The sequence below is a fragment of the Trachurus trachurus genome (assembly GCF_905171665.1).
Source record: "Trachurus trachurus genome assembly, chromosome: 3".
Lineage (NCBI taxonomy): Eukaryota > Metazoa > Chordata > Actinopteri > Carangiformes > Carangidae > Trachurus > Trachurus trachurus.
The window spans coordinates 17,163,959-17,285,854 of record NC_139893.1 but is presented as its reverse complement, the minus strand read 5'-3'; the positions used below and the strand labels follow the sequence as shown (position 1 = coordinate 17,285,854).

Genomic DNA, 121,896 nt, shown 5'->3' with positions numbered 1-121,896 from the left:
TCTGTCATTTATTGTGCACTTGAGTTGATAAAGGTCAATGTGTGGAGACGTGTACACATTTGATAGTAGTATTTTTTTCTGTTCATTAGGAACCATCAAGAATCAGTTTACATTCAGTGGGATTGAAATATAGAGTGAAAAATTAAAAAATAAATATTGTGCAGGCACTGGAGGCAATCAGTGATCAAATGTGGACACTGAGAAGTTTGTATTAACTCTGTTTTGCTTTTCTGTTTGTTATATTCCAAATGTTCTACAGAAGTACAATTGTGTTTTATTTGTTTCATGGCACAGTTAATTTGTAAGCGCAACAATATTTTGACTTTCATTGTGTTCGTTTTATGTTTTCTTTTTGTTTGTGGTTTCTGATTCTGACAGAATAAATAGAGATGTTTTATATCATATGTATGAGTGTGAACATCACTATCAGCACTGTCGGTATAGTTATGGGCCTTAGGAGGGCAGCATTGTCACATAAAAGCATAGTATGTGTGTGTGTTTGCAGTCTTGTTTTAGTGCAGGAAGCCAGAATTGAACTTGTAGCCACACTTGCTGCTAGATGTCAAGAATAGATGAGATTTTATTCATAAATAGAGCACACCAGTCTTCAGTCAGTGATTGGAAATAAGCAGTCTTGTTGGAGGTAATAAATGCAGAACACATGCTTACAGAGACATTTCCATGTGCAGGGCCACGGTACGGGAAGGAAACTTACAGTACGACCACGTCTGAGGCTTTATTTCCTGTTTTTACATAAATCAGGAAAACAAAGAGCAACAACAGCTGCTAGTCAGTGGAACCATCACCCCCTCTTTATCCATGTGATCTCAAACAGATGTTAGCAGTACAAAAAAAAAAAAAAAGAATCCATGTATTGAACTGCATTGCACAAAGCAAGATTCAGGTAGTTGAGTATGCTACTTCTGCTGTTTTTAATTGGCTAGAAAATACAAACCGTTCTGCTGTCACTAGTAAAATCTGTTCCGGAGTCAAGTGAAAATGGGTCTATATACCTTCATCTTTTACTGTTTCTGTAAAACAAGTCAGAAGAGCAGTCTAGGATTAGGCCACAACACACAGGGTTTACAGGAGAACTTTTTGGATAACAACTATTTTGGAGAATGATCTTTGTTGACCTCCCACTGTGGCTGATGAGGAGCAGTGAGCTCTGTTCCCTTCACACATGCATCTACAGGCTGTTTTACCTTCTGAGAGGATTCAAAAGACGTTTTAGACAAACATTAGTGTTGCAATTCATAGTTATTATTATTCGTTACATTATCTAATATTTATTGCTCAAATTATGTTTTTTTTCCATACGCATGAACATAAAATCAAACAAATTATAGGAGGTAAAAAGGAAATTCTCAGCCTAAACTAGTACCTCTCTAACACGTTAATCAAAAACCACTGAGCACCATCTGAATTAAAGCAAACACATCGGTAATTCATCCCACAATCAACCGCCACATATGTTTTTCTATTGGATATAAATAGTAGATATATCTGTTACTCAACCTCATCCAACTGCACTAAAAGAGGAAAAAAAAAAAGACTGATAACTATCAAAACCTCTGGTCATTTCACCATTGCTGAATTTGAAAATATTAGTACTGTACAAAAATAACATCAACATTTAAAGCCTGGTATTTAAATTAATACTACAGGGATTCTCAAAGCACTGTTTTCATGTTAACTTTAATCTTGTGGGGTGTTTGGAGGAAAAACTTGAACATTAACACGGTAACTTTCCAAACTGCCCCTCCTCAACCCCTCATGCCAATCACAGTCCTGAACCACTCCTCTTGTTGCATAAATAATACATCCATATGTGTGTTTTTTGTTTAGGTATAATGTTGTACACCTGCTGATCAGCCTAGAGTTACCACTGGCACACAGCATACACACCTACATACAGTATATCCTAATGAACCACTTGTTTTTTTTTTGTTTTCAATATGATGCTGTTGGTGACTCTGGGCTGTAGGCTAACCTGTGAACAAGAACATAATAAGGCCGGAGAAGGAGAGCAGACTATCAGAGCTTCCATCTGTTGACGCAGACTGACAGAAACATCAGACAACAGAGGTTTTCTTTGGTAGGTGCGATGATGATGATGAAGATTGCAGTACAGGACGTAAACATGACTTCTCTTAGGCTCTGTTGGAAGCGAAGCGTGGGGCTGAAAACCATATACTGACTGTAAAATTAATACTTCAAGTCCGTTAAAAGTCACTGTGAGGAAATCTCCATGTGCTAACCAGACATTGGTTTGTACAGAAAAAAATGGAAACATGAGTTAAATATATTCAACTTTTACAGATAAACACAGAAATTTAAACACAGCAGGGCGAAACAAAAACAGAACATGGGTCTCAAACAAAAAAACACAAGTACATTAGCTCTCTTAACTGTATACTGTGGGAAAATATCACTTAGTTTTGCACTTTACAAAGGTAAAACAAGGTCAAATTTCCCACCATGGAGAGGATCTGGAGTTTTTTTTTTATATTAACAGTATTGCACATCAAGACAAGCTCCTTCTAGAGTGTCAAAGAGTCAGAGAGCTAACCAAACACTTTACTATCACTACAGTGCTCCCATCACTTCTCAACTACTGTAAAAATAACTACAGCAAAGTGACAACTGTTCCTTACACAGAGAAGTTGATTGTAGTTATTAGCATTATTTGGCTGCTATTTAATAAAAAAAAAAAAAAAATCAGCATCCATTACTTACTTATACACCCTCTTACTAAAGCTTAATTTATAGTCATGGGACAACGAACCTTGCTCTGGACAAAAATGGCAACGTGAGCACAATGTTTAACACACGTCTGACCACGAACTAACTCACATTTAGTACAAAAAAATAAAAATCATTCAAGGCTTCTAACGGGGCAGCACCGACATCATTCCTGGTTCAAAAAGCTACTGCAATTAATTCTCAGCACTTGATATAAATAAAATTCAGTGTGCCAGATGTGTGGTTGCATTATCACATCAGGACAGTTCAGGGAGTGAGCTGAAGTCTCGTTGCTCCACATAGCAAATTGTACATATGTGCCTAAAAACCATATGGAACAAAAACATAATATTTGCAAATTTTATTTTCCTCAGGACTGGTCTACATTCGGTAAGTGCTGCTCAGTTTTCCTCTCCACACTTTCTCTGACCCCCACAGATACCGTTACAACTCCCAGCAGCAGTTATCAGTCTCATAGCAGCAGTGACTACAATAACATTTAATCATTGTGAAAGTTGTTGTTTGGAATTAGAAAAATTCAATGAGCTAGACTGCCCCACTCGTCTCTCCAAACTTTACTTTAGATCCTCAGGTTACACAACACACACCTCCACAAATCAGCTCGTCCTGTCTTACATGAATGTTACAACAGAGCTATAAATTAATAGAAAAATAAAGGCAACTATTATCAGGGGTTGAATAAGTGGAGTCTGTCAGACTGGCTTGTCCCTTTCAGGATTTAAATGGAACCCTGTTGCTGTGATTTTGTGTAAAAAATAATAATAATGATAATAATTTCCAAAGTAAAATGTGATTTTCTTTCCTCACGGTGATGGTCAAACATTAGAAACAAGGCTTTTCAGGGGACGGTCCGTGGCTTGTGACAGGAACTCCTCCCTGGCATCATTCTTCTTCCTTTTCCTTCTTTTTCCCTTTTCCCTCTCTCCTGTCTGTTTGTGTCCCGTCTCCATCAGTTGGAGGCCTGTGTCGTCATAATCAGTCTCTGAAACCTTCCACCTCGCCTCACTTGCTGACGAGGAAACCTCCCATCCATCGTAACTTACAGGCGAACCAGCGCCGCAGGGGGCAGAAGTATTCAAAGTGGAACTGCTGGAATTCAGGTGTCTTGCGGATGTCCCTCAGGAAGGCAATGTCCAAGTCCGACTCTGTCAGCATGATGAGGAGCAGCAGCAGGGCGAACAGCAGTCCGATGGTAACCAAGAACAGACGCAACACGCTCAGGACGAACTTGTTGAGCTCCTCCACGTCGCTGGGTGGCGACGGCCTGCTCCTGACCATACGCAGCGCTCTCCTGCCTCTCCCTCCCTCCGCCGCCTGCCCCTCCTTCGACGTGCCCGCCTGTCCCTCCTTCTGCTCGTCCGCGCTGCAGGTGGAGCCGTTGAGGTGGCGAGCCAAAGGCATCTCGTGGCCGTGCTCGGCCACGGGTGTGGGCAGCATGCTGTCTGAGGGGCTGTACGCCTCGTCAGAGATGACCGCTGATGTACTCGCCTCGCTGCCGTCCACCATCTGGCCCCGGGAAGGCATGAAGGAGTCGCCATGGGAGACGGAGCGAACAGGCGTGGAGTGGGCGCTGTCTCGCAGGGACTCCAGACCTGAACGCACAGAGCAGAGGAAGACGGCTCATGAGGGAGATACAATATTTACAGTCATTTAAAAAAAGGGATTATGTGAGAGGACTCGCATCAAACTGGGAATAAATGAACTCAAACAGTGTGATCTCCTTCCTAACAGCTGGAGACACTTAACACACACTGTATCAATGGACCTGTGTGTGTGTTTACAGTGTCAAACTACTGTAAAGCAGAAGATGCATGTTTCTACATATAATTTAATTGAGGCGAAAGTCGTGATTCTATGTGAATCAAATTAGATTTCAGATTATTTCTATTACATACCACCTTTTTAAATCTGTGTTTACTTATTTTTGATTTCAAACACAAATCATCTGACATATTCCTTGGTGATGTAATGAAATGTCTCCTCCTAATTCATAAGATTTCCAGTCTGTGTTATTAGTGGGGCAGATTTGCTGCAGTATCACTCCAATTAGAGCTTACACTGTTCACTTCCTCCTGTGCAGGTCGGATTTCATCATAGTTTACAGCTACGGTGTTTTTCTCTTCTGTAAACTCATGAAAAATGAAGAACCTGTCCCTGCTTTTTGAAGCCACTTGAAAAAGTTTCTCCGAGGGGAAATTGTCTTCATTTGCGATTCATTAGAGATTCACTCAGCCTCTTTGATTCTCAGGCTGACTCGCTGCTGGGCTGCCAGAACATTCAGGTACACTGTGCTCTGTTGGACGCTGTGCCAACCTCATAATTACAAAATGGCTGGAGGGGAAGCGTTGTTCTCATGCCTATGCTATTCGTCACATACAGTATGGTTGAGCCACAGATCCGGCTGTCTAGTTGTGTAAATGAAATACTTTGAAGTGGTAACTCTAACCCTTAAGTATGACACATAAGCACAGCGACCTCGACCACGACCCTCACTAGATCCTCATGTTCTCTGGAAGCTTGATGACGACAATGTGCAGTAAGCGTTAAAGCTTTGATAACAACAGATTCAAATTCTACAGTTTATAGTCTATTAATACAGTTCATATAACATTCAACATTATTCTTTAACAGAGACTCGTCAAATTGCTTTTCAAATCCAGGACCCTCTGTAGAAGCTGTAAACACTCACTCAAAACTCCATGACCTCCAGTACTACTACTTACTTTTACTTATTTTTCTTCTTTTTCTCTCTATCCATCCATTCTTCTCTCTTTCATTATCTTTTTACTACTATACTCTCTCCTGGTCCAAATATCTCACACTAGAAACCAATCAATTACACACACGCAAACACACACACAAAAGAAAAAGTCCACCTTTTTTTTGTTTCGTTTTGTTCTTTTCTCTCTGTTCACCTATTTTGAGTCTTATTTGTGCCTTGCTGTTGTTTGTTAATCACCCATGTTGCACACTTCTTTTTACAGTCTATGGTTGCTCACAGTCTTGTTTTTGTTTTTACCTGCATGACTGTCTGGCGTGCTGCAGCCATAGAGCTGAGGTGGGACAGCTAGGCTGGCAGGGCTCCTTGAGCTCTGTCCCGCCCCTGCAGCAGTAGAGCCTGAGGATGATGCCCCCCCAGGGAGAGCTGGGAAGAGAGGCAGGACCCCCAGGGCCTTGCCCAAGAGCCTGGGTCCCAGAGACAGCACGCGCACCTTCACATCTCGATAACAGTGGTTGATCATGCGCAGGTGAACATTCACCTTGGTCTTGATGCAGATCAGACACTTCACCATGGTTGAAGGCGAGCAAAGAGCACCTGTCGTCGAATTCTGCCTGCGTTCCAACACACTTCTGCCGCTTTTCCTTTGACTCTTTGTCAGTTCTCACAGCTGCTTCTCCTCTCTTTCCTCCTGCTGCCTCTCTGTGTCTCTGACTGTGCCTGGCTAACTAAACAGCCCTCTCTCCTCCCACATGCCGGCTGACAGTGACTGATAAATAGAAAGACGGACAGAGTGAACGACAACGCACAGGAATGTGGTCCACTTGTGGCTCCGCTCACCTCTCCCACCCCTGCTGTCGGCTGTGACATACGCTGCATGGCTGCTGACAGCGGGAGCTATTTACAGCCTGAGATATTATTACCAGTGAGAATACCAGCGCAGACAGAGCAACAGGACAAAACACAGGGGGTTTGTTACTCTGTTGCAACAGTGGGGTGCAATGTCAGAGCCTGCTCTTTGAGCCAATGACAAGATGGAGGCCTGTGTGACAAAAGCTGAGGACTGAAAGTTTGTTTATTTTTTATTTTTATTCAGTCTCTTCAACTAACAGCAAACTCACTCACGGTGACAGTGCTGGTAAAAGGTTAATAGCCTGTTGGAAGAGAGAGGGTACAGTAAGTGCCCTTTATAAACTGACAGCATGACTCGCTCATGTCAAAATAATGCCTGAGGCCACTGGCTGATGGGTGCTACTTGTGTGTGTGTTTCAGTAAGCATAATCCAAGACAAGAAGTGCGTTATCACACAAGAGATCTATATGTGTGTGTGTGTGTGTGTGTGTGTGTGTGTGTGTGTGTGTGTGTGTGTGTCTCTATGTGTGATGATCCATAGCAGATAAAGTCACATGGACTAGGAGAGTGATCCTCCAAACCCCTCCCCACCCCACTTGTATCACAGGGAGCACTTCAGCAGCTGCCAGGCAGATGAGTAGAGCTTGTACAAACTACGGTTTGATTCTAAAAAAATCCCAAGAGCTTGAAGAACGTGTGCATCAAAGGAACATACACAGGTGCTGGATGGAAAAATAAACTAACGAACGATTGATTTATTTTTAGCGATAAACAGCTCTGTTAGATGGAAACTTTAATTAAATTTGTTGAGAACTTTGACTGCATTGTTTTAATCTTTGTTTAAACCTTTCAACTTTGTTTAAACGGCACAAAGACAGACCACTAAATCAGCTGTGACACTAGTGACTGAAAACCAGTCAGCAGGTGAGCTGCAGAAGTCTGAACAGTTGGCTAAATGCTACAGATAAATGTTTGAAATATGTAAATTGCTAAAGTAATGAATAGACACACACAATAAATAATGAGCTAGATTTGTTTACAAACTTGACCAAACCCATTCATTCACAGTTGATCTGAATGAAAAGTCTACGGTGGCCCTGAGAGCTCATAAGTGATGCACCCGGCGAAAGACTAAAGCTAAGCTATAGTACATATTTACAATTATATATAATTCATGTGATATTGACATTTTAATAAAGCACTTAACAAACGTGTGCTCCACAGACAGTCCGTCACTTTTTGGTGTCCCCAGAAATTCATTTATTTATTTGTCTACTCTGTTTTTTTTTGTGTGTGTGTGTGTGTGTGTGTGTGTGTGTGTGTGTGTGTGTGTGTTTTACCTTCCATGATAGAGATGTGCACAGCTCTTCGCCGGGTCCTGGGCACGCTGGTCAAACGGGGGCCATGGGTGATGGATGGACAGCTCCTACTTGGCACCATGCCAGCCCTGGGCAAACACACAACACATAAATGCATACAGATAGTCATGAATACACAAATATGTAAAAAAAAAAAAAAAAAAAAAAAAAAAATGTAAATGTATACAATAAGTCCTAGTTTGAGATTCATACGTTAACTAATACAAGAAATCTTACCTGTGGATCTCCGGGGGGTCTCTTTTAATTTTGGCACTTTGTTCCATGACTTCCTTCGCAACCTTTCCACTGATAAAACATAGGACAAGAAAATCTCTTTATCTTTGATTTATACAAAATGAGACGACAACAAAAAAAACAAGAATATGTCAACAATATTTTATGTTCTCAATGTGTGAACATGTAGTTAATGCTGACAGATTTCCCTGCGTGCATTTGATACCTGTATCTAAAGCGACTACCCTTGAAGAAGAGATTACTACTGGACACAGTGCGAACTTGACTCGACTTCTCCAACCTGTGAATGAACGGGGAAATGAGGGAAATCTCATGAATATAATCATAAACCTGAATGAAATGAGTGAAATGAACTCCTTCTTGAGGTTTACTCTTGTGCAGGTGCTGTGACTCACTTGTAGAAAGCCTGATTCTCCACTCCACATTTCCACAGATGCTTACAGGCCTCAGGTGTAGGTGCAAAGTAAGTCAGTATGATTTTCTTGTCCTGTAACAAGCAGCACATCAGCTCATACGTATATGTATGTATGGCTTTATGTTGCTATTTTGTATACTAAAACACATGGCTAAACACACACATTAAGGATAGATTACTTTGGCTCCCCAGTGACAGTGTCTCCATGCATAAAACAGGACCATTCTCATCTAACTTCCTGAGATCCGTGGGCCTGAAAAAGGCAGCGTTTTAATAATGCATGCACATACCTCCTTCTGATTTGCATATATATGGAATGTCTTTGCTTCAAACTTGAGTTTGGTCACCTCCTCCCTGAGATACAGAGACAGGACAAAGGGCAGAGATACAAGGGAGGACAAGAAGGACAAGGAAATGAAGGAAAAATAGAGAGAGAGAAAAAGATGGAGAAAGAAGAACAGCAACAGAATTAAAGAGAGAGTAGAAGGTTGAGCAGAAGAGGGTGAGAGAGGAAGGAAAGAAGGGAGAGACAGAAATGGACAAAGGTGCTAAAATATTAATTGTAGCTGGAGGCAAATTAATAAGAAGCACAGGCTTTCATTTCTGTGTGGAAAAGTCTAGACACATTGATCGTACAACTTCACATTACAAGAGCAAAATGCAGGAGATTTAAAAAAGAAAAAAGACATGTTACAACAATAAAACTGCAGAGTTAGTTTGAAAAAAGTAAATACTGTTTATATTTCATGTACAGAACATACCATGGATGTCCACTCATTTAAAGCACAATGCTTAATCACAGCACTGTTCCTACCAGCCTGGTGTGAGCTACTTACTTTTGTGTGGATGTTTTTGGCTCTTGGACATACAGTATGTCCTCAACATAAATTCATTTCACTGATAGAGTTTCAACTCTGTTGTGATTCAGTTTTACTCACATCTAGATCTGTATGCAAACATGCAAACCCCTACAGTATGTCAATGTCTATTCAACCACATCACTGCATATAGGACATTTGGTCTCCAGAGTGATTATGTGTAGTGTAGTTAGCCTACATACACACATGTTGTGAACTTTTCACCATGTCCAGTTGGAGCTGTTGGCCTGTGCTCACCATTTGAGTAAATGGACCCTTCTGTTTCCTTGCAGCACAGTGAATCCAAAAGGAGTGAAAGCCAGAAAAGCTGGGTTTCCAGACACATCCTGACAGACACACAGACATAAGAGTAAATGTTATACACTGATAAAGGACATTCAAGGGCAGCACAGTACATTCATTTCGATTCACATTTTCTAAAAAAAAAAACAACAACCCAGAATAACTTATTGCAACAAACTGCACATTGAAAAAAACATAAACACATACAATACACAAGCTTTTAATAGGAGATTTGTGTGAGTAAAGACCACCTTGCATGGATGAGGGTCCACTCCATATGTCTCCAGCATCTGAGCCTTCTGGAGGAAGTTGAGCTCTGATGTTTCAGGAGTCTGACCTCTGGGGAAAAAAAATTATAAACAAATAAAAAAAACCAATAATTTAAAAAAAAAACTGTCAAAAACTTGTGAATTCACGGCACATCTTATGATGTGATGAAGATTTAGCTTTTTTTGTGATAAATAAGAGGTTAATCTCAATTTCTGATTTTACAAGAAAACAGGATATGTGTTTTGAACCTGTGATGTTACTAAAGCTAAAAAGAAAAAAAGAAGCAGTTTTGTAAAAGTGCTGTCTTCATCCAGAGCTCCAGCAGAGAGTGTTTACCTCCCAGAAAGAAGCCTGAGCTGCTTATCTTCATCTGATAATCAAATATGGTCTCCATGTCAAAAGTATGAAGCTAAAGCTGATGACATTTCAGAGGTCTGTCTGATCCTGTTTGTCCCAGGTCTAAGTCTAAATCAGTAAGTTATGTCCTTACAGCTGTTCTACTGACCCACAAGGAAGAAGGGTTTAAAATACAGCAGGCTCTTTTTTAATCCTCAGTCTCAGTCAAACAGCCTGGCACAACAGTTTGTAATTCTGCCGGCATTGGTATCTTTTTTTTTTTTTTTTACTCTAAAATGGTTTAAGGTAAAACTTTTGCCTCTCCAGACACACAACTATAGAGATATGCATTTGTTTGTCCTCTATGAGCAATAGAGGGCAGTGCAGGATCAAATCTATAACCAGGGCCAGTGTCCACCTGTGTGTGTGTGTGTGTGTGTGTGTGTGTGTGTGTGTGTGTGTGTGTGTGTGTGTGTGTGTGTGTGTGTGTAGACAAGCCAATAAAAATAAAAAAGAAGACAAGAGATAAATGGGTTGGAGTTGAGGAAACAAAGATTGTGCATTCCACATTTAATCCACAAGGAGAGATAAAACATGACAAGGTTGGAGGATTCTGTCTGTGTTCAAGGTGCTCAGGTTACAATGTGTAACCTTTACTATATTTCAGACAGGCCGTGGCTTCGGTTGGGCTCTACGGGCTTAAGGAGGCAAAACCAAACGCTTACACTACCTGCTGTGGCCCACACTGTCTACCACCCTTTCTCTTAAAAAACAACGTTAACTGAGCCTGACTGAGCTCCACATATCCATATCATAAGATGACAAATATTGCAAAGGTGGCCCCCACTCTCCAAACACCACCAGTCAGAGGAACAAGCGACCAGATAGTGCTTGCTGCTTTTGCAGGTCACACAAGCGCCACTCACACACTGAGGCCTCTCTCTCCTTGAAAGTGCAAAAACATGTAGCCATCGGAGGGGCAGAGTGACTCTCACGATGGCCCTAGTCATGTAGAAGAATGAGAGGAGACTGCACATCTCCACCTATGGTCATCACTAGCTGTACTGTATGAAGTGAGTGAGTCCACCATCACTGCTGACTCTTTACTGCAGACTGGCTGAACGCACAGTTTTGCAGGATTCGATTCAGGAACAATCTACAAGAAAAAAAAATCAAACACAAAGATTTTTTCCTCACTGGATCTAGAATCTGATTGTTGCTCGCTGAGACCACTCTGACACCTCACCAGACTATTAGTGGGTGCCACTGACACTGCCTCAAGCAACAAGGCCCCTACAAAACTTATAGGGCAAACAACTGCAATCTTTTATGAGACCTGCAGTCTAAAAGGCCTCGCCACTGTTGCTACTGGAAAATTGATTGGAGCATCTGGTCGGCCAAACACTGTGGAGGACGCTGCAGACACCATGTAGCGGTGGATGTCAGTCATAAAGCTTTATAATAAAATGCCTGTATGTTGCTCTGCAGAGGTGCTAAGTGAAACCTACAGAGCTTGTAACAAGGTGAAGATACATTAAGAGGTCACATTACAAACCTATTGCTCTCAACATACAGTATTTCATATTAAATGAGGTGAGATGTTCCTTTTTTAGTGATCTTCATTTCCTCAGCGGTATAGATGATATAAAATCAGCTGTTTAAATTGATTGTGTACTGTATATTAATGAGAATGAGGTCAAAAAGAAGACAAAAAGTAGTTTCTTTTTGTCACAGCTTGTGATTCACACATTTCAATCTCATAATCGTGTAGGAAAGAAAGAATCGGTTTTCAAACTGCATCACTGTTGCAGCCATGATAAGTGTCCATGTGTTATGTGGAGACCTAAAACCATCAGAGCAGTGGATCATTGTTGTTTCCAAAGTGTGACCAGTTGGGGTTAGGGTTATTTTAAATGCTCTATAAAGGAGTAGAGTGTACAGGGGCTATACGTCAGGTGTGCCTCCATGGCTGCTCTGGAAGTGAAGGTGAAGTACACAGGGACATGGACAGGTGTCACTTTACATCAGCTCAGTCTTGTGGATCTCAGCGATCCGCCGCTCCAGCTTCTCTGAGTGCTTGGGGAAGAACTGGAACTTGGAGCTGTAGCCCTCTGGGTGTTTCCCAGGGTCGTAGTCACCAATTTCAGCTGGAAATGGGAAAAGAAAAATAACATCACACGAAAAGTTAAGGACGACTATTTGTTTCACTTATCTATTTATTATTACAAACCCATTTATTTCCACCTAAGGCATTACTCTGGGCCGAAGAAGAGAAGACCAATCATAACCAACGCTAAGTAAGTTAAACAAAAATAGTTTTCTTACTCTGCTTTTCTGTTCTACACTCAACACCACTACTAAGCTCCATCAGCTTGGTCTGATATTTTAGGGATTTTAAAGACATGGCATCGCTGCTGGGTGCATGGGCTGTTGATATTTGCTCTGCTCTGAGCATGAAAGCCACATAATATCTCCTGAAGTAACATGCAGAGAGGAGGCACGGATTACGTATTGTCTGCTGGGGAGAAGCAGTAGGAGGAAACAAAGCAGGAAACCTGCTTCATTCCATGAACATTCAAATAACATGATGCAAAAACACATGTTATGACATGTTTGTGAGTGAATGGTGATGGTGGAAAGATGGTTTGCAATAACCCGTTATATGAAAAAACTGTAACGATTTCTAATGTTTAAAATTATCAAATCTGATCTTTGTATTCAATTCAACACTACCAAGGGCATGTTTCATTTTAATCTTTGGGAAGAGAAAAGCCCAGAGTACACATTTTTCAGAGCACAAAGCAAAGATGCAGATATCAAGGTTTTCATTGTAAAGCCAGTCAAAAAAAGATCATTGTGCATACTGGATAGACCAAGTGTGACTTGTTTTATGTGACAAAACTACTTTATATTTACTCCCTGAAGACGTCATCAAACCAAAAATGTGTGTGGAACAAAAACTCCCCCTAAAAGAACTCCTTGCCAATCTTTATCCATGTCTCCATAGGTTATTCAGTTGCCGTGTCTCGATCATCAAACATGCCTGCCAATGTTCTCTGCATCCCTGTAGCCAGTTGTCGCAGCCTAGTTTACTAACCACTGACATCAGTTTACCGATGGTGGAGGAAATGCAGGGAGAGTTTGGCTACTTGTCTGCTCTCAGGGGAGAATACTCTACTGTAGTGTGCTGTGCTGCTCAGGCAGCGTCACAGCTGTAGACTGCATACTGTGGAGCTAAGATGCCTCCAGTTTATATTCACAGTACACACACACACACAATGTGGATTCACATTTTCTGACATGTTGTCGGTGTCTCATTGTGAAACACCTGGTGAAGAAAAGCCTCACAGGAAGGGAAAGCTCAGACACCCTCAAATTTGCAAAGACAGAAAGTTGATTCCTCCTTTGTATGTCTCTATATTGATGCGGTAAGCTAGTGCAGAGGTTTTTTTTATTTTAAACCAAACTATCAAACGGTGTAAATAAACCCTATGGCTGCACAGTAGACACGGACGGGCATTACGAAGGAGTGTCTTCCAGTATATTGATGTTCTGTCTTGTGGGTAGAGCTGCACAGAGACACCCAACAACATTTAGATTCAGGAGGCAGCTGAAAGACAAAAGGCTGCAGCAGAGCTGATCAGCCAGTTGTGTGACTGATGAACTGCTGCTGAACGTATGTCACCTCTCAGCAAAATGACCAACGGGACCAAAATAGTCAAGTTTTGTGCAGAAAAACTGTCAGGAAGAATATAATGGAATTTTTTCCATTGAAAGCCTTGATTTAAAAATAAATATATAAATAACTGTGTCTAAATGTATGCTGATTAGGGTTATAGGGTTATAAATAAGTATTTTCAATTAGTGTAGAAAAAAAAAAGAAACAGATTCTCGGGGTCCAACAACAGCGATCTATCAGCCTTCATACATCTCTGTAAACGTGCTTCATCTGCACATTTGCACACACCCACACACAAAACAACTGCACACACAAACACACACCTAAACTGCTGCCAAATATTTATTAACAAGCCAGGGTCATATGGAAATCAGAGAGTCTATAGGAGGTCACAAACATTATGAAATATGGTAATTGTAGCTAAAGTCTTTGGGGCAGTGATTCCCCAATGGGAGCGCAAACGTGGAGAATGAAAACATTCAACACTGAAACAAAATCAACTAATTTCTCATTAAAACAATTAGTGAGAAATAACCTGTAAATGTCTGACATGCACCAATGAAAGGAAACTGTTCCACTGCTTGTGTTTCTCTGCCCTAATGTTAGGATGTCTTTTGAGAGCTGTGTTACAATAACGGCACAGCAGTCTGGTTAAAGTCTTTTAACGGCCACACTGTCGTACCTTGTAATATGTAGGCAGCCAAAAGAGCAGCATCTGATGTCTTACACAGGAGGCGACCATGGTAGAGATCTCTCTTAACCTGCAGGAAGACGAGATATCTGTGGAGTGGAACACAAAGAAACTAATTTGGGTCATTATTTAGATAGGATCAATATATTGATAGTTCTCCCCCCTGGCAACATGCTGGGTGGTAAAAGCTTAATGTGGCTAAGAGATTGTTAGAGGAGGGAATCTCCTCACTTTGTCAGTTAGGACCTGAAAAATGAATTTAACTATTTAACTGTGCTAGAGACTCTGTGAGGGCTTGCCACTGCCTAATGTTGGCTTACTCAACAATGACAATGCTAACACAATAGGTTTCACCATGTTTGTTTGTTGTGTTGTAAATTCTTGTTTTAAAAGGTGCTATATAAATAAAGCCAAGGTATATTATCATCATTAGCATAAAACTCAAGCTGTGACAGATCAGTCAGAAAATCACCAAAGCTGTTATTATTTTCTAGGAATGATAAACGTGCACGTACCAAAACTTTTATGATATTTTCTTCATGGTAACCCGTTAGCCTCGTAAACCAGCCTCTCGCGGAAATGCATTTCATTTCATTTCTCGGGAGAGTCTGGCCTCATCCCCCCTCTAAGCGTTTGGGGTGGACGGGAGCTGGGCGGGAGTAGTAGCAAAGACGGTTTAATATCTTTGGTAGTAGCGTTGACAGACAACCCCATTCAGCCAATCAGAAAGTTGGTGTAGTGACGGGGCTTTGCACCAGTCGGTCCCTGATTGGCCAACGTGCTGTGTCAATCACAGCGGGCGACGCTGATTGGCTCGGCCTTCTGAGGGTTTCAGTCCAAACGCTTAGAATGGGGATGAGGCCAGACTCTCCCTCGGAATGAAATGAAATGCACTTCCGCGAGAGGCTGGTTTACGAGGCTAAACCCGTTAAGCATGGGTAAACAAACAAAATCACAAGCATGTAGGCTATACTGTCAGTGAAGGGCTCAGTGTCCTTACAGAAACTAGAAACTCACAATATTTTAGGATGCAGCTGTCTGTGTGTTTACCAGCCTTTTTCAGACGCTCTATCAGTGGCTATTACAGACAAGCTGCAGTTTCATTACTCTATGGCTCTTTCAAAACCCATTTGTAATTAATTTATAATTAGAATTTTGAAAAACTAAATGAATGTGTGATTGAAAAACCAAAGTTATCTTTTAGAACATTGGAGACACACAACTTGCTGCTGCCTGCCTCGCGGCGACAACTCCACCTAAAACGTAATCATTCTGAGAGCGGACAGTGATTTAAAATATGATTGCTAGTCTGCTGGTCTGGCCTGGTCCACAACATCCAGGGATTACTCATATGAGAATGTTCCTGCGCTGTATTCATTTCATACGCCTGTGATTCTGCTTGTCTCTGAGCAGCAAAGCAATAAATAGTATAGCAGCACTAGCATTGCTGTGAAAGCTGTCCAGCAGAGTCAGTGTGTACATTGAGCATCGCATGATGATATCACCTGATGTCTACAGTCAGTGTAATTTATCATATGAGCACATCGGTAGAGTTGGGGTTAGGGTAAGGCCTTATTTGCATATGGATCCCAATTAGTCAATTGTGCAAAGTCATGAGCTAACATGAGGTCCAGTGGTTAGCAGGAGGGTCCTAGGTTTTATCCCCAGGCCCTTTTATGTAGAGTTTGCGTGTTCTTCCTGTATTAAAACTCATTGCACTGCATGGTACCCATATCAAATACCTTCAAAATGTGTATAAAAACAAGATTGTTGTGAAATACTGTTACGGCACTATAAGAATCCATGTGAATGTTTGTTTCTGTGAATCCTCCAGTCAGAACAGATGGTGGAGGATGGAGGAGCTCTGCTCTACCAAGAAGAGCTGGACTGTGAATCAAACGTGGATTGCGTGGCAACCAGTCGAGGGATGCGATTTAGACGGATCTGCGTGCTCACTAGCTCTATGGCTCACTCCTCACCCAAGTTTACACAGCTGTCTTAGATGCCACACACAATATAGTAGGAACAAGGAGCATCATGACACTGAAAAAGGGAAGATTCAACCCCACAATACACACACAGGGCCACTATATGGACCTCTGGATGCTGCTCTGAAACTCAACTTGTGGTCTTTCTTTTATAGCTGCATCACTGTGTGCCTTTTGATAGCTGAGGCGATTTTAGATTTAAAATACCCTAGTGTGTGTGTTACCTTATAGTTACTCTGAATCAGTAATAAAGAAGACACGGAGATCAGTCATAAAACTTTTAAAACATTTTTCGGTTCTTGATCAAAGGAACTAAGCAATTAAAGGATCTAGGAAGATGAAGGATTTTAATAAGTTTTCACTGAAATCTTTCTCTGTTCAAATGGAAAATTATACTTTTTTTTTTAAATTGCCACTAAACTGCAGTGTTGTTACTCATTTTTCAGTTCTATAAAAACTAACTGCAGAGGCAATAAATAATGACGGTAAAGTTTAAAAATACATCTGATCTGATTTTACGAGACAAGAAAGTTAATAGAAAAGCAGAAGATAGACATATCCCCAGTGATTCAATGAAATCGGTCTCAGTGCACTGTGGGGACTGATTTCTTATCTCCCATCTAGCTTTGCTCTACATCAGCACTTTCAGACTGTGGTTAAAGAAAATAGTGATGTATGATGTAATTGTCCCAAACTGGATGTAAGAGGTTTATTAAAAGGGAATCTATGTTACATTTCTGCTTTAATAATGTCAGTGGCATACTCTTAGATCCACTCTCACACTTAACTATCCATTTTCTCTGTTCAACCACAGTTAGTGGCTTTAACTAACAGGGAGCATCCACTAAAACCCACTTTGCAGACATGGTGCACAGCAGTGAACACAACATCTACAGTAGTTTGTGTCCTCTGTTGTTTACTGCACTCAGCACACAAATGCTAAAAGACAAGAGTGCTATTTTCTTTCCCAACTGCCTTGGTTCTTTGTGTTTTCGTGTTTCCAGTCTCTACAGTACTTCCATCTCAGAATAATCACACGCATCAGGACCTGTTGCTGAAATGGCCGTACAGAATGACAGTGGCTGAAGTGATTGCTCCTGACCGCCTCCTACTGCAGGGCTTGATTTTTCATGTCCTGTTCCACCACCCATCACCTCCCCTTTGATACTGGCATTGAGTTCACAAACCAACCAACAGGTTGCTGCTACTTGCTGAACGGAAAAAAGGTCTGTGATAACACAGAAATACCAATGTCTCAGGGATTTATGATGATGATCAGCTGTTCGGAGGGAAATTTAGTTTAAAAAACATTGTGTTGATACTACATGTTTGATGTGTTTGGCTTTTTTGAAAATACTGGCACCAGTTTCACAAAAACTGCATCACACAAGTTACAATTTGATTGTTTCACTGTTTTACAGTTACAAGTTACAATCATTTCAAGTGTCTCTGGCTCATGCATCAGTATATAAGCGCCTTTTCAGACAGAAATTTACATGCAACGTTCAATTCAGAGTCCTCACAAATCTATCGTCCCTCAGATCTTGCTTTTAGCCTTTGGCAGTCAACAAAAACTTGTCTGAAAGTCTGAATTCTTTCCAAGTCTATTTGTGTCATTGATTGTCCAACTCTTTGTTCAACAATTTTATAGTCAAGTTTCCCACGTTATCTCTGTGTATATGTATGGTAGTATATGCCTCTGTACAGTGACAACATTCATAAACTCAACTGCCTTTTGTGCAGTTTGCTTGTAGTATATGACTGATTTAACTCAGCTAAGGATGCAAAACAAACACCTGAAGAGGTATAGATATGTCACCACCACCCTCAGTTTCTGTGAGGAAAAAGCTGGGACATGCAACTTTTAATTCTTTCATTTATCATCCATATCCATCATATACAGTAACCATTGTATGGTGACAGTACTGTAGGAAACGTGTGGTACACCCTGTGCAGGTTGCTGGTTGAACCATTCACACTCACACCTATGGGCACTTTTAGAATCACAAGTGCAAAGTTTGATGTTGACTTCAGTCTAAACCCTCCACCCTCCCCACCTGCTTCCCACTGAGCCGTCTTAAAATCTTACCTGGTGATTTCCTCTTTAAGGGCAGCAGGGTCAGGTGGGTAAAACTTGACACGTAAACACATAGTGAATGGAGGCTGGGCTGCAGAGGAGAGACGACATTTTTATGTTTGGCATTAGGTTTTATCATGAATCAGATGTTGCTGATTGTTGATTGCTGGTTGTCTTGTTGTGTTTTCCCCACTTTTATTCTTGTCAAATATTATATTTCAGAAGTGAGAAAATAGAGAAAAGTACTGGAGAAATGGCACACAGTTATCATGTGTGTTCAAAAAAATACTTACATTTCATTTGTTTGGCAATTGACTTTGAAAACTCCAACCAGTGCTGAAAGGCAGAGAAAGAGATGTGAAGAATCTATAGCAGCTAAACTGTCAGTCAGGAGTCTGATTGCTCGGCAGCTGAGCATGATGACTTGAAATCTATAGCCTCAAGGTACAGTAGAATTACCCTCATCTTCTTTCCCTCTGTTTATTTAAACTCCCTCCAACGCCACGCAGAGAGGAGATGAAAGAAAGCTGTTTGGAAGATAATCAGGGGAGAACTGTTTTCTGTCAGAGTGCTAAACATCATGAGTCGAAACTGGCTCTAATCAGTGAGACGATGACACGCTGACGATAATGGGCCACTGCACCACACAATGATGCTTCACTACCTTTGCTGGTGCATTGTTTTTTTTTTTCTTCAACATGGCTGCATTAACATTTCCTGAGAATGTCTCTCAGCTGGCTGCTGTCTTCACTACTGAAACACACAGGGGCTGCAGAGTGTAAAACATTTTCAAGTCCTGCAAAGCCTTTGTAATCCCATTCACAGCTCAAAAGTGCATGATAAACAAACACACAGCTCAAGCTCTGCAGATTCACAAAGGGCTGTTCATTTCTGTGATTGGTACTCATATCAATTAAAGGGGCTGGCCTCTCAAAGGCTTGCATAATTGACCTGCAGACCTATAGCACCTGAATGGGCTGAATATTTATGTAGCGGAAAGAGAAAAAAAAAAGACTCATTAGACCAGTTAGACCTGGCAGTCATACTTAACAGCTTTAATACAGTGTCTGTCAGTCTGAGATTTAACTGATAATCTGCTCTGACTGGTGATCAACAGACTGCAAACCACAGTGTAGAGATGATAAGCCACAGAGCTTCCTTCTTATATTCTCGTATTAGTTAGTTTCACTGGTTTTCCAAGGGAATTTATTTATTTAAAAAATATTTCAACAATATTATCACCTAATCAATTCTACCGCATTTAAAGGAGCAGGAGTTTCTCTGAAGTTATGTTTAATTCAAGGGGACGAATGACAAATTTACACTCAGCTAAAATGAGGCACTTGCAACTGGAAAACTGAGGCTGATATCACATCACTGGAGTTTTATTGGTTTTATTAGTTGAGAAAGAAAATACTTACCCTTTGCTTGTCTGGGTCAACATATCGAATGCCAAAGTAGTCTTTCTCCAGCAGGTTGAGATGGTGGCAAATGAGGTCAAACAGGTACTGTCCCTTGGCATCCCGCTGAGAGAGAAATGACATGAGAAAATTCATAAGATGATCTCGCTTTTGAGGGACAGTGGCCAGAGAGAGAAGTAGAAAAAGACAGAACATAGTCACTTCCATTCACAGCCCTCATCCTCTCCACCCCTAATGTCTGCATAATCACAGACACGGCTAATGAACCCCCAGCAGATCAGTGATGCATATGGGTGAACACTGAGCTCCAAAGCCAACACCGATCATGATGAGCGAGTGACCCACAACATCACATGTTACCACGCTGGCGAAGACATTTTACAAACGTGTTGATATTGTCACATCAAGCATGTTTTTCCTCCCGTCTCATCAGGAAGTCAATTTTTTTGGAGCCTCTGAGAAGTCAAAATGGCCAGCAGAAAATGTTTTAATATTTCACTACCCTCAAGGGAGATGTATGAGGGCTATCAAATATTCATATCAAGGCAGCAGCCATCTGTGAAAGCTTTGAGAGATTTTCTACTGCAGGAAAAGACCTGGAAAAGCAGTGAGACAAAGGTGTGGGGAAAATAAAAAGGTAGGCTGATAAAGAAAGGAGAGGACGCCTTTCACATGCCAGGAAGTACAAACATCTGAATAGTGTTTATATCATTAAAACACCAGGAAATACAAGGTTTGCCTGTTGTTCAATGAGAAAACCTCTACATTAGTTGAAGAGAAACAAAATCTAAATATACTGCAGTTGAGATCGTGACAGTGCCGTGCTGTCCTGTCACTAGCAAGCTGCATCTTCTCCACAAGACTCATTAAAACCTATATATCTAATGGCGTGTTGATTTAGATTTAACTGCAACAATAAGGTAGGCTACTGTATGTGGCAACAAGGCTGCCATGAACAAAACTTCAGTCAGTAATTGGAGCTTTACTGCAGAAGTCTGCAAAGTTTTAACTCTGGACCATGACACTGCAATTCATTAAGGCCCCAGACTTCAGAGGAAACTGTACTGAGCAGGTTCAAAAGCTTCCTGTTCACTTTCACCAGAGGAGAGTTCACATTCATCTGCAGACAGGGGAAGGATTCTCTGTGCCCAGCCTGAGACACGTGAAACCAGAATTTTGTCAAAAATAAAGTCTGCACACAAGAAGTGCTTCTATGGGTGCATTTTAATGATATTTAACACACATGTGTGCAACGTTTCAGGTGACACGCCCTTCATCGGTTGCCCTGCACCCATGGGAGCACTTCTGGTGTGCTGACTTGATCTTTTGTACCTGTGTTTTGTCCAGCACCCAGCAGTGAGTTTTTGGGATGTGCGTGTTGACTCCACATTTGTATATAAACCAGGACTTGGTGACATTACATTACACTGTGGTACAGTGCAGTTATGAGTGTGATGTGGGAACATCCACTGCACATACATGTACAGTACACTGAGAATGAGCATTTCAGTAAATAAAGTGGGAACAGACGTATGTGGACAAAATTTGAATCGTACTGTTGTTGGAAGAAGTTGGAAGTTATCATTCATTTGAATGAATTTAATGTCTTTCAGGGTGAGACACCGAGCCGACATAGAAGATTGTGCCTGCACATCCACTGAGAATGTTTATGTACCACGTGCCCTGCACATATAGGATATACAGTAGCTTTTCCTTTTTCAGTGGTAAAGGACACTATAAAATATCCCACTCTGACCTTTGGAAGAGACACTCTGTTCACGTAAGTGACACAAAACTGCACAGTCAGAAAGTCGAGCACAGATATATGAGAACGAAAGGAGAAAAAGAGAAGGGAAAGACAAAACCAAGTAGAGGGAGGGGGAGAGGGAGAGAAAGAATGCATGCCACAGCACAGTGGTCAAAAAGAGAGAACAGGGAAATGGCTGGATTGATAGACTGGCCCATGTATGAACCATTTTCAGATAGGACGCCTGTAGAGACACATTAGACAATGTGAGAATCTCTATGATGAAGCCTGTTCACACCTCTGCTTCACTCAACATCAGATCAAATGACAGAACAAACAGCCCCCAGGTGACATGTGGTACAACATTGTCAGGATGACCTAAGATTAGAATTACAGCCTCTCTTTGGATTGGTTCAACCAAGTCTGCTTATCCAAAATTACAAATATACGGATAAAAGAATATAAAATAATGATCATTTCTTAATTCCTTGTACTGTCTGTGTATAGCTCAGAATTTACCAGAACCTCCAATGTTACAGTACTTCCCTCCAGTCTCCAGTTTCCTCTCGTCTCTGTATCATGTTCGTGAATCCACATTTGCCTCTCAAATTCAAGCTGACAAGTTTGAGCATTTTTCAGTACAGCATACGTGTCTTCATATCAACTCATGCCCCTCTGGCAAATTAGCATGTAATCCCATCTTTCCATGAACCTTGTGATCAATGTTGCAGTCTCTAAAATTTGGTTTGTCTTGTTTCAGTCCTGTTGACAGAATCACATAGTCTGTGTCTGCTTGTGCCAGCACTTCATTCAAGCTGCAGTATATCAAATATTATGACTCAAAATAAAGTCAAGTCTTTGTAGATTCAAACAAATATAACATGAGTCTGTTATGATGAACCTGCCAAAGGATCTAAAGAGAAAACACGCGGCTATATCACATCAACATACACCACTGAAGCATCAAGGAGATTGGTGAATTAACTCAGGGGATGCTATTCATTAAAGTACAAAGTCAGTTTCTTACGTTTTTAATTAAATATTTGAGCTACAACTCGAAGCACAGCAACTCAATCGAAGCACAACACAACATCAACCTTTCCGGTCCGCTTGTGTCAAGCAGTGCACCGGCTAGACCTTTCCCAGGATGCACTGGGCCGAGCCTCTACCTCCTCTGTCAGTGTGTCTGTATGTCACTGTCACGACATATACCCTGACACACCAGGACAGGCCTGCTGAGTAGCCCAGGAGCAAAAATAGAAACGCACGCATGCACGCACGCAGAGCCTCAATCCTTCTTGCTCCATTATAACTGTCTGTGGTACACCTGTGATACCTCTAGATCCATAACATTTTCAGAGCCTGTACCTCCCACTCGCTCCATCTGCTCTGCACTGTAGTGTAAACTGCAGCAATACCGGTGCCCAAAAAAAGCCTTCCCAATTAATCATGATGTCTCTGTGTTTCCTCCTATGTGTGCATCACTGTGTTTTGTATATGAAAAGCCCAAATGTGTGCGTGTGCGTGTGTGCGTGTGTGTGTGTGTGTGTGTGTGTGTGTGTGTGTGTGTGTGTGTGTGTGAGAAGGATAGAAATAATTTACTGATGATCCACATCCAAGTTAGTTCTAATGAAACACCAACAGAGAGGCAGGGTGATTAATCTCAGTCCAAGACTTAAGCAAATAAATGAAAACGGATGAAACACATTAATAGAACCATTCATGAACAAAGCCTGTGAAAAACAAACAAAAAAAATCTCACTCAAGAGCTGCAGTGCTTTTTATAGCAGCTGCACGACTTAAACACACACAATTTCTACAACTGATTAATCGGCTGTTACAACAGATTTTAAATGGTGCGACTTAATAAAAGAGCTCCTGATTGTGAGTCTTCTATTGTGCATTACAATGAGTGCAGGTACTCCTATTGTTCCTGGTAATACACCTGACTCTGCACTCTGATGCAGTTTATAATGACGAGATCGAAGCGCTATGCACTTTACCTCTGTCCTGCGCTCATCGTCTGGCTCCACTAAACTCTGCTAGAAAAGAGCAGAAGAGTCTCTCTCATGTGGAGGCAGCTTGCCAAACACTTGTAATGTATATGTGTTTTGCTTTGCATAATGATGCGACACACTGGATTTCAGTGCGCTGACCAGGGCTCCGCTGGGACACAAAGGCAAAGGCTCCGAGGCAGAAACATTATCGATCTAAAGTTAAGTGTTCTTCAACATCCTTATGAGATTTAAACCCAGAGCCTAGCTACGATACACCGGTGGCTGCAGAGCGGAAATATTATACTTTTCCACTTAAAGCTGTATTTTATTGTTTCTGAGTTGATAAACTGCAGATCTATTATGTGGGTTGTGATCATGTGATTCCACCATGGGAGCTGCTTTTCTCATTGTTTTCTCTCCCTTAGCTTTTATTGCAGTGGTGGGAATAATTAGATCCATGCTATCTTTGGATTAAAACTCCCTTATTGCCGAAATATCAGGAAATAAAATAACCTGCTATTGAGATAAATGGCCATACAGTTTAGAAGATATACAATAGGCTTTGCAGTGAGATTGATTTTTCTTTTATGAGGATTTTACACTCACTGCAGTGTGTGTTGAGTTGATTTTTAACAAAGAATCCTATCATACACAACACAGGCGTATCTTAACAATAATAATAATAATAGTGACAGCTACTATTATTTTAATAACACCAACTTTAAGTATTGCTATTTCAAAGTGTCAACATTATCCAGCTGTTTGTCCCTCTTGGTTCTCTCATCTCTCCTTGTGGGAACTGCTGGGTTTTTCTCCAGTATTATAAGGTCTTGACTGAACCTTGTAAAGTGCCTTGACATAATACTTGCTACAATTTGGCGCTATACAAAAAACTTTGAACTGAACTTGTACTAACCTTGATGTATCAGGTGAGCAAGTGTTATGTTTTTGTTGTTGTTGTTGTTGTTACTTCTAAAAGAGAGAAATCTCCAAAGTACTGTAGTAATCAGTCAGTAGTAATTGGATTTTGAAAATAGATTTGTTGAGTTGCATTTTAATCAGTCATGCTACATCATATTTCAGAGCAAATAAAACGTGGATTAAACACTGCCTAGTGTCATCTCATTTCATCACGTTGCAAAGAATTAGATCCATTGATGATCTCAGTGTTTGTCTGTTTTCCTATGGGTTCATTTGGAATTAGTCTGAAATGACACAGAGATCTGTTTATTCCATGCAAATAATGAGCAAGCTAGACTGTTTCCATGCTTCTCTACAAGTCACTGCCCTAGATGTAAATCCACTTTAATCTTCGGGAGTTACTAAATAACTAAGGGCTTTTTTGACACACTTATTCAACCACGAGTCTGACATATCATCGGCCAGCTGGCTGATGGCCATTACAAAAAGTAGTTTAGTTTTGATCTGTGAAGCCTCCTACAGTTTGACATATTTAGTTTTTAAAAAATGTAGTTTTCACTAATCACAATCAGCTGCCCAAACTAACTTTGCAGAGTAATTAAACTCCATTAAAATGTGAGTACAGATTTACATACATATTTTGTAGGGATTAAAGAGCTGCTTCTTACTGAAAAGGAAAAGATTAACCTAATCTTTAAGATCTTTAGGCCAAAGAAATTAGCTTTATACTGTGACATACTGTATTATGACAAAGATTCCTGCCATACAAGCTTGCCCAAATTTAAGCAGCAATACCACCACATTATAAACAAATGGCATCTTGAACAATGCCATATTATGGCACTGTGGATGCTGGCAGCTTTGAAAAATAATAATAATAATGATACAATAAAGGAGCTGAGTTGCAGTTATCTGTCAGCTCCCATTCACTTCATGGGGAACTCATTAAGGTGGTATTTGATCTCATTGTTCTTCCCTATCAGGACAAATGGACGGCCTGGAGGCCCACATGCAGCTTTGTGCTTGTGGAAGCATGTATGAGATTGCCTGCACCTTAGATAACGACTGAATTCAGGAAACAAGATAAATCTTCACACCTCATGGATGAAGATGTTAATAGAGGTGGGTCAAGCAATAGCATCCACTGTAATGAGCCGTTAGCCCCGGGAATTCAAGAGTCAGAGGCCGTGTGAGCAGACCAGAGGGAGTGCAGCAGCTTTGGACATCACAGAAGCCAAAACTTGAATGTGATACAGGTGTTGATTTGAAAACGTTCAAGTATCTTGAGATGTTCCTCATAAAAATGTGTATGATGACAGGAGATTGATTGGAGAGATTGTTGCAGTGTGTTTTGTAGTGGATTTTTTTAGGTGAGGAGGAATCAATAAGATTAAGCTCTCCATTTCTATGTTGCAAACCTTTAAGGAGAATTTTATTCTGAGGATTTCTGGGCAAAAACCTTAACGGATAGGGTAAGATACTCAGTCACCAGGACAAATGACGAGCAGTAGAAACACCTGCAAGAGACCCTGTCATAGCAACTGTAGTAAGGTAACTGCAGGTAGCAGTTGAATTAACAGCTAAGCTTATACTAGTATTACGAGGTGCAGCAGTGGCACTAGCGCAGTGTACTATAATTCTGTGCGCACATGTTCATGTATGTTATATGTTTCTCATGAGATGTATGTTTTATGTTAGTGATAAGAGTGATAATAGTTTGAGGGTGTGTGGAGCGGGAAGCTGTGATATTAGCCACAGTGACTCATGGGTAAATGAGATTAGTGCAGGCCTGTCAGTGGGAGAGGGATGTATTAAACAAGCAGGGGCCTGTAAGTGCTTTATGGAAGCACGCGCTGCGCTTCATCACAGCTACAATAAAAGTGATAAACGGAGAGCTGGAAATAACCCAGACTGGGGCCAAAATGATCACTGTGGTCCTTAGTGGAACGTCGACGGCAGCACGCCGCTCTCGCAGCGCCCGGCCAGACCTTGCGTCAGATTAATTATTAAGAGGGGTTCCATATCAGCTCGGGAAACACCACATCAATAAATGATGGTGTCATTTTAAGCTACAGGATGGAAATTGCAACAACTGGGCGAATGGTCCTGAACGGTTACTGCTCCTATAGCAGTGACTGCATGGTAACGCTGGTGCTCAGCGATGATTTGTTTTAGTTTTGTATTTACATATAGCTGCGAGCTCCTGAGTACTGGGGGATTACGTCAAGAATGGTTTATGGTGGTCTTAAAAAACACCCGCTTCTCAGGGGCTGAGCCACAGTGTTGATAGCATATCTCAGTGCCCCACTCCATGATCTTTATGCTGATTTTTACTGTCCTCAAAGTTTCTGCTTCCAGGGCTGCCAGCAGTGAAGTCTGTAAATGGCTTACTATAATCTTATGATATGGTAATGTGTACCTCCAATCCTCTGGAGAACATGCACAGAGGCGGACGTCCGTAGTGGATGCTCCTGTCAGTCAACGGCTGAATAGTATTACAGAATTTACACTCAACATGTTTTCCCTGGCAACAGAAGGGACGTAATGCAGTGACAGTATATTATGATGCAGCCTGCAGACAGGTTGAGTATTTATTTGTGTTATATGTACACATTTTGACTTCACAGTAATGAACAGCAGCAACCAACACTGCAGTGATGTAAGAGGAGCATATAAATCAGTATAAACTGCTGATGTGTGCAGTGATCTCAAGAGGGTTTCAACCAGTCTATTTCCATAAAAGAGCTGAAAAGAAGAGTGACATCAGCCTGATTATCTGAAGGAAGTGAATACTGTCAGCATATTCCCAAAGTGTCTATTCTATACAGACTATTCCTTTAACAAAAATCTGTGAACTGATTGGAAAACTTTTTACATAATTTGTTTCGTTTTACCTTACCTCTATTACATGTAAGTCAGCCAAGGAGTGATTGTGCTGCACTGAGGAATCTCTTTTAAATAGTAACACCAGTTCAGTACAACTTATCTAAGGCAACACATAAAAGATGAAGTAAAAAAACAAAAACAAACAAGAAACACAACATAGTAATGTAATTTGGTGCTGACCAGTAGCAGAACTCCACCACTCAGCCAGTCAGTAATATGTGTGTGTTTATAGGGCTGATTACACTCAAGCCAAAAAAAAAAAAACTGAATAAAACCCTGCTCACTGATATTTATATGGAAATGAGTCATGCCACTGCGTATGGATAAGGCTTCCTCCTTTTCATGTAATGCCCCAAAAGTGTATGAGATTGGATCTTTATTTAGCTGCACACCCATTACTTTAGCTGCATGCCGGTGATTCACTGTTGTTGCATAGCAATGTGGCACTTATTTAAATTGTTCAGGCTATATAACTTGTCCCTGGCTTTAACCTCAACATAGCTCAAGAAACACTGTGGATATAATAATGCTGATAAAACATCAATTTTATGTCTATGGGCTCCCACTGTTTAATTCCTCTTGAACAGATGCATAAATATTTTAGAGTTTTTTGGGGGGTTTATTTGTTCACATATTCTACTTCCAGCTCTGACTATGAAACATGACCTTGTTTCTAGAGGTCTGATTAAAGATGAAGATTATTAATGGTAGTAGTGTACTGTAGGAGTAACGAGCAAGATTGTGATTCGCTTAGCTTGGCTGGAAGCAGGTTGAAATACCACTAAATATGCCAACACTCATGGCATAAAGCTCAGTGATATAATTGTATACTTTAGTTTGTTTAATACATACACAAATAAAAAAAGTTGTGTGTTTTCATGTTCATCACCTGTAAGGATGGTGCTGCTATAATTTTTTTTAAAGCCGATAGGGGATTGGGTTGCCGATCGGCATAAGCCTGTCACAGACGTTTAATAGATCATTTTAATCTTATCAGGTAAATTATCGGTTAACGAGTGTCCGTTATCAGTCAGGAAAAATAGATCAATCAAAACTTGCATCCTTAAAATGAGTTTTTCAAAATTTGTTCACCTGGCTTTTAAAGGCCTTATTAAGTTTTTCTGGAGCATTGAGCTTAATTGAAGAGCAGAAATGGCAAAAAGTTTTTCTGGAGTAAAGATTTTCCAGAGGAGGACCCCCCACACACTTAGTTTTGCTTCCTACCCCCATGAATAAAGAGAGCTATAGTTTGAAGGTGATTATGAAGGTTTCAATAAGCCTGTCACGTACAAAAGAATGGGGGCTTCTCTTTGCAAAACAAAAGCCTGATGTCATCCTCGCTGGTACTTAAACTGCACCAAAAAAGTAAACAGGATAACCTTCAATATCATCATTGTCTATGGCATATAATATAATGCCAGGATAAGCTGAGCAAGTCTTGCACATGTAGGCCTATTTCCTGGGTTGAGAGTGACTTCCTGTTTAACCTCTTCATGCAGAGGCCATTTTTGGCAATTTCCACCTGTGAAAGCAAAGAAAGATGAGAGTAGATATGTAAAAGTGATAGTATATCAATGTAAGAGTTAGAATGTATGTGAGTGAGATTAAAGAATGCACGTGTTTAAAGCAGAAGTAAGCGATCCGGTCGTTTTGGCTACTTCTTGTCAGCCGATGGAGTTAGCAGTCCCCGCCCTCGTCATGGATCTATTGGTCCTCGTCCCTACGTCACCACATTCACGTGCATCCCTTGGCTGCACACACAGCCCTCCATGCCATTCTCTCTCCTCATTGGATAAAGCTTGTAGGATACAAGAAAAGTTTTCTCCTCGGCTCAGAGCAGAGCAGAGTGACTGAGAGACCCGTGTTTCGGTCCAAACACTCTATGTAAGTGATTGCTGTCGGAAGATATAACTATTTAAGACTTATATTAAAGCAGATATCAGTGGAATGTTTTTGTTAATATAAGTCCTAAATAGTCCTATTTTCCGTCAGCAATCACTTACATGAAGTATTTCAGCCTAAACACGAGTCTCTCCGTCACTCTGCTCTGCTGTAACCCGAGGAGAAAATTTTCCTTGTGGGATACAAGTGTTATCCAATGAGGAGAGAGAACGGCATGAAGGGCTGTGTGTGCAGCCAAGGGATGCGCGTGAATGTGGTGACGTAGCACGAGGACCAATTGATGCCTGACAAGGGCGGGGGCTGCTAACTCATGGTGCGTTCAAAGAAACTCGTACTTTGTGTTTTTCCTTCCTGTGAAGTTATACCAGTTCGATCTGGTACGAGTTCACGGGTCGGAAGTTACGAGTGGCCGTTATAGGGAACTTTCACAGACAACAGGATGGTAAAAACACGAGCTACGGGTTACCTGGAACGCTACCAAGTCGTAGTTGTGACTTGAAGCTGTAACTTACGGTTTCAAAAGCCTGCCTTGAACGCAGCATTAGCCGAAACGGCCGTGAAGCTGATATCTGCTTTAACACAAAAATATTGCTTACTTCTGCTTTAAGTGTAAATGCATGTACTGTACGTGAGAGTGAAAATGTGTGCATGTGTTGAGAGTTAAGTATATGGGCCCTAGTTTTGTGGTACGACGCAAGGTGGCGCAGCCGGCGCAGTGCAAGTTTCGACCAGCGCAGCCCGGTGCACGGTCAGTTTGGCAGTTTGGTAGACCGCGCTGTGCCAAGATGGGTGTGGCGACGCAGCAGGGGGAGGTGTCACAGATTCCAACTAGTGCAGTGAAAGTTTCGTGCCAAAAAGCCGCGCCGAGGGTGCGCCAAAAGCCCACCAGCTCCAACCTGGTCTACTCTCAGCGCAGGGTGAAGCGCAGCCGGCGCAGTGGTAGTTTGGCTGACCGGTGCGCAGTTTGCACACGTCACCAAGACCTCACAGGCAGGTTTCCACAGTTCCAGGCACATTTAAATGCAACAAATAATTACAAAAAACACTATTTAATGCAACTAATGGAATCAACACATGCATTTTTATCTATATAGATTGTCCCGTCACATCTGGGAGAGGTTTGGCCTCTGGCGTCGCTGTCTCCTCTGTCCATGTTGAAGTATAAAATGACATAATTGCAGTGCGCATCGGCTGTGGCGCAGTTAAAGGTGAGGAGAGGAGCTAATTTCATTGGTGAAGATCTGAATGGGCTGTGTTAATCCCACTCCACGCCTTCTCTCCTCCTTTCTCACTTGCACCGGTAGGAGGGAAGGCCTGCGCCGGGCACAAAACTTGCAAAGTGTGCCTGGACACACCCCGTTGGCATGGTGCACCTGCGCTGCACCTAGACTGCGCCTGGTCTACCAAACTAGGGCCCTATATGTATGAGAAGTATACATGTACGTAAAATAAGAATGTATATGTGTGAGAAGTATGTGAAAGGAGAATGTATGTATGTGAGTGAGAATATGAACATGAAATGAGAATGAATGTGAGCGAGAATGAGAATATATACGTGTAAGGATAATAAATGTATGTGGGAGGAGAATATATGTATTTGAGAGTGAGAATATATGTATGTGTAAGGAGAATATATGTGTGTGAGAGGGCCAGAATTAATTATGTCTTGTACGGCCGCTCATTGTATCTGGTAATGAATTATACTTGAATGGCAGAAGTTAATATTTCCACATATTCTAAGATGTATTTACTCTAAGCAAAGATGTTTTTACTGAAATATTGAACCACGGTCACAGTGCAGTCACTTGAATATGTTACAAATAAAACAACCTTCTAACCAAAGAGCTCAGTAAATGTACCAATCCATTCACCAACCTGTGACACAACAATGTGCTTTCATCAGGTATGATATTATTTGATTACATATTCCAAGTAATACACCTCCACCACAGCTTTTTCATGTTCACTCACATGTCCCTAAAAACCCCTCAGCTGCAAGAAAGAAAGACAGCGATCCTCTTAAAAAGATGTTCACTGTCAGCGGGCTGCCATCTTATTGCCCTTGAAGTGGCCCAGTGGGACTCAGCGATGCAGAGGCTGCGTTCACAATCACCGCTCAGTTGTGTAAATCCTCTCTCATTTGGATAGAGGCTCGTGCTCCTGGGGGCTCCATTACAGAGATGCCACACTGGAGAAGTGGCCCTGTGTGCCGGAAACTCACAAGAGTTATAGGCACAACCATAGTCTGAGAGCTCGCTACCGCTTTAATGCACTGGTTGGATGTTTGTGAAGGGAGAGTAGAGGAGAGTAGAGGACAGGGGAGGAGAGGGGAAGCAAGGTGAATTTAGGAAAGTGAAAGAAGGACAGGATGAAAAAGGGGGGAGCACCAGAGTAAAAAAGAAAGACAACAGTCACAAAGTGTCTTTTTGCCCCAGTTGAGCAGTCTCTCAGGCTTTTGGGCAGTGATGTGCATGACATAAAAAGACGCCAAACCACCGAGCACCTGTTCTCTCCATCCTTCCTTTAACCCCTCGGCTTGAGGGACTCAGCAGTGCACTCCCTCCAGAAACTTAATGCATATGGACATAACTTGGCTTTTCAATCTGAATTATTTTTCAACCTGAATGTTTGAACTTGTTTCCATCTCAATAGACTGCAGGAGTTTTTAATTAGCTAAAATGTAGAAACACATGCTTTGGGTACTTCCTGTGCCTTGTTTCTGGACTAACATGTCGGCCCTATAGCAGCGTGTTGGCAAACAAAACACGAGCACCTCTACCTTCAAACAATTGCCAGCCACATCCAATTGGCAACGTAAGCCATTCTAACTGACTCCGCTCCTTGGCAGCCCGGCCAAGCCACGTTGCCAAATACTGCTCCCAATACACTGCAGCCTGCAGCAGTTCAATTCTATATGCACAAAAAATTGGCAGATGTTGGCAGATGTGATTTTGTAGTCTCTGGGGTTATAGTTTACATCACCATCATGAAGTGAACAGACCATGAGGAGTTACTATAGTGACATCAAAACCTTCTGACTACTTGCTCCATTTAAATAGTAACAACTTTGTTCAGGTTGACACCCTCTTTAAGCAGATTCGACATCAATCCATGCAGTAGTAATACAGCTCATCCTTGTTGGTTGGTGGATATGGGCCCCTCCTAGCTGACGTATAGGGACAGGCTGCGGCTGCCAGTCTATACACAGGGTCGGCATGTAGATAAACAACTTCAAACACTTTATAACATTCACATTTATGGCCGCTTTAGAGTGACAAGGTGGCCTGATGTCCATGTCTGTGGACAGCCGTCCTGTTCAAATCTATAAAAAATGTGTTGCTAAGACTTTATGGTATACTGTATACACATCTTGAGCAAGCAGCTGCAAGCAAATAATCAGAGTAAAGCACGTCTCTTATCTCAGTATTCTGTAGTCATGAACTATAACACAAACTGTTATGTCATTTGGGGAAAAAAGCACAAAGATTTAGTTCAGGGGAATGTGTTAAAGCCGGGGGGGAGTGCAGCTGAATCGTTGTTCACTGTAGCCAAAGGTATAAGAGCGGGTGCCGTGTCTGGCATTTAAATAAGCTCTGCAGCAATGTATGCCCAGTCAACATTTTCGCTGTAGGATGAACGCACACACAGCAAGTGAGAAATGTCTTCACTGGGGAAAACAATGATTTTTCCTCTCTTTTGTGAACAGACTTGAGACTGTTTTGCCCAATATGACCACCACACTGTAATACACACTACAGAAACCATTCCTTGGTCGTTTTAATCAATTGTAGAAAATACAACTACGGCCGGTGATGAATCTGATGGTGATAGTCACAGTTGGCAAATGTACAGTACACACCTTCAAAACTTATGGATCACTTTCCATGCACTGATTTCTGTAGCGGATGCAAAGTCAGCTGTAACTGAGAGTGCTGCTTCTGTCTAAACTTCCTGTCTTTGTCATTTAGGAGAACATGGCTGGGATGACCCTAACGGATACACCAAGGACAGAACATACAGAATCAATAACACTGGCACCTCCAGGTATACCAAGCCACCTGCTCAATACTTACATACTTTTTTTTAGCTCACAGAGATAAAACCATGATTTCACTTTGCTAGAAGTGATCAATAATACATGGATTGGAAATACATCTGCAGATGTAGTATTTTTTCATTTATTGGAGTGTCAATCTTTACATTTTGGGATTTAAATATAGCAAGTTTCAAATCTGGTGTGAAATGACCCTCACTAAGTATATTACGATATCACATTAAAGACTCCCTACAATGAAAATCGTGTTTTTCATGTGGTTCACATGTTCGTGTGGCATTTTTGTCATGCTACAGGACAGATCAGCACAAAAGTAAGTGTGAAATTGCATTTATGCCTTCAAAAAGCTGTGACCCAAGGCAGACGCTAACTGGCAGTTTCAGGCAGACTGGGGTTGTTGCGTCAGAATCCCAGGACAGGGCACTAGTGGTTACAAGCTAAAACCTTCATACCGGTAACCACAATTTGAAGACCACTGAGAACACTCTAACATAGCTACAGTAGGATGATTGGAGGGGGTCTTTAAACAGTCTGAAAGAAGCAAGAGCAGCAGTAATGTAAAGGCTATGTGTATTACTGATCAACAGTGATGTCATTTTCGCTTCTAAATCGCAGCGGAGACAACGCTGGCCTCCAGATATTACTTATACGTAATTTGTCACACATTAAATCATTGCTGTCATTCTTAACGGAGCCTTTTAAGAAATGAGGGGACACTCTAAATTGGATTCACTAAACGGTGCCAGAAATCTAGAGCATAGCTCCTGATCACAAGAGACTCCCTGCAAATAGAAATGTAATGTCCTTCATACCAGCATTTCTTACTCTACGGTTTTCTGGATGACACTTTTTTTAGTCTTTTTTTTTTTTTTTTAAACTACTCTGCAATCGTGGTGCGTTCACTGTCCAAAGTACCTGTGTTATAGCAGGACATTTTTTCATTGTTACATTAGATAAACATCGTTGCAAGAATACAAGATACCAGAAACATCTGGAATCCGTCAGGATGTAAACTCAGACTCTTCAGACGGGCTTCAACAGGAAGCTCATTATCGTAGAGGATGCTGAACACTCACAATCAAATAAAAATCATAAATAAAAAATCACCCATCGCTGGTCTTCAGTCAAATTATGTTGACAGCTAATATTGCCTGGTATGCATAATGATGATAAGCTGGTTCTGAGCTTCTGTGATTGTGACAGATATTAGCCAGGAAGTGTTCACAACTCAACAGATTCTGCAACAGCTACAGATTCAATGTTACAAAAACTGTCTTAATGTATAAGTATTGTTGTCATTGGTGGTGCATGACAGATGACGTTAGTGGGGGAAAAGGATAAATTGAGTAACTTCGTTTGCCCTTTTTCCCTCTGCTTCCCTGAGACATGAAAAAAATGGAAATAAAAGAAAGATTGTGGTAATTCCTGAATTAAAATCTTTACTGTTTAAGAAGTAGTGTAACATCCAAAAGAAGACTAAGACTCTGCTGTCTTATGCCGCCTGGACAGAGCAAATACTTTGAGTGAGATACTAATGGCATCATGCTAACAATGATAATGCTAACATACTGTCATTTGGCCTGTTAATGTGCAAAAACCTGTTAATGAGCACTAAACATTGAGAACAGTTACACCAAAAGCTCTGAAGCTTCTTGAAATTTCTTCTGATCTGAAGATGTTGTGAGATGAAAATGTCAATGGATCAAGGAAGTTATAATTTATCTTGACGGGAGCATGAATGTCTTCCAAACTCTATGACAATCCATCTAATAATTAGACTAAACATATTTCACTCAATATCACAAACATCAACCTCATGATGATGCTTGAGGACAATATAGAGGATCATCCAAGTCATTAGTCTTCATCCTCTGCGAGTGATGAATCTCGGTACAAAACTTCATGCCAATCTATTGAATAGCTGTAGAGATACTTCAGTCTGGACCACAGCAGTTCATCAGCCAACCATCTGACAGACACAGCTTTCCCTGCAGCAAGGCTGCCACTGTGGCTGAAATGTTTTGGGCATGAAACGGTAATCTAATCCTACAACCAAACAGGAGCGAGGGGAGTTGGAGGGTCTGTCCTGTATGTGTATGTGTTGGTACTCAAGCACTTGACTGGTCCAAGAACGAGGTGAAGGTCACCAGAGGAGCACAAGGCAGGTGGAGAGCATCACTGTAAACCTCTGATTGATGTCCAAATCAATGCTAATCGAGTCAACACAACCCTGACTCAGACCAGGAGGCTCAGTCAGTGAGGTTTTAAAGCGTATAACAGCTTTGACTTCAGCAAATCAGTTTCTCCCAGAAGTCACTTACTAAAAAGAACTAGGCTAAAGTCTATCATTAAACAATCACAAGAGGTGGAGCAAAACTGTTCTGTTCTGTAGGACAGTGTAGCTAGAGGAGGCAACTAAAAAACCCATAGGAAGGTCAGTGCGGCTCACAATATCTAGTAAAACTTTGATTTCATGAAATCAACAATGCTTTTTGTATATCATTACAAAATGATCATTAAACTGTTTGGTTAGGAATGGTGGTGGTGTGGGAGATTAAGTTTGAGTTTGAGCAATGTGCTCTGACACTCTTGAATAAGAACAAGGCCAAACCAGTTAAAACAGTCACAGTGCTTTTTCTCTAAGGTAATAAACTGTATAGTGAGAAGGAATCCAGCACAAAGCGCGGCTTGTTTTCTCAGCTGTTAAGAGCTTGTCTTGCATTCAAATGTCAACTGGTGGTGCATTCCTTCTGTGACACTTGTTATATAACGACGGGTGTTGAACATGAATCCTGACAAATATTTCATTTCAAATAATTAACTTTTTTTCCGACAACAGAACTTGACTTGAAACATCAAGTAGACGCCTAGACGCTGTTTACTCTCTTCAAACAGGCTATATGGTGGTGATGACTTGTATGTTTTTTTTTCATTTGTGCACAGTGGCAGAAATGAGTGGTTTAAGTATTGAGAGGCTAACTGCAGTAAATGCCCAGAGGCCACTTTAACCCAACAATTACTCAGCTTCTTAGGCCTTATAATGGCAGTCCATTTCAGAGATTAACTCAAGGAGCACTGCTGATACATAGACGTTATTACTTGGCTGAGCAGCCATTTGGCTCACCGTGAAAAGGTAAGCGATAAGATTCGCTGCATGAGATGTGTGAAATTAGTGAGCGAACAACCCAGTAATGCACTGTTGGAAAGATGTGCGAGGAAAAACACCCCTCAGCTACAACTTCAATGTGGCATGCAGAACAGAACGAATGAGCAACACAGATGATTGAACGTGACCTCAAGACACAGCAGCTTTATATTTTTGAAAAAAAAAAAAAAAAAAAACCTTGGCTGCATTTTATAAGCACCACAGTGAAGGGCAGCACTGTAACAAAAGCTTTGAGCTGTGACACCACCAACAGTGGTTTGCTCTGTGAAAAGTGCTAACTGGCAACACTGCTGCCCTGACCGAGCAGTAAGCAGGTCAAATGTGTTACTGATCATGGCCCATGATAGGAGGAGGCGCCCTGCATCTGCTGCACTTGCATCCAGACAAGGATTCAGAAGGACGCTGTGGTGCTCTCTCACTCTAACTCTCTCTCTCTCTCTCTCACACACACACACATCTCTCTGCTCTATTAATGCTCTGCTCATACATGCACATGGCCTTCATTATCTTCTTTCATCAAAGTGCCACACGACGTACAGTCCCTCAGACGATGCCGGGGCAATGTATCCTCTACACAAATGGTTTTTCATTATTTCCTCACACTCCCCAGAATGCACCATGAGCACACTTGGATGAATTGGTTTATCTCCTTTGGGGACAATGTGAACGTCGCTGTGCTGTCATAACACTCAGGTTGCAGCCAGAATGATGTTGTGAATGGAAAACCGAGCCAGGGCAGCAGTAAAACAACTTCCCTCTTGTACCGATCTGTTGATAAAGGCAGAGGGGGGAGCACGTCTAAGGAAACCTGAGAAAACCTACATTGTGATTGTAGAAGTCTTGAACTCTTCTTACTACAAAAAGACAAACAGTGTTGGTGATGTTGTGCATTGTGTGTTCTGGCTGTAGGCCATAAACGTATGAATCTGTGACCTCCGCTTGCTCAGGGATCATGTGATTCTCGGGAACGCTGCCAAATGCCGTGAGAAAAATAGACGCTTTCAAACAATCTGCATTTCAGAAACTTACTACCCTAATAGTCCTCTGTGTTTACTATCATCTTCTCCCGTTAAATATAAACTATATTGCCAAGTGAAGAACTGCTTCTGATGCCAAATCTCACCATTTATAAATCTGTTTAAACTAAGCGCTGTGGAGCACAAGGCGCTGATGTTTATTTCAATCTCATGGTTCACAAGCAAATTTTTTAATGGTTCGAACCTATCTAAATTCCTGCTGAGGGTAATCTTCTTAGTGGAACTTTTGCCCACACAATTCAGTTACCACTGTAGAATATAATATAACCACAGAGAAAATAGCCACCTTGCAGGAAAACCATCTCAATCCTAACACTTCTGTTTAGCTTAGAAACCACAGAAACAAATTGTGCATTCATGAGCAGTTGTTTCATACAGTGGGGTGAGAATGTCCTTAACTACAGATTAGGAGATGACTTTTGTGAGAGACTTTTTTAAAACCAAAATTTTGTCTATACATTTTTTTTTATTCAATTTGATGCTTTGCTTTGTTCAAATACTTTTCTCCTTTACAACCCCATCGTAGACGCGGCACTACGATATTGTGCTTTCTAGTGTTTTAACCTGCAGGCATGCACAGCCCTCTGCTGTATTCATCTCATCCATAACCTCAGCACATGAGCAGTGATTAACCACCCACACATGACCTTTACACTGCATACGCAAAAATGTGAACACACAGCTCGGAAGTCTAACGTTGACTTTGAGACTCATGGAGGTGTGTGCCGATACAAGAGAGTCGGTGGTCCACAATAGAGAATAACAAGCTTACAGTGTAGTTAATCATCTGCTCCTACAGACTATATCCAACACGATACACAAACTTGTGATCATCAATCCACTGATTTATACAAAAGCAGTTGAACACACACTGGGAATAATTCTGAACAATCACTTTCAAAATGTACAAGCATTTGCTTAAACTCGAGAGCCGCTCTCTGGTTAAAGAAAAAAAAAAAAAAAGTATGAGAAAAACTTGAAAAATAATATTTACATGTGCAGTTTAAGAACAATTATTAGACAGTGAAAGGAGAGGAGATGAAATATTGATAGTATTTTCTTTGCCTCCATAAAGATTTTATTTTGAGAAACTTTTCAGATTTGTGACTATTAATCCTTGTCCATTCAGTCCAGTCGAGTGGGTTCATCAAGTGGAGAATGTGGAGATTTGGTATGTGCAATACACAACATCACAAAAATGGTGTCTATTTGGAAGTCAAATTTATGTTCATGGGATTAATGAAAGAACGGAAATTGTTCATCGACAAAGAAAGATAATTACATATTTTTAGATGGATTTGGGGACACTAAAGCAAATGTTTGAGTGACAGAGTATCTGTTGACTTTGACTTGCCTCTCAGATGCACCAAAATGGCATGATGTTTTGCACGAACTCCCACACAATCTTGAATAAACCAGCTGAATTACAAGTTTCAGTTCCTTGACCATTTTTTTCTAAACAAAAAGAGTGCATTTCATTGGCACAAATACGCCACGGTGCTGCAGTGATGCTTGTGACGTGAAAATCTCGAATGAAAGGTGAATTGCATTTTAATTGCACGACTGAATAAATAGAAAACAGGTTTTGGCAATCAGACCCTTTAAAGAAATGATCCTCATGAAGCTTAAGTGCAGTAAAAGAGCAAAGAGAGAGATTTAAATGTTAAAAACAAGAGGATAATCAGCTCTGATGTTGTGTAGAAAAGATATGTTAACAATTAAGTGAACAGCGACTGAAAAACTTTCGTCTTTACCAAGTAGAAAGTTGGTAAAAAAAAAAAAAAAAGCCCTACTGATGAAAAGCTGGGTGAAACTACAATTGAACGTAACAATTCACATCATTACCATTGGAGACATTTCTACAAACATAATTTCAAAGTTGGAACTTGGTCGAGATAAAGGAACGAGAGGGTTTGAACGAGAGCGCTCCCGTGTCCGAGCAGGTGCCTGCAGGACAAAGAAGCACTATCAAAGCCTCTCTTTCCTCCCACTGAGCTGTTATCCACATCTTCAACCTCTTGTTCCCAGAGTCTGCTCTGTCTGCTGAAGGGCAGCGCTCAGAAAGTATAACCTTTTCAACTAGGCTTTTAGAGTTTCAAATGATCTATTTTTAAGATAAAACATAGACTCCCATTCTTTACCCTTCATTGTCTGAGCTACACGCAGACAGACAGCATCATACCCAGGAGTCTCCTATAGGGTCTGTAAAACATTTCAAACAGTCGGAAATGCCAATACCGTCGCTGAAAGGAAAGTGGGTGAACAAATGGAATTGACAGAGAACAAAGTAATCATGGAAGCAAAATGAAAGTAATGACAGGCCAGGTCATAAACATAGATTGAAGGCTAAGGCGGTCCATGGTGGAGGACTTGAGGAAAAAAGAGATTTGGGCAAAATGGATTTTAGATGGATTGAGACACATTTTTATGCTTTTCCTCCACCAAATCACATCACCCCAACAGGGACACAGCCAGCTGCCTTTTATCCAGCACCTCACGGTACAATTACATCCTTCAATGCCGACTTATACGGAACCTACAACATTAAAGCCTGTAGAGTCAATGTGTTCGCGTGTCCAGACGCGGACACAGCTCATCTTTTTTGAGTACAAGATTAACATTTACTGACTTGAATTGACAGAGAAGCACATTAATTTCCCGAGACTTGCACCAGTGTCTCGACACGAGTTCAGCCATCTTTCCCTTTTGCCTTCCTGTGGCACGCTTGTCGTCCTCCAGCTCTGTCACATTACATCTCCAGTGTCAAAATCAAAACATCTCTGGTGACAAGAGTTACCATGAACATACTCATATAACTACATGGAAGTCTCGTCACATCATGTCAATATATTCAGCCTGCTGGACTCCATTAGCAGAAGTAGTTTTGACGAGCACTCACCATGTCGGCCTCGCACAAGTTTCCGGTTTCACTGAACATTTTCGAAGTAGTGCATTTGTAAATGTGTCAGTCCACAATGAGATGAATCAGACTTAGACATATGTCTTTGTGTTGAAGGTGAGATGTAACATAAAAAAAGTGGTGGAGACAACAACATAAATATAAAAAATAATAGAGGAAACCTTTGTAAAGTAGTTTATAAGGCTTGCAATGATATCATTAAAGCATTAGGAAAACCTCTATGTGGCCTAAGAGGCTAAACTCAGGGCAAAAAGTCCTCATGCACCACACTGCCGCTCGATGAACTTATTGCTGTTTGTGCACAGTACAAAGTCAAGGTGGCTCAAATGAGTGTGTCAATATTTTGATCAACTCACATCCTCCCTCATCTGGGCTGTGAGAAATCAATGGTCAAACACACTTCAGTGACAAATAAAAATCCTTTAACTATAAAAGTGAGGGGGGCGATAACATAACTTCTTCCTTTGCCGTAATTACTCTTAGCACACAAGAGCCCTCTGTGTAATGTCATTCACAACAGGCTGGGAAAAACAGTGTTGGAGTGCATGTAAACAGCAGCTTCAAAGATACAGTGTTTTGCTGCCAGTGCACACAATCACAGTGGCCTGCAAATATCAAGGGGGATGCAAAGGAAGCCAGAAAATAAATGGGTTTTGCTGAGTCATTAAAATGCAGCTGAGTTGCAACACAGCAAGTGTGGAAATAAACACTCAGTTGTGATCAGATGGCTTCAGATAATGCAGAGACACGTTGAAAGAAGACAGCAATGTACTGTTGTTAGTTATGGCAGGTATCACTGCATTCAATCACGACAAGACTGAAAACATCATCTGCTAATAATGGTGGCGACAGATGTTGTTTAGACACACTGAGATTTCCCCATCACAGTTAAAATATCAAGGCCTACCTCATCATAAATTTAAGATAAGTTCGTTCCAGTTTGTAAACCCTAACTATGTATAATGGAAATTGTTTCTAATCTTAAAGGGGCGGTTCAGGTTATTTGATGTGTCTGCCACCTATGAGAGAGAGAGAAACCATCACAGAGGCAGAGCCGTGTGCGGCTGTGAAGGGAGCCCAGCAGAAAAAAAAACAAAAGTGAACTTTGGCTCTTTGTGATTATCTCAGGTGACCTGCAGCTGCAACTCTATGGCTATTCACTTCCAGGGTGCAGGGATAATAAGGATAAAGCTGCTCTGATTTAATGACTGTGGAACTGGAAAGACCTCTGGGACTGGGACACACACACACACACACACACACACACACACACACACACACACACACACACACACCCCTATGCAGTAGGACGCACATGCATGCACTGGCAAAAACATACAACATACAGGCGGCAGGCCCAATTTAGTACTGTGACATACAAAAACATTGGGAGATTAATGCGAAAATCCTAGGATTAAAAGAAGATAATAATTAATCTCTTTGATTACTGATAGTCTAGATGATATTCATGTCTTAATTTCATAGAAACACAGAAACATACGAGGCAGCCATTTAGGAAAAAGTTTTGGTTTTGATTCTTAAAAGTAGTTTTTGAAAAAAAATATTACCTGCTGTTCACATCCTCACAGGTGAAGCAGCACCTTCTCCAGTACTGCCAGAGGCAAACAGCAGCCTGTGACAGGGACAAGACTGCTGCAGCATCCAGGATGCCGACACACAGCGGTGAAGACAATTAGCTGCAGAGCTGCAGAGATTCACTGAGCCCCTGAGAGGACAGCCAGGAGTCGTTCTTATTCCTGTCACACAGCCCTCAGCTTGACAACACACTCCTCACACACAAATTACACTGGCAGAGAGGGGGAAAAAAGAAAGCTTTAGACATGATTCAGCTTGTTTATGTCTGGGCCCGAGATAATGTCCGACAAGACAGACGGGTCAAGGAGGCGACGCCTTCACACATGGCACCGGCAGTAGCAGCGCGCTACTTAGACTTGTTTTTTTTTTTTTAATTTGACGGTTTATGTAGCTACTTGTCTTCTGGTGTCTTAACCTTGTGTCCTTGTAAAGTTTTAATTTGCATTTTAAACTAACATAGATTGACTGACAGTTTACAAGGCTGCCACAGTAAGTGAGCCCAGAGCGTATCTTGATTCAAGAGGTCAGTCTCACTGGAGCTGCAGGTCAGAGCTGGATATTGCATTTAAAGACATACACACACAGAAGGCTGAGCTGGCTCATTTCACAGGGCGGTGCCCGCTGCCCCAGTGTGAGCTAAGCCTCTTCTGAGGGCACATGCCCGGCTAAACCCGACAGCCATGCCAGCTTCCCCTTGTAGCTCATTGTAAGCAGTGCTAACATGGGTAAACAGCACAGGCAAGCTCTGCCAAACCGGCATCCAGTACAACAGGAGAGTGAGCAGTCCATCCCCCGAGTATTTGTCTTTACTGAGCCAGGAGCAAAAATGAGAGGGATAAAAGAGCAGAAAAAACACACAGTTTGAAGGGGATTTAAAAGACACAGATGCAGGTTGATAAGATTTTCAACTAATACACTACACTACTACACTACTCACAAAAAGTTAGGGATATTCAGCTTTCCGATGAAATTTCAAAATGCACCTAAAATGCACTATAACCTTTACAGGTGAACTTAATTTGACCTTCTGTAAACTTTTTTGAATGCACATGTTCAACTGTTCAATGTTTCAGTACTTACAACATGACATGCTGTTCTCTAACAAGGTGATTACCCACAAAAATCAAGTGTCTGATCCATGAATCGACCACTAAATGTTCTTATTTAGTAACAGTTTGTATTGAAACAGTCCTCTTCATCGTGCTGTTCACATTCTGACATCGTGAGACCAAGACGACACCTAACGATCCATCAACAGTGTCTGGACATGTCGAGGCTTCAACCGGGATGTTCACAGAGGGAAGTTGTCACTGAGCTCAGAGTGTCACAGTGTGTCATCAGCAAGTTGAACAGAGACACAGAGAGACTGGAAGAGTCACAGAAAGACAGAGAAGTGGACGCCCACTGTTGTGGTATACCCACCACTGATGTTGGGTTTTGTTTCAATGAATTGTTTGAGATGAAGAAATTACAATTCCATACATCTACTTAAATGCCCTTATTTCATCACTGTAGCAAATATTTTTTACATTTTCCCAAATGTTGTAAATCCCTAATTATTTGTGCGTAGTGTATGATACTGTCTTCTGACCATGATCACACAGCCTCAGTGCTTCATTTTGCTTCTGGACCCTTCAAATGAATCAGTGTTTCTTTGTGATGGATCTTGTGCAGATCGACCAAAAAGGGGATTATATATACTCTGATTATCTCATTTGAAGGATCTGAAAAGCCCGAGGAGGTTTAAGAAATTGGGATTTCACAAGAAATAAGCAAGAAACTAGAAACAGATTTGTGCAACAGAAAAGTAGTTGCTTTTCTTCTTTGCTTAGATAATGAATTTCTTTAATCAGTTCAATAAACTGACCCTTTGAGGCACTCCCACCCACAGTCTGGGAACTGCTTCAGTGCGTATTAACTCTAAAAAATAAAAAAAAATAAAGAAGACACAAAGAGCAACTGCAACAACTGTTAACTTGAGCTGAGTGAGACCCTGACCTCTGAATTCAAAGCCACCTCTTTTGTTGGAGACCCTGGTGACACATCTTGCTATGGACAACCACAACATCTTAGATCACTCAGACCAGGTGGCTAGTTCTTAAAAGATACTACGTTCACAACTGATCAACTGACTTTGTGTATGAGAGGGGTCACATGTGATGGTGAACCCATGATGAATAATCACCCAACATCCATTTCTCTCTTCGGTTTTACGATCTTTAATGTCTGGGTTCACTCTCACGTCTTTCGTCAGCATTGGTTTTTTTTAGCTGTTTTATGTGAAAAGCCTCTTAAAGTCTATACTGTACACTACCGGCTCCGCACCACATAGAAAACACATAGCAACAAGCAACATGCCTTCAACAGCCCAAGACCCAGATATTATTATCAGGATTTGGTGCAGATCAATATCAGAGCTACAACAATTACTGTCTCATCAGAAGGTGCAGACACCTGCATAATGAGCATATTATTCAACATAACAGGCGTCAGAGAAGATGCACAGGTTCATTAATTTCTCCTTTTATCTTATTTTCTTTTGAGGTCATAAAAGCATTACAGCTCTACATAGATTTATTTTCATGGTTGTCTTCTACTTACATAGGACAATGCGTATTTAAAAAACATCTACAGTGAAAACTTTTCTACATTTCTTCAACAATTTGAAGCCCTAACTGATTCCTGTACACTGACAGTGGAGAGAAGAGGTGCAGCTGAGCTCATGAACCTGGCTAAGGAGCACAAGTGAAAACACTTCATTAAGGACAGATACTTCCAGTACAAGCCTTTCAATTAAAAGCTCCACTACCTCTGAAAATTGTGTCACTCTGACTGTGCACTAAAGAGGAGAGAAGATGAGCCTTAAATGGCAGCTGACTGCTGAGCTCAAGTGCTTCTAAGCTTCTACCATAACTCCTATCTCTGCATGTGCTGCATTATAGGGGGTTGGGGTGGGGGGGGTGACTGACACATAAAACGACCAGCTGTCCATAGCATCAATGTCTGCATGAACATTAATGTTTCATCTGAAGGCGAACAGTCAATGTTTGCAGAAATTTTGCCGTCCAGTACGCGTGCTTTAAATGACCCGTGAGATCTTTACGGCAGAGCTGCAGCAGTGTTTCTCAGCAATAGTCAGGCTTGCGAAATATTCATCATTAACTCCACTGTTTCAGTATTGAACAAATGTCAAGTGGACAAATGATGTGAAATAGCCCACCAGACTTGGATAAAGGCAGTTCAACAAAACATAGATTAATTGAGAGAGAATTGGGTTTTGAGTCCACGGTATCATAATCAGACTCTGTTTTCTGTAAAGAACGGTGCACGTATTGATCCTTTACGCCGGTAATTGACTTGAGATGCATTTCAAATGTCTTTAGGCTGGTTGGTCGTGAAAGGGAGCAGTAGCATGACTGACAAATAAATTGTCCAACACAGGAAAAGATAACCAGTGCCATGGCAATGCATCAAACTACTGCTTGAAAAATGTTGTGTTTTTACAACCATTATCTACAGAAAAAAACATGAAATGGCTTTATTGCACTGTGGGAAAGTGGACTATTACAGACTATTATAAACTAAGCTATCCAGCTGCTGGCTGCAGTTACATACTGTACTGAATATGTTGTGAAAGTCGCATCAATATCATATTTACCAAAATGTGGAATTGTTCATTTATAATGTTGTATTTGTAATATCATTACTAGATTTACTCAAATCAGCAGTAGGCTAGTACTAGTGCTTAAACCTCAAATACTGTCTAGAGATTTGTTTTCTCTCAGGGCAGCTATAACCCCAACAACCTCCTATTAGAGACCACTCCCTGCTGCACATCATGCTTATTACTACGAATACATGGAAGTAATTGGGGAGATTGTGCAGATTTCTTGTAACTCAAGCAACCTCAATCATCTGTGTCAGTTTTTTCTTTTAACAGAGGGCTTCTCTCATCTCGGCTTCAGAGTGAACTGCTTAGATGAGGTAAAAAGAGTAAATAAAACTGAATCTGTGATGCAAATGCAAGGACAAAATTAGCATTTTGAAAATGAGGGGGACAAGTCCCCCCCACGTCCCCAGTGGATACTCCATCCTTGGATGAGAATAATGTTGCTGATTTATCACATACTGAACAACAGTCTCCAAATTCACTACAAGCACTTTCAGGGTGGTTTATCCTCACAAGAGCAAATTAACGAGGTGTCTAAATTCAGACAGCAGTGTAGGAAACCGGGGTCGAGCAATTTTTGCAAAGTCAGATTTCACTGACTAATTAATGAGTGACAGGAGCAGAGCCATATACCTACACAGCAGAGATGAGATAAATGGTGGGGGGGGGGGGGGGGGGGGGGGGGTTGTATATGATGTACAAGGCAAAGGTTTAAGATAGATCTCGTCAAGTCTTTACACAGATGTGCTTTTTTCAAACAAACTAATTTCAGAACAGATTTTGACACATCAGATCCTGTTCCAGCAGGGAGCTCAATAGGAGATACTAATTACACTTAAACATAGAAAGCCCAGATGAGCTATTGTCATTTTAAGTGTTTTTCATTCACTGAGATGTCATCCATTCAGCCTGGAGAGCGACATATGACTGAAGTGAAGAGGGAACTGGAGTAAAAATGAAATATAGGCTACCTCTCCTTGTGATACTCTTTATTGTTACAGGCTTTCCATACCGTCTAAAATGATGTTATCCAGTCTATCTCAGTCTGCAGTATAATATAATATTCATAATTGAGAAGTAGATTGATCACAGCTTTCTCCAAGACCTTTGCCCTCCATTTCATTTGATTATACTGGGGCCCTGTGATCTTTTCTGACCTCCCCAAAACAGACACCACAGTGTTTTAATTAACCAATACAATACATATTAATTTGGAAATATTAACTTTGGACATGTGTTAATTCACAGAGTCATTCTGATGTCTGACATCACTGCTCATTTATTTTATCTTCAAGATAAATGTCTCTGCAAATTGGCGTCAAATGAGCGACATTTCATTAATTGAATAGCAGCCACCTTTTTCCATACTTAACACCCCTTTCATGTCCCTTGCGGCTGAGGGGAAGTGCCAACAGTTTGCTCATTTCCAAGGTGAAATTAAAGCCACTGGTATGAATATTGGATGCATGTCTCAACAACATACATTTTTTCTTTATGCCACTGTCATAAAGGTTGATTATTGCAAACACTTTCCAATCAAGCCTTCAATAATATGAGGAAATATTTGTCTGAGAATACAACAAATTCAGTTAGTTTTACATTAAAGGGACAGTGAGGAGTTTTGATTTGGCGGCGTTATTCTCATAACTCGCCACAAAACCGAAAGTAAAGAAACGCTGGTCGGCTCGACCAGCATTTCCACCACCACTAATAATAACAAAATAACGATAGAGACAAAATTATATATTTATCGAAAATGGGCCCATTAACAAGTGTGGGTAGCGTAGATTCATCCACATTAATGTGATACTTTTTTATAACCAAATAGAAACTCCTTGTTGTCCCTTTAAATAATGACCATAATATGATACTATTAGGTTCATTTATTTACAACTTTGTAACTAGATAAAACATAAATGATCATACTTCAGAATAAAATGCTTTTGTCAGAATAATTCTATAAGTGGCTACAGTGGCTAAATCATGATGGTCACTTGACTGACTGCTTAGTGGCAATCACATTACAATGACACTCATGACATGAATTAGCGGAGTGAGCAGTGCTACTCTGGGTTAACTGGATATGGTTGGATTATGATTTACTGCACCACAGGAACAGTATTTTGGGTCCTGAGGACAAAAACCATACAAAAACAAAAACCTCTGAATCCGGAAATTCTGCAAATATCCCAACAAAAACAACAGAGACGCTCAGCACACAATCACATATTTATATGCTATATATATTCTCAATGTGACAGTTTCTCTCTCCTGCCTCCTGCCAGATTTTTATCTGATTGTGCCGATGCACAGCCTTGTCATAAATTATATGTTTTCTATATTTCTGATTAAAGCAAAAGAACCGCAATGAGGTTAGTGGTGCAAGTGGTGCAAAATTTTCCTTCAGTGGCCCATACAGTGTAGGAAAAAATTAATGCAGAAAATAGAGGTATTTGGCCTGAATGAGTGTGAGCCTGCTGATGAAAGCTGGTGTATGAGCCATTATCTCATCTTCAAGGTTGGGTAAAACTCAGCAAAAATAAAGTTCATAGTTCTGGAAATCCTGCTGTTTCCTATTTTATCCCTCCTGTCTCTTCCAACATCTTACCTTACCTTTTTTCCCACTGTTTCTCTTTCTCAAGACATATCTGCCTGGACCTCACCTCTCCTTCTGCTGCATTATCCCCCACCTTCTGACAATTTATACATTTTTAATTCCAACCACCCGTGACCCTGCTGCAGATATAAGAGCTGACATCATAAATCTTATTTTAGATCTCCTCAGGAATGTACCTGAATTACATAATAAATGGATGTGTGAGGGCAAGAGAACGGAAGAAACAGTCATATATAGAATAAAAGCATATCACACAAGAAAAAATACAATCACAAAAATGATTGCACTTCTTTGTACATCTTTCTGCCTATCTGCAAGTTTGGTAAACTGTCACAGCCAACCAGGTGAGACTCACCTGAGGCTCTCTCTCACTCCCCATCCTCTCCTCCTCCTTCTCCTCTCATTCCTGTCAAAGCTCACCTGATCTCATCCATCCACAACACTTCCCTCTTAGTGAGACCCGAGGGCCTGTGTGCACACATAAATGTTTAGTTCAGCTGAGGGAGCACAGTTGGAACAGAGAGTTCATTCAGGCGGCAAGGTCACTTTGACCTCTGCAGAAGCAGGAAGTACACATGGCCTTCTGGGAAATGCTGTCCTGTCTGCGGCAGTACTGACATCTTGACGAATTGCCTCGCTGAGGGACAAAGTGGCTTCTCAGCCTTCTTGCACTTGAAACAACCTGGCTGGCAGGGAGAGGGGTTAAGGAATGGGAACCAGCTGCTTTGAAGCAGCACAAATGACAAGTCTGATGCTGTTGGACCTTTTTGTACCAATCACATCCAGATCCTCTGCATGCGCACATCACAGCCGGTTGTATGTAAGTCTCTTTCATGTGGCCATCTATCACAGGCACCCACAGGGACCCAGCCCGCTGTAAATTGGGCTACCCGAGACTGTTAACCCCATTTAAAGAGTGCCAAAGATTTTAAGGACTAACCTTCCCCAAGGCGATATTCAAACTGGGGTAGTGGAGGCTACAGGTGGAGAAGACACCTGCTGATTCTCAGAAGGACATTGCAAGAGCATTTATAGTTCATGGTCATCTAGATTTTCCTGCATTACTGGGCTGGAGCCAATCCCTGGTGATTTAGGGCAAGGGTCATGTACACTCTCTAGTAGTCTATCACAAGGTCGACAAACAACACTCACATTCACACCTACATGCAATTTCAAGTCACCAATAACCCAATGTTGACCTAGGACTTTAGGATGAAGCTGGAGTACCTGGAGAGAATCCATGTGCAGAGAGACCACAGGAAAAGAGGAGACCGCACACTCAAGCTCCTTTTACGTGCTTTTATTTAGCACATCCTGATCCAACAATATCAGTAGTAACGTTTCGAGCGTGCTGCTCTTCTTCTTTTTCTTTATGTACATTCATTTTTGAGGCCAGCACCTTTTTATTGGATGTGCGCGACTTTTCTACTTCTTGTACAGAGAGACCACAGGCTCAGAAATCAAACCCACAACTATCTTCCTGTGAGGAACCACTGCATCACTGCGCTACCGCAACACATCCAGCCAACTTGAAATATCACATTCACAAGAACCATCATCATCCTTGACCATCAAGATATAATCAATTCATCTTTGAGTCAAAGTTCTTGCCAAATTTGAAGAAATCCTCTGAAGTCGTTACTGAGATATCACATTCAGGAGACTGCGATGAATGGGCAGACAACCCCAAAACATAATGCCTCCGGCCCTGGCTGTCTCTGCTGTTGGGGCATAAAATGTAGCAGTGTCTGATTTGAGAGGTTGGAACCATCAATTTCTTTTTTCCTGCTCTGATGAAGCCTGCTAAAAATGCATGACTGCCTTTTATAATCTTACCGCAGTGTTACAGCTCAACCATACAAATGCAGGACATTTCAGGAAGGTGCCACTCACACCAATTGTTTTTTGTTCTCAAATAAAAAAGAAGATATTCTATACTCGATATCCAAAAAGGAGTTAGCTACTATCAAATCTTGAAATGTTTGAACATATGGTCATAGTTCGAGGAGTTTGGAGTGGGGGTTTTGGCATGCGCAGCAGCGTGTGTGTGTGTGATGAGTGTGTAGAGTCACTGATGGGCTGCCGCAGAGCTTGGCCAAACACCAGCTTGACGACAGCAGCTGGAGAGTAGTGATGTAATAATCTTGTTGCCATGGAGACCTGTGGTTCCCCAGCATCTCCAAAAATCCAAGGGCGGTGGAAAGTCACTGGGCTGGTTGGCTGTGCCATAGTACTGCTGTGACGAGACGGTGATACACAGCCACTGGTGCATGTGAAGAGACTTCACTAACTTATCATCAAGCTAATGTGTGCAATGCAAACTTAATGATAGCAAGAGCAAAGCCTGTTTTTTTTAAAGCAGTAGTATATGTCTGACAGAATCCAGGTTGTAATATGTCATTGACTGAAGAGGCCAAGACATTAAAACAACCTATTTGCTACATGAGCAGTAGAGAGGTTTTTTATGAAAGAAATGTAGCCCTTCAAGTTAAATCACAATGACCTTGTTAGCTTTTGCCTTGTTGTCAAAACAGCTACGTTGGATTGCCAAAATCTTCAGCGAGCGTGGTCAGTGAGTAAATCTTACAAATCAAACAGATGCTGGGAACACGGTCAGGGAAAAGAAGAAAACCAGCTTTTCAAATGAGCCCCCGCTGTCTCTCATCACATTCACCTCGTAGAGCAAATGTAAATGAAGGAAAGTTTTCACAGGCAACGCACAACAGCAACCTTCCCATTATGTGCTCCTCTGAGTCAGTATACACGCTTAATTGAGGCAGAGAACCCCGTCAGTCTTTTGATATAGATGATTCGAGTTCCAGATGAGGCTCTGGAGACAGACAGAGAAATAAAGGACTGAAAAATAGGCTGAGACCGTCAGAGAAAGAAAACAATGGGAAACAAGGATGGGGGGGGGAATGAAGGAGCGTGCTGTAGTGTGCATCTCATCATCAGTCAAAGCCTAGGGATTGTGGAAATGAAGTAATGCCCTTGCCTTGATGTCTGAGGCCCAGAAACCAAGCTCTGGAATATAATTAGGTGCCTGTTTGTATTAGAAGGACGTGAAACCATTTCATATGATAAAAAAACAATTATTTGCTTCAGTTTATATTTTCATACCTGCTTTGGGTCATTGAGATCTGGAAATTTCACTCCCTCTACAATAAGTTTCCCCTCATCCTTTCTGACAGCTACAAATTCTAACGTGCTATCACGTCAAAGAGAGGAAGGTGTTTTATGACATACACTTTGAATTAGCATGTAATATTTAAATAAAAAAATAAATAAAACAGAAGCATGAATGCTCACAGCACTGTGTGCAGCAGCCACTCCGTGCACTCTCATGCATGTGAAAATAAGGGCTAATATTAGCAAGCTAGGTTAAATAGAAGTATTATCAGTGTTAATTCAACTTTTGAACCTGTTCTGTTTAATTCAACATTTTTTTTAATCTGTTTTTGTTTTGTTTTTTATAATTTTGAAGCTGTTGTTCCCTTGAGGTCCAGTACATGGTGTTTCTTAAATAAACAGAGACAACATTTTTCCAGGCGGGGCCAAACTGGTGTTAGAAAGAGACCATTAACAGTGTCAGATTAACAACATAAAGATGGATTGACCGAACGCCTTCTACTTTACTTTAATGTTTTTTTTTTCAAAAGAGGACATGTTAAATAATTCATTAAGTTGTTAATGCCGGTGACATTATGTGGCCCCAAGGTTTAGCTAAGCTTGTGCTCAGTCTCAGTGTAGAGTAAGTCTAATTAAATATTTCCTCATGTCCCCCTCATTCATTAAATGTTTGAATACATACTGAACAGTGTTAAAGGTAACCTGACTATGTGAAATTTAGTTTGTTGCATGCTACTTCTGCTCAAATGCTAATGTTACTAACAATGGTCAACAGTGTTTATGATAAAGCCCACTATTGCCAGGTCTTTTCTCTCTGGTTCCTGAGAACTCAATGTACTGCAACTTAAGAAAACAAAAAACAAAAATTACACAAACTTGCATTAAAAGTTGAAAGCACTGAAAACGCTCTCCAATGACAGAGACAGAAAAGTCATGCAGACTCAGAGAGAGAGAAAGAGTCTGATGTGAAAAACAAAGGGTGATGGGTTGGACTTGAGGCTGGGCTGCTGAGATTTAGATTATTACACCTGGTCCCACAGCCTCACACCTCACACTTGTGTCTGCTGTAAATACTTCTGTTCTGTTGTAAGACTGGATTTATAGTGCACTTGTTTGCATTTGTTGTGAATTTTTTTGGAGCCCACGTGTTGTCAAATTGATTAATGTTTTCAGAATTTCTACCTGCTGTCTTACTGTAATTTGCAACCCACTGACCTCTCAGACCCATCTCATTATCAACTACATCATTGATTTTGTGTGTTACACCATCTGTTTAATGGCTTCTTATCAAAACATCTGCACCTTCAATGATGATATTGTGCAAAAGTAAAAAAAAAAAAAAAAAAATTATATTCCATGGAAAAGATGTGCTGATCAGATAATCACAACTCAGGCATCTGAGTATTGTGTGGAAATATTTTGGATCCTTCACCATAGATGGCAAAAATAACCAACAGAGGTAAAGTTGTTTGCTGCCGTGTAAAAATCAGCTGCCTACTTCACAAAACAACAAAAAGGAGGACTCTCTCTCTCTTGCCATCCAAGTAAGACAATAGAGGCACCTGAGTCAAGAGATGAGCTGTCTGTGAAACTGTGAAACTTCTCCTGAATGTCTGCTCTTACCCAGACTCATCCTCAGTATGCATCACCATCAGCCTATGAAAAAGGCCATCAATGATAAAATAGCAAGGTTTTTTATGCAAAGAATAGAATTATTTCAGATGAAGGCTTTCAGGATAATGACAGAGCTGGAGACATGATATCAAATTCCAAGTTCAAGTTTCAATCTCAAGACACTCTCAACCCCCAAGGTTCATTTCACAAAGACACCTGCAGCTGCAAACTTTAAACTTGCTTCAAATCCACATTTTACTTATGTGTTGTTAAGTTTGTTACATATTCAGTGAGGGATTTGTGCTTCTATCCTTTTGTCTTTCTCTTTTCTTGCTCAACACCTTAAAAGTCAGATTCTTACAAAAGGAGCAAAGATCTCAGCAAGGCCATGAGCCAATCTACTCAATTAGATGATCTGGTGGCTTCCAAGTCCGTATTTCATATGTGGCCATCGGAGCTGCAGTGATTGATGAAAAACGTGTCTGGAACAGATCCATCGCCTGCTGTGGTGCTAATGTCAGAAGGCAAGGGTCTGACTGTGTGAGTTACAGTTATGTGTGTGTGTGTGTGTGTGTGTGTGTGTGTGTGTGTGTGTGTGTGTGTGTGTGTGTGTGTGTGTGTGTGTGTGTGTGTGTGTGTGTGTGTGTGTGTGTGTGCCAGTCAGTTTTTCTGTGAATGTGTGCAGTCACAAACGTGTCTTTTTGAATACCCGAGCAGGATAGAAGGAGTGGTCTTAAGAGCAGTTTTGTTTGGCACTGATGAGTGAAAGAAATGTCAAAAAATGTTGTCATCAGTCAGAAATAGCTTGGTCTAATTTTACTTGACATTTATGTTTGATGAGTTCTTGCTTAAAAAAGTCATGCATAGCATTAAAACGAGTACATTTATCTTGTCTATTTGCCTCTCTACTTTAATTTAAATGTCCTCCATAGTAGTTTTTCTGCCTCTTTGACTGATGACCACACTTTCTATGGATTTTAATCAAAACTCCAGAATTAAATTGAAAACATTATTTGAACCTGTGAAATGATTAGTCCATAAGAAATAGATATTTAATTTTTTACACAGACCAGCGAGTCGGCAGATGTAGTCAGTGCCAATACCTTAAGGGCATATCAGGCTTTGGGATCAGTCCCTTTCAATGGGTCATTCTCATGCCGTCCACCTCTCTGACAGACATGAAGACAAGAGACGTGAAGAAAAAAGAGCTCCCTCAGGACAGCGAACATTCGCTTTATGAAACACACACACACAGTCAGCAAAAGGCAATGCTGATCATCCCTGCGTATCAGAACAGCAGCTCTCTCCAAGACGTCCTGAGATTACAAAGTAGTCTGTTAGCCAGTCTGCTCACTGATCACGCTGCTTACCATGCCAGAAGAGGCTCCAGAGACTAATCTCAGCAGAGAGACAAAGAGAATATTACAAGGGCGATGGGAAGAGGATGAGAGAAAAGTCAGAGATGTATGGGAAAAGAGACCGGATTGATTTTGTGTTTGTGTGCACATGGAAGAACGCAAGAGGGCAAGCAAGCGAGCAAAGAAGAAAAACAAGGGCTCTTTGGCTGGCACTCGACTGAAGTGTCCGCTGCTCCGCGTATGAAAGTGAGCCGATGATGACTACAGTTACCCACATTTAGAGAGGGGATGAGCGAGAGCGAGTTAGAGGAGGAGCGCTTAATATTCCACACACGTACGGTTGCTCCACTATAGCAAGAGCTTAAAAATAGACCGCAGCAGACTTGTGGACTGAGGAGCTGAGCTGAACAGTAAGGTGCATTTGCGTACGATCGCGGGGTTCCAGGCTGGTCTGGATGATGTGACAGAGATGGATGGCTTTGCCCTTGGTAATGATAACCATTGAGTATATCCCTCCACCTAAAATGTATTTTAAAAAATGTAGTAAAGCAAGACATGATCTGTTTAGATTTAACATCAACGCAGCCTTTTCTGTTCTTTTTTTTTTTTTTTAAAGAAACACCGACCTAAAAAACAAGATGAAACACTGGTCAAACTTTAACAGACAGAGCTCCTCAATAACTAAACCTCTTAGCAACTATGATTGTGAGGACAAGAAGTCTTCCAAACTAAACAACCATATACGTACATAGTAAAGCTTTGGTGTGAAATAAATAACTTAACTCCAGTGTTTTGTTGACTCATCCATCCACACAAACCTCCTCCCTGCACAGACTTCATAACTACATCACATGTTTTCCTCATTTTCTAGTAACTAACTACGGCCACAAATGGGCTTTGTCATTGTGAAGCATATCACCATATTTTGTCTTATTTAAAGGGAAAAGTTCAATCTTGAGAAATACACTTCAATTTTAAAACAATGCAATTCTTGAGTTAGATAAGAAGATCAATACCACTCTCTCATCTGGTACATTTGAAAGTAGAGAGCGCACCCAGTTAGCTTAGCACAACGGAGCAGGAAACAGAGTAAAGTGGCTACTCTGGCTCAACTCAGTCTGTTATTATCTTGTTTGTTTAATCTCTACAGAAATCAAAGTGGTCTTATGGATGCATGGAAACATAATGCTTGTGTTGCTTTCAGCAAATTTATGAAGATATACAGAAACAGAATGCAAAGATAGGATGATGTTTCAAGCAATTATGAAAGCACATGCAGAATATTGTATCATAAAAGGCTTAACTTCTGGGGTACACAGCTTTCCTCATGGGCAACTCTATAAATCAGCACTTGAAGAAGAGAGAAATATTTTGAAGTGTTTTGTACTGCATACATATCAAGTGCACTTGCCTGGTTCAGAGTTGCCCCTTTATAAAACACAAGGGACCAACCAGGAGGATTTAACAAATGCTCTCTCTCTTCCAAAGCCCTGTGAAAAATTGATAAGTCTAGATGCAATTAACATCAGTGCAGTTCTGCTATTCCCACTTGAACTCTTGACTGAAAATCTGGATGCAGCCATCTGGAGTGGAGATGTTTGTTTTACATCCATCCCCATATATTTTCTGAGGAGAAGACTCTACCAGTGGCATCCACACTACATCAGCTCAGGTTCAGGTACCAAAAAAAGCTGAGGTGTCCTGGGATATGAGGTAGAATCCACACAGTGAAAGGTTGTTGTCACATGGAAAATAGTGGAAATCTCACATTTTCAAGACTTTGAAAGAGAAAAAGAGATGCACAGTTTCATTTCATGGTGATGCAGACACAAGATGATGAGATGTGTTTTTTTTTCAGCAGACTTAATTTTTTGCGATAACATTTTTGACCAGCTTTAACCGAGCAATGACTACTGCTACATTTCCTTTACAATAAAAGCCTTCAGGTGTTTTGCTAGTCAAAGGTTTGTATTACAATGTGCAGAGACTGAAAAAATATGGTAAGTGAACAGTGAGGCTGCTATCACATTAAAGTAATTCCAGAAGTAAGGTTTTAAAGACATTTCCTGTTTGCTGACAGGGAACAGTGTGCTGTCCAGTTCTGTGTCTATAGGGCGAGAAAAAGTGAATGGTCCTCAGTTCTCAGCATGTTTAAAGGGACAACGAGGAGTTTTGGAAAAGCGAAGCGTTTTCACACTACATTTATGACCCTCCGCGCGCACCGTAAAATTATTTGACCGGCACAAGACGGACTCACGTTTTCATTCATCAATAATTAAAGTCAGAGGTTGGAAGACGATCACATACCGTCGTAGTTCCGACCATAAACGGCGATTCGGCTGCGTTATTCTCATGACTCGCCACGAAACTGAAAGTAAGGAAACGCTGGTCAGCTCGACCAGCATTTCCACCACCACTAATAATAACAAAATAACGATAGAGACAAAACGATATATTTATCGAAAATGGGCCCATTAACAACTGTGGGTAGCGGAGATTCATCCACATTAACATGATACTTTTTTATAACCAAATAGAAACTTCTCGCTGTCCCTTTAAAGCAGAAGTAAGTGGTCCGGTCATTTTGGCTAATGCTGCGTTCCAGGCAGGCTTTTGAAACCGTAAATTACAGCTTCAAGTCACAACTTACGACTTTGTAGCGTTCCAGGCAACCCACTCGTGTTTTTCCGACCTGTTTTACCGGTGAAAGTCACTATAACGGCCACTCGTAACTTCCGACCCGTGAACTCGTACCAGATCGAACTGGTACAACTTCACAGGTCGGAAAAACACGAGTTACGGGCTGCCTTGAACGCACCATAACAGTCCTCGTCCCTACGTCACCACATTCACGGCGTCCCTTGGCTGCACACACAGCCCTGCATGCCGTTCTCTCTCCTCATTGGATAAAAACTGTAGGATACGAGAAATGTTTTCTCCTCGGCGCAGAGCAGAGTGACAGACAGACCCGTGTTTCGGTCCAAACACTCTATGTAAGTGATTGCTGTCGGAAGATATAACTATTTAAGACTTATATTAACACAAATATATCACTTACTTCTGCTTTAAGTTTTTTTAAAAATAAACAAAAGGACACTATGGAAATTGACCTAAGTTCATGTGAAGCAATACATCAAAAGACATATCAGCACTTTAGCTGAAATGAAAAAAAAGAAGAAAAAAACAGTATCTGCTGAATATGTGTTTAGTAACCGAAACAATGTACGTCTGTGTGTGTGTGTGTGTGTGTGTGTGTGTGTGTGTGTGTGTGTGTGTGTGTGTGTGTGTGTGTGTGTGTGTGTGTGTGTGTGTGTGTGTGTGTGTGTGTGTGTCTGTGTGCATGTGCGTGCAGGCTCTGGACAAAAAAATTGCTGACTGCCACACAACGCAGTGACTTATGTGAGTGTGGAGAGGAGCTTACTGCAATTGCAATCTTAAGAAGTAAACTTTTTATTTTATTGCAGCAAAAACATGAAATGGTTCTGTATACTCTGATTCTTACCGTAAAGCCCTCCATCATTAATTGCATTGTTTTAGGATCAACTAGGCCTGGGACGATAATCAATAAATCAATTAATCGCACGATAAATGAAAATGAATTCGATAGTTTTTCCGGCCTCGATAAATCGCCATGTGCATGCGCACATATTTGTTTTCCTCCAACCAGGCTGGATGACAAGAGCCTTCACTCTGTGCATCGGTCTCAGCACCTGGGCCGTTTGTTTTGCAGAATGAAAGGAGTGAACCCTCTTTTCAGTCATCCAGGATCTTTGTTTCCCAGAATGCATTTGGCAGCAACCGGCAGCGCTAACTGTGAAGCTAAGCAGCTAATTATTTTACCGTAATTCTTGCTGCCGCGCTGTCAACACGTCACTTTTTAAAGTTTTAATATTTTTTCATGCCAGAAAGTCACAGTTTAGATCCCCACTCCCCAGTCTGTGGTCAGTTTATCCAAATCGCCTGTTAGGAGATTTCCTCCGACGTTTTTGGAGCTAATGTGGTAGCAGCGAGCAGGAGGAGCGGGGCTTCCCACAGACTGCAGCCGTCTGCAGCAGCTCACGGGCCGGTCAACCTCCGTCATTGGGGGCGAAAACGACTAAGAAAACTTATCAGCAGGTTTTTAGAGGTTTACCGCCGGCTGGTTTAATACTTTTTAGGAGATAAATGCTAGTCTCATTGATGAAATCTGTGGAAGTGACATTAGTTTGTTTGAATGAAAAGTGGAGCTTCAGGTGTGTAACGTTATTGGACAGAAAAGCTGCACTGCACTGTTTATTATTTTATTATATGTTTATTTTATTTATTTAGGATAGTAGCAAGCTATATAAGTTATTGTCATTCCAATTACAATGGTAAAAAAAAAAAATACTCATGAGAAATAAAAGTTTATCGCATTTAAAAGGGTCTACTTGTATTATTATGAAATATTATTATTATATTAGTGGTTAATTTGTTCTCCAAAAAATGTGTCAATAATATCGTTTATCGTCAATAATTTGTGGGACAATATATCGTCCAGCAAAATGTATTATCGTCCCAGGCCTAGGATCAACCAAATGATAGTTTTGCCCATAAGAAGTTATGATGTGACACACTCATTTGCTAGTTTACTGGATACATCTCCAGTAGCTGAAACTAATGCAATCTAATAAGAGTCCTACAATAAATCCTGCACCTATAAAGGTTATTTTTATAGAAACTATTTCATGTGTCGATTCAACTTAGACTGTGAGTGTTTCTGGTAAATTGTTTTGCATCACACAGAGAAAACAGTTCAGGGCCACAACAAATTACATCCTCCAAAACGACCATGACGTTGAAACAACAGCACAGGAGCAATTGATTTTCCATTCTGTCTGACAGCAATGCATTGAATTCAATTTAGATTCAAATTAGTTTGATAAAACTATCAGCTGAATGTCTAAAAGATCAAATGTAAGCATACATATACTTCTTAGATGTTTATGCTTGTGCTTTAAAAGGAACTGTATTAGCCATATGTTTATCTGCTCACATCATCACATCTCTTATACAATATGACATGCTTAGCAATCGCACAACTCCAATGCTGATCATGTGAGATACTATCATATAGCAATGACGTGGTCTGAACTGCAGCTCCAGACTGTGTGTCTTCCACCTCTTCTCTTAGACTGGCTCCGTGAATCCAGCAGCCTCATCCCACATTACGGCGCAGACAGCCACACACTCCCAAGAGACAACAAACAACACAAACACACACACACACACACCACAGACCGCAAAACGTGACCCGGACCGACCCCACACAGACACTGGCACTCTACATTAGTATATGGTAAGAGATGTATGAACTACACCTGCACATATAAGAGGCAGATTAGTGCAGCTGTAACAATCATTAACACAGCTGTGTCAGTGCACACGCCATACAGTTGTGTCTTTTATAAACTATCACAACACTGCAGTATCATAACACTTACAACACATTTTACTCTATAGTACATTGTGCTGGAAAAGGTCTCTGCAGTTTTTTGTCTCTTGCATTTGCATGTTGTCTCTCTGCCGCAGAATAATTAGCAGACACAGTATGTTACCCTTGTGACAGTCCTGGAGTCATTACAGGCAACTTCATGCTGTAATGTCTCCAGTTCTTTCTTTTTTTCAATGCAAACCTTCTATCCTAAAGCCCCTGTGCACACACACACCCCCCCCCCCACACACACACACACACACACAATGCACACTCAGAGGATACTGTTGTCTGTAATGTGCAGAGCCAGCAGGCAGCCTTACAGGACGTCAGCATCCATGTGTAATTAAAGCTTTTTGCCTTTTCTTTACAAAGCACTCAACTCATACCCCTGTGGATACATGACACCAAAAACACTTTTTGGTAACATCTCTTAATTTATTCAGGAATTTACTTTGAATTGAAGAGAATCTGATGCGCAGGTGATCTATTTGTTTGGCACTTAATGCTGTCACATTGCAGACACACACAACAATATTGTATATACACACTTACACATAAGGGTACCCTAGTGGAAACCTCATTAATATGGTGATTAAATATCAACTGTTGGAGGCAGAAGGGACTGGATCATGAATAACACATGAGGCCCATGTCTGTCCAAAAAATCACAACAGAGCGATTTCCAAGTTCAGCGGGGCCGACATCTAGTCTACACAGAGTCATCGCTGCGCCTGAACTCTTCCTCTCCAGTGACGTGTTCAACTCCACAGCAAGCCCGTGCCTTTCCAAAATAAGTCTCCCCCTTTTAAGTTTGACATGAAAGAAGAGAGAGAAGAGAAAAGAGGAAGAGGAGTGCCAGAGAAGACACCACTGAGAACAAGAAGCCGCTCTCTTCTTTCCGTTAAGTCTTTAAAGATTTCCCTGCTGTACAGCCTGTGCTGGGGTGAGAAGGAAATGTTTCTCTGTCAGTCTGATATCAACCAGCATTGAGAGGCTATACACATTCATTCTGCTAATCTTCAGAGCTTTTAAAGCCGCTCTCTGAACGCATGGCATACCTCTAACACCTTTACTGCAGCTGGGCCGAATGTTGTGGATAAACTAGTGACAGAATGTGCTAATTGAGAGATATTTGAGAAGATGTTAAAAAAAAGAGAGAGAGAGCGGCACAGATGAAGAGCATTTACACAACTGAAAAACATCTTTTGGTTGCAGAGCTTCTCAGTCCTGTGCAGTCAATCCCTGAGCTGCAACTGCTCCCATATACGTATGCAGGCAGTGGGGTGTTTTAGTTCAGCTGGTTACAGTCTGGCTGCTGCTCATTTCCCTACATTAAACCATAATCTCCTTGATGCCTCCCAAATATGACAGGAAAATTACTTAATTATGTTTCAGCCACGAAATTAAAACAGTCATACAGGGGACTTATGTTCACACTACGCTGTGCAGAAAAGCTGCAACAGTGATCGTTACCGTTTTAATTAAACTGGTGAAGCTCAGCTTGACTCGATGTGCTCTTGACCAACTTCCTCTGCAATCACTTCTTAATTTCCTCACTAGTTGTGGACTTGTGCTCATCTTTAGTGCCTGTGCCAACACTCAACAATCTTCTACACTCATTTCTCCCATTTTTATTCCTATGTACATCAATGGAGATGGCGAACACACACTGCCTTCCTGGGAGAGATGTAATTCATCACTGAGGAAAAGAGGCAGATGATACATATCACTGCACATTAATTGTTCGCTTCCATGTGTGTTTAGTGTAAAACTTGGGTTTGAGAGAAAAATGAGGTTGGTTTAAAGAAAGGCCAAAAAAAACTGAATTAATAGTATCTGGGGAAACACAGACTGTCATGTAGACCTGTGTGTGCATGCAAAACAAACAGCCTCCTATAACTGCGAGAGCAAACATCACATCAATACATCCAGCAACTGAAATATTTCAATCAGGCCCAAAGTGTCACCCAGCATTGCATCCCTATTGCTAGCATGGATTAGACTCCATTGCATACAAGGCTGTGTAGGCTGTATTGTCTAGACTCCAGAGTCTTCAGTGAAATGCCTCTTGCATCCTTCTAGCTGTGTCACGTATAGTATGTCTTTGCTCTGTCTTTTACCGGTGTCAAGTTCAGTCAGGGCAAGCTCATTAATCTGCTCAGCTGCAGCTCCACTGGCTGAGAGGGGAGAGAGCCTTAGACAGAGAGAAGAAGAGGAGAAATGAAAGTGAAAAGGGAACAAAGAGGGGATTTTGTGGAATTCAGGGGCTAGCCAGGAGACAAAGCTCAAAAGAGAAGAAGAAAAAAACTGAGAAAAGACATAAGATCGGAGAGAAAGTGAGAAAAAAAAAATAAAGGAGTACAAACAGCAGTACGCAGAATTAGCTGTGCTTCATTATAAACTGTGAGTTCTTCAGCTGCTGCTACACAACAAATCCAATTACGTCACTAGGAGGCAGCTAAGTGCTCTGAGTGTACCAGCAAGTTCTCCAATCACGGCTGCTTTTGACCTCATCAAGCACCTCCAGAAACGTGTATCGGACGCGACCAGTATTAATGTTCACTGGAAAGTCAACAAAGTGTAGCAACCTCGACCTTGAAAACACAACTTCAGTCATCCACACTGGCACGATTTCTGATTGAAAAACAGAAGATGGAGGCTCAGGCATCTCAGACGTTTAACTATTCACACATGATTGCAAATCCCAATGACTGAAAATAAATGATTATTAAGAATCCATACAGAGGATTCCCACTCCCTTACAGTCATACACATTCACAACTAAACTGAATAAACTAGTTACTAAAAGGTCAAAGGATGCTCCATCCAAAAAATGGGAAAAGCACACTATTATTATTTTGCTTTTGCATTGTATATGAATACTATGGAAATGTTATTACTTTCAATAAAAGCTTCCAACATCGCTCAGTACAGAAATAAAATCCAATCAGTGGTTAGAAATCCACTGATTATACTGGAAATGATACATCATTATGAGCTGCACTAATTGAGCAATAGCTGGAAGGAACTGGTATTGACTAAGTAATTCTCACTGACTGCTCATTACCATGAAGTAGCCAGTACCCTGCAATGTCTTGAATTTTAGAAACCTATTACCTGAACTTTCACAGCAAAGAGTTTGGATCTAATCAGTTGATTGAGATCAGTACAGTAATAGCAGCAGGGAATGTGCTCATTAAATCCAGTCATCACTGGAGTCACAGATATTACTATCATGACCAACAGCTAACATCCTAATCTGAAAACACACCAAAGCCTTGAAGGCTTATCTCACCATTTCTCCACAATATGGATTAACATGTTATTTAACAGGGCGCCTTCACATCAGGAAGACATGTGTCTCGCAGATTTAACAGGGCAGCACATAGCTGGCAGCAAGGCTGATAAGCAGGAGCACTGTCTAAAGCACATCCTATTTTTATTCTATATTAAGCCTTTACTCATTAGAAATAAAGCTACTTAGGGAGCCAGCATTCCCAGTCTGTGGATTATTATGGGAAAACAGCTCTCCCTGAATCCCCTGCTTGTGAGCCACAGGCTGACTCTTTTGAACATCGGGTGACGTTCATGTTCATCTATCCTATAACTTTATGCTAAATACTAGGCTATACGTGCTAAACCTTTATCAAGGAAGGCTGACTAAGCTTTCATGGCCTTTTATAGCACTGCTGTTCATATAGCTGGTGCTACGTGTAGCACCTTTAGCTGTTGTGTGAGAAAGCTGCTATCACCAGTCTCTCATTGGTAAGAGCCTGAGGTCTAAAAATACAGAACAAGCACCTCATAATATTTCCTATTTAGCTTCTTTACCTTACACCTGGGAGTTTCCCAGTCCAAGCTGAATTCTGTTATCAGCTGCTGAGCAGATTCACTGGAGCTCAGACTGAGAGCTCCTGATCAAAGACATTTTGACAGCAGTTGCTGAGTGAAGTGAGTGCATTGATGCATGTCCCAGCTGATCTGAAATTCAAAGATGTGTGCAGAATGCACAACTCAAATCACAGACTGCTTGGTTGTCCACTGAGTAAATAAGGTCTCAAACTTCCAGCTGCTTCCTAATACTGAATAACCTGGCAACCTGTCCAGGGTTCCTCAATCCTAGTTGACACTAGGAGGAGTTTATGGATGGATGGGTGGACAGATGGACACTGGAAAAAAATGACAAGTTTGGCCCAGCACATAAATGCACTTTTATAACCAATGATGGCTGACATAAAACTTAGCAAACACGTTCAAGTCCCACTCAGGATGAACTGTAATAACTCAGTGAAGATCAGTAAAAATGGTAATCAAGCAAACAACCTGCTAACCATAAACATCTTTGCATTGTCATCGTGAGCATATTATCGTTCTGATTTTAGCCTTTAGCTAAAGGCAACACTGTTATGATGTAAGTATATAGAATGAATTATAAATTAAAATTCTGTTGAGTAAACTTTGAATCATTTACTATTTTAGCACAATCTGAGAAAAAAAAAAACAATACTCTGATGATGGGTGATCACAGGCATAAAAGATACAATCATCATCATGACCTCTGTTCTCTTCCCCAGAAAACAAAGACATTTGCAAATTTGTTTGGACATATGTAAATAATTAAACTTACTATTTAGGGTTCAGATAAAGACTGTTATGGTTATTTTAGTGTGTCAGCTTTGAGGTGAAGACAACATAAGCAGAAGAACAGGCCCACCCATGTATGAAAACAAAATATATTACAACCTCCATTCCAATTTTAGCAGTGCACACCAAGAAGAGAACAACACAAGTGCTGTGAGGCCACTTAGGGAGACAAGAGCAACCTATTTCAATAATGCATTCACAATGCAAAACCAGAGGAGCTTCTTCCGAGTTATGCATTTGGCTTTAAAAAAGGTTCCTAATTTCATTACAGAGCTATACAGGATCTGAGCCGGTGCCAAGTGACTCAACCACTTGCTCACAGTGATGAGCTATGTCTATCTGGATCAATGTTATTCTACCATTCATCTTGCTTTCGATCTCTGATATGCATCTGTTCGGTTCACAGTAGACATTTTAATTTCAAGCAAACGGCCCACAGTACCTGCATGTAAATGTAACCTGTAATTTTTAACTGTAAGGACTGCTTGGTGTATTGTAACTGTTTACACAGTTTTGGGCTACAGAATGATACATTTGCAAATTTAAGCTTGACTGTTCCACATTAAGACTCCTCTGTGAAGAAAATGTGTACATCTCATAATTCAGGTTATGGTGATTTGAATTACAAAGCGAGTACATATAAAAATCTTATTAAATTCAACTCAATTAAATATGAGACAGTGGAGTGTTTATTCTACTCTTCTGAGTTATCTAATGAGATGCTGCAGATTAATAGTGCTGGGTCATACCTGTTAAACCGCAATCCAAAACTACACTATACAAAGCCATCCAGGGTACAACTGCTATATAAAACATCGATCTCTGGATGTTCTTGGCTATTTAATTACACTGATATTAATTTGAAAGTAAGAGACTCTCCACACAGGTACTTAAAAGCCTAATCATGACTCAGTATTGAACAGGCTATGGCTAAATCAGAAATAGAGAAGGACTGTTCAGTTCAGTCAAAAATAATAAAAATATACAGAGAAAAAAATATAGGTAACATTTAATGGAGACAATCTCTGTGTATTATATGTTTCATCACCAGCTTGGTGTTCATGGGTTTGATAAATTGAAACTACAGTATTCTTGTTCCATGTTAAACATGTTAAACATGTGACCCAGTGTAACAATATGGCTCACTGATATATTGATTGTTTTTGGAAAACAATATAGCTCTAATGTGAATAAGCAACAACACATTTTGGCCACCAGGGAAATAAATACGGTTGGTATAAGTCATCTTATCCTTTAACTGATCTGGCCAATCATGGATCTAGATCTCAGTCATGATAAATAACATAATGTAGTGTATTTGCAACACTGAAGTATCATAACATAATACCATTGATTGATTCAAGAGGCTGCTTATCCTGATATTGATATGGTGGCTGTGGCGAGGCAGGTAAATGCAGGCCTGGCATGTTGACCCGCTCTCACCCTGTGTTCCTCATCTCCACAGGTATCTATGCTTACATGCCCCAAATTTCTCCCTTTGGTTTGTCTCCAGGATTGGCTCACCCCTTTGCTGATGATCACCACCAACATCACGTGTTCCCTCTCCTGATCCTCTCTCTCCTGGACCTGTTACTGCTGGCTGCCAGGAGCCTCCTCCTGGTGCCCATTAGGGGCTTCCCAAATTGTCTGACTGCCCTTCTCAGCCCCTTTCACCTTTTTCCCACAGCAGCTCCCCCTCTCTACAGCACAGTCACGTGCTAGCTCTCTGCTTGCTTCCACACAAATGAACCCTGTGCCAGCAGAAAACAGCACAGTGCATCAATCTTGGGTTGAGGCTTTAGGAGATTGCCCTGTGACCTGTGGATGTGTGATGCATGGGAATTTCCAAGAGGACTGAATGGTGTCGAAAGAGCAGAGGAGATCGATGAACATGATTCTCCCCATGCTTTCAGGGTCGTGATGTGAGCAGCCACAGTGCCATAGTTGGGGAGGCAGGTATAAAACATGGCTGAGATACAATAATTGGGTGGTGGTCATGAAATCTGACTATCCTGGCATGTGAGCCTGGCTACCTACTGGGGAAGGGAGTGGTGCAGGGGCTCCCTGTCCATGCTAAAAAAAAAACAGACTTGTTTCCTTCATCCTTGCCTGTTCGCCGTCCTGCTCCACACTGTCTTCACCTTCATTTATGAAGGTCATGTCTGCTATCATTCCCCTATGATGTGATTTCAGTGTAACAGCAGCAGTTCAAGGTGTAGGCTAATTGAGCTAAATGGAGAGTGTGACGGTTGTTGAGCCCCATGAGGACCCCTTATTCTGGGCCACATCACCAAGGTGCGCAGGGAGGTGCAGCAGCCATCCGCTCTCATTTTCAGCGAGCCAACAATTTTGTCATCCTCCATAGTCACTGTAATGATGTATTCATCAGTGTTTACTTAGCTTTACAGTCGCTTTGTGTGGAACACAATTAATATAGCTCCCTAAACGTTGTGTTCGCATATTCTGATGGAAGTTAATAAATGGTGATGCTGTTGCTGTAAACAATAGATGATTTATTAAGCCGATGATCCTATTTATGTTTCCATTTAGACCAGTTGTGCCTCATGGAGGGCCCCATAGTGTGAAATAATGGCATATTTCATTATTTCCCATGGTGGAAATAATGAAATATGCCAATAGACAACTAATCCCTCTCAAATAGAAGCTGCCCCAGAAATTAAGTATTCTGTCCCTGCTGTGTGCTTCCAGCTTGTAAAAGGGTGGGATCAGCATATTTTGACAGCTGAACACTTTACATCATAAGGCGAAGGAGCTGCTCGGAAGTCAAGGTGTGGGCTGAACTTCAGAAAACACAAATATTTTTTTTTTAAAAACAACAAAAAAAAACATGCCATGTCTTCTCCAGATCAGTCAGTCAGAACACAGTGTTTGATTTGTAAAAACATGCACAATTAAAAGAGAAAGCTAAGTTGCGAAGTTGGTCAAAAGTTCCTCCATCTATTTAGCATTTATTTTTCCAGTTAAATAAAATAAGGAGAAAGCTATAGGAGGACACTGCAACAATTTTGACTGAGTATTCCCATGCACTTTACATCAAAACATGACACATGAATGAAATCTCATGGAAAACAATCGTGAACTTCCCACTTGTTGGTGGTATTCATTATGTAGTCACAGACAGGACGAGGACAAGACCCGAGAGCGCTGTCACTTTAACTTGTAAGATGTTGAAAGGCTTGCTTTGCCTTTGCTGTCAGATCTTAGAAATGAGCAGGTGGTGATGTGTCTTTGTGTGCCGTCGCCTCTAATTCAGCAGCAATGGAATCCCTTCAAGTAACGAGCATCAAACGCAGCTCCAGCAGCTCGCACTACCAGGCAGGTTGGATGATGCACACACCGCAGACTTCTCAATGATGCAGCCGCACAAAAGGCACCACAGGGACACACACACACACACACACACTTGATTTACAAAGGAGCTAATACACATTAATCGCTCTTTCTTACTCCTCCACTCTATTGCTTATACGCACTCGATCTGTTTACTGACTCTAGTGACGTCTCGACTTCATTCATGCCAATTTAACAATTGATTTTTTTTTCAAACCACACAGTGACACACAGAGATATTTCAACCAAGAATGAGGCAGAGACTGCATGACTAATCCAATGCGCAGAATTAATCAGCTTTACCAGAACACATGGAAGACTTCTGAATAAATCTGTGAAGGTAGCAAGGTAACACGAATCACTGATCTATCCCCAAAGGGACAAGACAAATAGACACACCTTTACCATACACTAAAATGGGCCTGCAGTAAATTCTTCCATGCTCCATCCTTAACAGCACTACTACAGCCTCAGAGGTGACTAATAAATGCTGGTCTACCACTGTGTCAATAAATAAAAACCAGGACGTATAGCTGAAACAAACAACCACAACAGGAAAGTGAGAATGAGGAAGGTAAGATTCTGAGCAGTAAAAAAGTGGTTGAAAGCTAATTCATTTTTAAGCTTAATGCTCAAAACCTTCAATTCTGAAGGAGTATAAATGGTCATTTAATTTTCCCTTTCCAGTAGTATCCTACTTCAGCTGGCTTTATCTATGCAAAAGAGATAGGCTGGCCTGGCACATAGCAGAAAATTGTCTCTTGAATATGAGTCCTGCTCTGTGTTTTGGAGTCAACTAATGAGAAACAAGCTTAAGCAGAGGGGAAGCTTGATTGCCGCTTATGTGTGTTCTTTGAGCTCCAAACCTTTAAAGACTCTAAGAAAATCTGGCTGAACAAGGTCTCACTTCAGTGCCTCTCAGAAATTGGTTTATTTTGTCATTTTTAAGTTTTGTTTCAGGAAGTGTTCACACTTACGCTGTTTTATCACAAATGTTAAAAATAAAGTCCTGTCATCACTGTTTAGTGTCAGTCGCTCTGGTAAAGCTAGGGTCACGGTATGAAGGACAAACAAGTGAGAGTATAGGCTATGACATCTGCTTTGTTCACATAAATTGGGAGATATCTACTTAACTGGGCAACATTTGACTATTCATCAGATATTAACCATGAGCCTCCATCTACCTCATGCTGTCAGATGATCCAAAAATCCACTCTGAGTCCTCCACTGAAACCGCTCAAAATCAGATTATCCAGATTAGTTTCATAATGCATTCAAATCAATGCATGCATGAAGCTACGAAAAATGGCAACAGTCTGTAGGCTACACATATACATTACACAGTATATGTAAATGCAGAGTTTCTTTTTCCCATGTGACTCTCTTTACTGCATCAAGTGCTAATTGACAGTCCTGGAAATTTGCTACGCAATTGAAGCACCACATGCATCATGATAGGATGTCCACACAGGTAGGCTATACCGTCTCTGGTGAAAGCAACGTCTGCAGCCCCCATGGTAACAGCCATCTGACCGTCAACACAACAACATCCAAATATGCTGGGGGAAAAAAACTGAATGTCAAGGTGAATGACACCTGCTTCAGTCACTATGCGTCCCCCTCCCCTTCCTTTGCGGACAAGGTGAAAACTGCAGATCAAATGTGCAGTGAAGCTCATTTAACCTGATCACCACCCCACTCGCTGCATGTCAGTATGTCAGGATTTGATAAGCAGGACGTGTTGGCCCCCACTGACCTGAATCGTGCAGGTGTACTCCGAGTCGTCCAGCAGCCTCACAGTGCAGTTGCATTCCCTGTCCAGACTCCTGATGCTGCTGCTCATCAGTCGGCTCAGCATCTTCTCGATCGTCTGCGTACGGGACCGGGGAGAAGGGCGCGCAGCACATACATACAAGTTTATCTTCTGTCACGTCAACGACGACGTCTCTGTTCTTTGGTCCAACACCTGGTCAGCGACAGTGCAGAGCGGCTGCGGTGGGGCATCGTCTCATCAGTGTGTGTGAGAGCGAGAGAGACAGAAAGAGGGGGAGGGAGGCAGGCAGGGGGAGAGGGTGCTGAATGGCCGAGACACCACACGGTGCGTTTCTTCAGTCAGTGAGTGTGGAAACAGTGGTGGTGGTGGTGGTGGTGCTGCTGCTCTCCCTCTCTGGTCCGGTTAAACTGTCACACCTCGTTGCGCCTCTCCTGCCGCTGCTGTCTCCCCGCCGTTGCCATGCTGCTCTCGGTGCTGCTGGGCGGGCTGCTCGCTGAATGACGAGGCTGTCAGCCAACGGAGCAGTGACTGAGATGCTGCCTTCACAGAGTTAGCGGCAGGGGTCGAAATTCCGATAGGCTGCTGAACGGTCGTGACTGTAGCCACATGGTTGGGAATAATAACAAGAGTGCGGCCTCTGTAGTTGCACTGGTCTAACAACAGGCAGAGAAGCTTTATGCTGCTGCACAAGTTGACCAGCTGGTCAGTTCTCTCTCAACACGAGACTCACCCATGGCTTTTTTAAAGGCGTGAAAAAAACACGCATAGAGTCTAGACTACACTCTCTAACTGATTAACACACAGGCCAAATATTTCGTGTCAACAGCCTAGCTACCGTAAATAACCAGGGTAATCGGATAAATCACCTTGAGATCAGTTGCCCGTCCAAAAGTCAAATTTCCGCTTACGATCTGTGTTCAAACGTGGTATTTCCGACAGAACTTGAAGGCGCCACCAACAGATATTTTAACATTCCTTCATCTCATCCCTCACAGGTTGTTTGCAGGCTGATCAATGCGGCAACTGGATGTAGCCACGTAAAAGTATCTAAACAGACACATCGGTTATATTTAGGCTACCTATTCTGTCATGTAACCACACTCATTTGATGCAACTGGTGAAAAGTTTTAATTTTTCTGGAAGTAGCCTACTGAGACCACGCAGCTAAAAATAACCAGTCAGTCAGGATATTTGCATCAACCAACCAGTTGCTAAAACGTTGCATAGTAGCCTAGGCCTATAGCCCATATTGAATTCACTGTTCTCTCTTCAAGCGTTTAAATACCAAAATTGAATAGAAAGACCACTGTAGGAGTTTGAGTCTTTAGCAAACTGTCTTTTAGTTTCTTTGACGATGTCTCCCCCTGCCAGTATTTCACGGCAACGACTGTGTCTGTGTGATTACTGTAACAGTTCCGCGTAAAATAGACTCACTACTGTGCCTGTAGTGTTTTCTTTTGTTTTGTTTACCCCGGAATGTTGTCCTGAATTTATAGCCTACCCCTCGCTACATTTTATAACAGCCTAATGCCGAACAGCAGAACATATGTTGATTGATTGATGCGAGTCTTTCAACAGGCCTATTCTCTACATTCTACAACCAAACACAGCTTTAAAAAAAAGGGGCAGGTTTTATAGTCAAAAGCAATACAGTGAGCAAATGTAATAAGCTGACGGATAAGTAAAAGTGTATCTCGTCTGCCGTGACATTGTTCCACAATGCCGTGACCCGGATTCGAACCGGGGTTGCTGCGGCCACAACGCAGAGTACTAACCACTATACGATCACGGCGAGCTACGACGAGACACTGGCAACTGCTGCAACAATCTGGTGTGTTTCAGGCACCGCGCTCAGTGGCGTTGTTGTGCTCTTCTTGTATGGTCTTTTCTTTTCATTTTTTTTTAAAACCATAACACTTAACACATGCTGATTGTTTAGTCCAGTCTGCATAGATTGATTTTTTTTTTTAAAGAAGTTTTATTTAAAAATAAATAAATTTGTATTTAACACATTTTAAAACACGTCTTTGCATGTGGTTGATTTAAACTTTGAGATATCGCGAGATGATACTCCAAAACGGCTACTTCTAACCAAAAAATGCTTAAACAAAGTTATTAAAAACTTAATTTAGATCATTGACCTTTCACACATTACAGTGACATCTGCTGGATAAAGCGCCTCACAACAACATGCGTGTTTTCACTCGTCGTCCTCTGATTGGCTGATCGTGCTGCAGACGTAGAGCGGCTTCCCGTTTTGTAACACACTCAACGTGTATGTTACCAAACACGGTTTGTTGAGAAAACAGGAGAAGAGTTACTGAGAGAGAGATCCAAGGTGAAGTAATGATTTATAACAGTGCATCGTTTTGTTTAACTTGCGCATGTAACTCCCTGATGGTATCATGACGTTGAATCGTTGTTTTGCGTCCGTTCATGAATGAATGCGCGGTTTATTCGACTGTATCGTGTTGTGGGTCTAACAAATAGAGGAATGACCCAAACCTTTGGATTTATGCACCTTTGTAATGGGCTGATTGTGATGTGTTTGCATGCTGACAGACATGGCTCAGACCTGTATTCACTGGTTCCGTAAGGGACTGAGGCTGCACGACAACCCTGCACTGCTGGCCGCTCTGAGGGATTGTAAGGAGCTCTACCCCGTGTTCATCCTGGACCCTCACCTCCATAACAGTACTCGTATGGGCATCAACTGCTGGAGGTTCCTCATTGGAGCCCTCGAGGATCTGGATTGCAGTCTTAGGAAGCTCAACTCTAGGTATGAAGAAAGGGAAAACTTTACAATGTGGACAAAGGAAGTTCAAAGCTGCTCAGTTACTGAATATGAGATTGGTATAGTGAAATTGTAATATTGTGGTTTGTTCAACTGTTTCAGGCTGTTTGTTGTGAGCGGCAAACCGGAGGACGTGTTACCCAAGCTGTTTACCAAGTGGAAAGTAACAAAGCTGACCTATGAGTACGACACAGAGCCTTACAGTCTGAGTCGCGACAAAACAGTGACTGAACTGGCCAAAGATCACCAAGTTGAGGTTATCTACAAAATCTCACACACCCTTTATGATATAGACAGGTAGGCTTACTGCTCATGCTCAATATATACAAATATACAATATTTCAAGGTCTGTAAAGGCTGTTGTTACACTGTTTTCATGGTAAATGTGTGTTGTGTGCCTTCTCCCTGTAGAATAATTGAGGAAAACAATGGGAAGGCTCCCCTCACTTACAACCGCATGCAGGCAATAGTGAAAACTCTTGGCTCCCCTAAGAAACCAATCCCTGCTCCAACCATGGAAGACATAAAAGGTGGGTACTCAAAAACACTTGCGTAAACCAACTTTATCAAAATGTGGACAACCCAAGCACCCATGATTGAACTATATCTCCTCTGACATAGGTGTGAAGACCCCTTGCTCAGAAAACCATGAGAAGACGTATGGGATCCCTGCACTGGACAAGCTTGGCCACAACACTGCAGCCATTGGAGAGGAGCAGTTCCCCGGGGGAGAGCAGGAGGCTCTGAGGAGACTAGATGAACACATGGAACGGAAGGTACGTCAAAATCTTCTTCCTCTGCTATACTTGACATCATTGTTTTCTACATCTAAGAAAAAGAGGCTATCTTATCAAAACAACATCCAAATCAGTATTTAGCTGTGCTTTGATTATGCCACTTGACACACAAACACAAAACTGTCTATGGTTCTTCCGTTTCCAAATTTCAGGGATGGGTGTGTAGCTTTGAGAAACCCCAGACGTCTCCAAACTCTCTGAGCCCGAGCACCACTGTTCTCAGTCCGTATGTCACCTTTGGCTGCCTGTCTGCTCGCACCTTTTGGTGGAGGCTGACAGAGGTCTATCAGGGGGTGAGTGTAATAATACATGTTCGGAATTGTATAAGGCTGAAAAATTGGAGAGTTTGCAATGGTATTGTCGCAAAATCAATTAATTTCACCATTGAATAAAGCAAGCAAGATGTCAAATAAAGCTGCAGAAACAACACGTTCAGTGCATGGGCACGAAATGAAAATTCTGCAATTTTTTCATGTGTGTTTTTTGCAGAAGAAGCACTCAGATCCTCCAGTTTCCTTGCACGGTCAGTTGCTGTGGAGAGAGTTCTTCTACACAGCGAGTGTGGGTGTCCCAAACTTTAACAAGATGGAGGGCAACCCCGTGTGTACTCAAGTGGACTGGGACACAAACGCTGAATATCTGGCTGCATGGAGAGAGGTATTTATTGAGGGTTGAATAAAAAGAAAAAGAAAGTTAGTGCTGTTGTTTAAAGAGTTGTAATGTTACAGTAATTTTATCACTGTTAAAGATTGTGCAATTTCCTGTACTATAATTAATTCCTGTCACCCTGTACTGTATTTCCCTTTAGGCTCGGACTGGTTTCCCCTTCATTGATGCCATCATGACTCAGCTGAGACAAGAGGGCTGGATTCACCACCTGGCCAGACATGCTGTCGCCTGTTTCCTCACCAGAGGAGACCTATGGATCAGCTGGGAGGAGGGGCAGAAGGTGTGTAAACTGACCTGTCTCTATAGCTACTCTAGATGAAGGTGTAAATGTGATGTCTTTACCAAAGAACAAGCACACGTGTGGACCACACTGAGTATCAAACTATGGTCTATTAACCACATTTAATGAGCTATAGTTGGATAATGTGGGTAAAAATGTATATATTTTTGATGCTAAATTACCACAAAGGTCACATCAAAAATGCATAAAATTACCAAGGACGCAGACATCTGCAAAGGCCAATATCAAACAACATGCACCAGACTTCAGAGAAAAAAAAATAATTATAATAATAATTCATTTGGATCTGCACTAAACAATGTCCCATCTTCTCATCAAGTTTATGTAAATCAGTTCAGTATCTCTTGAGTAATTATGATGACTATAACAATAGAAGTACTTTTTTAATGATTTATCTTTCTGATGATTTTTTTTTTTCTCAAATTTGTAATAAAGCACTGAGCACATCCAGAAGCCTAATATTTTCCTCTGTCACATTAGACAGCAGCAGAAAAGAAAAGTGTGATATCATCACAAAGGGGTTTTCAGGCTTATTTCCCTGTGTCTGTAGGTGTTTGAGGAGCTGTTGTTGGATGGCGACTGGGCTCTGAATGCTGGGAACTGGCAGTGGCTTTCTGCCAGTACCTTCTTCCATCAGTTTTTCAGGGTTTACTCCCCTGTTGCCTTTGGCAAGAAGACAGACAAAAATGGGGACTACATCAAGTGAGTTCATTTTATATCAAGCACAAGTTGTCACATATTTTACGTGTATTGCTTTCAATTAAAAGTGATCTACTGTCTTTACAGGAAGTACTTGCCTCTTCTAAAGAAGTTTCCAGCTCAATACATCTACGAGCCCTGGAAAGCTCCTCGCAGCATCCAGCAGGCAGCAGGATGTATTGTAGGTAAAGACTATCCACAACCCATTGTGCAGCATGAGGTGATCAGTAAGAAGAATATCCAGAGGATGAAGCTGGCGTATGCCAAGAGACCCTCAAACTCCACAGAATCACCCAAAAAGCAAGGTATTACAAGAAAACAAATATAAGTTCATCCCTTCTGATGTTGATTGAAAAACCCAACCATGTTAACATTTACATAATGTTTTCCTCCTAGGTGTAAAGCGCAAGGCTCCATCTGTTGTTGACATGCTGAAGAAGAAAGACAGAAAAAAGTGATGATATGCAAACTTATTCAAAGGAATAGATTCAATTGGGCTTGGTGATCTTCCTTTACTAAAACCATTTCTTCACTGGAAGTTCATGTAATTGAGACATGTCCTGGTTGATGGCAGGCTGTTGACTTTATCTCATGTTTTATTGCACCCTTTGGTATCTTTTTTTACATTCTGAATAAATTTTTTGTTATTACTTTTTATATTGTATCTATATCCAGGTTTCTGAACACTGCAGGTGCATCTTGGTTGAATGTTACAGTTTATGTCAGGTGTGTGGTTTACAAGTAAGCTTTTTTATTGTTGTTAAGTTGTGAAATGTATGTTCTATGCTAAAATGCCTTATTGTGAGACACAACTACTCAGGTGTTTGTATTTTATTCCAATATACCTGATTAAAAATGATAAACCATGATCTTTAAGACTATCTCTTTGACATCATTCTATCAGCCTAATGTGGCAGAAACATTCACAATGTGTGTGGTACTGTCTTGTGTCATTTTGACAAAAAATATATTTTCTGGGATATACATTTTCTGTCAGTAATTTAGGACAGAACAGCAACTTACAACCTACACATGAACTAATGAGGTGGTGAGATTTCAGAACACTCACTTTCACCACTAGAGGTCACTGAAATTCTACTTGCAGAAAAAACTCACTTTGAAACGTGTTCCTTATGAAGAGAATAAATTTAGCCAACAAAGATCCTCAATCTGCCAGACATGTACAGTTGTTGGGGCGTTTATCAATATATTTTTCAATATTGTAAACAACTATTGAAATGTTTTTGTACAGGCTTGCTGTGGCCAGCACCTCTATGGACAATAATAAACACAATGGATTTCATCAGTCGCAAAAAAAATTACGTTTTTTTTTCTTTTTTTTCCCAATTTGAAATATTCTATTATTTCAATGTTTAAAATTCAATATTTTATTTTGCACTGATTCCAACTACAATGTTCAGCTTCCTTGTTCCTAAAACTTCGACAAACCGGAAACTGCCCAAGTTAATCCCAAGCATCACAGTGAGCATCGACTGCTGTCTTATCAGGAGTATGCTCCCCACGCAATATTAATTAGGGGCCATCATTCAATATAGACCAATAATGCAATATGTTCATAGCGTGTGATTGGCTGAGCAGTGTCAGCAGTGCAGCGCTACGTAAAGGCAAGATGCGTGTGAGAATGTGTGGGGCACACAGCTGTCCTTGGAGGTCAAGTCTTCTCCTGTTTCTGCTTCCTTGGAGCTGACACTGGTGTGAATATCCAGAAGATGATGTCACACAACCTCAGCAGCGGGGCCCGCCGGCCGTACAAAGCCAAGCTCAGTTTCCACAGAGACCTGTCAAACATCAAAACAGTCTGCTGTCCAGCTCTGCATACGTCTATGAGGGGTTTTTCGGGTTACACTTGGCATCGGGCCACAAGATCATATATAGTCATTTGATATTTTTCTCTCGTGTTTACTGAGGGATTAGTGTGTCAGAGTATAACAGAGAAAATGTCCTTTGTCCTATAAACGTGTCCTATAAAGTTGGCATCAGCACTCAACAGATTCAGCAAAATCACTCAAACTGCCTTGACCCCTGTTTGTCCACTGGTGTGGCCCTCTCCCTGTCTGTTGGTGTCAACACCTCACTCCTCAAACTATCTTGGATCTGAGTGTAGGAATATCCCAGTTGGATTAGAACAACGTGTTCCCATGCAGCTGGTGTTTCATGTAGCTTGAATAGTAGTGATTTATCTCAAGAGTTTATTTGCTCCACGGGCAGCAACATTAAACATTTAATTATGACTTTCTGCATTTCGACGAGGCTGATTTGAAGAATATGGGGGAGAAAATCCAGCCAGCATGTTACAAAAGGAATGAGGCTTTATTTTAAGTATCTTCTTGATATGAATTTCTGACAACAATAATGGGGCTCTTTTAAGTTCATTATGAGCATCATTTGTAGGAAATGCTTTTTTTTATCAACTAACACAAATAATGCAAATGCTCTCAACAGAGCCAAACAAGTAAAAAATACTGGCCAATATTCACCCAGTTGAAGCAAGGCTTAAAGTGGGTCAGCACAAGTTTGAATAACCATTTTCTGAAGATTACCACAACATCAGTGGGAATGTGCACTTCACCATCTAATTCTATGCTTCAGTGCGGTTAGCCAAGAAATGATAGAGCTCTGTCATTCAACACAAAGCCTGTTGTGAGGCTACCTCACCTGGTGAGTGGTTACAGGAGGACAGCACCTGTTCATAACAAAAATGCTTGCAAATGTTTAATTGCACAGAAAAAATGAAACCCATTTTTTGAATGCAGGTGTTCTCCAATGAAGAGCTATGCTTGTGTTTCAGTTGTTCTCATGACATTACGAGGAGAAAGAGCGAGGGACAAGAGGAAGTTGTGAGTGAAAGGTTCATGGCCACACACTGAAAGGTCACTATTTATTGGGCGTCCATGGAGCTGGTAAATAAATGCCTTGGTGAAACTGAAGAGCTGACAGTTGTCCAACCTGCCTCATACCTTTTGGCCTATCCCTGTCTCTACCGGCACATACACATACCTCTGTGCACATCCTTTTTCTTTCTTTCAAAATTGTATTCAATTTTATTGAATTTTCCTTGGATGCATGTTTATATCAACTGTCAGGGCACACATGACATGAGTTTATCCAATACATCCATAAAATAGGCAAGTACAAAAGTAATAATAATACCAAAATTATACAGAATCAAAATATACAAAAACAATGCAAGTAGAAAATAATATGAAACCTCTGTGCACATCCTGAACAACAGTCCTAGCCCTGTCTGTCCATTACCACCCTGGTTCTAATGAGTGACCATAACAATGCGGTAACCCACCTCTATTCCTGCTTGTGCACAGTTGTGTTTGCGAGAGACAGATAATGTTATCAACAAAGCCAGACGTAGTGATCTCAGTGTGCATCACCCGTACCTCTCTTAACCCACCAGACTAAGCCATAACAGGGTTTTGGAAAGCGCTATACATAGAAAAGCATGAGGCAACGGGCATGCAATGTTGAAATCATGTCCCCCGACAGACCCCATCTGAATTCAGATTTGGAGAGACCCTGATGCAGTGATTCATTTTAGGGAAAGGGAGCACATGGTTGGTAAAAAAAACACACAAAAAAAAAAACAGAAACAAAACTTTACAGAAAAGGCTTAAAGGTGTTAGCTACAAGTTTAATTCCTCCCGGCCAGTAAGTGTTGCATTCACACTCGCCCGCTCTCGCTCCAACCTTCAATTGTACTGGTTGCCAGGTACGCCTATAGAGAATGTGAAGCTGACGTCACGCCGCTTTGCGTTGTGGGACGTCGGCGCCATCTTTGGAGGAACGCAAACGTAAACAGAGAGTGGGGACTGGATTCAAGACCCAGATTTACTCCCTCCACTGACTTAATCCAGACATCGTGAACTATCTCGTTGTTGGTATTAGTGCATATACTACTGTGGCTTTTTTTTTTACACAGCAGCACTGTCCCACCATGATTACTTTGGGGAACTTTTTTTAGGGAGACGAGCAAGTGTTTACATCCGCGATCCTCCAAAGATGGCGCCCAACGTCCCACTGCGTGACGTAACTTCACATCCTCTATAGGGAGCAGCTAGTAGCTAAAGCTAAGCTAACACTAACCGTATTTAACGAGCAGCAGCTCCGGTGTTGACAGCGGACTGGAAACAACTCTGAATCATTTCACACTAACTCACCGACAAACCCGCAGCATCACACATGCACCGGAAAAGTTACAGTGCCGGCTGACCATTAGTTAGCATTATTAGCATTAGCACAATGCCATTTTCTCCTCAGAGCTATCATGATCTGGCGCCCCCTGAGCTCCGCCTCACCTGACATCAATGTACTAATGCTGATGGCGCAGAGATCATTTCATGATGACGTTGCCAAGGTAACCAGATGTAAATGTATGTTGCACCCGTCAAAATTTATAAAACAATTATTTATATACTATAAAAAAAGAAATTCAGTAAAAGAAATACTTTTATTCTGCACCCCTCTAAACATTCTGTGGATGTATTATTTTCGAAAAATGTATCATTTTGATGAAAAAGTTGTAGCTATAACCTTTAAAGTGGAGTCGGTCAAAGTCATTAGAGAATCTTTTATTTGTACTGAATTCTATTTGCATTATAGGAGATGAAGCTCTCTTGCAGATTTTAGTCCCTGCCCAGTTACACAACTGTACATTTTTCTGTATTTCCATACGTATTGTTCAGAATTAGGAAATCCCTCGCCAACCATGAGCCGTTTAGCCAGATGCCTGAGGGAGATCCACTGTCACATTGAGTCACATGACAGTCTCTGTGGTGGTTCCACACCCTCTTATACTTTGATCTTGCTGCACACTTCCCATCCAGAAAATCCCGACCATGCTGAGGCAACTGTTGCCCCCCCAGACCCCCCCCCCCCACACACACACACACACACACGGGACGAGCAGCCCGTCACACATACAGTATGTGCTCGCCAGCCCATAAATGTCTATCATGCCAGTGTGTATGTGCGTTTGTTTAGGGTGTGGATGTGCTGCATGGACAACACTCGTGGAATCCCGGGAGTCCATTTGTGGAGGGTTAAAGGTCCTTCATTGTTTTGTAAGAATATTTACATGTTTTGAGAATTTTTCCCTCTTGTTTTGAAATGTGATTCTTCTGGTGATCCTGTGCAGTAAGAGTATCACCTCCCTGGCAGGAAAGGTGGATAGGAGTCAGATGATGACGAATGGATGGAAAGAAGGTGTAATATAGCATGTGTATGTGGTAACTTGAGACATTCCAATTGATGTCTTTGAACTTGATTCAATAAGAACTCACTAAGGGACTGTAAGTTATATCTGTAACTCATATCAAGTCAGTTACTCTCAGTTCAAAGAGGGTTTGCGTTTTATTTGCAATGTAAAAACTAAGTTTGAGTTGAAAAACAAAACACTCTTAAATATAATTCTGACAGTTTTCAACAGTGGATCTATTTTCACACAGAGGTGTTGTTTAAGTTAAATCTGATCACTGATTTGAGTGCGTGTTTGTGTGTGTGAGCACGCGTGTGTGTGTGTGTGTGTGGATGCTTGTGTAAAGATAAGAGCCCATAGCTCTTTGGCAGTCAGTGGGATCTGCCTATATAAGGCTGTTCTATTCCTACTCTCTTTCCTTTGGGGATCTACTGCAATTGTCACTCACTGGACAATGCATGCCAGAGAACTTGGTAGGCCTCCCCTTATATTACATTACACATATACACATATATCATTTTAAAAACAAGATACCTCTGTAGAACAATGGAACAGATGTACTAATGGAGGCTGTTTTTGTAAGGTTTTGTTTATAATCTTTGTCAACAAGACCTTCGGGGTAACAGAAATCCACAGATTTATGATCAAAACTTTGTGTGACTGCATGCGCTGCTCATGTTCTTGGACTAAAAAGTGAAGGCATCATCCTCCTGACTGACAGGCTCATATGAGTCTTTATTATGGTCTGCGCACAGAGCTAAAACGTTTGTGTAGATGAGCAGCCAATGCCTAAGCACAAGTGGTCCGTCCCTTTTTCTGAGCTTATGCCATCCAGTGGCAACAGAATAGAAAAAAAACTTCACCCTGTTTTTTTTAGTCCTCTCTTCTTATTCAGGGAACCACCAAATCTGGGATGACTTTGTATTTGTCATGGAATTGTGTAACTTTATTCTTCAAAAGGATTTATTTCTTGTTCCCTCACATACCTTTTTCAGACACACATTTTCGGTTTTTACTGCACTTTCTTTATAATGGTCCGAAGACAAGTTTTGGAAAGTGTGATGGGCTCTTGTGCCTATTTGCAGGCCAACTATAAATAGTCCAGCAGCCTACGCATGCTCATGTTTGATTGGAAATTGCAGTGCCTTAAGTCAGTGCTGTGGGGTATCTGTCCGAGGAAGGAGAGGAACCTGTGAATGGTGAGTTAACTGTATAAAAGAGACTGAATGTTGTTTATGTAACTAATGAATAAGGCAGCAGGTAAAAGGACTCTATTTTTTAAAAAGCATCTCTTGTTGATGTTTGCAATACATCTTCATATATAGTTCAGTTTTTTCCTATGTTAATATAAGACAATGTTGATATAATACAACTTTTCCGTCTGTTATCAGGTTCTCAGTGCTGGTGTGTTTTCATTTCTCTTTTAGCTCATATCAATCTCTCAGCAAAGGAAAAGAATTTCCTTTGACAACACAAACTTTTTTTTTTCTTGAATACCGATATCTAAATAATCTGGTGGAAAATGGGCTCACGGAGGACAACAACACGCTCCACATCTTGGAATGGAAGGTCCACCAACGGGGATGTAAACGGTGGGAGTAGCCGGCCTGGTGGCCGCAGCTACCTCTCTAATGTGAGGCCAGAAAACAGGTAGGCTACTGATTCTCCACTAACTAGTCAAACTGACTAACTGCCTGCTAAACACCTCTGTGGGGGACGATGTCGTACAGTGCGTGCCCTGTAATATACCAGCACCTCAATATTTTCCTAACCTGCGATGAAAGAGAGTGGCACACTATTTCTTTGTTTGTTGCCATGGTCACTAGAGTTTAAATAAAACTGCTGATTAAGAGCAGCATCTCAGTAATGCACCATGGGCCCCATTTCACATCAAGCAATACACCAACAACAGCGTCTACATGGAAAATCTTGTTCATGGAATAAGGCTTGTTGACCGTCACGTCTGCCTCTTTCATCAGACATCAACTGATAAGAATAGAGAGACGGACAAGACTACAGGGCAACTATCTGAACATAGTAGAAAGTGAAATAAAACTAAATCTTTAATTTGTTACCATCCTTGTTTGTATTTATGAGGACAATTATTCACACGCTTTATTTTTTTCAACATATTTAACTATCATACTGTTGCAATATGAACAGGAACACGTCCTGTAGGCTAAGTGCCGGTTTTTAAGGAAATAACCTACAAAAAAAGACTGAAAAATGAAATGAAAACTACTGATAATATTTTTGTTGTCCATGCTGTCCGTCAGTGCTCTGAATTCCATGAACATGAACAGCAGCAGTATGAAGTGCCTGTAGGAGCAAATAGCCACTACAGTGCCTATAGTATAACATGCATATTAGAAGTGTGACTGTCTTTAGCATTAGCATCTTGTTTTGTTTGCTTAATCATGAGTAACATGCAGTGAAGTGTAACAGTATCCTTCACTGACCAAACACTGAAATGGATGTCAACACCAGACATGGATCAACTGCACGTAATACAAGCACCACAATAATGCTCTTGTATTATGCATGCAAGCCTACATCAGTCCATATTAAGATATTAAGATAAAATCTTGAACCATTATATTTATAATGATGTGTTTCATTTCTGCAATTACTTTCATATGAACTGATGAGACCTCTCACAGGAAGTACCAAACAGCTACTCATGCTCAACTAATTTTTTTTTTCTATGGTCGGTGTGAAAAACACACACAAAAAATAATATAAGCATAATATACAGACTAAAGACACCGATTCAAATGTGATTCTCCCCCCAAATTTGACTTAAATTATAAAGAACTCATGATTGTGTCTAATTTTTCTTGTACAGGAGCACACTCTGCAGTGTGATGGCACAGCTAACTGAGGAGACTCAGCCCTCCTTTCAAACAACCCTCAAGTCAAAAGCTGTGTCAGAGAACTGCAATGTCAAGTTTTCATGTCTGGTTACAGGTAAACACCTCTGTCACTGCAGCCAAGTCAAGTAACCTGCCTTACCCTGTGGAGCACATTAGCTGTACTGTCATTTCTAAAAATATAACACATACTATATAGCACAATGTAATATGAATGTCCTAATAAAATTCAATATAGTGAATATATATGTGTGTAGTGGAAACACTGTATTATATACCTGGTTTCACGGACCTTGAGCAGCTGAAAATTGTTCATAGCCAACACGGTAGATAATGCACCCAATCTTCTCTCTGACTCAAGATTACACAGGTTTGAGGCACATGATGAAACAGAAAAAAGTATTTGTAATTAATTTGTGAGTAATGTTCTTTGTTTTTTTCTTTTCCAGGATACCCCGCCCCTCAAGTGAATTGGTATAAAGATGATATGCAGTTAGATAGATACTGTGGGTTGCCGAAATATGAAATATTCCGCAATGGACAAAGTCATTCCCTGCACATTTACAAGTATGTATATGTATTCTGCGCAGATATCAACACTGTATTATTCTGTATAAACTAAAATTATAAATCAATACAACAAAGAGCATTTTGTTGGAGGTTGACAAAATCATGGAGTATTATTTGAATCTCTCCAATAAGAACTAATCCAAAGAGTGTGATAGTCTTGCTCAGATTAAGTAAACATATTAATAAAGAGCTTATCTCCCAAGCAAGGACTCCTTGTATGCAGTGTTTAATTCTAAGGCGTCAATAATTAGTTTGCTGGATGTCATTTAAATTAGGTTAATTTCATTGGGCTTTTCTTTGCAGTTGCACAGTGGAAGATGCAGCTATATACCAGGCGTCGGCCATCAACAGTAAAGGTATTGTGTCCTGCTCGGGTGTTCTGGAGGTTGGAGAAATGAATGAATTCAAGATCCACCAGCGCTACTTTGCAAAGATCAAACAAAAGGCTGAGCTCAAGCGCAGGGAAGCAGAAGGTAAAGAAAACCAGGAGCCACTCCGAACCATCAGTCCAGACCGCACACTGAGGAAACGTCGCTCCACGATGGAAGCCTTCCTCAGCACGCCAAGCTCCACGGAGGATGAGAGCAATGAGGAGAGCCATCAGGCTGTGGCTGTAAACCCTGAGGACCGGTTGCAGGAGGCCACGGTGGAGGAAGTGGGGGAAAAGCCAATCACTAATGGACAAGTTGTGAATGAAAATGGAAACAACAGCGGCACATACATATATGACAGTGCCCAGAAGATTTTCACTGCACACCAACCCAAAACTCCGTTCGTTAAGAAGAAGATTAAAATTTCAAACAGTGCAAAAGTTGCAAAAGCAGATACTCTGGGAGGAAAGGTGTCAGAGGAGAGGAGGGCAAGAGATCCAGCAATGTCTAAGGTGAATTTGGAAGAGGTTATGGAAGTGGAGAAGCTGGAAAGTTCAACACATGTGGATTCAGACAGCAGAAACTTGACAGAACAATGTCAGAAATCAGCAACAGAGAAAGCAATGCTTGTTGAAAGGTCTTCAAAGGATAAAAATGAATGTGTTGTGTCTTCACGGGGTGTCGTCCCGGTATCTCCTGCTGCTCTTATATCCACAGGTGATAATGTGTCTGGAAATGGAGGTAAACAAGCTACAAAGTGTGGGAGGGAGGTTGAACACGAAGGCGCAGGAGAAAGTTTGCAAATGCAGAGACAAAGTCCTTACCTCAGCCTCAACATTACCTCAACACAGTCCAGTGTTTCGTCAATACCCCTAAGTATATTAAATGAGAACACCATTAAAACAGAGGAAGCTACAGCCATGGATACTGATGAGAGGTCAGACACTTCCACAGGTGGATCTTTAGCACAAAGAGACCTCCAGTCAGTGGACGCACCGTGTGAAATCAGAACTGCTTTGCCTCAGCATCCATGTGAACATGCTGGAGATCAGCTGTCTGACAAGGAAACAAGCCCCTGCCAAGAAAATGTGTCTGAGCCTCTGCCAGCCCCGCTGAGTGAGGTGAGTGAGCCTTTTCGCATGAGCTCATGAGTGCTTTGTGCTGCCAACACAGGCCTCATCAGTAACACAAGCATCCTGACGCTATTTATAGCTATTTATAAGTATGCTTCCCCTGTGTGACAAGAATGAAATGACGCACTTGTTGACAGTTGTAAAAGGTATACTGATGCAACAAGTTTGATATTGTAAGTTCATAGGTCTGAGAGAAAGCTGGTGCAGCATTTCTTAAGACAGAATTTGGGATTATACTTAATATTTGGCATTGGCACTCTGTAAAACATGGACCTAACAGCAGGTGTTTAGCTTAGCAGGAAAACTGGAAACACAGGAACAAGTATAACCTGACTCTGTTATAAGACACATTACTTAGTTTTCCATTCTTTGCCAAATGGCTGATGGCTGTAACCTTATGATATATTCAATGGACAGATGATAAATTATACTGATCTTCCATTTTACCATTTCACAAGTTGTTTCCTCTAGACAGTAATTAAGTATAAATATCATAAGAAAAACGTTAAGCAAACTAACAGTAAAATGGATAGTTTGGATGGAAAGAGACCTGACTGATGATGTCAATTAAGTGAGTTCCAGAAATAGGAGACTTGTACGCAACAAGGTTTTCATATATGCCAACATCCTCATCCACCATGTGAACATTTTGCTGTTATGGGATTGTTTCTTTATTGCATGCACCTTATGCAATCCTCATGACCTCAGCTGCATGGCTGGATACTGACAGCAGAGACCTGAGACAAAGCATTGCATGGCTGAAGCACCTCTTAAAATAATTCACATTCCTTTCTGGCAACACTTAAATGTAAAAAATAGCAACCTTCCTCCTGGACAGGTCTCACTATATCAGACTAAGAAGGACTCAGAGGGAACTAAGAAAATACACATTTTGCATATGCATTTTGTGTTCCATGGTGTACACCATATTTAAAAGCTACGCATTTTTAAGTCTGTAATGTGGTTGCATTTTGAGGCACAATCAAGTCTTAGTTGAAGTCTCATACAAGTTGTGGTTAATGTGTGTGATTTTAAATTAATTTAAATTTACTCAGATTTATTTACAAGCATTCGTAATTCTACCAACAAGCATGCTAAATTAATAATATACTAATATGGATATTTAATATGGATTTTTCACAGCCATGAATTTGAACATGAATTTAGTCCAACATTACCAACAGAGCAGATTATGGAAAGGCCACTTGTTACCATCAATAACATAACAGTTTATAAATTTCCTTTTGCTCTAAGGTCTTTCCATTCCTTACTCTGTTTGTTGCTGGTTACATGGTTGCTGTTTTTAAAATTACATGTGTTTAATCCATGTCCTGCATAGCCAGGGATAAGGGACTCAGAATTTACAGCACGGAAACCTCTGCTTGTTTTATGTCCCAAGGTTAAACAGGCCCAGACAAAGATGAACAGGAATGATGCACCTGTCAACCCTGATCTTCCACGCGACCCGTGTACGACGTACGCACACCAACCACAAAAGAGTCCATCAGAAAGCGAGACCATAACAGATGACATCCAGACTCCATCTTTACACTTTGGTGTTCAAGCAGCCATTGACAAAATGACACAGGGCACACGGGATCATTCCAGGGGATCAAATCAAAGCCCAGTGGTCCTTTTTACAGACCTACAGAAGTCACCCGTCGAAAGCCCTGGTGGTGCTGAGAACTCCCCAGGGTGTAACGTTTCGCCCACCACCCCACAAAGCCAAGTTGATACAGCTATAAAAACTGTTGAAGGGACAGAAATACAAGTTGATGAGGAGGTAGAGGGTAACAAGGTAGCTGAGTTATTAGTGGAGGCCCAAAACGAGAAGGTAGTTGAGATGGAGACTGAAACTATTGCTTTACGTATGGTAGAGCATACTAAAATAGAAAATACCAAGGATGTAGTGGATAAAGACGCTGATATAATCACTGTAGAAGCATCTTGTAAAGAGAAGAATACAACAATGTCAAAAGTTGAAAGGAGGTCAGAGTTACAGAATTTAAAGTCAAATAAATTTGAGGCTGCCATGCCACATTTAATTAATAAATCAGAAAACATGAATACATCAGAGCAAATTATGGAATTCACTGAAATTCCAAAACCTGTATCAAAAGTCATATCTATCGCTGAAATTATGAGATCACAAGTAAGGGCTCTTGATGTCTTGACCACATCAAATTCAGTGCCCACCATACCAGTCCACTCTGACTTTTTACAAGAACCAAAAATTGCTACAAAGACAAGTCAGGAACTAAGAGATGATAACAGAAAATGTAAACTGGAAGTCAAAACGCCAAAACCTGGAAAGAAAACAGAAGCAATTGTTGACAATATTGCTGCTAAAAATATAAAGGTAACACCTAAGAAGGTGGGTCATCAACCAAGTCAAACTAAGCAAACTGAAAGTGCAATTTCACCACCAGCTACGGCTTTACAAAAACCTCTCGTAGAGACCCCAGGACCTTATGGTAGTGCCAAAGAATATAATAAGGGTGCTATGGACATTGATCAAGAAACTGGAATATCCAGTCTGGTTCCTCCTTACTGCCCAGTCGTCTCACCAACTGAGAGTGAAAATGTCCCTTCAGACATATTCCTTCTTTCAACTTCAAAAGAGGAAGTAACCAAGAGACCTCCATCAATTTCAAACCTATCTGGAACTGTTAGTCCAGGATCTGGGACTCCTATCCAGGTCAGTAGTCAGGAGCATGCCCTAGATGAACCTGTTCTAGGCAAAGGTGTGGACTTGATACAACAATTAATGCCAGAGATTAAACTCAATAGCAAATCTGAAAGGGGAATCACTGAAAAAAAGTCCATAACACAGCTAGAACAACACCAAATGGGAGAACATAACACAAACACCAGTTCTTTGCAAAAATGTCCCACTCCAAGTGTATTTGGCACAGACACACAGGACAGTAACTGTCAACTTCTTCAGCAGGACAGCTCTATGGTTGAGGAATTTTCAAGAACTGACTCCTTAACTAATACAACTCTTGAGACTAGTCCATTGTTAAAGAAAAGAAATTGTGTTTCGCCTATACCTTCTGCAACTCCACAAGAGCTGGCTTCTGGAGCCCGTCGCAAAATTCAAACACCCAAGGCCAAAACCAAGGAGACCACAGAGGCAACCTCACCCATTGATAACCTAGCTCAGAAAAAGGAGCTTTCCACAAGTCCCGGGACACCCTCTGTGTCTCCAAGTCTGTCTCGACGGTCACAGCTACTTCAGCCAGCTGGTGAGCAAACCTCTCTTGTGGAAAGGCGCTCTCCACTCTTGAGCAGGAGAAAGACAGCATCTGAGACTCAATCGCCAAACCAGCAGCCGACTGAGGTCAACACCTTGAAAACTGAAGTGAAACCTACAGAGAAGGACAAGCATGACCCCTTCAAAGGTACAAAACCGACTTTGTGTCTGAATAATACTTTTCAGTGTGATTGTTGCTGGAAGACTTTGTGTTTTATCAGAAATTATTTTTATGTGCGCCCAATTTTTTAGTATAAGGAAAATTCACAGTAAATCACAAAACAGCAATGCATGTTATAAGAGTTGTTTGACAGACATGATTCACAGGTTAATTGGTGACACTTAAGAGCCAGTGGACATCATTTACTGTATCAAACTTGTGTAAGATCTGGTGTAGAGCCTGGTGTAAAAACCATTGTCTACTGATTGTCGATTTCTGATTTCGGTATTAAATTGGCGTGGCATTGATAAATATGGCAGCTGAAAAAAAATCATAATTTAAATGGCAAACCCTAATAAAGAAGATGGCCAAGAAGACAAACTTAATGCCATTACTATGTTCAACAGGGAGAGGGCAGCATCACAAATTACTTGTAACTGCATCAACAGAATGATAGTTTTTGCGAATGATGAATGCATAATCACTGGTGGATGGAGGCTTTAGACTCATGCGCGGCTGATGGAGGGCTGTGAAACACCGGCCCTATCCCCATTTTCCAAAAGGTCCCAGTGGCCAAAAACTCCACTGTGGAGAGCTCCTGCACCAACACAGGTATCGGGTATCAAGCAGCTCAGCAGCCATTTATCTGCTGTAGGGTGCTATTGCTCTAACAGTAATAGGTCTGTCATTGAAAAATCAAAGTTTCCATTTAAACAGCTGACTGATGAGCATCTGACATGTCGCACTTGAGATTTTTTACGTATGCTATGCTCACATTCAGATTGATAAATGCCGATCTTTGCGTCAGATTTGGCAAGCACCCATTTTTTTGGTGTATGCACGTTTGATAAATGAGGGCCATTAGGTGTGTGAACGTGAGAATGTGAGGTTGTTTGTTTCTATATGTCAGCCCTTCCCCTGACCCACCACTACCACCGCAACACTGCACAGATAAATTGTACATCAAATGGATGGTGTATTAAGTACAGAAATGCCAGTTTTATCAATACAGCATAATCTTTATACTTGTTTCAAATGTATATACAGCCTAGTCCTTATGTCATTTTCTAAATAATTGACCTGGATGATTCATTCTTAAAGCTCTACTCTATTTGGCTCAAAATGTATGGTGGCCAGTTGTATACACTGCTGATTAACAGTAAGTAGCTACACCACACTAGGGAAGGGAACCAAAATGTGCAAACATTTTAAATCGTAGGTTCAATTACCCAGATTGTGCAGCAATCACAATAATTTAGTCCCAAATGTGGCCAACACTGTATGGAAAATATAAAAGAGAGATGAGCTACTTTTATTCATTGCATGGAATCTTAAATTTCAAATAGCTTAATTTACTGTTCCTAGTATACATTGGAGCTTGCTACCTAAAATATAACAATTTCTCTTTACCATGTTGTGTGTGCTGGGTGTCTCTTCCTCCAGCTCCTCAAGTTATTCGCAAGATCAGGGGTGAAACCTTTGCAGACACCTCAGGACACTTCAAACTGTGGTGCCAGTTCTTCAATGTTCTCAGTGACTCTACAATCAAATGGTACAAAAATGAAGAGGAGATTGCTCAGATTAAAAGAAAGTGAGTACTCCAAAGCACACCAAGAGTTTCACAATAAATTAAGTATTTGGTAAGATTCTGAGAATATATTAGGCTACTTCTTTGGGTGTTTTTAATACAGAGCTTGAATGGGAAAAATTATTGTTATTAATGTCAAATTATGTGGAAACTAACGTGTTTTGTTTGGGTTTTTTTTTTTTTTTTTTTTTTACCGCAAGTCTACGGTAGTTAGTCTTAAAATAAACACATGTTTAGAAATGACACCTAGATAACTCAATAAATAATGAAAATCTAATTTCTAAACCAGTTAACGGGTCAATATGAAGTTTATAATACAAAACATGTAATGGGTGAAATTGACCATATTGCACTCTGCAGTGAGCCATGACAGGTTCTCCCTGAAATCACTCACTGGTTCACTACTCACCGAATTATTATAAAGGCCTATAAATAATGAGCTATAGCCTAGAAGTAAAACACTTTCAGGCGTTTCCCATATAATTTTCTCTGCACAATTTTTATGTTTTCTAGCCTAATCAGTATGCATGATGATATTGCTTTAACAGTAGGCCTAACATACAAATTGAATACAAATTTTCATGATGCATATGTGGGACACATGATTCCGCATAGGGTAGGCTAGGCTATGTTTTCCCTACAGGTAGCATTTACACAGCAATAAGTAAATAATACAATAATTAAATTAATATACACAATTAGCCTAATTTCCGGGGCAGGAAAAACCAAAGCACCTTGATAGCACACAACCACAACACATTAGCCTACCAGTCAGCCCATGTTAGCTACTAGGTCACAACAGTGGGAGTTAGCATTAGCACAGCCACTAAACCTGAAAGTTACGACCTAAGAAACTAAAGAATAAACTTGCCTTTCTGATGCGTCTTCTCATTGCACAATAGACTCCTCAAAAACGTTTGACAGACTGAGACTCTAACACGTGGCCGTGTTTCTCCAGTGTTTCTCCTGCTAATTTCATATTCATACTCATGCTAATCACCTTGTTACCTGCCAGCCGCAGCCGTGGGGGGCGGGGCCTGTCCAGCTTTATCAAAATACGGAAGTTGTACGATACAAAAAAGGCGGAAGTACGCCAAGATGTGCTTACAGCTCCAGCTTTTGTTTTCTTTTTGCATGTGCAGTGCGTTCGTGTATTTGAATGTGTGTTAAAGCTGAATTTACAGCACATTTGTGTATTTAGATGTTTTCTAAGTTGCTGTACATTCAACTCTCAGTAGTTTTTTAACATTGTATAAGATGATTTGTTATCTGTTTCTCTTCCAGTGCAGGGGATGAAACTCAGGTCAATCTTGCCATTGTTCAAGCATCAAGCAGGGACTCTGGTGTTTACAGATGCTCAATCACAAATGAATATGGGACAGACTCAACAGACACACTACTTAGCACAGAAAGTATGTGTTTACCTTTCATTTGACATAACCCAATTTTACTGTTATTGTTGTTGTTGTTGTTGTTGTTGCTTTACGTGGCTATAGCATGTCTCTTTCTGTTCTCTCTCAAACAGTCTTAGCAGGAATGTCACTACGTGAGGATCTTGGTGGTAAGATGTGATGTTGTGTGATTTAATCTTTCTTTTTTTCCTGTAGCCTAGAAGCTGGCATCCTTACAATCTTTTGCATGTTCTTGTTTTACAGTTGGAGAAGAAATCGAAGTGACACCCCTGATATTCAGCAAGGGGGTGGCTGACTCTGGTATCTGGGCTAATAAATTATTTGGGCGTATAATGATGCAAGAATCGCATATTGGCCATGGCTGTTGTCATAAGGTCTGGAGGGCAAAAGTCATCTATGGTCTGGAGCCTGTATTTGAGTCTGGTAATACTTGTATCATTAAAGTACGCAACCTTATTGCCTATGGTGGCAAAGGAGAAAGCTGCATCATGGAAAGAAATCTGGACATTATCAAGCAGGTATGAAAGATTTATTATATTATTTAATTTATTAAGGCCCTAGATGTAAATCCATCTACCAGTAAACCAACAATTCCAGTATCAATCTGAATCAGTCAGGTGTCAACTCTGCCACCCACATAAGATTACCATGGTGCTAATCATATGAAGATTTAACAATTACTTGTGTAGGTTGACATTCAGCTTATCTTTACTGGCTGTTTTCCCAATGTTCTTCTTACAGGAGTGTAAAATTCAGAACTTGGCTCGTGAATACTGCAAAATCTTCTCCGCAGAAGCAAGAGTGATTGAAAACTTTGGCCCCTCTCTTGAGTGAGTACAGTCAGTTTACATCCCGGGTATTCTTTACATTATGTACCATTAAAGCTCCCCAAAATTCATCCCGGCCTCTGTCATCGATCTTTGTTACACAGGGTGCTTCCAGTTTACTTGATCTACCGACCAGCAAACACTGTCCCCTATGCCACAGTGGAGACTGATCTGACAGGAGTCTATCAGAAATACTCTGTCCTGGACCATACAGGCAGATTAGATGTGAGGACTAGCACTGTAGTTGAGCAGAAGTGCTGTGCCCTGCAGCACTGGATATTTCAGTGGACCAATGGCAACCTGCTTCTCACGCGACTAGAAGGTAGGCTGACATCTCAATTCACCAGAACAATGTGACATTTACTTTTTCCATAACTTCATGATGCTGTGGGATATAGGATGTTGTGAAATAAGAGGCCACCTTCATGGCTCATTCCATGTTATGTCAAAATTCAGATTTACCCAATTTGTGTTCTCAGATAAATCAGAGAAATCAGTGCATATTCAAGCAAACTTCATAACCTTAAGTATTAAAGTGATACAAGGAAGAATTATGAGATGAGCAACATTAACTTTTATCATCTTAACTCTTATCCACATATTCTAGAGAGGCATGTTTCAGGTCCATTACACACCATTTTATGTTGATCACATTTTAAGTATGTTGTGGTGCAGTTTCAGACTTAATGTGGTGGAAAATCACACTGCATGCCTGTCACATTTGAATATATTACCTGGACAGCAGAAAAATAAAGTGATTACATGGTTTTATTTTGCAGGTGTTGACACGAAGATCACCAATGTTGGAATTTCAGTCAAATCTACCGGGTCAGTATATTTGTATTGTGTTGTTTTTGTAAATGGTACCGCAGAAACATCGTTTTACAGGTAATTTACATTTTTAGTGACTACGACTGTCGCTTTTGGTTTTGCTGTGTGTGTGTTGCTGCAGGCATCAAGCCCTATCTGTCGAGGGGAATCCCAAAGTGTTTGAGCAGTTTGTCTCCCAGCACCAGTGTAACTACTTCTGTGGTCTGCTTGGCCTGAGGTCTCTAAAAGTCATGGACTCTTTGTTGACACCAGCGAAGCCCAAGGGCTCCAGGAGTCCCTTACTTCAGCGCAAGATGACTGCTGGTTCATCCAGCCCTCAGACTGGCCGTAAAGCTGCTGGTAGCCCCAGACTGCCCAGAAAGGCTGAGCAAGAAGGCAGAAAGACTCCCACTAAACAAAAAGTCACTGATGCACCCAAAGTTGTTAAAATTGCATAAATTAAATCTCATAGATCTAAGAGATTAAATCTCTTTGAGATCACAGATATGCACAGAAAGCCCAGGACCAGCTGGAGGTAAGATCCACAGCTGATGACACTTAGAGGTATAAAACCCTTCAAAGACCAGGGAAGGAGATTAATAAATAAAATGACTTAATTTAAATTTAACAGCCACCATTCCTTGCCATGATCACTTATTGTGGACTTATGCCCTCACATGTTGTGGTGAATCTCTATTAGTGTTAAAACTATTGTGTATTAACAGGTAGTGTCTTTCCACGGTTAGTATTCTGTCAATCCATGTACCATTGGCCACAGATTGTGGATGCCAATCTTTGGTATGACATGACATTTTGGACTGAAGTGGCATTATATGTTGTCGACTTTATGTGTAATTTTCAGTGTAAGAAGAGGAATGTAATGTATTTGTGGTCACCCTTGTCAATTCAAGGGGAAGAAAAGACATAACAGAGACATTCTGCAATAAGCCTCATGGTCACAACACATGTTCTCAATAAAACTGTTTTCTCATGTGTCAAAGAAAAAGTAACTTCACATGACACTGTTATACAGTGGCTAATGGTGCTGTGCTTTTTTATTGTAACCTGTCATGTTTACTTGCTATTCTACTTTGCACATTGTATTGCATTTTTAGAAACTGCACCTTTGAATGCAACTGGCTGTAAAATAAAAAACATATTTACGTCTTGTACGTCTGGAGAAGCTGTGAAAGTGCATGAAATTAACTTTTTAAATTCAAAGTGTCATTCTTAATAGAAATTACCATAGTTCTACTGTGAAGTGGGTTGAGTAATGAGAGTCCCTCTCATTCCATCACCAGCCATCATCAGACATCACCATTCACTCATTATCAGAACGTCTAGAAAGATAAGAAAACCAAGTGTTATCACACTTACCCCTTTCTGAGAAGACTGTCATCATATTGGCATGCACCCGGTATTTACTGCATGATTTTCAATTAATTTATTTGGTATGAGTAAATTCTTGCAACATTGTATTGTTAGCTTGATCTTTTCTAACTACATCAGAACTTCACAAGGGCCACACAACTGATGAACTTTGTAATATCATTATCCTGTATCAACCAGTAGCATCAAAGTGGGGCATAAATGCACAATGCGGCTATCTTAGAACAAGATCATAATCATGACAGCTATATCTAGTTAAATGAGTCTAATCAGGTCTCATTCTTTTCAATCAGCATTGAACACCATGCAAAGATGAAGCTGACGGTGGAAAGGTCATGACCTTTGCAGTTATTCATCAATTAGAGTATTAGACACATTATGCTAGACCGAAGATCAGTTCATCACAAAAGTCACCGTATTTAGAGAGACTCGGGGAGACATGAATGTGTGTACAGAATTTAATAGCAATCCGACAGTTGCTGAAACATTTCTTTCTAAATATAAACCTCATGGTGGCACTAGATTTAACATCAGATAATCATGAAAGTCAGTAGGATACGTTGTCTGGGAACCATGAATGTCTGTACAAAATTTAATGCCATCCTTATAATAGCTGAGGAGATATTTTTGTCTGGACCAAAGAGATGGGCCAACAAGCAGACTGTTCGCTGTCATACCTAAAACTTACATCCCACTGTCACTCAGATTCAGAACAGTTCGCTTTCATATGAGGTAAACACTCAACAGGACTTCTAACTTTATGCTGAAACAGGTAATTAATTTCTAACATGTGAAAATTAATTGTAGTTGCCAGAGTATGAAAAAAAAGACTTGCATGCCTAACAGCACTACCACTCAGGGGCAAATCTGATTCCTTCACAGTTATTAGAGACTGGAGTGTTGCTCGCAACCAGTGTGTGTTTGCAGGGTGAAAGGCTAACTTCATCATGATAATCATTTGTGATTCCCAGTCATTAGTGAGTCATCCCTTATGTAAGCGGTGGCCTCACGCACAGCACCAGGAAGCTAAATGCACACTGAACCAAAAAGTTCACTTAGTGTCTCTTCTGATACGTCCATCAGGCTTAGAAGGCCAGATGTGATCAAAGCTCTAAGCAAGAGGTAACTGATAATCATGTTATACTTGTGTTTTTTTTCAGTATAGTGTGATGTATCTACTGTGTTAGCCATAAGACATAATCTTCCTCCTTAAAGAGAAAACCTTTTTATTTTTCTTTACGTACTATTTCCAACATGCCCACTGATACTGTACATGGTTTACTTCTATTATTTCTCTATTCAGGGAATGGGTGTGTTTGTTTAGATGCAACCAAACAGAAGGTATCCTGTGGAAACAACATAGAGAAGTTTGGGCCTATCATGAAACAAGACACTCCTGCCACCTACTGTTAGTTCAATCATCAGACCTTTGATGAAGAGCAAAGCAAGAGGAAAAGTTTGTTCACTTCATTTATTTTTTGTGTGGCGATCTTGAAGTGAAGGGCCAAGATGTTAAACGCATTTCTCAGTATCTGTAATGCAATGCAATAATTGCAATGATAAACACAGTGGAATACAAAGAAAGGACTCAATAACACTTGTTTTTTATGCCAAAAGGAGACACAAAATGTGCACAAAATTAAAAATATCAAAAGTCAAGTTTATCCAAAATATCCTCACTGAGGAATAATGTATAAATATCAGAAATGGTCTTGAATCATGTTGTGTTATCTGCTCACATTCTCATTATCTTTGTGTATTTAAAATTTGATCTTGTTTAATTTGTCTGAGTGGAATGACATCAGACACTGACATACCTTAATATGACTGTTTCCTGGAGGACATTAGAGACAAAATTAAGAGCAAAGCGGGGAAATTACAGAGTAAAGATGCGCTGGCACAGCTCTTCATACTGCACTGAGTAGCTCTGCTATGAAGAGCAGGATCACTCTCAGTAATGTCAGCATTAATACCCATGATAAGACACACCAAATGAGAAAATTGTTAGTCTCCAACTGAAGAAATTCTGCATGTACATTTAGGTCTAAGTAATTGCCATTTCATTTAATAAGACATAACGTGCAGTTAATGTGAAGCCCTAGCGCTCAGAGCCTAGCACATTAAACACATTTGCAGCATTCATTCTCACATTCGGGCTCATTGTGTAGCAACATGTTAAAAATGCTTCCACACAAAAGATCTTATTTGCATTTCATTCTGACAGTTTTCAGTGATAGGCAACGGCAGCAGGGAGGAGAAAATGGATCTATGAAAGCTGTAAATGCCAGAATATAGAATAATATCTTAACATTCAAGATTCAACATTTGTACAACATCAGTGGCACAGTCAGAGAGATCTCGTTAAAGCAAATGGAGAAAAAACGGGGACAACGAAAACAGTGACTGGCAAGTGTGGTATCCAAGAACACACACAAAGCTGCCTGTGATTCTGACCTCACATTGTTGTGCCTGAGTGACCTCAATTACCACTGGCGGGCCATGGTGGTTGTGACCATTTAGGCAGATTATATGAAAAGGATCACACATCCCTAAATGTCACAGACTAGTTGGCATTTGAAAAAAGTTTTATCTCCAGTCCACCAAAAGTCGAAGGCTGCTACTGGTCTTCGTGCCATCGCTAAGTTGACTGTCAGTGCTGAGTTAATCTACCATATCACAGCAAGCTTTTGCTGACTGTTGAATAATAACATGCAGATGCATATCTCACATAATTTCCTCTCACGGGAGAATTTAAAGGCTAAATCTGAATAAAATCAGTGTTGTCTAAATACTGCATGTATGTGTACATGATGAAGGGGAGAGGGGAAAGGAGGTGGGCAAAGCAGATTAATCCTCAAAATAGTTGACAAATTGGAAAAATAAGGGGTTTGATTAACAATCCATTTTTCAGATATAGATACTGCAGTCACCTTTTGTGACATATGGATGTTAAAAGGTTATCTGCAGTATCAGCAACAAAATACAGGTTATCACCTGGAATCTAGAAACATTCATATATTCATATAATATTCAAGAGGCATTATGAATGAATAACCTCTAACATCTTCAGTGGAAGGCCTGATTATGGTTCTCACAATATTGCTCAGTGTTTTTGGTAAAAGTACACAAACAAAGACATGAGCAATTTGTATCATCATGAAAGCTGTTGGTATCACTTTACAACCACTGCCCTCTGCACAGGGAGGAGGGTTGCAGTATTACTTAAGGATATGCAGCAAATAGCCTACAACATTTTCAGTCTAAAACATAGTAATAATCTGAAATCAGAAATCCTTTATTGTCATTGTAAGGTAATACACAACAAAATGTGAATGTGTGTAATGTAAAGCTGTCAGGCTTGGTAGGGAAGGACCCAAATGCAGACTCACAGGTTTGGTGACATAAAAAGGCTTTTATTAACTCACAGATACTTGCAGGTGTGACAGTTGACGGTTCCTGTCACTATGCCTCCAATTGATCATGCGCCCTGGCTACTTGGCCAAGGGGATGTCCCTTTGGGTGACTGGCAAGCAGGCATGACTCTTACCCGGGAGGTATGGGTTCAATCCCCGCCCATTTAGCACTTGTTCTGTTCAATTGAAATGTGTTAAAAAAATTCATGGTGGCAACATTAACTACACTGTAAAAGATTCAAGGCAACCTACGCCATTGGTCCGTTGGTTTAGAATATTTTTTTAAACACTGGGGATAAAAATAAATGTAATTCTGTTAATGAAATATGAAATATTAATTTCTCCACAGACAAATGTATCTGGGATGAATTTCAAAAACACCACATGAGTAGGCTATGACCCTGTCATTATTGATGTATCGCCCAGATGCTGTGTCACAGGAAAACCAAACACTGCTTACACACAATGCACTGAAGATAACCAAAAAATAAAAACAAATAAAAACACACTGTAAACAGCATACGTGAAATTAAAATGAACTTTTAAACATAGGGGTAGATTATTAAAGCAGAAGTAAGCGATATTTTTGTGTTAATATAAGTCTTAAATAGTTATATCTTCCGACAGCAATCACTTACATAGAGTGTTTGGACCGAAACACGGGTCTCTCTGTCACTCTGCTCTGCTCTGAGCCGAGGAGAAAACTTTTCTCGTATCCTACAAGTTTTATCCAATGAGGAGAGAGAACGGCATGAAGGGCTGTGTGTGCAGCCAAGGGATGCGCCTGAATGTGGTGACGTAGGGACGAGGACCAATAGATCCATGACGAGGGCGGGGGCTGCTAACTCCATCGGCTGACAAGACGTTATGGTGCGTTCAAGGCAACTCGTAACTCGTGTTTTTCCGACCTGTGAAGTCGTACCAGTTCGATCTGGTACGAGTTCACGGGGCGGAAGTTACGAGTGGCCGTTATAGTGACTTTCACAGGTAAAACAGGTTGGAAAAACACGAGTGGGTTGCCTGGAACCCTACAAAGTCGTAAGACGTGACGTGAAGCTGTAATTTACGGTTTCAAAAGCCTGCCTGGAACGCAGCATTAGCCAAAACGACCGGATCGCTTACTTCTGCTTTAAGCAGATAGTGTCGTATAAATGCCAACATAAAACCAGACCTTTTCATGTGTGACATAGGCCCTATGTGTTATTAATCATTTCCATAGGCTGAGTCAACCATCAAAATGGCTGATTTGTTTCAATGGGTATCAGGTGTGTGGTCACCAGTTGTATTATCACTGACTCAGTCAAACGCACTTCCTTTAGGAAATTAGATCTGCGCCATGATAAAGGAAAGCAGTTAATAATTGGTTGAGATGAAAGCTTCTCACTTGCCAACAGAGATGTTTGTTTTTTGTCACTTAGATTATTGCAGCCCAGGTATTAATTAAGGTTGTAGTGGAAAGCAAACTGTTCACATTCACTTTATGCACCGTTTTATTTGCGGAAAGGAGTTGACCAACGTTTAAAGGCTGCTATCAATATGTCATACATTATTAATTTGGAGTGATTGTTTTTATTGGTTGATGTTTGATTTATAGTAGCCTACCAGTTGAGTCATACTATCCACACCACTTTATTTGACCAACATTTAGACGACATAGGCTTGTTGCTTGAGGATTAACTCATTACATCAAAACAACAAATCATTCTAGTGTCCTTCATTATTTTGGTTTCATGCCCCGAGACAATTTGGTTCAGTCTCACTGCTCCTTCATACCGTACTCCCAACCTTGTTTCCATCAAACAACAGACAAGGCAGGCTACAGCATAACAGCCTAAAATGTGAATATGTTTGTCCTTAGGCTACATCGAAGGAAACAGAAGTAGGCTACCTACAAGGAAGCAAATTTTGGTCATACAGTCATTGGGTAAAAGAAAAAGGAATGACTGCAACAGATTTGAGAGCTGTATTTAGCAGCAGTTTTCTAATGTTAGCCCTACCCGGTAGTAGCCTATAATAGCTACTTATATAATCTAATTGTGGAGTCCTACAAATATCTTGGTGTCCATTTGGACAATAAGCTCAACTGGAAGGAAAACACTGGGGTCCTTGTAAAGAAGGCTCAGTCCAGGCTTTTCTTTCTAAGGAAACTTAGATCCTTTGACATTAGCCCAAGGCTGCTAGGCATCTTCTACCAGGGCATCCTGGCTAGTGTCTTATTTTATGCTGTCCTGTGCTGGGGAGGCAGTACCTATTGACGACAAGAACAGGATTAATAAAATAATCAAGAGGGCTGGCTCAGTGATTGGTTTTAACCCAGATAAGCTTGAGGTAATAGTGGAGAAGAGAACAAGGACCAAGTTGAAAACAGTCCTCCTCTATGATAACCACCCACTCCACAATATTTTTAGGGATCTTAAAAGCTCCTTTAGTGAGCGGTTAGTGATGCCTCGGTGTTCTACTGAACGACTCAGACGCTCCTTTGTTCCTGCAGCAGTCAGATATTTTAACCACAAATAGCGGCTGTCTATTGTTGTTGTTGTTGTTGTTGTTGTTGTTGTTTTTTAATCTTCTGGAGGTGTATATTTTCTTATATTTATTTATTTATCCTTGCCTATATTAATATCAATTTAAATCACTTGCTTTGAGCAGCCTACTCTGTTGTATGAAGTATCCAATCATGTTGATAAGTTTTGTGCAATGGTATGGAAATGTTTGTATTGTTTGTTAAAGGGATAGTTCAACATTTTTGAAAATTGGCCCATCGCCATGGTCCCCCTAGTAATAGCAGTAGGTTCGTTACCTTTAATTGTTGGTCCAAGCTGCTTTTAGATCGGGGGAGAAGAATACCGAGCGGCGCAGCTACACTACGGAGGCTAATGGAATTTCTTGGTTTTGCTCATCAAACTCAGCAAATACACAACCAAAAAACTCAAAAACGCTGTGGTGGACAAGTTGTGACCTGCACATTCACCACGCTATGAGATAATAGCGGAAAGTTGCGAGATGGAGTTGTTTTAGAGGCAAAGTCGGACTTTACACTCTAGATGGCTGCTCGGCGGAGTGATTTCAAAAGCGCCTGTTTACTGCAGATACGTCCGTATACTACGGCACTGGCTGAGCATAGACTGTAAAAAGAATGGACGTAGCGTCCGTGACGTCACCCATTGGTTTTGGGGAGTCTGTTTTGTGCCGCTACTACGGGGGTTAGAACCGCGCCATGTTGGATTCTACTTGCCATATTTGGAGCGGTGCGGCCGTTGGCCGGCCGAGAGCCCGCCCACTGGCCTCGTAGCAGCGGTCGCCGGACCTGTCACTCAACGGTTCTGCGCCCTGATTGGCCAGAACTTTAACCCTAATAATAGTAAAACGGTAGAGTTTAAAAAAAATTCACCCCCCTCAGAGTGTGTGCGGGGGTAGAAACTATCGATCGAGACCAAAAAAATAAAATGTACCAGGCTGTAAATATGTTTTTTTAAGCTGTAAAATCGGCTATTTTAACATGGGGCTCGATTGGAGTTGCTCCCTTCTGGAGCCAGCCCCCAGCGACAGCCGAGGGGATTGCAGCTTTTTGAATGCGGAAGTGAGCTTCACTTCTCAGACCGACAACTGCCCCCTTGTGGCTGAGGTGCGCACACTGTGTCCCTCCGACCAGTGGTTCACTGAAGAAAGTAGTTCCGAGTATTTGCTTCACTTCTCTTAACTTTCCGCTATTATCTCATAGCGTGGTAAATGTGCAGGTCACAACTTGTCCACCACAGCGTTTTTGAGTTTTTTGGTTGTGTATTTGCTGAGTTTGATGAGCAAAACCAAGAAATTCCATTAGCCTCCGTAGTGTAGCTGCGCCGCTCGGTATTCTTCTCCCCCGATCTAAAAGCAGCTTGGACCAACAATTAAAGGTAACGAACCTACTGCTATTACTAGGGGGATCATGGCGATGGGCCAATTTTCAAAAATGTTGAACTATCCCTTTAAGTGGATGTTTGTGTTTTTATTGCGTGGCAAAGCAGTTTCCCCTTGGGGATCAATAAAGTTTTCTAATCTAATCTAATAGCTACAAAACATACAGTCAAGTCACAACTTTCACTGACAAGGTAGCCTATCCTGCAGCAGATGGTATAACTCCCACAGAGCTCAACAGCATGGACTCAGAACGGAATAAATGAAAACATCCAGGAAATCTACATAAAAACAATAATTCTGCCCAATAATATAGGCGGCCTATAAATCAGCATTGTTCTTTTTAATAGCCTACCCTTTCCTACATAACAGCTGGCTCGGCTGCTGATAAGCAACTCTGTAGTAGGCTAAACACTTTAGTTTTTGCACAGTGGCAGGCAGCAGTAGCGTGTCAGCTCGGTGAAATACTACAGCCTAGTAGAAACCCCTCTGTGCCTTTCTCTCGTATCCTGAACTGACACCTCAACAGAAGCGCTGTCTGCGGGGGCGGGACTTCCGGTTGAGCGCACCCGGAAGATTCGGATGCAACTTTCGGTGCTCGACGAGTGCATCCATATGCTCGTTACTTCAAACGTTTTGATGTGATTTGAGCGCGTTTTTTCTACACTGTAGTATTTGCAACAATGTTGTCCTTAGACTTTCTTGACGATGTTCGTCGCATGAATAAGCGGCAGGTAGGTACTCACGTGTTTACTGTGGTGTAATGACTGGCTCTTTGTATAGAGAGAGAGAGGGAGCTCGGAGCTAACATGAACTAGCCGCCGACCGCTTTCTTTTTTAACGGTGCAGCCTCGGTCTGTCACCTGTTAGCGACTCCGAAAGTGAACTGTTTTATGCACATGTGTCTTCCAGAGGATCTTATTATTATTTTACGTATATTGAAGCGTATAGGCAACCTGAAAACCTTGTTTAAACCCACTGACCTCAGTGTAGCTAGCTACTTTTCCTGTTTTTACTCCACACAGTGAACTGAGGTCTAACGCCAGATCAGCTGTTAGTGAATTTAAATTTCTCCAGGATTTAGTTAATCCAACAGCTACTAAGTTGGTCCTGGGGTATGATGCAGCTGAAATAGTCTTATTTATAATCATATCGGCTCGGCTCGGCTGTGTTGTTAAGTTTGGTTATTAAAATGAATTAAATTGTGTACACTTTGTTTGCAGCTCTACTACCAGGTGCTGAACTTTGGTATGATTGTTTCCTCTGCACTGATGATCTGGAAAGGTCTGATGGTTGTCACTGGCAGCGAGAGTCCTATTGTTGTTGTTCTCAGGTAAGCTGCTCACATTATGTGGTCTTCTACTATACTTTTTTTTTTTTTTTAGCATCTGCTGGGGGGAATCGGTGCTGTACAAGTTGCACCATCTTCACTGGTGAAACACACCCTGGCACCTGGGGGGCATTGATTTTTGTCTAATAGGAATACAATAGTCAAGTTATGGACAGCTGTGAAAATGTAGGCTACAGTGTACCGCAACACATATTCAAGACAGGATGAGCTGCTGCGATATTTTTAGTTTCATTTTGCGCTTTGTGTCCGGTAGACGTTTCTCAGTAACATGTGCAGTATTTCTGCTGTGAATTTGCAGTGCTGTGGTTGGCCAACGTCTCACTGAGACACAGAGTTAAACCCAACAACCTTGCAGAATTGCTTCTGTACAGCTTTGTTTGGCTTCTCCTCAGGGAAGGGATGACTCATCACAGTCATCACTACTTTATACACATGTCTATAAGCAAACCAAGATGGCCTTACCAGGAATAAAGAATAGAAAAAATCATTCTTAGTAAATGCACTTGAAGTCATCAATTTAAGACATAAAAGTACATGAACTATGATTATCGTACAATTCACTTGCCGAATCGCTTCATGATGAAGTACTTACATGAGTTTACTTGTAAAGGTTAGGTTTTGTATGCTGTGTCATAAATAATTCTCTCATAAGTTGCCACTGCAATAGCATTAAACAATAGGAACAACATACAACATGCTGTGGTTAAATATTAGTACCTATTCACCACCTCTTTATCATACTGTTTGAATTAGAAAGATGACAGTTTGCTATTCACAGTTATAAGTTATGGCCCTGTAATTCTTGTTAATTTTGCCAGATTCTCGCTCAGTGGTCATATTGATGACTGAAATTTTGTATTGAGTTTTGTCAAGTTGTATTTCCTGTACAGTAGTTTGCAAGTATTGATAATGCCAGTTGGACCACTGCTTGGATTTCCCTGGATATTCTGATGCTGTTTTTTCACAATAATGATAATGGTAATAATGATAATGTATATAAAATAAAAGTTGGTGGTTGGCATGGTGGCACATCGTTAACCAAAAGTAGAAATAAATGTTGCATATTTAAATGATCTAATGGTATTAACTTAGAAATGTTGTCAATGTCTATTTAATTTCAGTGGAAGTATGGAGCCAGCTTTCCACAGAGGAGACCTGCTGTTTCTGACCAACCGAGTAGAAGATCCCATCAGAGTCGGAGAGATTGTTGTCTTCAGGATAGAAGGCAGAGAGATCCCAATAGTACACAGAGTACTAAAGATCCATGAAAAGTATGACTGCACATCCCGAACCTGTTCATCTAACCAGAGAATGCTATTCATTTCATAACTATTTAACTGAATCAAATCAATATAAAGATGCCCAGAAAAGAGTCTCTGAAATTTCACCCTTAATGTATCCTCATCCAGGCACAAATGAAACGTGTACAAGTAAACGTTGTGTACTTTTTTGTCTAAAATCATGCTCATATTTTGTCCACAGGGAAAATGGAGACATTAAGTTCTTGACCAAAGGAGACAACAATGCAGTGGATGACAGAGGACTGTACAAGCAGGGCCAACATTGGCTGGAGAAAAAGGACGTGGTGGGCAGAGCTAGGGGGTGAGTACCTTGGTTGGTAAAATTGCTTTATGGCGCAGATTTGTGGTGCGACGGATCACAGTTGATCCGTTTGGATCGCTCTCCATTGATTGGTACGTAAGTGGTCTGCGGATTGATCGATGAAAAAGTTGTGTGTGGGAACACGTAGGCGCACTGCCTGAGCCGAATACACGGGCAATTAAAAAAAACTCTGCTCATATATTTGAAGCTGCAGCTCTACGTCGCGCACAACAACAACAAAATAGTTTGTTCTATCAACATGTTTACTACTGCTCCGCTGATCCGAAAATGATTCGATCCGTGCCCCCGAACCACGATCCGTTGCACCCCTAGTGCAGAAATCTTATTTAATGTTTTAAATTGTTCTGCTGTACAATGCCAATCTTAGGAACTTTTAAAAGTCTTGCAGAGACAGCGTATTAAATAAAAATCTTCTTTACTTTCAAGATAACTGAACAGTGTGTGTTGAACTGGGATTTGACAAAATAAAAATTATTTCTACACTGTCATGGAAATTATAAAAGCCACAGTTGTTCTCTTTGGCTGAAGAGAATCTGACAAGGTCAGTTCAAGAAGCAGACATTTCACATCTTCACTGTTTGGGATTTGGGGATTATGCTCAATCTATTACCTATTGCTAGTTAATTTAAACTGAACAAGGTATGATTTATGATGTTCATCCCTTTAATCTGTACTTGTCCAGATGTATGAGAGGGGCAGAGAGGACACTGAGCACTAAGGTTTATATTTGGGTCCCTCAGATGCTAATAAAACATACGATCAACTTTTTAAATTGATTGTTATGCCACGGCAACCTGCAGCACAAACGCAACCAGTCTACACTGAAGATAGAAGCAGAGACAACTATGTATGACAACTATGACCTGCAGAGACAAATGAAGCTGTCATAGGTGTCCTTTGTCTCTAATTCCATCTCAGGTAAACCACGGCCCTGATCAAGGCAAATGGACCTGATCAATCAGAGCCTCCTTAAAATACCGCAGCTAGAGTTAAATTGCCGAGGAGAAGATATACCTGCTGGAAGTAGGAAACAGAACCTTGATGGTTAAAGCAAAGCAGTTAAGACTAATCAACCAATTTAACGGAGGAGAAGATGGAGTGGGACCAGGGAAGGTGAAATGGGATGCTGACCTAAACAATTGGATTAGAGGAAGTGCCAACAGAGATGATTAAGTGGGCTGACGCCGGGTTCACACCGGACGCCGAAGCGCCGCGAATAGCCGCGGAACGGAGACCGCTTCCCTTCGGCGCCCAAGTTAACAGGTTGTGTAGTTCAGACCAGACGCGACGCGCCGCGAAGCGCCGCGATTGCTCGCGCCGTGCAGTTATCGTTCCGGCGTCTGTTCTATTTTGTGCGCGAGCCGAGGGCAATCGCGTCAATCTTGGCAGGAAGTCACACATGAAACAACGAGAGAATCCGGTCAATTTTCAAAATAAAACACTTTTCAAAATAAAATACAGCGATTGACAAATGCGATCTTATTTATATTTAACAGACTCTCAACAGAGAGCTAGAGAGATGAAAACACACACACGAAAGGGACACACGGAGTGGGCAGGCTGCAGGAGGGGGGGTGGGGAGGGGCAAAACACACAAACAAACAGAGAAAGAGCGAGAGAGAGAGGCAGAGACGAGTTGTTGTCAAGTGAAGGACGACGTGGAATTAATCTTGGAAGTGGAGGGAGTTTTCTGACCCACAGCACACAGCATTATAATTATATGAGGTTATTTACTTATCCATGATGTAAAAAAAACAGCTCTGAATGTGAGTAAACAACAGCTGAGGAGCAGAGGCGCTTGCGACCGCTGCGGAGAAATCAGCGTCTGGTGTGAACTGGAGGGACGCGGCTCGCGCGCGATTTCCGCGGCCGCTCCGCTTCACGGCGCTTCCGCGTCCGGTGTGAACCTGGCGTGAGACATGCAGAGCCAGACAGAATAACGAAACTTGCAAGGTTAAAATTACACCAGCCCAGGCCGGAAAGACCTGGTTGTCGCGGTGCCAGTGGGAGGAGGACAGATCCCATCTCCTGGCTGAGCAAAGGCCAGCTATCTCAGCTATCTTGATTGAGAGGCAGGAAGACCTGGACAAGAAAAAGCCCCACTAGCCTCCTGGAGTCTCAGGGACACCAAGCAGAAAAATATAGAGATCAACTGAGAAATCAGACGGAAAAGGACAGAAAAATCTACATGGAGAAGATTCCTCTAGCTCTTCAGATGAACTGGGGGTGGTGACCCAGCCTCCCGTTGACTTCCAAAAGTGATATCACTCCCCTACTCGCTACGTTATCTCTGCTCTTATAGTCTGTGCAGCAGCTTCCAGACTGCTTGCATTATAGACTTTTAATCTGCTGTAAGTTTTGATCAGTTAAAAACTGACACATTATTTCTCAATAAAATGTCTTGACAGTGAATGTTTGTCATTTTCAGGTTTGTGCCATACATTGGAATTGTCACCATTCTCATGAACGATTACCCCAAGTTCAAAGTGAGTTTCTCGACCTGATCTCAATTGACAACTTTTTCTTGGCTCTACAACTTTAATGTTTCAAGTGTAATTCTAAATTGTCCCATGTGTTTCCCTCTGCAGTATGCTGTCCTCTTCATGTTGGGTCTCTTTGTGTTGGTCCATCGGGAGTGAGGTTCCCAGACTTCAGGACTCAAGAAAACGTCCAGGAAACCTCAACCATGCCTTTTTCGAAACAGAATTAAGTTAGACTTTGTCAAATCCAACTGGGTTTTTTGTACCATTTGTTTGAACATTTTGTAGAAATGTGGATAGGGTGTTTACATTTGAGAAATCCAAGCTTTAAAAATATTTTTGTGAGGGAACTAGGCTAGATTTAGATTCAAGTTGATCTTTATTTGTAATCCTCTGAATGTGAAACAGCATTCTTAAAGATTAATTAAGTCTTGTTTCTTTCCTGTTAAACCATTGTGTTTGAAAAAAAAATATGTGAAGTATTTTATGAGAACTGAATATGAATGATATTAAATATGAAATCTGGTTACCATCCACTATGGATTATTTCAACCTCTTTTCTCTGTTTATCTCGACCCCAATTCAGCCAGTCAGATGGTGCCTGCCCTCTTTTTTCCCCAGCGTGATAGAGCAGCAGTTATCTGGAAATGTAGCGCATGTGTCAAAAGTGGACTGTTGCATCTTTTTTATTGTTGTTATCAATACACAATATCAAAACTGTTCACATAAAAATAGTTGTCTTCTATCCAGTATTTGAAGTTGCAATTTATGAGCAAAAAGTCTTATTTTAGAGGAAGTTTCCTTTTGCTGCTAAAGAAAAAGCTGCATCAAAACAAACCTGTAAGGCAGCACTGTGTTGTTTTACAAAAAGAAGATGGATTTCATTCTCATCTGAACTGACATGAGTACCAACCAAAGCCAGATTAGAGTTAATGTACACAACTGTACTATAAATCATTTGTTACCCACACATTATGCTGTAAATAACATGGGGTAATGGCTTTTTCTGATAACTTTCTTATGTAACGGTCACTGCGGTGGGCCACAGCCTCTGCTTTATTTTAAGTGGTCTGAGCTTTAAATGAGTGCAGACATGGTGTGAGCATTAACCTTGTTGTCTGGGCACTCTGTAGTGTGGTAGCTATAATCAAGGTGAATCCCACTGAAGCAACACCACCCTATAATCACACAGTAGTGGGGATTGACATATAATTTTAATATGGATCCACTTGAAACTATGGAGGCACTTGAACTCTGCCTGAGATTGATTGCCTGTGGTTGCAGGTTTTGTCGGACCTCAAAGACCTTTCCCGTGTTGTCAGTTAAGTGGGGCTTTGTACTGCTTTCATTTTCAGCAGTGCCTCATAAAAAAAACACAACATGCTGCATGGTCAAACTTAATTTAGTCTCATCTGATTATGGCTTGAAATGAGTTGCAAGCTTTGATCTGTTAATCAGTTGGTTTGAGACTAAGATGCAAATATCTGTAGCACCTTTGAGGGAAGATGCAGTGACAGATCACCCAATCTGTGAACTTGGTGAGAGTGAGGCTGTGATGGTCAGACTTTGTTAGTCTCTTAATGAGACTGACATTCAGTAGTGCAGAATTCCTGAAATCACAAGTAGGTGTCTGTGTGAATGCCAAAGGTTGTGAAAAGAGCAAGACACAAGCTGCAGCTCCTCCATAAACTTGCAGCTTTAGCACCCTGAAGTGACACAGAGGCCGTCTGTCTTATCAGCTCTAAATTAGCAGCGAGAATCAGCAGGTTCTTGTCCTCAGAGGACTGATGGTGATCACAGCGGCATGCTGCAACTGGCCAAATGTCACGTTGCTCATTGTAAAGGGCCAGGCCTGGCCACCAGAGACAGAGTCGGGGTGGAGGGACCCGGGCAGTAAATGATTAGCCCATGTGGAAGGAGGGAGAGGCATGCACCTGTCTCATTTTGTGGATCAGACCACATATTTTACCAGCAAAGCACAGCCTCAAAAATATATGTTCATTCACAGTTTATGGTGCGAGTTCATTGAGCTTTCAATAGCTATGTTGTGCCATATTATTGCTATGTAGCATTTGGGGAAAACACTTGAGGTCACGCAACACTTGGATTACTTGTGCTTGTGCCCCAGAATTTCTGAAAATACTCCCAGAGGAACAGACAGAGGGAAATAAAAATCAAATCTGAATTAATCAACCCTCTTCTGTGAAAAATATATATTTGCATTTGGCTGCGTCACTTCTAATCCAGATGGGTGACAAACACTCGCATCCGGAGCTGGGCAGTCTAGTTGCTCGGTGCGTAAAAGACGCACAGCCTTAACAGAGGCGGTCTCGTGAAACCCTGGCAATGAGTCAACGGGGTGCGTTCCGATTTACGCAGCAGGCTGAATAAAAAATTACACGCAACGTAAAGAGAGCCCACCCCGGCCAGGAGAGCCTATAAAAAGCAGGATGCGCCTGAGCTACCTCGAACCAACAGGAGACGCTTGGAAACTTTCTCCCAGAAGGATCAGAGCATCATCACTCCGCGTTGAGATGAGAGGGTTTACGCTGAACAACGTTTGCCAGTGTGGCTTATTTACTTACCTTGTTTTGTTTTCCTTCATTTCTTTAACCGCTGCAGTCAGTTTTGATTTGACTGAGCTTAGGAATAAAGTTGCAAAAATTAAAGTGAATCCAAGAGGCAATCTTTGGGCTACAGGTAAGACTCACCTTTGAATCTTGGAGTAAATCCTATCAAATTGTATACTTTTTTTAAAAATTTTTTTTAATGTACAGTAAATGAATAGCTGTTTACATTTTCTTTGTGATAAACTATGTTGAGGTTTGTTTCCCCTCCTTCTGCTTTCACCTAATTTCGGACGTTAATGAGCGTTTTTTTCTGACTTGGCAGGTCACTTCATGGGAAAGAAGAGTGTGATGGATACCCCCATGCTGCCTTCAGCGGAGGGACAAGGCGTTGATTCGCTGGAAGTCACCCTCCCTGGAGAGCAGAGCGCCCTCGGGGAGCTTTTCCAAGAGTTTCTGCGGGTGGCGTTGCAAGCCCAGGTCGACCCACAGGAGAGCCGCTCGAAAAATCAGGTGGTGCCACTGATCTCCAAATATATATATATGTTTGTTTTCCTGTCACAAATTGATTTTGTATGATAATTTGACGTCGTGGACTCTGTGTTTCAGGAGGCGGACTTGTTGATGAAGATTTTAGGAAACTACATTCAAAGCAGAAAGTGATACAGAAGATGGACCTCTGGCATGAACACGGAGTCGAGGTCATTTGACCTGATAGATTAAAATAAATGAATTAGACACAGACTACAGTGTCCTGCTCATCATGATTGTAATTAAATGTTACTGCCATACTTAGTCTACAGATCCTGTGCCATTCGCAATACAAGTAAATGTTTTTATGTTTTTTCATTTTATTTCAATGATGATATTTCACATTGTCATGTTGTTAAAAATATTTCTATCAAATAAAAATTAGGCTATTATTTGCACTGCTGTGATGTGATTTGAGCTCATAGAACTGCTTCAAGGGAACAATGCCTCACTTCACTGTGACCAATTCTTCTACTTGTTTCCTTGCATGACAATGGACAGAACAGAAAATACTGGGAAAAGCCAATGTCAGATAGATGGCTCAGTGCTCTCTTGCATTTACTGTAGACTCACAAATGTTATGATATACGGCCAGCTTCATCCTGGAATGAAAACCTTAATTCTGAATTCCCCCCTCTGATTTTCTCTCCAGGGGGATCTACACACAACCTCCATAACCTTTATTCACAGGCCTAGCATTACCAATCAGCTGCTTATTCAGATCATGATCATTCATTCATCATCATTCATGATTAAATTGCTTCGGTGCTAAAAGCATGTCTAAAATAACACTTATATAAATACAAATGTGGGCAGCTTATATAAATCACATTGTCTGGCTACCTGAATATTTCGACATAAGTCAATATTGTCTTTTGTACTTGTCCTATGCATAAAGGGATGATCTGTTCTCTCGATCAATAGTCGTGAAGTGAGATGGACCCAGCTACATTGCCTTAGGCCAATCTCTGTGTGTTATATACAGCTATTTCAATATCTCTCCCACAATAACCTCACCTATTGGCTTTATCTAATTTTAAGGTGTGGATTGCACAAAGTAGTGAGTGAGCTAAGGGAAGACTTAGTTCGGCTATAATCCACTTCACAGGTGAGAGTCATGTCTAGGCATCTGGTGGACCTCACAGTTCTGACTCAATATAAGTGACACTGATTTAAAATTGTTTAAAAAAAAAAAAAGCATATACTGCATGTCAGTTGTCACATTTGCTAAAGGAATCTGACACAATAAACCTAAACCTTCTCATTTATATTGTTTAAGCAGGTGTTGAAATGAATGGCCATTCTGGTTGATGCCGTTTGTGGTGCTGTGGAACACAGAGAGATGTTTCTTATAATCTGTCAACTGACTCTCATGTTATGTGGTCCTCTAAGTTCATATAACCCGTTGTATTCATAAGAGAGCACTGATCGGTTATTGTGGGCTCTCACTAAAGTTGCAGCAAACAAATAGGCTAATTCTGTTTTTTCTTTGAGTCTCTCAGCATGTGAAGAACAGAAAATCATTTCTTCCCCTCCCTATCACACATTGTAACCGATGGTTATTTTGTCAAACAACAGCATCAAGAACGTGGAACTTTCAGGTGCAGAACATAAGTAGGTTAGTAGGCTAGAAAATTGGGTACAATTTGATAAGATTGCTCAAAAAGAGTTCAAACTTCCAAAACATAAAAACATACAAGAGAGATTTGTTTGGTTCTTTTAGGTTAAAAGTAGAAACTGCTGGTTTGTAATGATGTTTGCACTGAAAACACTTTTTTAGAGCTGAAATTCATGACAGTGTTTATAATGAGTCGGTGATAACATTTTGTTGTTGCACTGTCTGGATATGAATCTAAAATATCTATATTGCCTGTTGCGCAGTACAGTTCAGTGTTACTAATTATGAACCCCCCCACCCCCACCCCAGTATAACTACCCTCTCATGACTTGATATTACAGATCCAAACATGTTGCAAAGTGTTAACTGTTTAGAGATGGAGTGTCTCCACACAATTTGAGCGTGGATAAACATCACATGATGTGCATCATGTTTCCTCCCTCCTGGGGGAATAAGAGATTTCGATTTAGCATCTCTTTGTATTAGCTTTATGGCTCACGGAAATACTTTCTTCCTTTATGTGCACAGATTGATCCAATAATCCGTCTTTCTTACGCAGATGAACAGCTCTGCCAATGTTTGCCGAAGATAAAAAACAATTTGAAATTAAATTCTAGGGAAAGATATTGTTATTAGATAGATTTGTATCAGTGTGACAGTGGGGAATGGAGAAAAAAATGAGAAAGAGAAAAATGAATGTGGCAAGAGTTGATAAAGGTCAATATATAGAACGATTCCCATTTTGCACAGTTGCATTGTACATGAAATCTAACAATCACCAAAGCTTGGCAATACCCAGAATTTCAATATAGGCGGTCATCAAAAAGGACACAAGGTTCTCTGTAGTGTGATTAAAATAATTCAAAGGAAAAGCTAATGTGGCATTAAGACTCTACTGAGAAGTGTGTGTAATTTTGTAACTGTGTGGCTCTTGAATGAGAAAAGACAACAAAACTAAATGTTATTCAACTTGTGGTACCTGTTACATGGGTATAATTAAAAACAGATACAATTATCAGTAACTGCAGATGTCTTCATTTTGAAGAGGTTAATGTGACCTTTAATGCTAATATTTATTTTTATATCAGACGGACTAAGATTAGTCACCTGGCATTTTGATGATGCAGAGTCATGCAAATCATGCTGTGTTAACCTAAACTGCTCCGGTGACAATTTTTTTTTTCTTGCATTAAGGAACAGAAACATGTTTTACTGTTTACCATTTGTTTGTATCAGGGTGTTTCTTGGACATTTTTTTATTTAGTAATTAAAGCTTTGGTCCCAAATGGGTTTCACATGTCATGTGAGGGCATTTTAATTTGAACAAGCATAGCAGACAGCAAGGCATCACATTTACTGTATAAATTATGATATCCTCACTGGGCAACTCAATTTGCATCCATGCACAAATGATATATGATAATTTATGATTTTTGTCGCTATATTGAACTGTGACCTTTTCCAGTCCCCATTGAGTCTGATCTCACTGGAAATCTGCACTCAGTTGTATGAAAATGAATTAAATGTTTTTTAATCTTACATAGAAAACAGAATTACTGCACTGTTGATATATTCCAAACAGTCAGTGTGTTTTCTCACTCATGACAGAAACAAATAATAATAAAAAAAAAATCCTTGTTTTCACACATGAAAGTGAATTCTGATTAGACACAAATCTGTCACCATGACAGCAGACATTCATCCAAAAAAATGTAAAATTGTAGATTTTTCTGAAGAAAAACAACAAATGAAGAGTTCATTTGCAAAAGCAGATAACTCCGTTTAAAAAAAATTCTAGAATCTTCATTCTTTATTTACATAAGGTGATATCAGTCAAACCAAAGTTGAGTGACTTTGAGATGTAATAAAACAGACATATCTCAAAAAATTTTTGTTTTATTGAAAACAACACTATGCAAAGAATAATTACAAAGCCTCAGCTCATTTTTTTTTCAAAATGGCACTTATCTGCTTTTGCAAATGAACTCTTCAAATTATAAAACACATATTATTCACATTTGCACATATTCAACAGGGCTGCACATAAGATCTGTGGGCAGTGCACCAAGATTAAATCCACCAATTCAGTGTCTGACCAAATGTAAAATATGGTCACAATATGAGTTACAGCATTGAATAATGGTCAGAAAGGTGTTTTTGCAGAATACAGTGTCACACCTTAGTTGAACTTTAACCTTTTGATAGTTGTTTTCATCATTTTATCCTGTCAGACATTTTTGTAAATTCTTTGTCATAATTAGACTATGAATGGTCCAAAACGTCTTTTGTGAAGTCACAGTGACCCTGACCTTTGATTATGAAAATCTAACAAGTTCATCCTTGAATCCAAGAACAAAAGTTCACCTCAGACGTCTTTGAGTTTTCACATTAACTTGTCATATGACCTAAAATCATTGGCATATATCCAGGGACAGGGACTTTTGTTGTCCTGTCTTTCTCTATGTGTCTGCTTGTTTCTTTGTTTTTTATTGTCCTGTTTTAATAATGAGTCAAATTACAGCCATGTGGGTAGCTCAATGCATAATTCACACAGTGAATGAATGTTGTGTCAAAAGAAGCAGCTCCAGCCCTCAGTCTGAACACCAAAAGCTGACAGAAACAAATGTGACAAGTTTCAACTCAATAAAACCAACGCTTTGGGCACCAGTCCGAGTCATTACTGACTCTGTGCCCCAAAGGTCCACATTGTCTATTGAGTAATTTATCTTGACCTCATAGCAGATGCACAGGTCTCATAGGTTTCACGTAGAGACAGATGGACCATATCAAATTTGTCTCTTACATTCATTTATTTTTGCCAAGGACTGTGAGGATGCTGTTTGTACATTATTATTTATTCAAGCCTAAGACTGAACATCTGAAAAATATATGTAGTCAGCAAAAGGATTGTCATATGGTTGCAGGGTGGTCTCAACCACTGTGCTCACTTGATACACATTTCATGCCTGTATAAAACTAGCAGTCATACACTGCCACCCCCTGGCATGAAAACCTTCACTTCACAGCAGTAAAATCTCAGTGGTGATTGCACCACTATGTTTTTGTTTTGTTTTTGTTCTTCAATGGACTCATATTAGCTATGTGTTCAGGAGAGGGGTGCTATCTGCATGCAATAATCCCACCTGAGTTGATAAAGGCTTAAATATGAATTCATATCTGGTTGCAATGCATTTTCTAGAAACATGCAGGTACTAAACAGGCAGTGTTGAACAGATGAAACATAAATAGTGTATCTGTTATTACTTATGATAAGCGTCCTGACATATTACAACCTATTACTTTGATTTCAATTCACTTTGTGGTGAACAAATGATGATAAATGACCTCTTGAGGCATTATAGTGAATTGTCATCTTCTACAGGACGATTATATGAATGGCTGTGTAATAATGAGTGTGATGGGGATGGTAATGTTATGGTTAATGAACTAATACATGGTTTCAGATTAAATGCAACAGTTGCATTGTGTGTGTGTGTGTGTGTTACATTGTTCCAGGGGATCAATGTTCACATAGCCACCATACATCTGGGCTGTTTGTTTTGAATGATGATGTCATCTAAGCACGTGACCTTTGGGGGGGGCTGTTGATTGCGGTGATTTCATTGGTGGAGCCCAGAAGCCTGTGCACAACGGGGCAGGACCACCGAAGCCATTTTATTATTGTAACAGCGAAGGTGCAAGGTGCATCAATATATTTTGTTTTGTTTACCCACAATTTTAATTTTAATGCTCAAGACACAATGGGACAGTGTGGAATTACGTCATCCAAAACCGTCTTGGTTTTTCTCAATCTCATATTTTGGGTAAGAAAAACGAGCAGATGTTTGAACAATGTGCAGCAGCAGCATCCCAGTGATGAGCGTTAGCTCTAGCTAGCAAACTGCGCCAGAGATGCGCTGCGGGGCGGGGGGGACAGATTAGACGATAGACGGGCCCGGCGGGTTATTCACCGACGCGTTTTGTAATTCACCGAGAGGTTTGTAAAACGGAGAGGCAATGTTGAGACGGGCTCCAGCTGTGCAGCAGTGTGTCGGTAGCTGCCGCCCACCAGTTGTATATGACGTTATGCGGCAGCTGCCAGGTGCTGTAGCGTCAGCTGAGTGCGGCTGCAGTGCTACATGAAGCTACACCACATCATTGTTCCAGCAACAGATCAGCACACGGTTTGATTAAAACACACAATAATGATTAAATGCAAACCACAAAATGAGCCCTGGAGGGTGTAATCCCAGAATGTAGAGATATCAACCGGCCTAGTTCACCCTGCACCTGTCTCTCAAACTTGTTATTATCTGAGCTTTAGCCTATCTGCCATTATTCATAAGCTTGTACATATGTGTGTAATTGGACATTAATTGTTGACCTGTCTCTGTGTGTCATACTGGCATGATCACAGTTACGTCCAGGATTGCCAAAACTGTTTCTACAAGGTTATCAATGTCATCCTGAATAAAAATCAGCAAATAAATACTTAGCCTAACAGCTCTACACTCATCATAAGGCACCACCCAGCTGCATTGCTGCACTGAAGAGTTTATCATCATGACAGAAAAAATAGTTCATCATCAGTCAGTAATGAATAGAGAAAGAATATTTATTATGACATATAGTTAACAAGTGAATGTGACAGTCATGTGTGGTCCTTTGAAGGACGTCCTCTCTGTGTCTCTGATCCCTGTTTCTTTGGTTTTACATGCAGGCCGCCGCCGGAATTTTATGCTACATTGGAGCCTATGTGTTTATCACATATGATGACTATGACCACTTCTTTGAAGACGTGTACACTTTGATCCCTGCTGTCATTATAATAGCTGTTGGGACCCTGCTCTTCATCATCGGCCTGATTGGCTGCTGTGCAACAATACGTGAAAGCTCCTGTGGACTGGCAACAGTGAGTGTGCTCTACATGTCTGTTAGTCATGGAAGAAACAAATCAACATCAGACTGTGGATAAATGTTTATTTAACCTTAATAATGGGTGTCTGAACAATGCGTCTTTGATGTTATTTCAGTTTGCTGCCATTCTCCTGCTGGTGTTTGTAACAGAGTGTGTGGTGGTGGTGCTGGGCTACATATACAGGGCAAAGGTAAACACACACTAACTGGATTGCTGTAGTGATTTATAGATGGATCTGAATTTTTGTGTTTAAGATTAAAAAGTATTATTATTGTATGAAAATGCAGTTATTGCTGCATTCTGTATCGTGTTTTGCAAATCTTTAGGGTGAGAGTGCTGCCTTAAGCCCTACCTTGTTAACAGCACCTGTGTAAATGTTTCAGGTTGAAGATGAGGTGAATCACTCCATTCAGAAGGTTTACAATGAGTACAACGGCACCAACACTGATGCTCCCAGCCGTGCTATTGACTATGTACAGAGGCAGGTGAGGGGAAAAAAAGTCAACTGTGTCAAATCTTGTTTTTTTGACAGATAAAAATTAAACAGCCTTAATGTTCTAATATTTCTAATGCCCTCTTGTTTTGATGTATATTTTTGTCAGCTTCACTGCTGTGGCATTCACAACTACTCTGACTGGAGGAACACTCGCTGGTTTAAAGAATCCAAGAACAACAGCGTACCAGTCAGCTGCTGTCAGCCCAACATCAGCAACTGCACTGGCACTCTCACTCGACCAGCAGATCTCTACCAAGAGGTAAACACAGCACGCTTCAGTGTAGAAGCATGAGCCCACAGACGAAACAGTTCTTGTCGCTTGTGTATTCGTTATGGCCATGAAACTCTTTTAATGTCTTTTATTTTCTGTTGTAGGGTTGTGAAGCTCTTGTTGTGAAGAAGTTAAAGGAGATCATGATGTATGTCATATGGGCTGCATTAACGTTTGCATCTATACAGGTAAGGGGGACAATAAATAACACAGATGGACAGCAGATGCATAGAAATCGGTCCAGTTGTTTGACTGCTGTACTGTTAGAGATTTTCTCAAATTGAAGTTTTTGATATGTAATCCTATTTATCGCGAAAATTTGACAGTGATCCCAAATCTAAGAGCCTGTTTGAGTACTTCACACTGAGGTTACGGTAATTCATCAGTTATGCTGCCTTTCTGCAAATAAAACACATTTAAGATTTCTTACTATCAGACTGTTCTAAAATCATGTTTAGTGGGGACATGGTTACAGCTGCAGTTATCTCTGTTGGCAGAAAACTGAGCTGACGGCAGTTCTGACCTAATTGTGTCAAAGGATTTCTGGTGTGCTCAACAGCGCAGCATGGTTGCTGCTGACCAGCAAACCCTTGCTTAGGCAGCGTGGCAAATCATTTTATTTTACATTCAAACATCCTCATTATAAAATAGCATGAATTCTGATTGTGTGAAAAGATTCTGCTAATTGGTTTAAAAGCGCTTGCTTCTGCAGCGTGATTTTCCATTGTTGCATGGTGACAAAAAGAAATGAGTCCATGTGATCTGGATGCTGGTTTAAAGAGCTTCAGCTGTCTGTCCAAACACTCCCATTGAATTTGATCCTGAGCTCCTGCAGTTTGATCACACTCCTGTCTCAATTGCCTTCCAAGGACGTAATGACTTAAGTAAAAGCTTTTCTTTCATTCCTGTGCCGTGTGCCTGCAGATGCTGGGGATGCTCTGTGCCTGCGTGGTGCTGTGCAGGAGGAGTCACGACCCAGCGTATGAGCTACTGGTCACAACCAACAGCTATGCATGAAGGATGCAGCCAGTCAGCGAAGCACTCAGAAAATTAAAAGGAGCGTCACCGGACATGTCCACAGTAGATTTCAGCTGTAGTTATATAAGCTCAAGCACACCTTGCACAATTCATGATAAAGTAGCGAACACTGATGATGTGGTTTGGGTGGGTGGGGGCTAAAAGACAAAACCAGTTATTTATTGACATGCATTGTAAGTTACTGTTACTTTATATGTTTGTTTTTTTCCCTCATAAATACTGATTTACTTATAAAAGCCAAAGTTGTATATGGCTTATTGACATTTGTGATATTGATGCAGATTTTTCTTGTTTCTTTTAATGGATAAAATTTGGGCTCATTTCCAGTGAGCATGATGAGAAGTAATTTGGAGCTTCTTTGTGTTATTATGATTGTGAGTGTGGCATGGAATATAATTCCCTGCACACTTGTTTGCACTATGGCTGGAGCTCTGGAGAAATTTCCTAGTTGTTAAAATGCAACATCTATGCTAAAAAGAACATGTACACTGTTCCTAACATGTGGGCTTTGACCAGACTTTGTGAAAATGGAAAAACTTTTTACCATAGATAGAACAGATTTAGTGTTTGTATCTCTTGTCTTTGCATTTTTGTTGGCGGAGCACCTCTGCCTTTAATCTCTTAAAGCTATGTTTGGTAGAAAGAGTTTCTCATAGTCACAAATATCCAGATCGTGAATGATGTACATTCTGTTTTGGTGTGGATGTCCTCTGAATTTAGCTTCACTAGTGAGCCATTGCTTATATATAAATTGTGAATCAACCTTTTAGTCTCCAGTGCTATTAGTTGGAGTATTATCAGTGTTACCTGAAGACTTGTGTTTGTGTAGATTCAGTTTGATTTATTTCTGTTTAGTTTGCTAGTTATAAACCTGCTATAAAGAAATATGACCAATTATTTTATACATTTTTTGTGTGAAATTGGGCTCTGTTTGAATATTTCTGAGCTGTTAAATTGACCCCTAGATATTTAGTTAGTGCTAAAAGTACAATAAATGAAATTGTGTATAGAGCAAAGAACAGGCAGGGGACAAATAAACTCATACATTTTAACTTGACTGTTTCATTTTCTTTTTATTCACATCAGTTTATATGAAAGTAAATGTGTAACCCGCTAAACAATGTCTACAGAGATAATGATTTGATAATTCATCAGGCACATGGAAAATATGGATATAGTCAAACAAATCAGCATGCCATCATTTGACAGATAGGGGTATAGCTTCCTCAGCTAACTTTTGTACTTCCATCTCCATGGTAACTGATGATCTTCCCAGGTGTCACAGAAAATACTTTTTAGACAGCAGACATGCAGTTATTACGTGAGTACATGGCCCTCTATTTTTCCCAGCTCACAAACACAACACAAATACCAAAACAAAACCATATGAGCACCTGAGGTAGGTGCTCATCTAAATATGACCACACACTCTTATTTAAATCTTGCATCAGATGCACTCCTCTATTTTCTAACCAACTGAACATAATTATCAGTCAATTATGTCAGTGCCATTTTAAGTCTGAATAACCTGCGATAGGTAATGTCATTGTAGATGTCCAGAGCTCAGCTTTATATAGTACAGCTTGTTCTACTAACAACTGATTGTTTTCTTGGTTGTTCAGTACTGCCAAATAAAGGACAAAAAAAATGACTGATGGAGCAATGTCAGTGGAAGCCATTTTCTTTTGAAGGTTATCAAAATTTTAAGAGCTAATTTATTTTTAGTTTGTCCAGTCCACTGACACTGTTCATACATCAGTCTAAGCAAAGTGAGTGAAGACAATAAGAATCCCAGCCATAAAGCACATGAGGTAGCAGGGTTAAATATGACTAATTCACAATTAATAAATAATAATCCCACTTAATCTTTCAACAGCTTCATTCCCACTAAATGATACATTCAGTGCAGGTTCTAGGAAATCAGGTAAACTTGACAGCTGATTGTAAAGAGAAAAAAAAAATAAAGAGAAAAAGAAGATTTATCCAGGAGGTCAGGCAGAGCAAGTGTGTGATAAGTGAATCTGTATGCATGCATGTTCATGTATGTGACTGTAGGCAATGACACAGCAGGAATTATTGACTGCTGTGTCATATATTTATTGTTTGTGTGTGTATGTGCTCAGAGTTTTCCCAGATAATTTCCTGGCACCAGTCCGGTCTGGTTGTCCCTCTCCACTGTCCACCAGCCGTCTTCTCCTCTATCCAACACTCGGACCCTGTCGCCTCTGCTCACAGACAACTCATCATCCACCTGACCCGTCAACAAACATGAAAAAGATGAAGGGTCATCTGCTTTCATCAAACTTTGTTTCTTGTCCAATGATTAAGTGCTGCCATATAATTACCTGTGCAGCATATGTATAAACTGCTATGTAGATGTCCTCCTCCTCATCAGCTGGTAATGAGGCCAATGCTCTGTCCTGCAGGAGGCCTAGTATAGGTTCATATCCAGGGTCTGAACTCTCAACTGAGACTAGAGTCACAACAGACAGTTGCAAATGCCAAAGGTTAGCATCTCTTAAAAATCAAATTAAGTTAAACAATACATTTATTTATTCAATTCAAATTTACAATATGTTTTCTTATTCAGTTTATAAAACACTGAATCCCACATAGGATGCTGTGTTTTGTAAGTATATAGAGTAAGATGACACTTTCAATTGGTTTTTATACTTCAGCTTTGTCTACATTATGTGGCTTACTAAATTGTATGAATTCACATCAAGCGCATGTCAGTTTTAAAACCTTAGGGCACATATTGTGTTTTCTAAAAGGTAAATCCATGAGTGAAAAAGTAATCCACAGTAATACATGAAGATATGAGGGAAACTACAATAATTAAGATAAAACTGAATAATTAATAACATCTCTAATGTAATGAACTGTGAGATAATGGGAAATGAGTAATTGTAGTACATACGGTTGCCAACAGATGTCAGTGCTGATCGTGCGTTCTGCGGACGGTCAACGCTGATGTTCACAGAGCTTCCGAGAA

At 40.8% G+C, this 121,896-nt stretch overlaps 6 protein-coding genes across 7 annotated transcripts in view; 4 read left to right on the top strand and 2 right to left on the bottom strand.

Moving 5' to 3' along the window:
• Positions 1 to 571: 571 nt before the first annotated feature.
• LOC310984110 (FERM domain-containing protein 5-like) lies at positions 572 to 70,651 on the bottom strand. 2 transcript variants are annotated; one of them, XM_083969231.1, is made up of 14 exons: positions 69,808 to 70,651; positions 19,988 to 20,092; positions 18,860 to 18,902; positions 18,579 to 18,657; positions 14,493 to 14,590; positions 12,155 to 12,278; positions 9,777 to 9,864; positions 9,481 to 9,569; positions 8,656 to 8,719; positions 8,346 to 8,437; positions 8,156 to 8,230; positions 7,933 to 8,001; positions 7,678 to 7,784; positions 572 to 4,358 (listed from the first exon to the last, which is right to left on the bottom strand). In XM_083969231.1, the coding sequence occupies exons 1-14, from the start codon at positions 69,907 to 69,909 to the stop codon at positions 3,769 to 3,771; spliced, it is 1,725 nt and encodes a 574-aa protein (XP_083825357.1). In that variant the 5' UTR covers positions 69,910 to 70,651; the 3' UTR covers positions 572 to 3,768. The 2 variants fall into 2 exon arrangements, with proteins under 2 accessions (XP_083825357.1, XP_083825358.1); XM_083969232.1 differs by lacking the exon at positions 69,808 to 70,651 and adding an exon at positions 42,186 to 42,391.
• A 1,491-nt stretch (positions 70,652 to 72,142) lies between these two features.
• Positions 72,143 to 75,566, top strand: cry5 (cryptochrome circadian regulator 5). The gene is made up of 11 exons (XM_083995847.1): positions 72,143 to 72,163; positions 72,388 to 72,604; positions 72,722 to 72,916; positions 73,031 to 73,149; positions 73,241 to 73,395; positions 73,569 to 73,709; positions 73,906 to 74,073; positions 74,225 to 74,365; positions 74,937 to 75,088; positions 75,173 to 75,390; positions 75,482 to 75,566. The coding sequence occupies exons 2-11, from the start codon at positions 72,390 to 72,392 to the stop codon at positions 75,541 to 75,543; spliced, it is 1,566 nt and encodes a 521-aa protein (XP_083851973.1). The 5' UTR covers positions 72,143 to 72,163; positions 72,388 to 72,389; the 3' UTR covers positions 75,544 to 75,566.
• A 5,903-nt stretch (positions 75,567 to 81,469) lies between these two features.
• LOC311007245 (alpha-protein kinase 3-like) lies at positions 81,470 to 94,349 on the top strand. Its single transcript, XM_084000356.1, has 14 exons — positions 81,470 to 81,511; positions 81,740 to 81,962; positions 83,158 to 83,279; positions 83,632 to 83,749; positions 84,056 to 85,244; positions 86,656 to 88,660; positions 90,116 to 90,263; positions 91,545 to 91,672; positions 91,786 to 91,821; positions 91,916 to 92,190; positions 92,414 to 92,502; positions 92,604 to 92,821; positions 93,279 to 93,327; positions 93,452 to 94,349. The coding sequence occupies exons 2-14, from the start codon at positions 81,835 to 81,837 to the stop codon at positions 93,765 to 93,767; spliced, it is 4,821 nt and encodes a 1,606-aa protein (XP_083856482.1). The 5' UTR covers positions 81,470 to 81,511; positions 81,740 to 81,834; the 3' UTR covers positions 93,768 to 94,349.
• An 8,219-nt stretch (positions 94,350 to 102,568) lies between these two features.
• sec11a (SEC11 homolog A, signal peptidase complex subunit) lies at positions 102,569 to 107,998 on the top strand. Its single transcript, XM_083995761.1, has 6 exons — positions 102,569 to 102,742; positions 103,232 to 103,341; positions 104,481 to 104,630; positions 104,842 to 104,961; positions 107,411 to 107,468; positions 107,571 to 107,998. Exons 1-6 carry the CDS (start codon positions 102,692 to 102,694, stop codon positions 107,619 to 107,621), a joined length of 540 nt encoding a protein of 179 aa, XP_083851887.1. The 5' UTR covers positions 102,569 to 102,691; the 3' UTR covers positions 107,622 to 107,998.
• Positions 107,999 to 115,871: 7,873 nt separating this feature from the next.
• Positions 115,872 to 119,934, top strand: tspan3b (tetraspanin 3b). Its single transcript, XM_084001713.1, has 7 exons — positions 115,872 to 116,002; positions 116,899 to 117,090; positions 117,212 to 117,286; positions 117,480 to 117,581; positions 117,699 to 117,851; positions 117,968 to 118,051; positions 118,788 to 119,934. Exons 1-7 carry the CDS (start codon positions 115,940 to 115,942, stop codon positions 118,878 to 118,880), a joined length of 762 nt encoding a protein of 253 aa, XP_083857839.1. The 5' UTR covers positions 115,872 to 115,939; the 3' UTR covers positions 118,881 to 119,934.
• An 82-nt stretch (positions 119,935 to 120,016) lies between these two features.
• The window catches only part of LOC311004005 (proline-serine-threonine phosphatase-interacting protein 1-like), an 8,242-nt gene continuing 6,362 nt past the window's right edge, over positions 120,017 to 121,896 (bottom strand). Inside the window, exons 13-15 of the mRNA XM_083995940.1 lie at positions 121,822 to 121,896; positions 121,247 to 121,374; positions 120,017 to 121,152 (exon numbers count right to left, since the gene is read on the bottom strand). The exon at positions 121,822 to 121,896 is cut by the window's right edge and continues 14 nt beyond it. Coding sequence (XP_083852066.1) covers positions 121,021 to 121,152; positions 121,247 to 121,374; positions 121,822 to 121,896 — 335 coding nt within the window. The 3' untranslated portion in view covers positions 120,017 to 121,020. The remainder of the gene's footprint in view (positions 121,153 to 121,246; positions 121,375 to 121,821) is intronic.

Coding starts and splice junctions, on each gene's coding strand:
- sec11a (XM_083995761.1), top strand. CDS start 102,692: ATGTTGTCCTTAGACTTTCTTGACGATGTTCGTCGCATGAATAAGCGG. Junction 104,962..107,410: donor GTGGTGGGCAGAGCTAGGGG/GTGAGTACCTTG, acceptor TGTCATTTTCAG/GTTTGTGCCATACATTGGAA. Junction 107,469..107,570: donor ACGATTACCCCAAGTTCAAA/GTGAGTTTCTCG, acceptor TTCCCTCTGCAG/TATGCTGTCCTCTTCATGTT.
- LOC310984110 (XM_083969231.1), bottom strand. CDS start 69,909: ATGCTGAGCCGACTGATGAGCAGCAGCATCAGGAGTCTGGACAGGGAA. Junction 20,093..69,807: donor AGTACACCTGCACGATTCAG/GTCAGTGGGGGC, acceptor TTTCTCTCTCAG/CGGGATGCCAAGGGACAGTA. Junction 14,591..18,578: donor CTTAAAGAGGAAATCACCAG/GTAAGATTTTAA, acceptor TCCACTCCACAG/ATATCTCGTCTTCCTGCAGG.
- cry5 (XM_083995847.1), top strand. CDS start 72,390: ATGGCTCAGACCTGTATTCACTGGTTCCGTAAGGGACTGAGGCTGCAC. Junction 73,710..73,905: donor TGACAGAGGTCTATCAGGGG/GTGAGTGTAATA, acceptor TGTTTTTTGCAG/AAGAAGCACTCAGATCCTCC. Junction 74,074..74,224: donor ATCTGGCTGCATGGAGAGAG/GTATTTATTGAG, acceptor ATTTCCCTTTAG/GCTCGGACTGGTTTCCCCTT.
- tspan3b (XM_084001713.1), top strand. CDS start 115,940: ATGGGACAGTGTGGAATTACGTCATCCAAAACCGTCTTGGTTTTTCTC. Junction 117,287..117,479: donor GCTACATATACAGGGCAAAG/GTAAACACACAC, acceptor TAAATGTTTCAG/GTTGAAGATGAGGTGAATCA. Junction 117,852..117,967: donor CAGCAGATCTCTACCAAGAG/GTAAACACAGCA, acceptor TTTCTGTTGTAG/GGTTGTGAAGCTCTTGTTGT.
- LOC311007245 (XM_084000356.1), top strand. CDS start 81,835: ATGGGCTCACGGAGGACAACAACACGCTCCACATCTTGGAATGGAAGG. Junction 81,963..83,157: donor AATGTGAGGCCAGAAAACAG/GTAGGCTACTGA, acceptor TTTCTTGTACAG/GAGCACACTCTGCAGTGTGA. Junction 90,264..91,544: donor ATTGCTCAGATTAAAAGAAA/GTGAGTACTCCA, acceptor TTTCTCTTCCAG/TGCAGGGGATGAAACTCAGG.